Genomic DNA, 144,179 nt, shown 5'->3' on the forward strand with positions numbered 1-144,179 from the left:
CCCCGGCACGCCCTGGTTTAGGTACGCGTGGGAAGGCAACGAAGCGGCACAGGCCAACTCATAACCACTTCATATCCTTTTACCACATCAGGGAGGCGCCCAAAACGCGATCGCGGCCGCCGTTTCAGGGGAAGCCGGAGGCCGTGACCAGCGCGGCCGCCGCCGGCCTAGGCCGGCCGCCACCTGCAGCGGTGCGCGGGGGCAGCCGGGCCGCTCCGGGCAGACCAACGCCTTCTCCAGTCACAAGCTCAGGGACGACGAGCCTAAACCTAAGACTAAACCTAAGCCTCAGCCTGGGACTGGATTAGGAGCGGAGCCCCCCGGTCCCCGTCCGCCGCCGCCGCGCCCCCTGCTTCCCTCCGGAAGTGACGTTGGCCGCTGCCATCGCAGCAGCCGGAAGCGCCGTTGGGAGCAGTAAACAACCCCGTCGGAGCCCGCGGCCGCTGCGCTTCCATCTTTGAGGAGCCGGAGCTCGAGCCCGCCGCGGACCATGGGCGGCGTCCTGGGCCTCTGCTCCATGGCGAGCTGGGTAAGGTGGGGGCGGGCGGCGTGGTGGTTCCCTGCCCCTCCTTGTCCGCCGCAGGCCCGGAGCCGGCGGCCGGTGCTGCCCCCCTCGGTTCCCCCCCCCGGCCCCGGGCCTCGCCCGGCGCCTCCCCGGGCCTTTGTCTCCCAGGGGCGGGGGCGTCTGTGGCGCTGCCTTCCCGCCTCCTCCAGCGCGGGGAGGCTGCGGGCCCCCTCCCCGCTCCCACCCAGGCTTTCTCCGCCCCTGCCCCTCCGGGACAGGGCTCTCTCCCCGGCAGGCTGGAGGAGGCGGGCCCTGGGGCGCGCCCCCGTGGTGGCTCCCCCCTGTCGGGCTTCTCCGGGGCCCCCCAGGGATCTGCCGAAGCCGTTTCGGTGGGGCGGTGGGGAGCTTCGTAGTTAATCAGACAGGCCGGCCTGCTGCGCGGCTGGTGGGCGCTGCTTAATCCGCGGTACTGTGGGGGAGGCGTTGCTGTGTCCGCTAAAATTCCCCCTCCCGAAATCTGTGAAGGAGTCAAAATCTAATTACACGCTTACGAAGTTTGGCGTTTCTTTCGGGAAAAGTAAAACTTCCATGTTTCCCTGATCCTGATGACCGTATTTAGTTTCTTTTTATTTTATATATACGGCTTTGTCTTGAGCGGCTCCACCCTTTGTGGCATCTTTGTCTTATCGAGGCATCGTTTTCTCACTGCACAGTGGTCTGTGGTAATGTGTCCGTTTTCTCACTGCACAGTGGTCTGTGGTAATGTGTCACCACCATGCTGAGCATCGTCAAGTGATTTTTCTTAACGGGAAACAATTGTTTAAGATGGTTTTAAAACTATTAACACTACCTGTAAAAACACAGAAGTTGGTAGAGATCCTTCATGGCAGTCCTCTGCTCAGTTGAGGCATTGGCTGTCTTGTCCGTGAGTGGTATGTCTTTCCAAATCTAGTCCTTATGTAAATCGACACAGTCAGGGGGATTGTGACTCTTTAGACATTTAGGTTAAAAATGTCAGTTGGTTTGTGAAAACCTGAATTTTCCGTATCAAAAATACCGTACCATACTTGGATTAAATGAAATTATGTATATTTAAACAGAAGTTCACACACACAATTTAATGGTCTAACAAAAGTTAGCGCCAGGTTAATGGTTGGACTCGATGATCTTAAAGGTCTTTTCCAACCTAAAGGATTCTATGATTCTATGAAAACATAACATTGATTCAAACTCCTATCTTTTGTGCTATCAGTGTATATGAACTCTGGTTCCCCTAGTACAGACTGATATTTAATTAGAGAGGCGATACTTAACTCCTTAATCTCCAGTACAAATTCTATGAAATGATCAGAGAAGTGGTATATCTGTATGAGCTAAGCTTCCAGGCTGATATGCCTGTAAATAAGAGCCTAGACCACTGATAATATCCTGCTAATGAAGTACTGTCAGTGTTCATTTTGCTTTAATTAACATTTTAAACACCACTTAATGGATTAGCCAGTTAGGCTTTAATTACTAGCTGAGTATAGTTAACTTTAACATTTTTAATTATTGTCAAATACTAAGCGACAGTATAACTATAGGTTTTAATTCAAATACTTGAGTTAATATATGCTGCATGTTCAAGTGCATAAATAGCCTTTCTGATAACTGGATGGTGTTTGTAGTGCATGAAGAATCCCTGTATACTTGCTCTTGGTTTTGAGTTTTTGTTTCTGTAAAGAGAAATTCAGCTAATGGTCTTTTAGATAAAATGATTTACATGAGCATGTAATCTTGATTTAAGTCAGATTTACTGTGGGTAACTAACCCCCATCCCTTCCTTTAAAGTGCCCAAACAAATCAGGGTTTTTTGTTTGTTTGGTTGGTTTTTTTTCCGTTTTTTTTTTTTTCCCTGATGGCTTTAAAATGTTCATTTTCTTTCCACATTTAAAACCACAGCTAATCAGCGCTTAAAGCCTGTATGATAGTTCTTATAGGAGAAATCTGTCTGCACTGGTCTCTAAGGATATGTCAGTATAAGCATCATTTGTGGCTCTGAAAGAGAAACAAACTGTGAGGGTGAGGTGGCAGGGGAGCCAGATGTAGTGGAGTTTGTGCTAGTGCAGACCGTGCCATGGCCAGGAAAACTGCTCCTCTTTTGTCTGGGAAGATGCTGCTGCCAGCGTTGCTTCAGCTGTGTAGCTTCTTTTCAAGGCTGCGTGTTGTGCTGTGCAGAGCTGCTCTGAGTAACTGACCTCGGCATCTGTCCTCATACTTCTATTTCTTCTGGGTTTTTTTTGTGTGGTGTTACTGCTGGTTGTAGCTCTGCCCTAGTGTGTGCTGATGAGGCAGTGCTTCAGGTCAGCGTTTTTAAGAGCAAAGATGAGCATGTCAGGGATGGGGGGGGAAGAGCACTGTCATCTCACCTGATGACCTAGATTGGTCAGGCAGTGCCGTTTTCACTCTGCTGGGTCTTGCCTCTATTGCACTGTTCTCTGAAATAGCTCAGCTGCTGTTTTGCTCACTTGAAAGCTCTCTTACCAAGGCAAAGATCTTGATTGAATCGGTTCCTTTAAGCATATGAGTAGGGATGATGTAGCTAAAACCTGACTAGGCCCAGCAGGGGGGGCTTAGTGTTTTTGCAAATACTTAATTCAGTATATAATCATTTAGTCATTATCCCAGTAAGAAGATTATGTTTGATATTAAAAAATTGTTCTATGTGCATCAGGGGCAGTAACACTTGAGTTTCAGTGATTTTGTGGGGTTTTCTCTCTCCTGCAATATTCATCTTGTTATGTGTTCCTCCTGCAATTTCCCCTGTCCTAGAGAAAGAAGTGACTGGTTTAGCGGGCATGAATTAACGTGTCTGCCCAGCTGGCTGCTCCCAGAATGCGTGCGTGGGTCATCTCTTCTTAGTTTGCCTCAGTGAACACCACTGAGCTGCTTATTTTTCTCAAAGATGTGCAGGGATGTGAGTGGGTTGGTAGGTCTAAAAGTTACTGGATGGCAATAGGTTTATGCAGTTGCGACTTAGTAGCTGTTGTCCAAGCTTCGTTAGGAAAGCAAGCTCAAAACTAATTGCAGGGTAACTCTTTGTCTGCATCTCCAACTAAGCTGGACTTCACCTGAGGAGTTTAATATTAAACTTTGATCTGTGTAGTAGTATCTTACTGTTTGTACTGCAGTATTTTTTTTTATTTTTTTTTGTAGGAGGCATGCTCTGAATGTAGGAAGACAGTGACACAAACTGTCCTTGTTCTCCTCTGATGATAAACTCAATTCCATGGGCCAAATGTTCTTTGCTCTCTGTTCATTTTGAAGTCTGTTACTTGTTAGAAGTGTTTTTGCCAATAGCACAATAATATTATTTTATTGGAATGGTATATATTTTATTCTATCTTGCTAAAAGAAAGAGGGACTTGGACTGTAGTGTGATTCCTTGTGGAAGTGGCCAGCTTGTATAAATAGCATCAATAGGTCTCTTGTTCAGTGATGTGCATGATCACAGCTTGTAAGGATGAGCTGTTTGGGAGCAAAATGTTTTAAAAGCTGGTGTTGGAGTTCAGACACTTAAATGAGGTATATTGCCTCATTTGAGGCACATTGTTTCCCAGTGAGGGGAAGACAAGTCATCTTTATTTCAGCCACTGCAAGCCTGCCCTATCTGTAGAAACATGCATTCCTCTGTGTTCCCCTTGATGCACTCAGGAGGAAGCTGCTTGAATTACTTAGGTATTTAACAAACAATTTAACACTGGGATTCTCCAGAGGAGTGACTTTTATGCCAGACGGTCCTTGCACCAAATTTTCTGCAGCAGATGAGCCTAGGCTTATATTCTACTCTGCCAAATTCAACCTTTTATTCAACAGTATCTTTAAAAATATTAATGCAGATAGAATTAGTTCAAGAAAGTAGTTTTTTTGAACAGAGAGTAGAAGTATTCTTCACTAGAAAGGTTATTTGTGTGTGTGGAGGAAATAGTGTGATACATTAGTACTATAAAATCCTGATGCATCCTAGGCCAGTATTTGCTGTACATTTCCTGCTGACTAAGCGTAGATGCCCCGAATGTAGTTGCTTGCAGTTGTAGAACAGCCTTGAAGGATCATCTGGCCCAACCTTTCGCGGGAAAGGGAGCCATGATGAGATGGTCTAGCACCCTGTCCAGTTGCGTCTTGATAACCTCCAGTGATGAGGATGCTACTATGTCCCTGGGAAGGTGGTTGCAGTGACTGGTTGTTCTCACTGTAAAAAATGTCTTTCTTATATAGAGATGAAACATCTCCTGGAATCAACACCTTCATACTCCTTGTGCTATAATGATAGTGGAGGAGGAGGTGAAAAAGGGCAATGTAATATCTTTTACATACTGAAATAGTTACAATGAGAATCTACCTAGTTTCACTTTTTTAGCAAGACAAATTTAATAGTAAAGTTTACTAGTTTAAAAATGGTTCTGTAGCGTAGTGGAGTGAAAATTCTTGGCTTCTCCATCCTCGGGAGGGAACACAAGTACAAAAAGAATACAAAGAAATTATTTAAAAGACCCAGTTTTTGGGTCCACTGTGTGGGTCTGGTTGAACCTGCAAGAACAGATAATCTGAGCCTTTTCCTGAGGGCTTCTCAGGAGGCTGCCAGGGAGTGTTGTGGCAGTCTGTCTGCTCTTCCCTGCGAGCCCTGAGGCCTTCCTGGTAGCGGCAGGCTGCTGGCATTTTTGTTTGTCATATGACTAAACTTTTAACAACTCTCTGACACATGCCTATCATACCAGATGATTGACATGCACTGGTCATGTGGCCGTGTAACTAGTCATGTTCATATGTGACTGACTGGGTGTCTTTCATGCAGTGATTAACACCTCTGGCTTTTGTCAGGCAGTGGAGGTGTCGCTGCATGTGTGCTGGGGAAGAAGCTGGGTTTTACTGCCCTTCAAGCTAAGTTAACTGCTCACTGGGATTTCCCATGTTTTCTAGGCAAAATAATTTATTTGTAAATTAAAAAACAAAACAACAAAAAAATTTTGATTTGTACCTTTCCTCTTCTGGCTTATGTTTACTTGTGGAACCTTGCCCTTCTTTTGCTTCCTGAATTGCCACTCGGCAAGTTGCAGAAAATTGCAAACGGGTGGAGTACGTTACCTGCTTCCCCCGCCCTGCTGAAATAGCACTGGTGAAACAGCTCCCTTTCCTTCTTCCCACAGTTTTCTGTTTAAGACTTAAATACAGGTAAATGTTGTCCTATTTTTTCCCCTTGTAGTATTACAACGGTACAGCATTCCTATCCACTTCTGCTGTTGGTATTTGGTAGCAATGATAATACGTGTCCTGTGTGTTTGCTTTGTTCTTGCAGTTTGCAACTTTTACATTGCATAAGTTAATTTTGCCAGCTAACAGAATTATGTGATATGTGAGTAGCTGCTAAATACATGATAATTTGCAACGTAAGCTTTAGGCTATCTTATCTATTGTTTGTGCTCCAGTAATGTTTATGGCCCCAGAGAGGATTGTGGCCCAACTCTGCTAGATGCTGAAAGTGTACCTAGATGGCAGCTGTGCTCAGATTTTTTGTCTGTGGTGTATTTGTTTCATCTCTGCAGCTGTGGAAGGGAGGATGTAGTTGTTAACTAAAAGCAATCCTTGCATCTCATTTAGCTGAAATGAAATAAAATCCAAGAGAACAAATGAGCCTGAATCCAGTCTTTATTTCCTCTGAATGGATAAATGATTACTTTTGACATAGCGTTAATTTCACTGTACAGTGGTGCATTAGGAAGTGCTGCCAAGATTGTTAGGGGGCTCTGTGATGTGTTGCAGCGACTTAGTCTACACTAGTAAAGAGATGCATAGGATGAGTCATTTTCCATCATAACTTCTGATGATCTACACAACCTGATTAAATATTGAAATCTAGCAATGCAAAACTTTTTAAAGAATTTGTTTTATGTTCTGTCTCTCTGTCAGATACCATGCTTATGTGGAAGTGCCCCGTGCCTGCTCTGCCGATGCTGCCCCAGTGGAAACAACTCCACCATAACTCGGCTGATTTATGCATTCTTTTTACTTCTTGGCGTGAGTGTTGCCTGTGTGATGTTAATACCAGGCATGGAAGAGCAGCTGAAGAAGGTCAGGTTGCTTCTTTGCTAGCATGTTTGGTAGAACAAATGTCACAGATAATTGTAAATGACATCTGGAAGGCATGGGCTTTATCTGGAAATACGTAATTGTGCTGCCACCTGTGCTTCACAGTCACCATTAATTTGATTGTAGATCAAATAAACAAAGAACTTGTGGGACAATCACTGCATAGATAAAAAGCACTATTTAGAAATAAAATTGCACCTCTTCTTTAACAGCTCAGAGCAGAAAAAAAAAAATCTTATATCAAACAAGAAAATGTAATTGATATATGGGGGGTTTTAAACTATATATTATTGAGGTGCTTGTATTTGTGCCACTTGATTGATTTTGATTGCTATTAATAAAAGAAAAAATAACCACAATCTAAGATGTCTTCTAGTTGCATTATGTTGTACTAGTTAAAATTCTATTTTAAAGTCTGCAAATGCATAACAAAATGTTTTTCACTAATGATAGTAGCATACTTTTCACTAAGGAAATTAGGAAGTGCTTATAGGATTTTATAGTTTATTAGTTATATGAAGATACAATAGTGCATGTAAAATTAGAGAGTGATAATTTGAGTTATGGGAGAGCTTATAGGTTCACTGAACTCAGGTTGCATGTGCTTTGGTTTTGTTAGTCTTCATTTTGCTGTCTTTAATTTTTTTTCTAGTAGATAGTAACTTCTGTTAGGCATGCTTTTGATTTTCTTCCCCCCAAATGATTAATCTGTAAAGCTTATTTCAGAGTGGTATAGTAACCACATTAGAGCTTCAGTGAGAGCTATGTTAGTCACCTAGGAAAGAAAATTACAGCCTTCTGGAGTATGATTTGACTGCAGAAAGATGTTGCTCATGTGACTGGAAGGGATATTCTCAGCTGTTTTCATATGGAAGTTACAGATACTTCTAATTAACAGTGATGTTACTTTTTGGGGGGAGGCTGTTTCTGTTCTAAAGAGTTGTAAGCAGGCTGCCTTCTACTAGGTATGTCAGGAACCTGGTAGTAACTGTCAAGTGAAATTTACCAAATCCTAGATCTTTTATTTGTCTCCCGATTCAGATCAACAAGTGAAAACTACATTTCTTTGAGAAGTTCTGAAATTTCTAATAACAAAAAAAACCCCTACTGTTAATAAGATTTAGTTTTGTTTTTTTGTTTAGAATTTGCCTATGTGGGATTTTTTTTCCTTGAATGTGTTTAACATTCTGATCGGACTGTAACTAACAATACAGCCTTTCAGTATCATATTTTCTAGAAATGTTAATAGTTGCATAATGTTACAATATTAATGAATTGTATATTAATAAATTGCTAATATGCATTTACTCACAGGAGGCGTTTTACAGATCACTGAAGTATCTTGTGTTTATCACAGATTCCTGGATTTTGTGATGGAGGGATGGGAACAACTATTCCTGGAGTGCACGGCCACGTGAATTGCGATGTACTAGTTGGTTACAAAGCTGTATACCGTGTGTGCTTTGGTATGGCCATGTTCTTCCTTCTCTTCTCCTTATTGATGATCAAAGTGAAGAGCAGCAATGACCCAAGAGCAGCAGTGCACAATGGGTAAGATACAGAAATGAGAACCGAGATGGGCGGTGTGGCGTGTGTATGAGATACAGCTACTGTGAAAATAAAGCCTGTGGCTGAGCATGCTGGTCAAATTTACTGTTCCACAAACAATGAATTTCATAGTAGCTGGAGGAGTGTTGTTGCAGTAGAGGGCATTCAAAGTTATTAGAGTTCTTAGCCATGGCAGATTAATTTTTGTAAGAGGAAAAGATACACGTGACTGTCACTTTTCAGGGAGCCTGAACTATGACAATGGATAATCTGTGCAGAGATTTCCCAAGATGAGGGATTCTGCTTTTGTCCAAAGATGACAAAATTCAGAGATGAATAATAGTACTAAGTTTCATTCCACTGAGATTTTTTCAGCAAATAGAAAGATGAAAAAGCCTCATCTGTCCTCTAGGAATTACATTCCTCTTAACTTTGATGTCTGTAAGGGCTTGCTGTTTTCTCAACAGTTTTATTTTAAAGATGATAACAGTTATATCTCTCTATATAGATCTATAACGTATCCCTTCCCCCTCTACTATCTTTTCTTCAGTCTCCCCTCTGCTTAAAGAAGGGTTATGTATGTAGTAAAGTGAGTTATGTATTTAGTTTCTGAGCTTCCCGGTAAATTTTTCTTTTCTATTTCATTATAGTTAGGATTATCAGATGGAAGATAATAGTGGAATTTCAGCTTGCGGGTTGACACAAGTGGTAGTTTTCATCCAGGCTCAGCCTATGTGTAATGTAGCTTCTGGAACCAAGGAAGTGTAAATGTTTATAATAGGGCATGGCACTAAAAAGCATAAAACCATTTATGGTGCCCAGTCTCGGTGGTCACAGTGATTGCTTAGACTACTACTTTTTCAATATGGCTATATTTAACAGAAGCTATGAACAGATAAGCCATAAAAATGAAGAAGCAATTTTATTTTCTATTCAATATAATAAGATGAAACATTTCTAGCATAAAACGAGAAAAAACTTCAAATTATTTCTGTAGGGGAAAAGAAAATAATAAAGACTGAGCAGAATATTGCTTTGTTTACTTCTCTTGTTTGTTTTGGCCTAAAGAAAAAGAAGCTGGGTACAGTATTAAGATGTGTTAGCAGCAGTAACTCAGTTCAGCCTTTCCCTCTGCCCTGCTTTGTTCAGGAGAGCGTACTTGTTACAAGCAAGAAGAAAATGGTTCAGGTACATTCTATATCAACAATTTGTGGGTTTTTTTACAATAAAAGACACCTTTTATGTGATGTAGAATCTTTTTACCTAAAACCACTTCTTCAGTGTTTGGGATCTTCTTGATACCCTTATCTGGAGTACAAATTTTGGTGCTATTTATGCAGCCCATAGCAGTTTACTCTTCTTAGCCAATCTAGTGTCAGCACTAGGATAAAAGGAAAAATGATACTCATTAACTGTTACTGGTAAAATATTTAATAGTGTTACTTCCAACGCTTCTGTAATAACTAGTTGCTTCAATAGTATGCATTACAGGTAGCTTTATGAAAACCATGGCTTTTGATTTTTGAAATTGTATCTACCTTCAGTAATACTTTGCAATGTCATCTTTCTGTCAGTGATTTGAAATAATCAGGATATTAGGTTTTCCCATGTATGTGTACTAACTTTTTCATATTTGCATGCAAGTTAAGCCCAGTAACGTGGTCCAGTGCCAATGTTACCTTCTTCGCTTTTCTAACAGCAGTCAGAACGGTTTCTTGCCTCAGGTTAATAATGATGATAATAGCAAAAATCAGTTCTAATGTATTCACAGGATTGTTGCTGGCTTGCATAGAACGCATAGCAACTGTAGGTGTTATTTCAGATGAGTATTGTTTTCGGCTCTCATGAACATTGTGTAGGTAGAGTGTTAAGGTCCCTTAGTCTGGAGTTAGAGATGACATTTATATGAACTTGAACCTGTTCTTATTTCTATGATTGAGAATGACATTGATTTAAAAAAAAAAAATAAAATTCCACACGTGGATTCAAAAACTAGTTTTAGGGGGATATGTATTACACTATAAATGCTATAAGTTAATTCAGCTTTCAAACTGGCTTTAGTCACTTCTCAATATCACAGTGAATTAGTCTGTTTTTCCCATATTCTGCACTTCTGTCATCTCACATAGTTCCTCTCCACACAATTTGAATTTATTCCTCTGGTCACCATCACTGGATTCTAACAGCCAGAAGAAGAGATTAAACTTGTTCAAAGTAGGGGAAAAATGGGAAGGGATAGAAAACTTGAAAACCGTGCAAATGTTTGACATCGTGGGGGTGTGGTACATGTCTTTGTGCTATATTCAGTTTTGAAGTACATGTAGATGCTGCCGTGCCTATATTTGGAGCTGCCTGTCACTATGATCAGAAAAAATAGTCTTTACCTTCTTACAGTTTTGTTGGCATAACTTTTTGATTTGAAGTTCCCTATGCAGGGTATATTGGTACGCAGTCTGTATTTGGGGTGAGTTTCGTGAATCTTTGATGGAAGATACTTCCTTGTCTGCTTTCTAGGAAACATCTAATCTGTTTTGTTTGTCCATGAGCACATGGCTTTTACTGGGAAAAAAAATCCAATGCTACTGCACTGGAACAAGGACTGAGAATATGATTGTGTCCTTTCTGTGAAGGCTGAATCCTTTGCTTTTGTTGTGATAAATCCTTGTCAGATGTAGGCCTAAAGAGTCTGAAGTTAGGTGGGAAGAATCCAGGCTTTTCTACATCTCTGTCTTGTAGGAAATGAATTGAAACTGGTAGGGAACTCCAGCATAATGTGTTCTGTCATTGTAGGCACCAACCAGATCTCCTACCTTTTTGGTTTTGATATTAAAAACAGGTAGGGATTTTTTTAACCCATTTTTTTGATATGCAGGCAATTCAATAATATCACTGCTCTAGTTAAAAACCTTCGTAATAACCTCACAATTATATTCCACCCTGGCTTCATTTGTAATACATGAGTGAGATATCTTTGGGAAATGTGTCAAACTCTGTGTCAATCTAGCACAGTTTAAGCATGATTTTCGGAGAACAGAAATCTTGGGCAGATAAAATAAGGTTTTTATCCTACTTCAAAAGAAGTGAGTGAATGAGTGCATTAAAAACCAACTCTTTAGGATGTGCATTTTGTGTACTTTGAAATTTTTGTGAATTAGATCAGACTTCAGCAGTTGCCTGACTATTTTTTTTTTTTTTTTTAATTTCCCTTTAGATTCTGGTTCTTTAAATTTGCAACAGCACTTGCAATTAGTGTTGGAGCTTTCTTCATACCAGAGGGACCATTTACAACTGGTAAGGGAATATTGTCTTCCACTGTGTCATGGTGCAATCATAACTGGTTTTAAAAAAAAAAACTAAGTGCATGCTGGTGTCTTGTAGTTTTAATTGTAGCTGTGTAACTATAGCACTTTTCTGTGTTCAGGGACATTATTATCTATGGTTCTGAAGTGATTTTGTTTTATTTCTCTTTTAGTGTGGTTTTATGTAGGTATGGCTGGAGCATTCTGCTTTATTCTTATTCAGCTGGTCTTGCTTATTGACTTCGCCCACTCCTGGAATGAATCTTGGGTTGAAAAAATGGAGGAAGGAAACTCAAGATGCTGGTATGCAGGTAAAGGACTGGACTACAGTCAAGTTTTAAATTTCATTGGGCATTATGTTAAATAAATTATTCACAGAGTAATGCATTTTACCAGAGTGCAGAAGGGCTACTTCGTGCATAAGTATCATTTTCTCAGATTGTGTAGTTCAGCTCAGTTGTCTTGCTGTCCTTTTGATGTCAAGTTAAATAAGGGGAGGGCAGGGAGAGGGGCAGCAGCCTCTGAGCAATAAGATCTAATCCCTGGGCGCAAGGCATCAGTTTATAATAGCAGAGAAGTGGCAATTGTAGGGTTTTTTGGTTGGTTTTTTTTTTCCAGCCACAGGTTTTGTTGCACCTTAGTGCTGATTAAAAATGAACTAGCCTGTTACTGCTTTGTGTTGAGCATAAGCATCTCAATTGTTTTTGGTTTCTGTCTGCCAGTCACTCATTCTTTGAAGGTATACACTGAGTGAAAGCCCAAGATAGCGAAGCAGAGTACAACTCATATCACTGGAGAAATGATATGTTAATTTTAATAAAGCATTTCAGATGTGACAATTTAGGTGTTTCAAGAGACAGCACAGCCTGTCTTCGTGCAATGGTCACTTCACTCTTTCATGTTTTTAATAAGATGGAATTTGGAAAAAAGATTTTTGGTTTTTTTTGCTTTTATTGGAGAAGTAGTTCTTCAGTTTCTTTTTTAAGCTTTTAGCCAAAGTATATGTAATATAACTGTATTCCTTCATACTTGCTCTTCTTGGTTGCTGGTAGAGCACTGGAGAATCAAGTATGGCTTCAGGCTTCCCATTTATTGTGTTCTTTCTTTTTAACGCCGCAGAGTATTGAGAAGAACTTATTTCCTTTACATTTCAGTGCCCAGAGCTGCTCTCTAATTGTCATTGTATACCGTATCCCAAACCTGCTAATCATGCATTATTATTTCAATTTTAATACTCTCCATTATTAACCAGTTTAACTCTGTTTTTGTCTCTTTTCACAGCTCTGCTGTCAGCTACAGCTGTCAATTATCTGCTGTCTCTAGTAGCTATTGTCTTGTTTTATATTTATTACACTCATCCAGAAGGTTGTTCTGAAAACAAGACGTTCATCAGTGTTAATATGCTGTTGTGTATTGGCGCTTCTGTAATGTCAATTCTGCCGAAGATTCAGGTATAGTTTTAATTCTGTTACCTTTTTAGGGTTTTTTTTGTGTTATCAGTCCCAGAAACCTATAATATAATTGTGCCTGAGACCTTTAATTGCCTAACGTTGCTGTTTCATGACTACTTTGTATAGGAATCTCAGCCAAGATCTGGTTTGCTGCAGTCTTCTGTGATCACAATTTATACAATGTATTTGACTTGGTCAGCCATGACCAATGAACCAGGTAAGTGTAGTAGCAGTATCTGACTTTTTGGGTAACCAGTTCAGCAGTAACTGGTATCTTCACCTTTGTGCAAGGCCATATTAGAATGGGGCACTATAACGCATGCAAGTTAGAGGCAAGGCTCGTAAGTCTTCTCTCCCTCCACTCCAACTTTCTGTAATAATACTGAATAAATAGTTCTTACAAAGATAATGTGTTTTTCAATTGCTCTTATGTTTATCGTATGGAAGAATTTCTACCTATTATTGGCAGGATTGCAGTATTCTAAAGCTTAGATTTTGCAGATTACCAGAACTCTTACAAGGTGTCTGGGAGATTCATCTCGTTACCAAGTTTCAGGTTTCTTACCTGGTGACTGAGATGCTACTGATTATATTTTTCTGAACTGAGGATTTTAAAAAAATTTATTAATAAATGTTTTCAGTGTTTCTTGTGTCTGAAAACAGCTGAGCATCTAAAAAAAAAAAATCAATTCAGAAGTTCTGGTGATTAAAATAAACTGCCAAATATTGATTTTGGTGTTTTTAATTGGGTCTCTGGCCCTTTTACCTTAATTATGGACAATCTTCTGTGTAACAGCATACATACAAGTCATATCTAATTCCTGCAGTAATTATGGGGAATAAGATTGTCTGCTACTTTCAGCTGTTTAATCTGTGTTATCTGTGGATGCTGTGGGTTGGGAAGTGTTGATAATACGAAACTGACTTTGTAGCATTCTTTTCCAACTCGGAGATGACTCTGGTACCCCACCTATAGAGTATATGTTTGTCAAACTTTTTTTCTAGCAGTAGAATTTCTAAAGCTTAATATGCAGAGCATTTTTGTTTTGTTGCATCTAATTATATGAGATGGAACAGTAAAGCTGTTGATGCGTATCTTATATAAGTTTAAAATCCTTTTATCTGCTCAAAGAGATAGATTTTTATGCCACGTACTGTCAATTGCCTGCTTTAGAGAGACTTAATAGGCTAAAATTAGGTTCAAAACTTTTTTACTTCAAGACTGTTATAGTCACAAAGTTCTTTTCTATGGAAATGTACTATTAAATATTTGTTCTGTTCTTGTTTTGTGTAAGTTCTAATGTAATTTCCCCCACAGACAGGCGCTGTAACCCAAGTTTGCTGAGCATCATTGGTTACAACAGCACCACCATTCCAACCCAAGGTCAGGTAGTTCAGTGGTGGGATGCACAAGGAATTGTAGGACTGGTTTTGTTTTTGCTGTGTGTTCTCTATTCAAGGTAAGATTCCTTTAAAAAAATTCCTATTAATGTGTATTACTTCCCATTGTCAGATACTAAATTTGTATTTATTTGGGTAACTGTACTGTGCCCTTTCCTGTCAAATACAGCATCCGAACATCCAACAACAGCCAAGTTAACAAGCTGATGCTGACCAGTGATGAATCAACACTGATAGAGGATGGAATGCCCAGGAGTGACGGCTCCCTTGAGGATGGAGATGATGTTCACCGAGCCATAGATAACGAGAGGGATGGAGTTACTTACAGTTACTCCTTCTTTCATTTCATGCTTTTCCTGGCATCACTGTATATCATGATGACGCTTACCAACTGGTACAGGTATTTACATTTGATAATCTGTGGTGCTAATAATGAGCATACAAGATGCTATCTTTTACTGAACAAGGAGGCATAAGTTGTGTGCTGTGAGGAATGTAGGTCTTGAAGGGAACTTCTCAAGGGAAGTATACTGTGTGATCTATATTAAATGAGTTGAAAATTGGAAATTGGAAAACTGGAAAATTGAAAATTTGAAAATTGGAGTAGCTAATCTTGTTCACAAGTGCCTGTCATGTTTTCTAGGTTAATTCTCATGATTTACAAGACTGCTGAAATATGTTCTGCTGAAGTGAACAGGATAGAGTCTTAAATTCTATAACAACTAAAAATAAGTAAACACCAGGCCCATGTTTTGTACAGAGAGCTGGAAAAAGGAGAGATAGGATGTGTTATATCAGCAGGCTGAGGGAGAGGTGATCCTTCCCCTCTACATGGCACTGGTGAGGCCACACCTGGAGTGCTGAGTCCAGTTCTGGGCTCACCAGTACAAGAGAGACATGGACATACTGGAGAGAGTCCAGAGAAGGGCTGCAAAGGTGATGGAGGGACTGGAGCAGCTGTCACATGAGGAGAGGCTGAGAGAGCTGGGACTGGTCAGCCTGGAGCAAAGAAGGCTCAGGGGAAACTTACCAGGGTGCTCAAATACCTGAAGGGAGGGTGCAAAGAGGATGGAGCCAGGCTCTTTTCTGTGGTGCCCAGTGACAGGACCAGAGGCAGTCGGCACAAACTGAAACACAGGGGGTTCCCTCTGAGCATCAGGAAACACTTTTTCATTGAAAGGGTGACCAAGCACTGGCACAGGTTGCCCCCGGGAAGGTTTTGGAGTCTCCATCCTTGGAGATATTCAGAAGCCATCTGGGCATAGTCCTGGTTAGCTGGCTGTAGGTGGCCTTGCTTGAGCAGGGGTGTTGGACCCGGTGACCTTCAGAGGTCTCTTCCAACCTCAGCCATTCTGTGAGGGGGCCTGGTGGAAGGAAATTAGGTTGTCTGCTCCCTGAAAAAATCCTCACAATAAAATAGTCCCCCTATGTGTGAATTGTTATGTTAACAGCTTGAGCAGATGTTCTTCAGAATTTATAAATTATGGTCTCTAATAATTCGTTGAAGGACAATTTCTATCAAAATAGCAACACTAGAAAGGTGTTTCCTTCAAAAGTACCTCTTAATAGATAGTCCTGCTGTGGATTTGATTTGTGGCCCTGCTTGGGTCAACATGACATCAAGATTATGAATTCTTCTAGGGGTTGTCTTTTGGCAAGGTAAAATGCATTATTTGTACCTATAAATGCTATCCATTTCCTGCCTTTCCACAGATTTGCTTAGAGATTCCTTGTAATTTCTGCTTCTTGACAGCTTCTCTTACTAAATCTTTTTTGGGCCGCTGTTGCTTTCCACCTTCCTGTGACACCAGCTTACAAATGGTGTTCTTGTAGAGAGTGGTGTGAACTGCCGGGAAGAAGGGTAGAGATGTCCTTCGAGGTGTGGAGCTGCAGCGCTGCAGTGAAAACGATCTACTGTGAAAACAGTGTTGAAGAGTGGCTTACTACACGAGTATGTCATATTGAAAGAAAAATTGCAAGTTATCTTTTTTTCTTTTCCTTCTTTCACAGTCCGGATTCTTCTTACGAGACAATGACCAGCAAATGGCCGTCTGTCTGGGTGAAGATATCTTCCAGCTGGATTGGCATCGTGCTGTACGTGTGGACTCTGGTTGCTCCGCTGGTTCTTACAAACCGTGACTTTGACTAAGCTGTGCTGCTCTCTAGGGAGATTGTGCTAGCTTCACCCTGTCTTTGAAACAAACAGTATTCCAGATCACAGCGCAGTTGTAAATAGGTGTGCGTGTGCTATCCATGTAGTATACCCTGCTTTATGCTGCATGATTACCTTGAATCATGTCTTTTGTCATTTCACTAAATGACTTTTTCTAGCTGAGCTCAGTGACGATTGCTGTAATGATGGTTTCCGTAGGATTACTCCTCAATTGAGTGCTTCGGGAGCATTAGATGCAAGATCAAGACCTTTTGGAAGTAGGGTTTTTTTTTCCCCCTCAGTTGCATTAAATAGTTGTAGGAAAAAAGGTGCAAATGCTAATTAGGGTAACAAACCAGTATTAGATCAGGCTTTGCAAGCAAAGGAGGGGCTGCCTTTGATCCCTGTTGCCTTGATTCCAAAGTAAGTCTTGAGTAAGCATTGTTCGACTCAAAACTGTGCAGGGTGGAGTTTAGCGGACACCTTGCAGCATTTTGGCGCGAACAGCCCGACCTTTTCCTGCACCGAGGGCGGCGACACCTTTAGCGCAGATGGTAAATGGGGAAACCTGCACCTGGAGCTGCCGAGGGGCTGCTGCCCGCCGTGGGGCTGTGGGTCTGGTGTGTCCCGTTGCAGATGGGGGACAGACGCCCTGGTATCGGGTGCTCAGAAGCATGTTTTTAAGGCACCTGTTTACAATGTGCATCTATGTATCATTGGGTTTTTTAAAGTAGTTTAAATGGGATAGCCGTGCTGTAATTTATTGCTGTTTTGTGTGCCACTTTCTTTCTTGGCTAAGCTACAATCACAGAGTTTGCAAGGAGCCGAGTGGTGAACGCTGTGTAAGCCCTTTAGAGGAATTTCTTCAATATTGTGGGTAAAAGAAGTGGAGGAAAAGGGGCACTGAAATTACAGAAGCTAAAGGAGGCTTGCATTAACTGAGGCTTCGACAAAAGTGTTTCTTAATACATTTGGGGCTTTGAATTTTGAAATCTTTTAATGTATTAGGTATTTTGCTTGTTGTCCATTGCCAGAGATGGACTTGAGCCTAGAAAGTCTAAATCTAGGCACGGGGTAAGATATTAATCCGTTTGATTAAAATGCTGTATAGTTCCTGTGCAATTCTGAAATCTTAAATGCTTTTGTGCTTGCTGCTTTGTAACTGAAGTACGTAAGCCGTGTTATTTATAGCTCTCTGTTACTTGCTACGACGGGAGCCTAGAGCAGCCTGCCTGGGAGTGACCCTGGAGCCCCCGGCAGAGGCCGTGCCGATCCGTTCCCGGGTGTTTATACTGGTACTTCCCCTTCCCGATCGTTCTCTAAGCTCTTCTTTTAATTCTGCACCTAAACGCTGACCGTTACTGCAGAAGTCTGACATGTCAGTCAAACTTGAGATGGCAATGGAAGGATTACTAACGGCTTGTAATAATTTGGAATATGTTGTTACCTTATTAATAAATAAATTTGGATGAAGACATCCGATGACTTTTGATGTCTCGTACTGCTGCCCGAAGTGGATCGCGTAGGGTTTTATGTTGTATTCTCACCTTCTGTTCCTGGGACGCTGTACAGCACTTGCCAGCGGAGCAGCAGCAGCCGGCAGCGCTGCGGGGCGCGCTTGCGCGGCGGCGAGTTGAGTTCCTGGCTCTTGGGGAGCTCACGCGTAGCCCTGGGGAGGTTTTCCAATGGTTCTGCTCTCTGTGCCTTTGCATCCGTCTCTCTGAAAACACGAACGTGCTTCGTGCTTGTAAGGGCACTCCTGCTGCGCTGGTATTGTGCCTGTGTTTAAGTTTGAGTAAAACACCTGAACACCGGTTTTAATACAGCAGTTCCCGAGTCCTGTAACAGGCAGTGAGTCGCTGCATGAGGAAGATGAGCAGACAGCTGTGCCTGTGGCTTCAGCTCCTGGTACAAGTGGCTGGACTATCCTTTAAAAAAAAGGGAAAAAAAAGGGAATCGCGTGCAGTGCCAGAGTTGTGGGAGGTGCTTTGGCTGTTGCATGTATAAAGTTACTAAAATCCCGTTTCTCCCTTCACTGGAACACCTTACATCAAAACTCCCTCTCTGCAGCTTTGAGGGCGGAGAGGGAAGAAAACTTTTATCTTTGGTTACAGTTTAACTTACTGTTTATATTGCATCAGGAGCTTAGGGTGATGGGATTTAGTTAAAAGTGTGTCACCTGCACCTTCACCTAGTGTTGTAGTAACCCCGCTGGCATTCAGCTGTGTAACACAGCTACAGTCAGTTCGCTTGGGTCAGCAGGGAAGGCTTTGGTAACAGCAACAAGGGGAACGCCTTCGGAGCGGGGGTGGAGCTCTCCCACTGGAAGGAGCGCTCCAGGGCTCTGCCGCAGTTCTCGGTAAGAAAACAAAGGGGAAAACATTCTTTTTAGCACTAAAGGAAAACAGAGTTTGCTGCATTAGCCACTTGTTTTGGAGGCCTACAAATAAACCTTGAAGTTTGGAGGTAATGAAAGTGTTTTTCCAATGAACATCCACAGCTACTAAGGCGTGAAGAACACAGGCTGTTAAGCCCGCATCCACGCGGCAGATGGAATAAGAGACGGCAAGTATCACACTTAAGTAACATTTATTTTACCAGAGTAGATGGTCCAAGTTAAAAGTACTCATGCAGTCAAGGGGCCTGGCGGCTGTGAAGAACTTTTCCCCCGTTTGTGCTATGTGTGAGCACTTCCGCTGAAGTGAACGTAAGGCAGAACCAAGATAGAGCAAGGTACAGGCACTTTGTTCCCAGTTCAAGCAGGGAAAAAGAAAGCCTACATCAGGTCCTGGTCCCCCCCACCCCAAAAAAGCCTCATCTTTGTTAAACAAAATGTTGTAAAAAATAGAAAAAACCCAAGATACAGAAAGTCAGTGCTCCCTAGCCATACACTACTAGTTTACGTCATCATATGTAAGACCAGAAGTATAAGAAATCATAAATCAAAGCTTACTATTAACAAGCGCTCAGTGACCCGGGCTCTTTAGCGACATGTGTAATACCAAGTATGTGACAGCAGCGCGGTAACAGTCTGACTTGGTATTGCCAACCGCGTCTGACCGCTTGTCTAACCACGCAGTTAAACACTTGCTTGTAGGAAGTAACAGAGGAAAGGTATCGTAGATGCCACGTTATCTGGTTACATAAAACAGTGATTTACAAAAAACTCATATACCAAACAATATTCTAAATAAATAGTTCATCTTCATGACTATGTACAGAGTCCCCATTACATCAGTTATCCAAGAAGGGCATGTCCGTGTCCATGGGTGCCGGGGCAAGTTCACATAGATAGAACAGCGTGGCTTCGCTCGCTTCCGCCTCTGTCAGCGGCTCCAGCCGCACCAGTTTGCTCTGGGTGGGCTCGGGGTCCAGGCTGCTCTCCAGGAGCTCGTCCACTTCCAGGGGTTTGTCAGCAGAGGCAGGGGTTTCGGCTGCAGAGCTCCCGCTCTCGGTGGCGGAGCCTGGGTTCCCGTCGAGAAACGCGAGGAGTGGAAAGGCCGTGTACTGTATGAGCTGCTTGTCTGAGGGGAAAAAAATGCCCAAAGCATCATCAGTTCACGTGCCTTTCTGTGTGCACAAGGAAAAAACAAAATCCAACCCACAGAATATATTTAAAGAGTAATTCATGAAAAAAAACCATCACAGGTGTTTGTTTTAAATCAGTCGTTAGAGAATTGTTACTTTCATGCATAACATTATTTGTTCAGATTCTCCTGCAAAAACATCAGTTTCTCTGCACCCGCTGCAGTGCCAAAGAGCTAAAAAGCAAATATAGTTAAGTATTTTCTTTGGGTTATTTGCTTTTCAGCATGACACAAAACCAGACAAAGAGCAAATAACTGAGATGGTTTTTAGAACAATGCTTGTTCAACTGTTCAACTGTTTCAGTGGAACGCCACAACTAACCTGATTTGGGCTTAGAAACTTGTGTTTCCTGCGATGCCGCTGGACCAGCGTTATTCTTGGTAGTTTCTATTCCCTTTGTCTCCATCTGGAAAAAAAAGCAAAATCTTAATCACACACTTAAAGCCTTTTCCAATGCCACTAGAACACAGCTGACAAACGATTAAAAAAAATTATATTTTTATTTGCGAAGGGATGCGGCGGTATCAGTAGACCTTGGCTGAGAAAGTGTGACATGGAAACACAGGCTTACCCAAGCAAGAACCAAACTAATGCTCATAAATGAACAGGACAATTTCAAGGAGCCAGGTCTTTGCTCTGCTGCTTGTTCTTGTGTTTCTTTTCCCACCAGACAATACAGATGAAACCATTCTGACAAAGCGTGCACCATGTTTGCAAGCACTAAAATCTTAGAGGATACAAAAGACAAGAGACTGGTACAATGTACAGGTATTGGTCTCGAGGTAATACGAGTTCTAAATGACGTTATTATTTCATGTGCTTTTCCCTTTTCTGTTTAAAACCTAACAAACAGGACAAATTCAGCTGCAGCCTTCCTATTCTCATGGAAGTCCTGAAAGCCAGAGCATGAAAGAAAGTGCTATCACACCTGTAAAGAAAACAGTAAAGGATGAGTCAAGTTTGCGTCTCTCACTACTGTGCACATTCAGCAATGGATTTAAGACTTACTTTGGTATTAGTGATATGATCTGTGGGATTCATCTGCACGGAGCTTGTAAAAAGCTGAATAAGACAAAACACATCAAGTTTTAGGTATCTCGATGTCGCTATTAAGAATACAAGAACATCACATCTGCATGTGTGAGAATAATCCCTGTACTTCATGTTTTCACCCTCTATCAGGATTAGAGTTTATTTACAGGCAGTTACCACTTCTGCAAAGAAAACCTAGCTTTGGAGCATAATGGTTTGGAATTCCATGAACCTCAGTCCCAGAGGAAACAACAATATTACATCTAACTTAAGACTAACATGGCTTGTTGCAGTCTTAAAATACCGATTCCTTCTTACGTTGCTGCATGGAGAATTCTGTGTACAATAAGGAAGAACACACCCTGACCAAGTTTGCGAGTGACACCAAACTGGAAGGAGGCATCAATACAGGGGAGAGCAGAGCTGCTGTTACGAGGGACCTCAGTGACGTGGGAGAGGGGCCAACAGGCGCTCCATCAGGTTCAACAGCCACACTCATTTAGGACACAACAGCCTCATGCACTGGCCCCGGTTAGGGAACAACGGGACAGGGAGCAGCTCCTCAGAGAGGGGACAGACAACACCCTACCCTGAGCCAGCAGCACGGCCTTGCTCCAGGGAGGCGGCTCCGCGACAGGCCAAGCACAGCCAGGAGCTGACTGCAAGCAATTATTTCTCCCTGCGCAGCACCTGAGGCCGCTTGTGGAAGTGTCCAGTTTTAGGCCTCCCAGTACAAGAGTTTTCAAACTACGGGGCGTCCGGAGGGCCAGAGATGTTTGGGGGATTATGATATACAAGAGGCTGAGGGAGCTTGGCTCGTCTTGTCTGGAGAGGGCAGACAAGGGAGGATAACTGCACTCCTCCACTGCTTCTACAGAGGTCTTACAGGAAGATAAAACTCCACAGAGGCGGACAAAGGACGAGAGGCAAGAGCTACAAGCTGCAGCAGGGAAAAGTGTGACCGACATAGGGAAATTCTTCACAGAGAAGAGTCAAGAACTGGAACAGGCACCCGAGAGGCTGTGGAATCTCCCATCTTTGGAGATTTCAGAATCTGAGTCAACAAGGCCCTGAGCAACATGATCCAACTTTCGAGCAGTCCCTGCTTTGAGCAAGGGGGCTGGACTAGATGACAGGCACAGGTCCCTTCCAACCTAAACCATTCTACTCGACACAAGTCTGAAGAGAAATTGAGAACATATACACTCCTAAGAAATAACCTGAAATGGCAGAGAAACTTGTAAAATAAATGCCAAGAGCCTTTTTAACCCCAGTTCATCGAGAAGGCCACAGATGATGTACTGGGCTATTTCAAAGCAAGACTATTAACCTAATCCGTGTCTGAGTTCATGTAGCAGCAAATATAAGCATTATTTCATTAAGAAAGCTACGCTTCAATCAAAAACTTAAGCATTCACTTGAGCAGTGGTGTAGCACTGAGAATTATACCACTGTCCCAGAAACATATATTCACAAGTATTTAAAACTTCCCTTTTTTAAAGGGAAAAAAGGCAAAAAAAAAAAAAATCTGTTGTGTTTTAAATCTATTTTAAACAGTAACAACGCACACAAATATTTTCTGTAGTGTATTACCAAAATACTTAAAATAAACAGTGAAAATTACATCGACCAGGAGATCTGGATCTATGCTGAATTGTCGTCCTGATAACATAGCTTGGAAGTCCTCTAAACTGCAGTCGATACTGTCAAGATAATCCAGAAGTTCAACTCTAGAAGACAAACAATATTTTATTGCTGTATCCCTTAACAAAAGGAAGAAAAATCCACAAGTAAGCTTTACACCGATGTACTACATGCATCTAAAAATCTTCACCAGAACTAGAATGAACTAAGTCTTTCATTATAAACAACCTCTGGAAAAAAATGAAAACTTTTAGCCTCTTTATGAGAGAACCCAAATAAAGCAGACAGGTGCTCCAAAACAGATACCACATCCACCTAACACCATGACATGACATTAGCAGAGATGCGATTCTTGCATCCAGGTAGCCCTAATGAGTCCCATCTGCCTGCAAGAGCTATGCAGATAAACCCTGACAGTTTAAACAATGATATCCACAACATGACACTGTCAGATTATGCACCCCAACTCACTCGCTTCACGACGAAAATCAGAGTTCCCACCTTAAAACAGAAGGATCTTTAGAAACTGGCTAGAATAAAGGTGACCTATAAACTGTAAGTTCTCAACAGAAACTACTATTCAGTTCTTTTTACTTCAGTGAAACAATCAGTTCTAATACTTGAAAAAACAAAAGACCAGGCTACTCACTTTCCAAGAAGATTTATATTCTGTGAAATTACTCCGTTCTCATTGAGTATGGAATCCATCATCGAGACCGGATCTTCTGCAGTTAAAGTTGACTGGTTATTCAGCTGTACAGCACTTGACATGAGTGGGCTTGTACTGTCACTGACAGGGCTGAGGGGATCATTAGCTGGGACAGCAACTGATTCTGTGCTTTTATCCCCTTGAATTACAGGGGCATATTCTTCTTCGCTATCATCTTCCACAATTACAATATCAGGAGAATGACTACAGCTGTAACATGAGACAAATTAATTAGAGCATCTCATACACTCATTTAAATTGGTACTATTCCACAGGTTTAATTACTTCTCATTTTAGTCAAGCTACTATAAGGAAATAAAACTTTCCTACTGCTTTTTAATACGAAACACAGCAAGATACTCTAAGTATCTATCTTCCGTTGATATGGTGCTGTAATGCTCAATACAGTTAATGCAGCTCAGCTAGCAGACACTGTTGTGCTAGACCACAATAACAACTACTAAAAAGATACAGGAACACTGATATCTTTTGCATTAGAACAACGGTAAGCTTGCATATAAATGTAAAGTATGTATGAAGTGGACCAAGGCATATGAGGCCACCAAACTAGACAGACAATATATATTTTGCATCTTTCCTGTTGAACAGAATCAACTCTGGAGCATCCATAACAAAGGATCTCAGTCGACAGTGTTTTAGTTAATTAACCTTGTTATGTATACCAGGAAGGCAACCTAAAAACCGAGAGAGAGTCTCAAATAATTTGCTTTCATCCATATTCTGGTTTTCTTAACCCTTAAGTAGCTGTTAGTTGTGCTGCCTTTCTATCACAGCCTTATCTTCATAAAGCTTTTCTATCAGAGAATGCATTCCCAGACATCAGCTGAACAAGAACAATGGTACCAGTTCAAGGATAAGCCAAAAATATCTCAGTTTTGTTCCTTGAGGCATAATACAGGCCTTATCAATACAACGCAACTCAGGCAGAGAGTCACATCTCAATCCCTGGACCAAGTTTCAACTGCTCATAGCTGAAAGATGAACTACTTCTATAGTGCAAAGTACAGACAAGAAGGAACACACTCACAAAACACTTGGGACTGAAAAAGCCCTGAAATTTACTGGCTTAATGAAGTTCAAAGACTGCACCAACACTTGACAAACAGCACATGCAAATTATTCTTCATAAAAATCTGTAAAAACAAGGAAAGTCATTCCTCTGTGTATTCGTAACCAAAAGTAAGAAGACATCACTTACTCTGTCTTTGGACAAGTAGTATATTTGACAAGAGTGCAATAATACAGATAGCTTCTCACTAGTTTCTAGCCTCCACATATTAAAACTCCAACAGCCAATTAACTATTAGGAACAAATCCAGAGGTCAATAAAACAGAACCTAGTGTGAATTCACAGATGAAGCTTCTATATGTGCAAGAGTACTGAATAATTCTGACCACTTCATTAAAAAAAAAATAATCTCAGACTTCTGAATTATTGCGTGTTATACAACACTGAAAGCCAATTATCTATATAGACTTCTAGAGACTTCTTACTTGGAAGAATCTGAAGTGATATCTTCACTTGCTTCTGGTGTAATGGGAAGATTTTCTTCATCACCCATGGGATTTTCTTCATCACCCACATCCTCAGTGACATCATAAATAATGATGTCATCTGAAATCTGTTCCCTTTGTTTTAAGCCCTCATTCCTGTTGAGAGGTACCTGAGAATTATTTTAAAAAGAGTGAGGGGACAGTAGGACAATGAGCTTCAGCATTCTGACAGTTATCATTCTATCTTACAATGCTTCAATTCTAAAGACGTGTAAGAGCTTTCCTACACCTCGGAGATTACAAGCTGTTTGTATAGATCTACACTTAACAGAAAAAACATACAAATAAATGAACAAGCTGGAGAACAGCAGCTACAGAGAAAAATGTTTGGCAAATACTACAGACATAGAAATAAAAATATACTAGCACCGTCAGCAAAAGCAACAAAAAAGCTGGAACAACAGGACTACACAAGAACTAAAAATATTAAAACAGCGACTGTCATTTAAATAGTACTTTGCTATAAAGCTGTTAATTCTAGTACCATGCTACAGCACTCATTCTAATGATTTTCCCACCAACCATTATTTGGACAGCAGAAAATAACTTTCAGTGGCATGACACACTCAAGTGGCCTGAGAACCTGACACGATTTTGTTGGGTTGGATGGTGCCTTGCAGAGCAACATGCTGGATCCTTGTCCCTGTACGGGGCTAGGGGCGCCTCACTCCCAGAGATAACAACACAACATACATATGCTATTTCTAACAGTACTATTATTAAAAGCAAGCTGCTTGTATTTAATACACAGGTAACTGGCTTATACATGCTTATGTTGAAAAGTGAATGGTGATTATCAACACACTTGACTTCTGAAGGAAACACAACATGGCATATCACTTCTAAAAGCTGATAGTTCTCAGGACACAGCTATGTTTTATTCCCCATAAGGCAAGCTACTTGATCTGCCTGCCCCCCTCTGCTCCTTCCTCCTTCATAACAAAGAGTACGCATAAAAGAAAACTTACATGGTGGTTACTGTCAGCTGGGTCTTTCACAATCTGTTGAAATACGTTCGACTTTGTAGGTCCATTAGTGTTCAGAAGTAGAGGCCTAAATCAGAAAGAGTAAAGGAAGAAAACCATCTCAAAACTAATTCTTTGGTTTGAGTCAACAAAGCATGTCAGTATATTGACTGGACAGCAAGTTTTCAAGACCATATTTACCTCTTGCGTTTTAGGCTCACTAGTTGGTTATTCTGCACCAAGGTAACAATAAATTGTACAATCTGAAAGGGAAAGAACACTACTGTTAGTCACTCTACTCTGTAATTGTTTCTCTCAGAGTACCAAGATACCTTATGGAAGAAAACTTCAACAATAAAATCTATACATAAACAGCAGATCACTTATTTTGTGTAGTAACTCTCATATAGAACTGTTCAGAAAAGTTAGAGATCATGGTAGAATGGAAAACACTGCTGGTAATAACTAAAAAGAACAGAATTATTCAGTTTTCACATAGCAGGTGATAAGAGTAGACTTTTACACCACATCATACAGTACACAGAAAACCATCCAGTAACTCAAACTATTAGAAGAAGTCTAATAAGCAATGAAAAGAAGGCACAAAGGGATGGATGTTGACTGTATACATAACCTGTATCTGTAAATACTGGTTCTGGTGAAAGGCATTTTTGACAGATTCAGAAAAAATGACACGTACACTTAAGAGTATTCATCAGCTGCCTTTCCTTTTGAAATGTTAGACTTTCTTCCCTGATGTTTTAAATTTAAGAATTAAATGTATGTATCTGGCTTGAGCAAACTGGAAAGAAAAAATCATTAAGAGTCTCTGCTACAAGGCTGCTTTCTACAAGTGTTGCTATTTCTGATGCGTGGAAAAAAGAAAAATAAAATCTGTAAACTCTTTGCATTTAGATCAGTTTTCATAGATACTCCACTCTTGTGAGGCCCCACTTGGAGGCCCCTTGCATTCAGCTCTGGGGCCCCCAACATAAGAAGGACATGGACCTGCTGGAGCAGGTCCAGAGGAGGGCCACGAAGATGATCAGAGGGCTGGAGCACCTCTCGTATGAGGACAGGCTGAGACAGTTGGAGTTGTTCAGCCTGGAGAAGAGAAGGCTCTGGGGAGACCTTATAGCAGCCTTCCAGTACCGGAAGGGGGCCTACAAGAAAGCTGGAGAGGGACATTTTACAAGGAAGCACAGCAACAGGACAAGGGGTAATGGCTACAAACTGCAAGAGGGCAGATTTAGACTAGATATAAGGAAGCAGTTCTTTACTATGAGGGTGGTGAGGCACTGGAACAGGTTGCCCAGAGAAGCTGCAGATGCCTCCTCCCTGGAAGTGTTCAAGGCCACGCTGGATGGGGCTTTGAGCAACCTGGTCTAGTTCAAGGTGTCCCTGCCCATGGCAGGGGGGTGGAAGTAGATGATCTTTAAGGTCCCTTCAAACCCAAACCATTCTATGATTCTATCACCATAAATCTAACTGTTAAACTAAGCTAAGCTAACATATTATCGGTGGGTTTCACTCAATAATCTATTCTTCTGGTAACTTCAGAAACAGACAGTCAGGGGGTCAGTTAAGCGGGACAGTAGTGAATTTCCAATACAGAACTTTGTAATTCTTGCAGTGAGAAAGTTTTTCCAGAGATCATCCAACACAGAATATTAGTCATCCAATTCCTGAAGCAATAAAAAATGGATGGACCATTTTAAGGGTACCTTAATGAATGATGTGTGATGTTCTTGAACCTCTTTCTTTGAAAATGTTTACATGAGTTTGGCCTGATCTTCTGCTTACGTGGTAAAATACACTGAATGTTTGTTTCACAAAGATTTGTTCACCATACACCACCCTGTTGTTTTTTCTATTAAAAAGACATTTCACACGCTACAAAAAAGAGTGAGGGCAAAGTAAGGTAACATGCGGCACAGTATTCCTAGTTCAGAAGCACTCACTCACTCATTCACATATCACACCTGAATGAAGCCTTACCTTCCGAATAACTTGCTGTTGTTGCAAGTGTTTTGCTCTCAGTTCTGCCACTTCCCTCCAAAGGGATTCATTCTCCCTGTTTGAAAAGAACGATTTAGAAGTCAAACTAAAACTAAGTTTTAAAATATTTACATTAATCATTTTTGTTAAAGATTAGTTGGCTTCATTAAAGCTCTTTGAAATGTCTTTTTAGATTGGGGGGGAAGTCACACAGTCAGCAGCCTTGGCAAATAATTACAAAATGGAGACCCAAACACAACAAATAGCCTGCAGAGAATTTCCAGCCCCCTTAAAAAAAAAAAAAAATCCCAAATTTGGCAATACTTATTACACATACATTCAGCATTTAAAAATTAACTATTTTGTTTCCTTTCCTGTAACAAAGTTACCTTCTCCTCCTCCTTCTAGAAATCAAACCCTAAGGAACTAAATAAAAAAAAAAAAATCCAAGCATACAAATGGTTTCTGGTAGCAGCAAAGGACCAAACGGCATAAGAATGCAGTTTCCTCTCACTGCTAAAAAACAGAGTTCTTCATCTATATCAAGCCTGTTTGTCCTCCCTCACACACCTCTTGCTAGATGCAAGCCACCTGTCAGCAACAGTACATCCACCTTGAAACCACCTTTACAGAACAAGCTCTCAACTCACAGATGCAGCTGTAGGTCATCCTAACAGTTGCCTCTACTAGCTCCAGTAGAGGCATGTTAGATGCTAAAAAATAACAGGAGCACTGCAGAGATGGCAGTTTTCATGAAACACTGCCATTTTACAAACCTTGGCTGTTCCAGTACTCATAGGAGTCCAGTTACTGAGACAATATAAAAACTGCCTGGCCCTTGCTATCGTATCCATGAACCTCATTGTTTCCAACAGCATAAAGCATATCAAGAGGTAGATAATGAATACCAAAAGCTTCAGTGAATAAGGAAAGACAACATACCACCCTGCTCTCTTCTGCAGTTTAGTTTTCAACACAGATGTATGCCAAAAAAGGAGGAAAATCTCTCCACTGGTGTTTGGGTTTTTAGGAAACCTTTAGTTTTCAGAAACAGCTGTTTATATGCAGTGTGATGAAGCTTATTACTCACTCTTCAAACTGCTCCTATGTCCAACATACAATTTAAGAGTACAGTTCCATCACAAATTCGACAACTGAGGTCAGGGATTCTGAACTTTCTCCATTTCTCACCAGCTTTGTTAACATGTTTTGTAGGACTAGGTCTTCTGATTTAGTTCCAGTTTCCACCTCAATCATTTTAAACTCATGGGACAACAATATGGATGCCAATGACCAACCATTCTACCTTCTCATCTCTACAAACCGTCAGGCCATTAGCAACAGGATGTCATTTCAGCCAAAGTCAGCCCTGCTCTGGGCAGGGGTTTGGACCTGACGGCCTTCTGAGGTTCCTTCCAAGCCAAATTAGTCTGTGATTTGAAAGGGGTAAATATGAACATTTTTACCCTAGACTGGCCAGATTATAATAAAGACTCTTCCAAGACAAAATAAGTTTGCCTCTGAATATTCTACCACTCAAGTAATTACAACTGAAGACTAGAAATGACAGCATTTACTTCTTAAAACTTGAACTAATCAGTGACCTCTGCCACAGAGGTACACAATCATTTACATTCCCAAGTTAATATAAGTTCAGGAGTCCTGAGATTACTGTTGAGGTGCTGTGACTTACAGTGCATGAGCTTATGCTCATATATCCTGTCTGTATCTACATACTCTAAAGGACTAAGTAATTTGTGACACACATCTTTCTCATTGCTGAGAATAAATTGTAATTACCTAATAGGTAATAATGCAATTCTAAAAATACTCTATTTACATTTGGATTTTAGATTCTGTACCTCTGACGCCAAGGTAACTAATGAATTTCCAAATTAGATTTTTAAACAGATTTTCATAGGCGTTAACTCTTCTGCGATTTTTAGCAGCAAGGGAATGAAAATAACAACAGGAAAATAAAAAGCAATGAGCAAAGACATTAATTGTAGTAAGAAAGCATTATAAGCAATTTGCACAAACCAAACTCTGCCTCAAACTAAACACAGTAACTACTTCAAACTTGAAGACATAAAACAGCACACTTTATGCTAAGAGCCATGTTAAATACTCAGCCTCAGCAACATTACGGAACTATGATTAAAGGCGTTATTTAATTGCCCACTACTAGACAGTTCTTCAAACACCAACATTGCGTATTACTTTTAGCCATACCAGAATATTCAATTTTCAATGCAATTCTTTTATTGAAATTTATTTTCCTAAAGCAGTTATTTAAAGTTAGGCAATAAGAAATCAAGAAACACCTAAAATTAGGTCTTTGTCTGTTATCTATTATCAGAATTACTCAATTTTAGGGATCAGTTGCTGATGGAGCAACTTACCTCTTCAAAACAGACAATCGAGATTCAATAGTCTCTTGTTTAATTTGCACCTTTTGAGCACTACTTATTATTTTGGAGAGATCTTCCTGACGTATCTTGTTTTCTTCAGGTCTCGAAGAAGAAACCTTTAAAAGATTAGAATCCAGAAACAACACTTTCCTTTACTCATTGTTAACTGTTATTTTCCTTTGGTGATCAAGTATGTTTTCTTCTAGTGTTGACAAACAAAGTTAGTAATAAACCAAACATCAAGCAATAAAAAATACAGAAACACACAGAAATGTCCTCTTACAGCTCTCGCCACATTAGCTTTAGTTTGTGTACATTCAGATTCTTCAGGCATTCTCCTAAGTGCTGTACTTCATCATAACTGCTTCACAACAACCCAATGCTAATAAGTACATCCCTCTCACAACAGTTTAACTTGCCATATTTCTATTCGAGATCTATGTTCACCTGACTCGCAATAACAGCAGAGAACATTTCAGCATCACACTTAGCAGCATAACAAACGTGTTTATAGGTTTGCCCCCTCTTCTTTTTGGTGGGAAGTTTAATGATTACAGTAGCTTTGTTCTGAAACAAGCTACATAAACAAGCAAATCGTTATATTATTGATGGTAAAGTCAAAGCATGCCCTGCACTTCTTCTAACAGTCATTTGCAAAATGTCGTATTTGCGTAACTCGCTCATTTTTGCCACCTGTGAAACTTACTATAATGACAGCAAAGCAGGTTAAATAAAGGAGCCTAGTCAAATCCCCCCCAAATATCTTTAAACAAGCCAAGATATATATGAGAGCAGTGCAGTTTGCTTCCTCAAACTCCAAACTTATTCGCACTCACAATCCTGCAATTAAACTTGACATGAACTTTGCTATTCATTCACACTTACTGGTACAGGTTTTCCACATACTGAGTTTTCACTAACCTTCCTTTTAATGTGTTCCAACAAGTCCTCCCGGCCCTGCTTAAAATACGGGTGCTGAAACTCTACTGGACCATCTCGCTCCTGTTTGACAATCCCAGAATCAACATGGACAACTTTACGGAAGCCATCTTTAAAAAAATGAAACAGAAAAAAGAAAAAAAAAAAAACTCTGAAAACCCACATTAAGAAATTCAAACTATGCTGTTCCAACTATCCTTATATCAGTTCTGAGGATCAGACAGTCTCCTAGTTGCAGAGAACACAGGGCCACTGCTCAAAGGAAATTGTCTATAACTGAACACGTACAGGATCTAGACCTGTGCTAGAAAGCAAAAAACCAAGAACTTACACATGTTTAACTGTCTGACAAAGCTTGCCATGTTGTTGTGCTTGAAGTACTTGGGAAGAATCTCTTTTGCGAATCTCTGTTCATCCAACACCAAGAAACTCTGGCCATTCTAAAATGAGAGAGACACATTAAACTACTTAAAGACCATTGCAGAAAACACGCTGGGCTTTTAGAATTAATCACCAGATAGGAATGTTTCCTTTGTGCATGCAGTACGTAACCGATCTGCTTGCTTACAATTTTCCACAACAAAAAGTGTACAAACCCTGCAGTTGCAAAGCAACAGAGCATTATCAATTTACATCGCTATCCATACCTGAAGGGGAACATCTCTGTTGTTACTCATTGCTTCCTCAAGAAATGATGCTTAATTGTTTACCAGCAATTATCACAGTTTAACTACGGGACAATACTATCAATTTTGTATGTAGCTTCAAAGTATTGGAAAGGAATCTAACAAACAGACTGCGCAAGTGAAAAAACCCAACAACCAGCTGAGAGTCCCTTCTGCTTTCCAGTATAAAAGCGTGATTAGCTTGGTAAGACTTGTAGAGCAGATGGAGCTGTCAAAGAGCTGAGGGTGTCCACTGGGTTTTGGAGTTACCAAAAAGGTAACCACCCAAGGCAATATCCCCCTCCTCCTGGGATGCCAATTGTGAGGGAGGACTGATCTTTTATTTCATCCACAGGCTTTGACTAAAATAGAAGGCGCAGCTCTTTCTTCTTCAGTGACTGTGCTCCATTAACTAAAGGACAAATAAGTGGCAGAATCCAAATTAGCTACTTCAAAATGGCTTAGGTTTTGTCTGTACATCCCCAGTACGCTCACCCTGTAATTAATGAGAAGCCTATCATCTTCGACAAATGTCAACACTGATACTGCATCTTCTTAGACGCCCTTTAGTTCAACGAGTCACGCATGTTTCTTACCCCCAAATGCCAGCAGTTCTATGATCCCAAGAAGCCTGAAAAACCAACCATGAGACCATGTGAAGATCCTTGCCCAAGAGCTTGTTCCTGACAAACCAGCAAGGATTGTCAGAAACAGGATTTACAGATGGCTCACCACTGGATGAGTTAGGAGCTTAAGACTGAGAGGAAGGTGGGAAGATGAAAACTTCCCAGTAATGCCCATCTACCTCCTGCTGAGAGCCAGTCAGGGGAAGGGAAAGGGGAAGCAAAGGAAGGGCAGGAACAGACCATTTTAGCCGCTGCATTAATGAAACTCACCAGCTGGAGGCAGTCAAACAAGCATCACTACAGTGCCCTGTCACGCCAACAGACAGCTTTCATGCGGCACCTCACTTTATTGTCACTTTGACATCGTTCAGGCATAGTGCAGAAAAATCTGGGAAACACATCTCCTAGTTCTTGTTGCCCTGGCAGTCCTTTACAGCAAAGCTGTACAGACGTTAAGGCCTGACTTGAACTCACTGGAGCATTACTACATAGCTAAATACAGTTCTCAAGTCCTCGTGTTACTGACTGCAGCATACAGCAATTTTCCAAGTACTCCACCTGGTACTCCTTGTACGTGTTTCCACGGACACCACACACCCATGGCTTCACTGAGATGTGTATGCAGGGAGACAAAATTTGGCTCTTCAGTTTCAGACGGTGTTTATCCTTTCAGTGTACGGATACGGATTTGTATAGGGGGAAGGTGAAATATTGTAGTAACTGTACTTTTCCTCCCCTGCTACACTTGGTACATTTTCTGTATCCCATAACAGTGACATAGCATATTTTTAAAAGATGTCATCACTTGTGTACCAAGTGATCCCAATACCTTCCTCCACACAAGAACTGCTGGATGCTGATAACATCAACTGTGATTAGCGGATCTTCCTTCCATAAACAGCCTCGCAGGATCTCAAACAATTAGTCTTTATTTTTAATTAAGAAAATAATACCAGGATACCTAACAATAGCCTTGGTGTGCTTACTTGAGAGCAAGCAATGAATTTGAAAAGTCTCCATTAAAAGCCTAAGGTGGCAAAAATGGCACTTCTTAAGCTAGACAACATCTGGATCTTCATATAGCCCTTAGCATCTCTCTTCCAAAAAAAAAAAAGGAAAAAAAAACATAGAAGGAAAACCTGCCGTAATCTACCGATTCTACCTGCTTCCTTCTTCAGGGCCTTTTGGCTGAAGTTACTGGTAACTCATTATCAGTAAAACGTTTAAGAAGACATTTCATCACTGCTTGAGCATGTAAAATAAATTCGGCTGAGAGCTACCATCTCAACACCACTCGAAGACGTTGATACAGTTTGAGAATAGTTTTTTTTATTATAAATTATTTTAAAAACATGTAAGATATAGAGAAGAATAAAGTTATTATTAAAAAAAACTGCTTAGCATGTATCTCAAGAGGTAATGATGCTTACTGCAGCAAACCTGCCAGCCCTTCATTAGTTTGTGAGAAGGTGGTTACTTCCCACCTTCCAATATTTTAAGATGCTTATAAACTTTGTGCTCTGATAACGCTTCTTCGTTATTCACTACAACAGGCTGCACTAGAATATAAAGGATTCAAGATGAAAGGACATCCAACTCAGGTTTTCCGTTTTTTTAAAAACAATCAAAGTAGACGTATATCAACAGGACCACTGCACACGTTTAACCCGCAGATCCCAGCAAAGGGACTTCAGTTGCCGAACCAGAGGCAGGTGAACGCTTGTGCCCCCCATCACTGCTGACGGGTACCCGATGTGACTTTCTCCAGAGGGATGCCCGTGATCCACCCCCTCCACGCCGCCCCCCAGCAGACGACCGGGGCGGCGGGGGTGCCGGGGCAGGGGGGGGGCGGCAGTCGGCCCCAGCCCCGGGCAGAGGCCACCCCAGCCCGACAGTTGTCGGCCCCACGTGGCCGCCCGCCCCCACGTGACCGCCCGCCCGCCAATGAGCGCGGGCCGCTCCCCGCCGCCCCCGCGGGCCGCACGCCGCACACCGCGCGGCGGCGGCCGCGGCCCCGGGACAAACGGCACTAGACCCGGGGGGCGTCACACGGGGGAACCAGAGGCCGGCCCCGTTATGTGCGCACTCGCCAACCCCGCCGTGGAAAAACCCCACCGCAGCTCTGCGCTGCCCGCACGACGGCTTCATAAAAGCTGCCTCTCAGCGCACCGCAAAACGCGACCGCTCTCGGGTCCCCGCCCTCCCCCCAAGCCCAGCGGCGCCCGCCTCCCGGGGAAGCCCCCGGCCTGCTCGGTCGGGGCCGGCAAACAGCTCCCCCCCCCCCCCCCGGCGGGCATAGGCGCTCGCACTCCCCAGGTACCCGCAACCGGAGACGAGGCAGCGGCTGAGGGCCGGCGAGGCGAACCGGCCTCTCCCCAGCAGCCCCGCCCGCGCTGGGAGAGCTGCGACGACCCCGAGCCCCGCGGCGCAGGGGAAGCCCAGAGCCTCCGCACGGCGGCTCGGCCGGGGGGGCGCTCCCCCGGGGTCGGCTGAGGGGAGCCCGGCCAAGCCAAGCGGGCGCGCCCGGTTTTTCCGCCCTCCCCGCCCGCTCCGACGCCGCGGGCCCCGCGGAAGGCCCGCCGCCCACCCCCCCCCTCCCCCGGCAGGCCCCGGCTGCCCGCCGGCCGCGGCAGGAACGGGACGGGAGGCGGGGGGGCACCTCCCGCCGCCCCGCGCACGCGGGCGGGGCGGCCAACGGCCGCGGCCGGCACGCGGCGCACCTGGCTCCAGGTGATGAGCTGGTTGCTGGGGGCCTCGCCCACCAGCGCCCACAGCTTGCTGAGGAAGGCCGGGACCCCCGCGCCGGCGGAGGGCGGCGGCTGGGGCTGGGGGGGCTGCGGCTGCTGCTGCTTCATTGTCGCTCGGGAGCTGCCGCCGTCTGGCCGGGGGAGGGGCGCAGGGGGAGGAGAACGGGCCCGGCCTTCCCCCGCCCGCGCCTGCGCACCGGGCGGCTCCCGCATGCGCAGCGGCCCGCCACGCGCGCGCGTGCGTGCGTGCCGGCCGCCGCCCCGCCCCTTACCCCTGCGCTTTACATAACGGCCCCACGTGCGGCGCCCTCACGTGTCACAACAGCGCGGGCCCGGCCGCCCGCCCGGCGGGGGCGGCGCGGGCGGGTCCGGCCCATGCAAATGTGGAGGGGCCAGGGCCAATGGGGACGCTCCTCTCCTCTGGGGGCGGGGCGCCTGTTTCCGCCGCGGCCGCGGGCTCGTGGCGGGAGGCCGGGGCGCAGCTGGGGGCAGTGCCGCGGGAGCCAGGCGGCTCCAGGCCACCAAACAAAAAGCCTCAGCACCATCCCCCTTCGACCTCCTGCTTGACTTCCATTTTGGCAAGTTACTTGCCAAGGTAGGCAGAGCTGGAGATGCCTCATCTATCATCCTCAAGCTTCTCAGGGTTGTAATAATAAAATAAAAAAAAAATAAATAAATCCGACTTCCAAGTTTTCAAGCTCCTGAATTTGATGACATTTTCAATGAAAATAAGCCCAAGATCGTTCAGGTTTTTCAAAGCTAGTTCAAACAGTCACTTCTGCGCCACTTGTCTCTCAGCAGTCTGCCCTCACCTGTGACTGGGATCCGGGGAGGGCAGCAGAACCGGTTGGCAAGGTCTCAGCAGCAACCCAGGGGTGCAGAGAACGTGCCTTTTCAAAGGCTACCCAACCCGACGTTTTCAGAAAGGTCTCGTAGAAAGGTCAAGAAATAGCTAGTTGGCTGAAAAACATGGGCACACGTAGCATGGTAAATCATTATATACGTTATCGAAGAAAAAAGAACATATTACAATATAAGCATATGTGCAACAGAAACATCCAAGCTAACTCTAGAGAAGAAGTCAGGCATTCCCTAAGGAGACCTCCCTCCAAGGCAAGCTGTGTTTAGACTTCAGACCTATTGGCTATAGACTCTGAAAAGAAACTGATTTAAATCAAAAGGACATCCCTAGGAAAATAGTTAGCCTAATGGACGGTAAAATGCAATAAAACTAATTTCTTTCCATACTCTACCAACTATTTTGCAAAACTTCATGAAAAACTTAATTGCAAATAATTTTTAAAAAAGTGTTCTATGGAACTGAAACTAGTATTTTCACAACAAATCCTCATCAATTGACAGCGTTACTGATGTTTTATTTTGTTGAGAGTTCTCAAAAAAGTCTCAAAGAATCAGAGTCAACTTGATCTGCTTCAGTTTGCAGCGAGAATAAAGCACAATGGCACAGGAAAAAACTGAGAACATTTAGCCTGGTAGTTTGCAGGAAAATTAATTTAAATATTTCCACTTCAAGCTGTGTATCACACAGCTTCTCTTTTGTCATAGCATTAGCAAGCTATAACAGCCTATAACAAACTTGTTGACTGACATTCACTAGTTCATTCCTGAGAGAAGTCACAGTTACTAAGTTTATGGCTTAGCTTGTCAGGGTAAGTATTTGGAATGATAAAACTTAAAAGAATGCCTTTTAAATTTAAGCACAAGTTTACAGTAATCGTCCAAGTAATTTTTCATCCTGACATGCATGCAGCAAGCTCCTACCAGGTTCCATGTATCTAGCTACAAACGCTAGATAAGCAGAGAGAATACGGTTGTGATTTAATATGGACACAGTATTGCTCTCCATCTTACTTTTTTTTTTTTTAAACACCATACATTTGAAAAGAGGAGTTGATTTGCAGAATTGTTGGACGATAATTCAAATCGTGCTTGTAAATGTTGAATTATTTCAAAAGGTAAAGTTATATCGATATCTTTTGCTCAGACAGAAGTGGAACCATGCTGTTAGTTTTTTGCATCTCACTAGTAGATTGAAAATCATCTTGGTGAGAAAGACCATTGTATAACTCGGTTCCCAACATCTTACAGTTGAGGGAAGTCTTTTAACCTTTATCGCTAAACCTCAGTTTAGGAAAAAGATTTTCTTCTGAAGCCTTAAGGCTTAAGAACTGGAAGTTATTAATTTCATACTTAGCGATGTACAACTCAAGTAACGCTTCAATTAGGTTTTTATTATCTTACAAGGTCTGAGCACAAGGTAATTGCTTGCCTATGTTCATAAAACTTCCCATTACATTATTTTACAAGTCAGAAATCGTAGAACTCGCCAGTCTTCAACCCGCGGCTATTTTACTTCCCAGTATCTTCATAAGCAGTGCTATCAACCATCTTTTTCCACTCTGCAGTAAACTTTTCCTCCATTCAGCTTGCAGAAATCTGGTAATTACCAGTTCTGAGACAGGTCAAGCTATTTAAATCTTTCACAATACAGTTCTCAGCCTTTCTTCATCAGAAAAATATAACACTGTAAAACTTTTTGGGTATTGTGAAACGTTGGTAATTCAGAAAGAACAGATCTCTTCCCATATCTCTCAACTAACCCCTCGAGCCCCAGCAGATGCTGTTCCTCCCCAACCTCGTTCCCCCTCCCTAGGACCCACCGTGCCCCCACATGCAGGAGTTCCAGCTGAGACCTAGTGCCTGGGGACTAAGAGAGTGCTGCCGACAGGGAACATCTCATTTCCAGCGCTCTCTTTTTCTTCCAGCTTTCATAGAGAGGCAGCATAGGCAGCAGCACCTCAAATCTGGGCAGGAGGCCAAGGGAATAAAGCTAGATATCTGTTCATATCACTATCTATCTCTTCTGACATCAGGTATGCTTAGAATCACAGCCACCACTGGTCTCTTCCTCTCATGCTAGAGCAGCAGGCAAGTCCCACAGCAGTCCTGTACTCTCTTAAACGAGCTTTGGCCACTGATAGTCCAGTTTTGACGTGGTTTAAGAAAAATAATTTGGGACGGGGACTTAAAAATAGAGGTCACAAAACAGCCGTCATGTAACAATACTTTTCTGGTATGAACTTCACCCATCTTCTCTCACTTCCTATTTTCTTCCACCATAGTGGAATATACAGCAAGGGTCAACAGCCAAGCTTTCCTTACAGGCTGTTGCTGTGGCTAAGTCTGAAGTGCAATCTGTGTGCATTCCTGTTACATCAGAGCCTGAGTAAAGCCTGAGTCAACTCCCCAAGGGATACCAGATTTTCCTTAAGACAAACAGCATGATGCAAACAAGCGACTGAAAATGCCAAGGGAGCCAACGGTAGGGTGACAGATTTAAAGGCGATACTCTCCTCTTTTTGTGACCACTATTTGTCCTGACTGAAGTGCACGACATTTGAAGGTTCTGGCAACGATGAGGCAGTAAAGAACAACGCAGTTACCCTGTAATTCTCAGGCACACAATGATTTGTGTTTCAGATCCAGTTATCTCTATTGATTTGTCTACATTGATCCCCGTGAAAGCAAGAGACAAATCAGTCACTGAGCTTGCACACACACTGCCCCTGGAACAAGCACAGAAGGGCACAAGTAAACTGTCCTGGAACGCCTGTAGTATCAAACACTGTGCACAGCACTTCGCAGCCAAATTTCATGCAAGCCTTTCATCTTTGAAAAATGTATTACGCCACTTAAATAACTGAAAGTGTTCCTAGGAGTCCCAACTCTGCAGATATTAGGATCTCCTTAAATTAAAAGTGGCCCTAAGAGGCCTAGCTTTAAGTTAATCCTCCTTCAACCTGGGATAGCCTTGGAGACTTCTGTGTTCATGATGAAACTGGCTAGAGTAGGCAAGGTAGATGAAATTTCAGAGAGCTTCTAAAGAGATTGTTCTTCCAAAGTCAATATCCTTTCAGTTAGTTTTATGCTGTCCTTGTGCATCTGATTCAAGTACTGTTCAGTTTTTTGGATGGCTAAGTGATTCATTTTCTTTCTCTTCTCCACATACCCTGCAGGAAAAGCAGATGGCATAGTCAGCACACCGGGTATCTAATAGACAATGATACAATAAAGACTGGCAGTAAGTTTTAAAATTAAGCTATGATAACTGTTCCCCACAGTATATTTAAAAATTAAGCTGTGATAACTGAAACCCACTTCTGTTTATGATCAATGGCTTTTTTTTCTTGAAAGGAAAATTCAGACCTACATTCATATTTATTACTAACACTTCAAGGTAGCTTGTTATAGAAACGGCACAGAAGTGGTATCCGTTTCTTATTTGCTTATATATGAAGATACTTAGTTTAGGCTTTTCCCAATTAGACAAGATCTTCTATACCCCATGAAAATGCTGAGTGTATCTTAAGAGACTATTTTCTCATATTATGAGGAAAAGAGTTACAAACTTAAAAAGGTATATTTTAAACAAGTTCAAGTAAATGCAGTCAGTTTCTTTAAAAAAATCCAGTCTTAAAATGCTTGAAGCCATTAAAAAAACCCAACCTTCAAAAAGGAAACAAAAAAATTCGAGTCTAAACCCATTTCTTAACATGCTAAGAACAAGTTCCACATTTAGGCCAGATTATCTGATCTTCAGGGCTTTCTGCAAAGTTATTCTTTTTATTGAAGCTTTTGGAAGGATGGTAGATTTGGGAAAAAAGTGAAGGAGGCTTCACGGGCAGCATGCCTGGCAGAAAACTGTACAGAAGTTTTAGAACAGTTTACTGGGGCCACGTGTTGGTAAATGTGGAAAACCAGTTCCTGTGGTAAAAAAACCAAACGCAAACCCTAAGCATATGTGATCATTTGGTCATCCAAACTTAACACTGTTTTATTCCAAAATGAAAAGTAGATATAACAAATTGTTAGCACAATTTCCTCAAGATTTTGTTTCTTCAAGTAGGATTTCATAACATAGTCATTATGAACATTACAGCAATGAAGGACTTATAAATCAAACCGAGTAAGGCATGAAAAGATTTTACCTAACCTCAAGTTAGTTTAGCAAATGCATACTACATCAATGATTTAGTTATTCAAAGGCCTCCAATTTCATGCTGTTTCACATTCCAAACATTAGAACCTCCATAAAATAACTGTTCTGCCAGCTCAATTCCAAATTCCAGAGCATGGGAAACCTTTCTTCAAGGAACATCCCTTGCATTGGTTTACTCTTATCAAAAGCACAAAGCACAGTAGAAATTCTTCACAAAGTACCAGTGAGAAACTTTAACTATATATTTGACATGTAAAATTAACAGTGTTCTTATGAAATTTTAAAATTAAGTTTATTTTCAAGAATAAATTAGATTAGATTAGTTTGTTTCTTAAGGCCAGAGATAGGATTTGAATGGACAAAAACCAGCTGCTCTGTGGTTGTGGAGTCTGTCATGTCATGTCTCCCCCCACACTAATGGCCATTTAACAACTCTTCAGCCTGTTTAAACTGGAAAACCCTCAGACTGAAAACAGAACAAGCCAAACGGGTTAATCTCTATCTAATTTACCTGAATCTGAACAGGTGGAACTGTAATCTTCTGTGTCTGTGTCTAATCCGCTGTTGTTCACTGCTTGTTCAGTTTCCTCTAAGTTTTTACAAAGAAAAAACCAAAATTACTTGATGTCCAAAAGTGTGACCCAAATTACTAGTTTTCCTGTATTGTGAGAGATACTAGAGAAAGTAATGGCTTGCTGTAGTTTTCACAGGATTCTGCTATTTCCTTCCCAGTTCGGTTAAAACTGCTGCTGTAGCAGCCACACACCACAGTTCAGTGGACAGCTGCTGACTGAAATGCTATCTATGCTGCAACTGCAATTGCAGCTGTCATCACCTTTGTTTAGTTAGTAAAATGTAATCAAGCTATTTTTGAATTTGCATCAATGTTTTTCCCTTGCTGGGCTGCATATTCTTCCCCACACAAATTAGCCATTATGTTGAGAGCATACATTAAACAAAAAAAAGACAAAGCCACAACTGGTAGTCTTCTGTATTTTGCAGGTGTAAGAACTCAACACAGAGAGAGCATCTGGACTTCACAATTCTGGCAGATTCTGTCTGTGGTTTGCACATGTTTGGTGCCTTATCCTGAAACTTTAATGTAGTCTCAGCAATGTATGACTTCCTCCTCTCTCCTCATCTAGGTAAGAGCTACAATCATATCCCAAAGTCACCTTCTTTAGGGACATTACAAATAACAATTTAAGATTTCTTTCGTTTCCCTGCTCATCATTAAGGTCCTCCACTCAGTGCTGAGGAATAAGTCTCAGGCTACGGTGCTCTGTATCAGTGCCAAATATTATGAACCCGAAACTGTACTCTAAAGCTGTATACTAAGTTCTTCTTTTACCAAGGCAGTCACACAGGGAGGACCACTAGGACGTTCAACTTGCAGATTTACTAGTTCTTCAGTAATATAAGCCCCATAAACAGAACCATCTTTTTTCCCCGTGAAGAAACAAAGCTTTTTCCCCCATGTAACTATTCAGAAACTGCTGTCCTCTAGTTCTCTTCAGCTAGGTGCTGCTCCTTCAAAAACACAGAGACAACACTGCGAGCAACCTCAGGACATAAAAGGCTGTAGTTTGGTAACATTTTCCCCTCCCGACCTCCCCCAACAATGCCATGTTATTCAATCCTTTCCACTCCCTCCCTGCTGTGCTACTGCCTGCACTATGCTACAATAACTATTACATCAAGGCAAACTGGATTTAAAAAAAAAAAAAAAAAACACAAAAAAGAAAATCATTCCTTCAACACCCAGGGGAGAGTAAATTTTTAACCTGTATCAGTTCTATAATCCAGTTCAGGTAATTCAGATGCAAAAGCAGTTACATCATCCCAACTGAAAAAATGGTCTAGGAGTAGAAGTAAAGAGCTAGGTAGCTTGAGCTAAGGTGTATTATACTTTGACATTCTCTCATCTCAGTGAAGGATTTATGAAGAGGGATAGACTACAATAAAAGCAAGATAATTCTGTTTTCAAACACTTTAAATCATAGTATGAAGCATAGGTTAAACCATATTCCAAGTGCTTGGTATTTTCCTGGTCAACACAGCTAAGTGCCAAAACAAAATTCATGTCAACAAGAAAAAGAAAGTATTAGAAACAATATAGCCTTGGGTTATAAGAAATCTCTTTATGGAAATAAACAGCAGGCAGAATATGGTATTTTTCTTGCTAGATGTTCTTGATTTTCGCAGCTTCTACTCCAATGTCCGAGTACTCAATCTGTATTGGATGGATGTATTCTGGAAAGAGAGGGTAAACCTGGGTGTAAGCTGTGTGGAATCATAGAATCATAGAATCGTTAAGGTTGAAAAGGACCCTTAAGATGATCGAGTCCAACCGTTAACCAATCACTGCCAAGTCCACCACTAAACCATGTCCTCAAACATAAAACGCATAATTTCAGCCACGGAAAAAACATACTTTTAGACCAATTTTCTTCAAGTTTTTTCCAACAGTGAAAACAAACATAGGAATTAAATCCAAACACACAGCAACTCTTCCGCTATTTTTAGAAAACCCCTTCAGTTGCAGAAAACATCAGGGATACTTCCTGTAGAGTGTACCCTTGCCCACTCTTAAGATACCACCAGTGTGCTGCCTTACTTGCACTTTCTTACATGCCTCCCCTACCATTTCCAGGGAAGCTGCATCTCTTCTGAGGCCAGAAGAAAGATTAATTAAGAGATTTATCCAATCCCATAAATTGTCTCTTTAGCAAGCCTTTACACTTAAAGATTTCCTGCCCTTTTAACTTGCCAGTTTCCCTACCTTTTCAAAATCTTGGTTTGTCAAGATACTCTTTCCTAGTTAGTGAACTTGAACATTTTTATTGCAGATTGTTTTATTCTGACCCTGACTAAAGCAGATCTCAGGCTTAGGAACTTCATTATACAGACTAGTTTCTTCCCACAACTATTCAGCAGAGTACTCCAAATCCAGCTGGCTTCAAAAATCTTCAAAAACAGTTGAAAACTTTATGATTACTGCTGTAAAAGCTGTATTTTTAAGAGGACAACTAAAATGGTATTATAAAGCTAGGACTAAATCCTGTTTCCTGTATGCATTTCTATTGAAGCCTGTAGGAGATACTGTGGAAGCAAAATGAAAGCATTGTTTGTGTAGTAGTTTTAACACTATACTAAAAGCAAAACCAAAACAAGAATGTACTCAAATATGCAGCCAGGGTAACCATCAACAAGATAGAGAAAAACAATGTTTCTCTGTGCCTACAGACATAAAATTACACATCTATTGATACTTCATTTAAAATTTTCAAAAACTTGCTGTTAGATCTGTGGAGTTTCTCTGGAAAAAGGAAAAAAACCCCAAACATCTATAACCTGACAATAGCAGTTTGTAACTATGGCTAAATCAACATGATGTAACTTGAAAAATATCTCTCTCGTATTGTGTACACAGTTGCCAGGTGACGACGAAGCACAGAGCTCTCCTTTTGAAGGTTCAAAGGCAGCGGAGGCCACAAATCTGACATACAGGCTCTAGCCATGGTTTGCACAGGATGACTCTCTGTGAAGTCTTTTTTTTTTTATCCTCATTGTGAGGAGGGGTGTTTCTACTTAGTATCCATAGGACAACACTACCAAAAGCAGCATCAGGTGTGTGACCAGCACCCCCTGCTCCTGGTAACATGGTCAGCATAACTAACACCATTTTATAAGGCCAGCAGCCATTCTCTGGGACCGAGCAGGTCACGTATTCGTTCCCTTTCTCTCGTTATCAGGCCACAAAGGTCCTGCGAACCAAGTAGACAAATCAAACAGATTTCTTCTTCACCTCCCTACGGTCTTCAAGGCTCCTGGGCGCCAGGCCCATTTACTCCCTTCCTTGCCAGCCTTGAAGGTCCCAGGCACCCGGCCAGCCAGGTGCTGCTGAGGGCCCCATCACAGGTAACAGCACACAGAGCACTGCCTGTAAAATCAAGCAGTTGCAAGTCCTAAGTGGGGAACCTGGACCAGAGCTGCTGCTGGACAGCGAGACCCGTGACCCCTGGTGACCAGGGACGCCTCCACTGTCGTCTGCTTCCTCCGAGGACTGAGGGAGTGACTCGTGCTCTTTGATATGAGTTTCGACTCCAGATTATGACTGTTATATTGATACAGCAAACCACGTATTAAGATTTGACCTGACATGCAGAGGGTCCGGGTGATTAGAAATTATAAGTTGTATGACCAATGCTGCATTACGCTACTTACAAATTGTACCACGTTGATTCTGCTTGTAGAAATCCTGTGCCATTCTAACCATAAATTCTGTGCTATACTAATCATAATACCCTGTTAAGAAAATAAAGCTTTAATTGTAACTACAGCTTAGTGCCGCCATCATTCTGCCAAGGATCCCTAAAAGAACCTGTCTGTCCCCTCAGTGTCTGGTGCCACAGGTGTGGATACATTAGGACTGAACACATGAACTCAGTTTACATGTACGCCGTATGTATCTCTACTACACAGCACGGATGCCCAAGTCTTATGGAGACCTTTCTGACTGGGCCAGCCACCTACTTTCTCTCAGGATCGGGGGGCCGGAGGCCAATCACCTCCTGTATCATGCATGTGCTGCAAGTTCAGCGCCTTCCCCCAAATACCAGACTTACTGTTTCTGCATAGAAAGTGAAGAAAGCATTCACCATACAACCAGTCTAAGAAGTTCCCATGAATGCTGTTTCTACTATCAGTCCACAGTCAGCTCCGTTCTCCTGAAAAATACTCTTTTCGCTGTCAGTGTAAAGTAAAACAAAGGACCAAGAGACTTTCTTCTCTTCTCTGAAAGATGTGGCAGCGCTCTGGGAAGGCTGCTGTCACCTCAGTAATGCACCAGTCCACATCCTGCCTCAAGCTGCCAAATCAGCTATGTTAACAGTTGAGCCTTCCAGATTTAGTGAGTGTTAGTTGTGGGACTCCAGCTTCTGACTCATCCTCACTGACAGGACAGCTGGAGAGGCTGAAGACATCCGACAGAGGCATTTTGAGTCACCCGACTACCTAAAGTATAGAATCAGTGGGGTTTTAATCAGAGCCGAACCCTATAAATATCCATTTGAGATAACTCACATAAGCTTTACACTGCTATACTTATTCACTAGCACGAGGGTTTGAAGAAAAGGCTGCATCATAGAGGAAATTAATATTAACGGGGGCAGACAGACGTGCCTTTACAAAAAAGGCTGGCTAACCCACCAAATTTTGGATACTGACATGCCAGAATTGGCGTGTTATGTACAGGTATTTAAGATTTACTTTCCCAAGCATGCTGCCAAAGGAGATCCAAACCTGGATACAATGCTCATTTGAACGTCAAAGGGTTCTGACTTAATATCTGCCTTGCTGATCCAGATGAAGCAGCATCAGTTCTGCCTATTTCTTCTTTCCTGATGGAACCTAGGTTTGTGCCAGTAACGTGACGGTTTCTGCTCATCCTTAAGCAGCTGTTGATGAGAACAATATGCCCATCTACTAGTACAAAGCTGTCTATACTGACTGAAACACAGCACAGAATTCTCACTTCAAAACCTTTTCTTCCCTGGGGAAAAAAGTGAACTGTGTTAGAAAATGCTGATATTAAATACGAAAGTATTACTACATACAAGGCTGTGGGTGTATGCTGCTCTACTATTTAGATACTGATCTGGAACTGGTAAAGAATACAGAGATATTGCTATGAATCAACTGTTTACTCAAGATTTTTTTTTAAAGTTATACATAGGCGTTGACAGACAACACTAATTTAACTACAGTGTTATTGAATGAACCATGCTATATACTGACAACAAAAGATAAGGGTTTTTTTTAAACAAAGAATAAAATTGTTTGTTGCTGCATAAACAAGTAAAGGGCCAACTCTTAAACCCATGGATTTATACTGCAGATGGCAGGAGTCAGAGGCTGACAGGCACTGTGTATGCCTGGCCAGTTCTATTTACTATTTTATCTCTTTTCTCAAGAGAAAGCTTCCTAGGGAAAGCTGTCAGAGCACTGGTAAAAATGGAAGGAACCATTATATCTAACCCTACCACCTGTTTTCCCTTTTTCAACTGTGGGATCACAAGGTCTGGGACTCTTGCTTAACAGCAGTTTAAGTTCAAGGCTCTGCCAGAGCAAGCATTCCTCCTAAAGTACGCTCAATAATCCTGAGGAGCCCACTGCGAAAAATGCAACTTGTGAGCTATAGACAACTAAGTTTGTTAGTATTTGTACCTCAGTGGTTATTGATCTAAAGCAAGAAGAGGTGGCAACCTCTGCTGCTTTGCAAATATACAGTGTTTGATACCACAACATCCCAAAATAATAGTTTTGTTTTGGATGAAGATTATCCAATGAAAATCACCCACCTCTAAGAAAATATAACTTACTAGCTGAGTTGTGTCTAACAGGCATGTATCCTCTTTTTAGGCTCCTTCATTTCACAATGACTTAGGAAAAACACTTAGATTCTCCTTAAGTGTGATAGAACTTCTTTCACGCTGCCTGCCCTAATCACAAGTAACCTTTTGATCTTTCCTCTCCACACAACACTAGGCATTCTACAGGAGAAAATTTCAGATTTGCTCCCAAAGATGCTCTCAACAAATGTGACAAATGCTGATTTTAGATCAAAATCTTCCAAATGAGATTTTTAGTTAAAAAACAGAGGCTACTTGATTTTGGGGTGGTGGTAGAATGTGTTCAGGACAAATAACACCACAGAATTTTATATTTGATGATTATTGTTAATGACTTAACACATCAGTATCTTAGCATCATCATTCGATGCACTCTAAAAACATTTATAGGCAGATGGACTGCAAGGAATGTGAGCAAGGAAAGCCAGCTCATGCTGTAGGGAGGAACACATAGTTCTGGCATACTAAAAATAAAAAGAACGCATTAACACACCATATGCTGTGCAACAGCAAATAGCATTATTTAGAAGCGTTCCAATAAAAGCTAGCGATGGTAAAAGTTCAGACCTACTGAAAAAAAAATAACAAAACAAAGGTGACTTAAGCCAGCCACATGCTTCACTGCATAAAATAAACACGAGTTTTATCTAACAATTTAGTTTCTTTCATTCTACAAACCTTAGGATAACATACCCAGTTAAAGAGTTTTCCTTGTTAACAAAGTTACTAATCATGGCGGACAGGAGTTGAAATACAACTGGTGAAGCAAATTTTACTTTGTGCACAGCCCATGACTATTTTTTTTCTTAAATGACCGATTCGTCTTGCACCTCAGTTGTAGTTTCTTTCTATGGAGTAAGTTCTGTTTTAACCTCTGCATTAGTACTACTATGCAGATGCACATTCCCTCTCAAACTGGATGAGCAAAGCAGTAAAAAAGGGAGAAAGTCTTTACTAAAGCAAAGTATTTTCTTGTAAGTAAAATTCTTTATCATCACAAAATCACGTAATTTCAACTCAAGCAATATTCATTTTCAGCGTTTTTGGAAGCCACGGGCAACGTGGGTGCAAGAACATGGGTGCTTCTGAAGTGTGCGTGCATAGTAAACAGTCAACAAACAAGCAATTGTTTTCCATAACTTTAAACTGAAGCTAGCAACCAGGCCTGGATTATTTCTTAGAATGCGTGAGTTAATGATCTTGCAACTGGAGAGAAGCCTAAGGAGGCTCAGGAGAGGTAAATGTTTTAAGAAAACACTTGTTTATAGAACCACTTCAAACTGCCACACAACAGAGAAGGTCCACCAACTGTAGCGTGGACCCGGATGAAAAACTCTAAATTTAATGACACCACATCCTTGTGCAAATCTTAGTCTATTTTTCACTTCGTTTATGGAATGGTTGTAGCTACACATACCCTGCAGCAGAGATGTGAAATCAGTTAGTTACGCTCCAAATTCTTCAGGGCTGGCAGCAAGCTTCTCAGTCTCAACCTTGTTGAAGTGCTCACTCACACTGTTAGGAAAACCAGCTCCAATTACAGGAGTACACACATGGCAATCACTACATTTTCTTAAGTTTTTGTTCTGTTCTCTTGGTGTCAAAACACAACAGAGGTCTTCCTATTGACTTATTTGGTCTTTTGCTTTGTAGTAAAGTAGGTAAAGCGTGGAATCAAAACAGGACACCTTTGCTCAACAGCTCTTTAACTCCAGTCCATCAGAAAACAGAGGGAAATGCAGTAGACTTAATCCATATTAAAAAGCTTCAGTAAGTTACTATTCTGCAGCTAAGCCTGTCAGGTAACGTGACATCAGGAAAAACATAGGTCAAGGATTAAAACACTCTTAAGCACATTCTGGAATGGTGCATTTAAAACAAAAGATGCATGGTTCAAGTTCATTAGATTTTACCTGACAGATCTCAAGGATTTCTGAACTGTCTGACAGAACTACAGTTGATTCAAAGCATCAAACAATGACTTCACATGTCTTTGTTTTCTTCCAGAAGATATATTTCATTAGCATCTCAGATGGAAGTGTCAGAGTCCACAATGTATGTTCATCCTGGTATACCCGTATGCTGAATACTACTTAAATTCCCTTTTAAAAATATAACTGGAACATTTGTTCTTAATGCAACAGAGGAGTTGCACTAAGAACTGGCATTTGCCCTCTCACCAGAAAGTAAGGCAAAAAGGAAAACAACATTCCCACCTCAGACTAACACTGAACCCAAGCTGTCATTCTGAAGTCTCTGCTTTTGTACATGGCAGAACTCCATTCACATTCAACAGCAAGAACTAAAATACATGTGTCTTTCACAGCTCATTTGGAGCAACTGTTGGACCACAATAGCTTACATGCACTGAACACCTTCCCCTCACCACTGCCTGCTTCTGCTTTAACTCCACTTCCAACACAAACAGAAAACCCAAACAAACAAAAAAACCCCAAGACTCACTTTTCAACTCATAACCTGCCAAATGAGAGGGAATAATACCCTGAGAATCAGCAGGCCTGTAAGGAAGAAGTCTCCACAGAGACAGAACAAGGGTCCCTTTTCTCACCCTTGTTCCCGTCAACATAATGGACTGCTCCCAGCCCCCTCGTATCTGAATGGAGCTTTTAGAAGCTCCATTTCTTCTTCTTAACTCATGACTAGTGTAGGCCAGACAGTGAAGGGGGGTGACAAACTTTTTCAAGCAATCTCATTCCTCTTTTCCCACATTCAAACATATGGAATGCCTACTAACCCTTCCCAACATACACTCCTGCCCCACATAATAGTCTGCCCTTCTACTACTTTACCCATTTTTTAGTTCAAAATCAGCTAACACAAACCAGCTATGACCACAAGCTAGGACATGCTGAACTAACTGTCATGAACCAGAACAACTTCAGGCACAGCTGAAGGCAAACAGGAGACAAGGAGGAAGGATATTAATTTAACTTGCTTACAGCAAAGCTGTCCCCTCATTGTTACACAGAGACCAACAATGCTCAACTCCAAGATCAGTCTTTTTCCTTGCTTAGATAGACCTAAGAATTCTGGTACCATTTTGCCCTTAAAATTAAGTGCACCGCTCTTACTCTTCAGCCATCCTTTTCTATGTCTGAGATGTATCTGCTCTGGCTCTTCATTGATCGAGGCCACCAACTCCAGCTTGAACTCTCTTTCTGGTTCCTGTCCCATCACACTGATTTTCCAAACTCTGAAAGAAAAAAAAAAAGGCAACTCAGTGATTGCTTGTAGGCAAAGAAAACTTTGCCCTGTATCAAGCAAAACAATATTTATTATTGCAAAAGCAATATTTTCTTTGAAATAATTAAATCTTTATTCAGTGTAAAACAAAATAAAAATAAAATTCAAGATTATATGGTCCTATTTAATTTATTACACAAGGAATTATCCAAGTTAAGTTTAGGTTATTCAAAGAATGTAAGGAGGAGACTGATACAGGCACAAACAGGGAAATGAGGATACCTAATGACAATACTGAATAACCTCTAAGATGCCCTTGCTTCAGCATTGCTAAAGGGACAACAGAGTGGATGGATCTCCAGTAGCTTACTCGCTCTAAGTGTAGATATTACACAGTATATGAAGGCTTTGAACTTCAGTCATCGATAACACGGATTTGCTGATCAACATCAACAAGGATCAAGAATGGGCTTCCTAACACTGTATGTTCAAATTCAAAAATCTGATACATTGAATTTATCAAAATTCCTTTTCAACAGAAAGTGAATTTTCCATGACATTTTGATCATAATCACTACATTTAACTCAATTATTTTTGTCCTCTTAGTTGTTCAGTGTTTTTATGGGAACCTTTGTAGGCAAACTAACCACCTCATTATCCAAAGAGCTTGAGCAGCAACAGCTTAATATCTGTCATGGAAAGGAACATGGTCCTCTGATGACTACAGCTGTGAGGCCACCAAGTTATTTTTCTACTCTTTCACCAAGGCACACTATTTTTATACAGTCGCTCAAACCCCCCTTATCTCTGAAGGTTCCAAACTACATTTCAATCAATATGTTAATTGTACCATGAGTTTTCAATAAATAAAGCTTTTCAAACTAATCCAGAAAACAGATGTGGCACTTTAAAATTCAGTAGGGAACTGAATGAACCCCAGTAACAATCCCAAGAATATTAAAAAAAAGATGTTTTCATTTAAGTACATTTTATCCTTGCTTGCTCAATTACAGCCCCATACAACTAGTACATAAAAGATTAAACTCAAGTTACACAACAGTCTTTCTCAATATTTCAGGTAAAGCATGAAGTAGCATAGCAATACTTAATGTAGTATATCTTTCAGGAAGTTAATGTTTTCCAAATGAGTCTAATAAAAAAAGCTAACTCCTCAATTTCCACATATTGAGATCACTGTGGTAACAGTATAATGTGACTACTAAAATATTTTTCCTACCACTTTGAGGTTCTTTGTCTCAAGACTGAACAAATGCCCTTTCAACACTGCATGACATTAACTTGAATGCTTAAAAATAAACATATTCTCAAGAACAGCAATTTAGAATGACCACATGTAGGTAGTAAGAATTACTGTCACGTAAGGCATAATTTCAGAATGCCATGAAGAATATGCTTTTTCAATCAGGTATTTGACACTGAAAAACACACATCAGAACATATTAGACCTGATCAGTTAAGCTTTTTTTTTTTTATTTAAAAAAACCCAAAACATTAAGACTACCCAAAAACTGCATTGGTACTATGCAGAATGGGGCAAGAGCACTATTACAGTGAGGTCCCAGAAGTTACTCCATACTTTTCAGCTGTAGACATTCCTTACTGCTTTCATATAAAATTATTTGCATCTCACATCAGTAATAAGAAAAACAAACACACCGTAAAAATTCCATTATCTGCATCAGTGTTGTTTTAAGACCACAAAAAGCGACGATGATTATTACCAAGCTAAAAAAACTACCGAGAGTTAGACCACAGGGTAAAATGAAAAACGTCTAAGGGAATTCTTTTTGTACGCCCTTAGGAAGCACTGAGCAGTACTGACTCTACACTAAGTAACCACTATGCTTATTGTAACATCTAAGCTACAAATTCAAGTGTAGACTGAGTGTAGCTTCAGCTACAACAGAGCAAATAGGTGCTGAACACCACCAGTTACTCTAGAGAATAGCTGTAAGTTCTTAGGGTTTGTGGTAGAAAAGTTACTGGTTAAGAACACAGGAAAAAAAAAAAAAAACAGAGAAACACAAGAAATTTTATGGCAATTTGAGACCAGTTGTTTTCAAGCACTGTCTCAAGTGTGTGGGTCTTGAATGACTTGTAAGGGGCCTGCAAAAGATAGCTAGTAAAAATAAACCTAAATCTGCTAATATTGCAAGTGCTACATGTGTATATTCTCATCCATCCCAAATTTTCTAGGAGTTCCATTCAGAAAGAGGCTTGAAACAGATTCAGACGTAGACTACAAACACTGTGAAGTTTACTATGTTAAAAAAGTTCTGAAAAAGGTTTCCCTCATTTACAAGCACTTGTATAGAAGTACAAAATTTAAATCACTCAAATAGCTATAGAGCAAATCCATGATTCGTAATCAAAAGGCCTTTTCTTTAAGTAATTTCTTGTCTTCTCATGTGTGTATTTTGCAAAGTGAATAAAAACGCACTACTCTCACATTTAGTTTACTTCAATATCAAGAGAGAAAGTGTTTCCTGGACTGGATCTGACAAAAACGAGACTAAAATTCTAAGAGAAACCTATAGGAGGTACCATTTTAATGACACATAACACAGAAAAACACCTGGGTTAGATGTTTTCAAAAAGTTAAGTTTTACCATCTGTTTCACTTACTGTTTTTGTGGCAGGCCTAGAGTTTGACTATAAGACTGCAATGCAACATTCAGGGAGGGAAGGAGTGTGAACTGGAGAAAAGACCACTTGTCACTCAATAGTTATATAAAAAAATAATCCTTCCTACATCAGCCTAACTCTAGATGTTCATTCGTAATCAAGACAAGCGACACATCAGAGTTACTGCTTGTAATCACAAGAGTTACTGCTTGTAATCACAAGAGTTACTGCTTGTAATCACAAGACAAAAACTCAGAACCATGATGTGGCATTAATTATATTAAATCTTTCCTAAGATTAAGGATGCTCTAACTTCCAAAACAAAAAATACTTTGAAGATGTTGTGAAGGGAAGGAAGAGTCACAGTGCTGACATCCAGTGAAGGTAAAGATAATCTACTGGTAACTGACCAAAATTCATTTAATGTATTATCTTCAAGAGCCATAATAAAAGCCTGTAGTTTTTGGAGAAGGCTACAGCTAGAGGGATATCAGATACTTCACCGTTCTTCTATTACTTATAAAAGTATCATAATTTCAATAACATTGAAATCTGGCTTCTTCAGATAATCATTAGAAGACTTGGGGAGTGTTCGCACATCTTGCTAGAAAAGTAAATGCACGCAGTTTATGAAAATTTATGTGTGTTGGGGCACCATGGCTATGCCTTCTGCTCTTAAAAAAAGCAGCAGTTTTTTCAGTGACTAATTAGATCGCAGTAAAAAAAAAAAATCAACTAACATACTGGAAAGCCATTAGCCATTACGTTGCCAGCACAAAACTTTTTATTGCTAATGGAGCAGATGTACTACAAGGATTGTTAACAGCATATAAACCAACACGGCAAATACTCACTGCAAAGCAGCCTTGCTGGCTCCATCATCTGTAGCTGCCCAGATAGATATGTCATATTGATACTATTTATATATACACACATACTTGTTTATGGGAAGAGGAAAGACCTTAAATATTCCACCTGAAATACCTCAGAGTAACCAGGTATAAGTAAGGAATTTTAAAGAGTAGTAATACAAACCACTGCTAGATATTCTTATTTATTTATTTAAATCAAGATATATCTTAGAAGTCCATACAGCTGGCAATTACAGGTGGAAACCAGTATACTCCTCAGTGTTAGAGGTACGTAAGTTGGACATAATCACAGTTTTAAACTATCTAAAGTTTTATGTTTTAGCATCACTCAGTAGCTACGGTTACTCACTGCCTCAACAGAGCTGTCAATGCCTCATTTGCTTCTGTTTAAGATCAATAACTTCCTTCCAAAGGGTTTCCCCCCCCCCCATGAAAATTTAAGGGAAATATTTCAGTAGACCTTAAAAAAGCTCAACACTGACAGAAGGAGAGGAGAAACTAGGATTTTTGTAACACTAAACTACTCAAAACAATCACTGAATGCTTCCTTCATCATGAAGTAAAACCTATTTACATGAAAACAGAGATTATCTATGGAGATATCACAGGGCAAGCTAAGAGATCATTACTGACACATCCTAACACCTTATGAGAAACTAAACTCAAAAGCAGTTTAACTATCTCAAGAAGGAAATACATCCTGTGTAAAGTAGGCATGATAAACAAGTTCCTAATATCCTTCACTTAGTAACTGAAAGGCCACAAAAATATGTCATCCCATGAAGCACTGTGTTGCTCATGAACAAAAATAAGTTTTAAAGCAAACAAACATGACATAGTGATAAATTACACATGCTTATACATGAAGCATGGATGACCTTTAGGTTCCCAGAATTATAAACCTGGGTCTCACGTATTAAAAACATGCACTGAAGTGATGTTGAAAGATGCCAGAGGCACTGCAAAGTGAAATTTTCCACTTCAATTTAGATAAATTAATTTTGTTTCACAATTTACTTAAAGAAAAGATCACATTGCTTAAAGAGGACTTCATCACATCTTGAATATAAAAACCCTAGACCTGAAAAGTGCATATGGCAAACAACAGAGGAGGGAACTGGAAATTGTACACAGAAGAGCACATTGGTCAGCCTCGGTAATGGTTGCCATGTTGTTGCATCCTTAGCTCACCAAGGCTGCAAGTCAGGCAATGTTTCTATGGAGAGGTAATGCCTTTTATTAGACTAACTAATATAGCTGGGGAAAAAAGACCTGATGTGCATCTGGGCACATAAGCCCTTTGAGGTCACCGTGTGACCAAAAGCTTGCCTGGCACCCTGTCCCATTATAAGCCAGTCTAATAAAAGATAATTACCTCCCTCCACAAGCCTCATCTGATATATATTATTATACCACATGCAGTCTCTGCAAAGAGATGATAGTGAAAAACCAGAATACTGGTTTAGCAAGAGTCATGTGCCATCATAATACTTAATCTCTCACGACACTTACAGCACCTCATCAAAATGTCACGAGCAGCAAAAAAGCTATGCCAAACAAGCAAAAAGCCCTCACATACAGGAAGATAGTACATTCAGGGAACTCCCTAGATTGAGGGAGCAGCACCCTACTTGCTTATTTTAAGTCTGTGATGCAACGTTATGGAAAAAGGCAGCAGGAGGAAATTCAGTCCCTGGGAACATGGAAGAACTTAATTATCACGGTAGTATTTATTAAAAGGAGTTCTTGTATTGCAGGAGCTGTTTCTCTTGGAAAAAATGCAGCAACATGGGAAGAAAAGTTAGCAGACAATCCATCCACCCTGAACAGATGAAAAGAGACAGTACTTCACCTGGAGAAGCAGAGATTATGGAAGTCCAAGCTAGTCACCTTGACAACCTCCTGAATTAGCTTTAAAGGTCAACTCTTCAAGAAAGTACTCAAAAGCCCTGAAAAGGTCTCAGTGAGGTACCAGTCTTCAGCTGGCTCCTTGGCTTTCACGGCCAAGAGTTCTCTCAGAAAAGCCTCAAGTTGCACAAGAACATGTTAAGCAACTTAAGTTTCCCAACTTTCTTTTACAATATAGGATTTAAACCTCTGCTTAAGAAATGCACTCTCATAATACAATTGCACATCAGACATAACTGTGTAACCCTCCAACCAGCATAAGGCACCCCAGGCATGCTACATTTCAGCCACCTTCAGGCATCTAAAAAGATGATGTTTAAGGTAATGACTCCAGATTCAGCAAGCCACGCACATCCAAAAGGAAATTTATCTCATACTAGAAGAAGGTGACTTAAGAGATTTGATTTTCAAACAAGAGTACCTCAGTTTAGCAGATCGCTTATTTCTTCAGTTGTCTACCCTGCTAGATAGTTGCCTAGCTGCTCTTTACAGGAAATAATCTGTGCAACAATTCCAGCTAGACACCAACATACTAGATACATCAACACAGAGAAAATTATTATTAATTTGGCGAGTACTGGGATCCTGAAGACATTATTTGGGAATGTAGATCAACATTGTTAAAAAATGGCAATGCTTTACATAACACAGATGCAGTGTCCCAGCCTACAAAATGCAGTATATTGCAGGCTGTTGGCTACCACATTTCATTATCAGATCAGTCCAGCCCCATAAAGCAGGCCCCGGTAGCAACTGACAAGATGTACAGTTTCATAATGGAATAGCTTTCCGCAGTGAAGACTAAAACTGGAATGACTGTTTCCCAACACTACCCGAAGAAAGAAGGATCTTGACTGTTGAGGATGGTAGCACAGAAAAGAAAAAAACCTCCCACCCATAAACCGAGAAAGAACCCACATGCTCAGAGTCTTGATACATACCAGCTTTAGAAGGATTCGACATACTGTTTTAACGATTGAAGTGTGTAATCTATTACATCCTGATTTCCTTGAACCTGATGAACAACGGCTAACACCTTGTTGACCTCCTCCAGATCATACTTACCAATTTCTACACAAGGTAAAGGTCCCTAAAACAACCAAAACTGAACACTGAATAAAAGCAGTGAGAAAGAGACAGAATGACTGCTTAAGTTCTTTTATTTAGCATTCCCCTTGGATTCTCAAAAGGCTTATGAAAAGGAAAGAAGCATGTATATGTGACCAGCACCCCCTGCTCCTGGTAACATGGTCAGCATAACTAACACCATTTTATAAGGCCAGCAGCCATTCTCTGGGACCGAGCAGGTCACGTATTCGTTCCCTTTCTCTCGTTATCAGGCCACAAAGGTCCTGCGAACCAAGTAGACAAATCAAACAGATTTCTTCTTCACCTCCCTACGGTCTTCAAGGCTCCTGGGCGCCAGGCCCATTTACTCCCTTCCTTGCCAGCCTTGAAGGTCCCAGGCACCCGGCCAGCCAGGTGCTGCTGAGGGCCCCGTCACAGGTAACAGCACACAGAGCACTGCCTGTAAAATCAAGCAGTTGCAAGTCCTAAGTGGGGAACCTGGACCAGAGCTGCTGCTGGACAGCGAGACCCGTGACCCCTGGTGACCAGGGACGCCTCCACTGTCGTCTGCTTCCTCCGAGGACTGAGGGAGTGACTCGTGCTCTTTGATATGAGTTTCGACTCCAGATTATGACTGTTATATTGATACAGCAAACCACGTATTAAGATTTGACCTGACATGCAGAGGGTCCGGGTGATTAGAAATTATAAGTTGTATGACCAATGCTACATTACGCTACTTACAAATTGTACCACGTTGATTCTGCTTGTAGAAATCCTGTGCCATTCTAACCATAAATTCTGTGCTATACTAATCATAATACCCTGTTAAGAAAATAAAGCTTTAATTGTAACTACAGCTTAGTGCCGCCATCATTCTGCCAAGGATCCCTAAAAGAACCTGTCTGTCCCCTCAGTGTCAGGTGACAGAACAGAAGGAAAATGAGGTTGAACAACCACAACAAACTTGCGCACTTCTAACATTCACATTAACTGAAACAGGAGATTAAAATTCCAAAATGAGTGTGCTGTTTATACAGCTCTTTAGACACAGATGTTAGATTTGCAGAAATTGCCAGCATTTCAGGATCATACACAATTGTGCCTTCCAACATAGTACAGTTTGTGTCTTTTGACATTTTTAACTGAAGATAATGTATTAGGTTGCTCAGCATGAGAAGTTTTCTTGTACCACAGTGCAAATACTGAGGACTACAGAAGCTGTAGTCATACTGTCTGCAACCAGAATAACTTAAGAGCAGCAGTGCTAACTCACGTTCTCCAGCAACATTTGATAAAGGCCTCTCATGCCTCACAAGGTAAATATGACTAACCAAGAGTCCAAGGCTAGAATGCATCCGTATCTGTGAGTTGTGAGATATCCTAAGACTAAGTAGAATATTTAAAACCTATGAACAAAGTCAGGATATTATTACCTGGAAACATAAATTGAAGTTACTTACTTTCCTTTTTATCTTTGACAGCAACTTTTCCCATCCTTTTCTGAAAAAGGGATGTTGGTGCTTGCCAGAACCATATTGTTCTTGCTTAGTGAAGCCCAACTGTCCTGGTTTTAGCTGGCATAGAGTTCATTTTCTTCCTAGTAGCTGGTATAGTGCTGTGTTGTTTTGAATGTAGTATGCAAATAATGTTGATAACACACTGATGTTTTAGTTGTTGCTAAGTAGTGCTTACACTAAGTGAGGGACTTTTCAGCTTCTCATGCTCTACCAACTGAGAAGAGTGGAGGTGCACAAGAAGCTGGGCTGGGGCACAGCCAGGACAGCTGACCCCAACTGGCCAAAGGGCTATGCCATACCATATGACGTCATGCTCAGTATATAAACTGCGGGAAAGCTGGCCAGAGGGCTCCTGCTCAGGGACTGGCTGGGCATCGATTGGCAGGTGGTGAGCAATTGCATTGTGCATCACTTGCTTTGTATTTTTTTTTTATTAATATTACTATTTTATTTCTATTATTAAACTATCTCAACCCATGCATCTTCTCACTTTTCCAATTCTCTCCCCCATCCCACTGGGGGTGGAGGAGTGAGCAAGCAGCTGTATGGTGCTCAGTTGCAAACTGGGGTTAAACCATGATGCCAACTCATATTGCATAACTTTATGAAAGCCATTTAAAATGAAAAACAAGCACAAAGTTTGAGTTAAGTGGCATCACTTTGTGTCCAAATAAAAAGGCTAAACAAAACAGTTAAGACTCAGATTAGCAAGGACAACAGTATGTTCAGCTGCCAAAACTGGGCATGAATGTGGCCAAAGTTCTTATGACCTTCTGTGAAAAAACAAACAGACTGAAGTTTTCCCCAAAATGGGACTGGGAGGTGGGGAGAGAGGGGGAAGGAGAGATTCAGAATTTCAAGGCCCTTTACAAATACTCTAAAGTTTAAATAATAATTGAGGTTTCCAAGTTTGGACAAAACCCCAGAGTGAAAAAAATCAAACACCTCCCACACCCACACTCCCCCCAAAATCCACAAAAGCATGCCCCCATAAAACCTTTGGGCTATATTCTCAGCTTCCATAAGCAGATACTGCCCAGATTCTCAGTTCAAGTAAACTGCGCTACACATCTTGATACTCATTGAGAAACTGCTATAAACACAAAGTCTCTAATACATAAGAGTTCTTCAGCGTAAGACTAAATAATTCAATCCTTAAAAAAAGAACAACTCCCCTAACACACTCTTCTGCCAGCCAAAAAAACCCAAACTTACAACTGAGGAACTGAAAAGGAGAGCAGTTCACAGCAAAGAAAACTTTCAGAATATTATTTGGTGGCAGAAAACTGTAAGAGAAGAAAGTTAAAGGAATTGAAAGAGGAATATATGACAACTGTCCTCTGCCAAAATCTCAAGAGCTTATATTAGGTAATGTGAACATACGCATACATTCTCTTTCCTCCGCCAAAAATCTTATTTTTTAGTAAGTACGAAAATTTTCTCTGTTTATCTTAAACTTTTTATAGCTGTTTCTGGTGGCTGCCACTGAATTACCAAGCATAACAGATAAAATAATTTTTCCTGTTAAGCTAAGATGAATGTAAGAATTAAAGGCAGAAGTAGTTGAGTGCAAAAAAAACACACCCAAAGACTAAAAATTTGTTGCTGTCTTAGGATAACTAAAAATATTTATGAAACTTGTCACAATATTTGGAACAGTTTTTTTTCCACTAGGATGTGACAGACTGATTACTCAGACAATTTGTGCAAACAGAAAGTAGAAGGAATGACAGCAGGTTCTTGGAATGCATCTATAAAAAAGTTAGTGGAACAGTTTTGCTGGGTTGACTTGCCACTTACATATTTATGAGATGCTTCTAAATTGCACTCTAACCAAGAAAGAGAAACTAGCTAGGAAAACTAAAGTAGAAGGAAACTTTGATGAATGATCATAAAATGATCAAGTTACATTATTTTGAAAGGGGAACACCAGGATAAAAACAAAGATAAAAATAAATTCAGAGAACTGATAAAACAGACTTCATCAGTGACCTATAACGCATTAATAAATGAGACAGTAGATACGGCATGCTATAAGTTAGCAAACACTACATTTTTCTACAGAAAAATAAGAGGAACAATCATCTGACTGACAGGTTCACAGCTCAAGCCTTAAGACCAAAGCAAGTACTTTTCAAACCAAAGGTATGTATGCTTTAAGTACTGGGCTTTGAAGCTAAAAAGATTAATCCTGCCTTTGCTTCTAATCAACCCCTGCTGCTGTGCTCTGAGATAGTACATTGGACATGGCAATCAAGCAGATAATACAACTACAGCAAATCTGATAGAAATGCACCTAAGATGACTCAATGTATTTTTAGGGCTATGGGGACAGGCTTTTACAAATTCCAAAATCCCAAATTTCAGCATGCATGAGCTTAATCTTTACACAGGAACAAAAAAAAACCTCAGAGGAATAGAGAGAAGCAGAGGAAGTAGCTAGGTGAGGGCTGACATATATGGAAGACAGTGTAGAGAGGACAGATTTTTAGTAACTCTTCATTAATAGAAATTATTTGAAATACCAAAGTAGTATAAAATTTTAAATTATGGTACGCAATTTACAAAGTTGAGCTAATTACGTATTTTCATTCTTGCTCCACACTTGTCAGAAAGCCTAGCACAGCTTTCCAAACAACACACCGCTCTTCCGGCCAGTGGAACTGCTGAGCTAGTATCACAAATGCCCAGAATGGCACACCACTACTCCAACAATCTGGGCCTTTATTTGAGATCCATTTTAATAAACATCCTCTGTTTTCAGTCTTTTGAGTCACAAGAACAGGTTTAGGCTTGTACATTTCCGTTTCTTAAAAAAACCTATCAATCACCATTCAATCCAATAGTCTTCCCATGCAATTGCATTCAATTTTTCATTCCTATCCCTTGGCTTACAGTTACATCGTTATTACAGGTACCCCTTTCCCATGAAAAATTTCTCTTGGGGCAGGTCATCATTTCTTAAAGGACAAAAGCAAACTAATTCTCACCTTTTCATTGTGAGGTTAAATTACTAGGCTGTGCTTTCAGTCTTCTTGACATTATACTCCGATTCTAGATGATTACTTCCACTTTGATTTAGCGCTCCAATTGAGAATGACGGTGTAGAAGCACTAAGCGCTTTAGCTATGTTCCTTCCCATGCAAGGGAGTCAGACAATAAATACGAGGGCATCCTGAACCGTTACATACAGAAAGTGGAGGGAGTGCATAAAATTGAAGATCTGGGTTTTAAACTTAATCAGTAATGCAACCAAGAGTCACGATGAATGTACTTCAAGAACAAATCACATCAGTAAGCATATCAGTTAAGGCTTTTGTAGGAACTTCAGGTTTTGTAATTCAGTTCAGTGATTTTAAACCTTCAAACATACCTACTACAACCACTAAGCTTTTTTATTCATTTGTCTTTTCAAGCATATTATCACAGCCAAAGAGTGATAATTAACCTGGATCAGCTCCCTGAGCCACTTCCCTGCACAGCTGGCAGACCCTGGAAGGCAGCACAAGGTCAAGAAAACATACCTCAAGTCACTTCACTTGCAACTCACCTGCCTGCTTCTCAGCTCATTAACAGCAACTGCTGCAGGTCAGAGTGCTCTCAGGGGCCGGTTCTGTCACTAAGAGGAGCCAAGCAGGTTCTTGAGAGGTTAAGAGATGAAGCTTTAACTGGAAATAATAGGAAAGTTAACTCCAGTCCCTGCAGCTCATTTGGGAGACACTGTTCTAGAAAGGACAAAAAAAACAAAAACCCCCAAAACAACAAAAAAACCCCAAACCCAACCAAAACAAACCCCCAAACAAAAGCCAAACCAAAACACCTCCCCCCCCATCCCCAAAACTACAAATAAAAGAAAAAATACACCCATGAAGGAGAAAGGAGGGATGGAATAAATATTCAGAGATGTCAATACAAAAAGGATATTCTAGGCAACTTCTCCATCTCTCTTTAAAGAGAGGATTCACATTTATCCAGTGGATCTGTTACAGATCACAACGTTCTATACTCATCATATTAGCTGTATATTACATGCTGCACTGAAACTACCACAACACCACATCAGACAAGAGCTTGTGAACACCACTAACTTCTAACAGACATCTTATTTAAAAGATGCAGTGAGGGGCCCAAATACATTTCATTTACAGAACAAGCCACAAAATTAACATTTTAAAAGCCAAAAAGTTTTTATTGACTCAGGATTTCACAACCCCAGCATTTTAGTAATGAATGACAAATTATTTTTCACAACTCTTTCAGAAATTAAATTCTTCATTTCACTTATTTTAATGGAAAACTGTTAATATTAGTTAAATATACACAATACTTCTGCCATCACATGGTGTGTTTTCTGGAATCAGAGTAACTCGATGGCAGCAGTCCATGAAATACCTGTTGGTTAGAGAAGCCTTCATCAGCAGTTCACAACTTAAAAAAAAGTCTAAATACTTTTGACTCTTCCCCTCCAGCACACAAAAGTCTGTAAAGACAAAGATTGGCCCTTGCTTTTTAACTGTCATCCTAACAGAAACAGTTAGCCAGCCTGACCTTTGAGTTTAAAGTGACAATTCTGAAAGTTACCAAATCAATAAACCTCACACAATCTAGCCATATATACAGAGATATACTCTTCACTCATTCCGTCTCGGAGACTTCCAAATAGGAAACTCTCATACTTGACAGGTATTTTTAAATACCTCGGACATATGGTATGATTTTTGGGGTTGTCCTGTGCAGGGATGATCCTTGTGAGTCCCTTCCAACTCAGGATATTCTATGATTCTATGAAATATACAGAGAAGAATCAAAAGTCTCAAACCTTGACATCTAAAGCACCATAAAAAGCTCTCACGAGCAGTTATCAAGTTTCTTGGAGCATGAGCAGCAAGTCCTCTGTGTGAAGTCTTGCTCAGTGAGCCGTAAATTCAATACTATCCTAAAGTAATAAATGCACAAATCCAATGTAGTGTATTTAATTAACAAAGCAGTGATAAACGACGGTGAGATTATTTACTGATACAGTTGTCACATTCCTGCCAGTCATGGATTAAAAAGCTGTTTTCAGCCAGGACCATCAGTTTATCACTCAGCAACCTAAACATAACACAGACCTGGCTTCATGTAAATAAAACTCCTATGTCCTCTCATGAAGGCTATAGTCCTTCCCAAGAGGACCCTCCGCTGAGGCTGTCCATTCTGTTGCACTGTTCAAGTCATACATGCTGCAAAAAGAACTGTGCCTCACAAGCATACAAAGCCTCTTCATCATATCTCAAGTGAGCCAACCCACACATTTAATAGATCAAACAGAACCCATGCTTTTCTTGATGAGACTTCTTAGAAGGAGCTCCTTTGCAGGTTCCTACTCTTCCTCTGTCCCCTTTACTTTGCCAAAATTCCTCTCCCAGCCCCCCCATCTCCCTTATCTATCCACCTGGGTTACAGGCAAGATGTGCTGCACCTGACTTGAAGGCACTGAGACACTGGAAGTCTGACCAGTGTGCTCTGGATGACTGCCCAACTGACTACGGCCTCTTGCAACAGTTAAGCTGCTGAATTCCTTTCCTGTGTGGTACAAGTAATCTGTGACTTTCTCTTCCATGAGGACACTATAGGATTTTGTAAGATTTGGAGGGCCCTACCCCTTTTCAGGTGTCACAGGAGTGAAGACACACACACATCGTATATACTTCATAAAGGCATAGGACCTTTACAGATCAGCTGCTATCCATGATGGCCAGCAGAACTCATCAGCCACAGAAGCCTTTAATACTGTTGACCCTAAGGAAGTTGTGGGAAAAAAAAAAAAAAAAGAACCAAAACCCGATTGAGAAAGACAAGATCTATATTAAAGAGTACCAATTGCTGCATTTCATCCCTAGTACTTAAACATAGATGTCTGGATTATAGCTGATTTGTCAAGACACAACTAAAACCAACCAACTCTCCACCACCACCCACCAAATGGCTTCACTTCCATCTTTTCACCTAAAAAAAAAAAAAAATCACATAAGAACACACAGACCCCTTTCCTATTTAAGGCATTAGAAAAGAATGTTTTATTTTTTTTAAGAATCATCATCATTGTGGCATTATTACTCATACTGACATTTCCCCTAAAGGTAAGCAGCAGCCTCAAAAAAAGACCGTCTTGTTTCCATATTAATTAATTAATTTTAATGCTCTTTCAAGAGCAGAACAAAATCGACAAGAAAAGAGAGCATACATCTTTCCCAAGCTGTTTTCCTCAGCCTCGGGCAGAGTCACTGGGTCACTGCCAGGGACACCTTAACTACTCTCTGTGATGCCTTAAAGCGTTCATTTCTCCTGAGACACAGGAACGTACAGAACCCACGGCACTACCCGAAGACAGGCGTTATTAAATACTGCACTATCCTTGCGCAGCCTTCCTTTCACAAGCGGCTCTTTCTTCACTTGGGAAGACGCGTCCTAGCAGCCGGGTCAGGGTTAGCGCCGGGCCCTCCCGCGCACAGCCCCCAACCACTGCGAAACCCCGCCGCCTCCACCAGCTCAGCACGGCGCCACCGGGGACCCCTCCCCCGCCCGCCACCAGCGGTCCCGACGCACGGCGGAGGAAGACGCCGTTACCAGCGCCGCCGCACGCGACAGCGCGTCCCGGGCTCAGCGGGCTGAGAGTCCCCCCGCCCCCGTCACTAAGAGCCACTAAAACCCCACCGGCGGGCAGGAACAGCGGTTTAACGCGGGCAGGGCAGGGAGGCCGACGCCCCGGCTCTCCCTCACCGACCGGTGCCAGCTGGGAGGCGGCCGGGACGCCCTCACCTCGCGGGGGCGGGAAGAGGCGCCGCCCGCGGCGCGGCAAGGAGCGGGGCACCCCGCCGGCAGAGCCCGGGCTCTCCCGGGCCGAGCCCTGCGCCCAGGCTGCCCGGAGAGCCCCCACCAGCGCCCGCAGGCGGCTGAGGAGCCGGGGCCGGGCAACGGCCGCCGCCGCCCCCGCTCCGCCCCGCCTAACCGCCCCCCGGCGGCCTCCCGCACCACCGACGCCAGGCCGAGCAGCAGGGTAGACCGCCGACAGCCTGACGACGCTCCTTCCCGCCCCCCGCAAACGAGGGAAGCGGAAGGGGGCAGCAGACATATTGGACTGGGGCGGAAGTCCCGTGACACCGGCCTCCTCGCTCATTCCCGAGAGAAGGAAGGTGTTGCCCTTAACCAAGATGGCGGGAGAGGGCCCGTGGGTGGCGGGAGGGCCTCCGTCCTTCCTCTGTGCTCGGATGGGCGCTTCCTCATCGCCGCCTGCTCGCAGGCGCACGCAATTGCTGCGGCTTCCTTAGTTTCCCATTTAAAGAAGCCCTTACTCTTACCCCTCCTAGCTGGCCATTTATTTTAATCGTTACTGTGATCTTCCCATGTGCTCCCCGTGGTGGGTGGCTTCCAGCATGGCTGCCAGTTCACCCCTTTTCTGTCTTCCCGTGTGTGTGGCTTGGGTGGCTCGCATCACCTTGGCATCTGTTCAGTATCTTCATCAATGACACAGACAGCGGGATCGAGTGCACCCTCAGCAAGTTTGCAGATGACACCAAGCTGAGCGGTGCAGTTGACACGCCTGAGGGACGGGATGCCACCCAGAGGGACCTGGACAGGCTGGAGAGGTGGGCCTGTGTGAACCTCATGAGGTTCAACACGGACAAGTGCAGGGTCCTGCAGCTGGGTCGGGGCAACCCCCGGTTTCGATACAGGCTGGGGGATGAAGGGATTGAGACCAGTCCTGCTGAGAAGGGCTTGGGGGTACTGGTGGATGAAAAGCTGGACATGAGCCGGCAATGTGCGCTCGCAGCCCAGAAAGCCAACCGTATCCTGGGCTGCATCAAAAGAAGCGTGGCCAGCAGGTCAAGGGAGGTGATTTTGCCCCTCTACTCTGCTCTGGTCAGACCTCACCTGGAGTCCTGTGTCCAGCTCTGGGGTCCTCAGCCCAGAAAAGACATGGACCTGTTGGAGAGGGTCCAGAGGAGGGCCACAAAAATGATCAGAGGGATGGAGCACCTCTGCTATGAGGAAAGGCTGAAAGAGCTGGGGTTGTTCAGCCTGGAGAAGAGAAGGCTGCGGGGAGACCTTATTGCGGCCTTTCAGTACTTAAAGGGGGCCTATAAGAAAGATGGGGACAGACTTTTTAGCAAGGTCTGCTGCGACAGGACAAGGGGTAATGGTTTTAAACTAAAAGAGGGTAGATTCAGACTAGATATAAGGAAGAAATTTTTTACAATGAGGGTAGTGAAACATTGGAATGGGTTGCCCAGAGAGGTGGCAGATGCCCCATCCTTGGAAACATTCAAGGCCAGGCTGGATGGGGCTCTGAGCAACCTGATCTAGTTGAAGATGTCCCTGCCAATTGCAGGGGGGATGGACTAGACGGCCTTTAAAGGTCCCTTCCATCCCAAAGCGTTCTATGATTCTATGATTTGGCCCTAAGTCATCACTTGGTAGCAAAAAAATAACGCAAGAGAATCCTGGAGGATGCCTGGCGCAGCACTTCCCTCTGCCTTTGCTGCTGCAGGGAGGCTGCCGGCTGAGCCCCGCTCTGCACTCGGTCGGCGAGGGGGCACGTGGCCGTGGGGCAGCCGGAGGCCCGTGAGGAGGTTAGAGGGAGCCCTGGGCCAGGCCCGCCTGCCACTGGGCCTCTGCCCTTCAGCCCTGAGGCCAGGCCCCTGTGAGGGGCCAGCAGCCTGCTCCGGTCTAGGAGGGTTTGGGGGCTGGGGGAGACACCCAGTCTTCTCCCAGCTTGTGTTGCACTGAGCAGCGGACAGACAGACAGAGCTGGCGGTGTCACCTGTCGGCGTCCTGCCATGTAGTGGAGCTAACACTGACATGTCTAGGCTGTGTTAAAAATGGAACATTTGTGAATGATGGTGTCACAACCTCCCTGCTGAGAAAAAGAGGTGCACAATCCAGCCAGCGGGAAAGCTGTCCGTGCCACTGTTTTTCTGAATTTAAACACTTTCATGTGGCAGAAGACAGCACCTGTATATGGCAATTAGCAGTTTTGGTCTTTAAACTTTATTTGGAAATGAGGATGCACCTTGTTGTGTTTTTGCAGAGCACAGCTGGTGGATGTGTCGGTGGTGATGGTGAAGCGAGGAGAGCGACTGGACTGGATGACCTCTGTGCTTCTCTGAATTAATTTTTCAGGATCAAGAATCCTGCTATCACACTCACATCCTTATTTAAATAAAATGCATATTTCCTGGGGCCTGGAAGAAGTACTTAACTTTATCTAATGTGTGTTTTCCTGCTTAAGTCAATCCAGGAGAATGCTAACACGCACAGGCAGAGACAGAGGCTCGCGGCGAATACCTGTCTTGTGAGACTGCGTGAAGCATTTGAGTGTCAGAAAGGGTACACGGTAGACTCAAACTGCTTGCATCTATTAGAAAGAGTAAGGCAGCAAGGAGAAAGAAAATTACAGTGATAGCAGTCAGACGATACATGTAATGGAAGAGTTTATACATAATGCAATGTTAGGATGTTGGATGAGATTAGGAAAAAACCCAAACTGATGTATTTTCATACTAATGCAAAGGACTAGAAATAATCACTGTGAGATATAAACCTGAATCTCAAAGAAATAAAATGGTGGAATAGCAATAGTAAAATCTCAAGTCATGACACAGAATAACATCACGACACACAAAAATCTTTTGCTGTTCAAGGAAGACAGGAATAACGACACTGTGTACTGGTGAGATACTACCGTATACTGAAGCGGTGGCAGACTTTAAAGGAAGAGGAAAAGAACGGACTAGGTTCAAACTCTCCTTGTGGAAAAAAAAATAAAAGAGGCTCTGTTGTATCGTGTTGGGTATCTGCTAAAAACTTTGGTTTCATTTGGTTAGGGGTGTCTTGAGTACATAATATTATTAGAAAGATAAATTCTATGAAGTGGTTAGTCACGATGGCTGGATTTCATTTCCCAGCGTAGGCTGGAGAGCAAAATTATATTAATAACAGTGGGACACAGTTGTTCCTAGTGAAAGTTAACAGACTTCTTCATCAAAGAGTCTCTGATGTGAGAAAAATAGTATATTTTATTAAACAAGCTTTTAAAAGGTGGTTAGGACACTGTAGAAAAGCTGGATATAGTGACTGTGAATTTATTCAGTTGAATTAAAATACAATAAGAAACAGAGAGGTATTCAAGGCCTTGTCTTTAAAAGGGTATATTCTGAGAAATGTAGGAAGCTATTCAGAGATGAGAATAAAAACCTGTAAGTCATCTGTTAATGACATTTCTGACAAAAAAAATTTGGAAATTTTTCAAGAGGATGAAGACCTGGAATATTATACTAGAAAATTAGAGAAAATTGTACTAGAAAAATTAGGTGGGTTTGAAAAATGGAGTGATAGAAAGTCTTTACATGACGGAAAACCACAGACACGTGCTAAAGAGAGCTGAGGGGAACTCTGGGAATGTGTCTCTGGGCAAAATGAGAAATTTCTCTGGGAGTCCCAGGATGGGGTGGGTGCAGACGAGGCACACGGGCATGCGTACGGTCAGCAGCAGTGGCCGCTCCTGCAGTCATGTTTGTCCCAGCTCCTCCAACAACAGATGATTCCTGGCGTTTCATGGCACGAGGAAAAAAATGTGACGAAAAGCAAAGTCGTCTGTTGAGGGATCATCTGCAAAACTCTCCTATAAACTTAGAACTCATTTGTAGGAAATGAAGGACCTAGATATACTGGACAAACACAGGATGACTGGGAGTCGCTGACATGATATGGGCCAAGAAAAAGGCAGCGGCAAGCAAGTGAAGTGTTTCTGAGCCTTAAGGAGATGCTGAAGGTGGTTATATATAGGAATATTCTCAAGGGAATGAGCTCACTTAAAAGATCTCATCAGCTGTGTTCAAAATCAGGTGTACTAAGACTGCAGTTTTAATAGAATTTGTTCATTTGTTTAAAGATAATAAAACAGAAACATTTGTGCTTTTTGTATGTTCTTTCACTGCTGAGAAGATTTTGTCCCTTTTAATTATGTGAAAATAAATCTAAATTAATTTTCTTTCTAGGTTTCTTTCTTTCAAGGCCGAAGATAAGCAAGGAAAACATCCTTTTTTGCAATTAAAAATGTCATGTTGGATGAAGACGTTGCACTACAGTTTTCTATCAGAAATAGCCCTCAAAACCATAGGCCAACGGGAACCTCCTTAAACTAAAGGGGTGTTATATACAGACATTTAAAAATCTTTCTGGGTAAAATGTAAGCGTGGTTTTAACGTGTGCCTCTAGGTGGTGCTATCGTTATTCCAGTGGTCAAAATCACATTTTTAAGAAACATTCAAATACCAATGAATGCACACAGCTTTTGAGTAGTGGGAGGCACATCTATTCAACAGACCACATACTGATGATTTGCAGCTAAGAAGGATTCACACACTTAATTCCTGGTGAATGAATCACCCATAAATCTATGTTCGAATAACATTTAAAGTTCTTGTTTGAACCCGCAGAAGCTAATCGTTTCAGACATGGAGTTAAAACCCCGTCTTTAAGCAAATGTTGAATTAAAGAATTGTGGCATGTTGGATGTTAGTTTGCTCCCTATTTGGAGCACCATCTTATGCAAGCACTAATCTAATGACTGAGCTTATGTTTATACCATGTTACAGCTTGCAATTTTTATTTTACCTATATGTAGCATCTAGTAATTCTCATGTAGGATCTGTAGCGCTAGAGTCACAGCTCTGTCTACCAACAGTTCTCAAGGCCTTTGGGAAAGAAAACCCTTGTAAGCCTTTAAGTATTTTGGTGAGAAAGCAAAGCAAAACTTTCTACTGGAAGAGATTTGTTCACAGTTTGCAGAAAATAGAAGGAGCTGGCATTATTTTATGCCTGCTGTAAAACAGTATCTGTTCTTTGATATTAAGTAAAAAATGGTTATTCATCCAGCTGTGTTTCCTTTGGACTGTAGTGTAAAATTTCTACATAGTTCAGGGTATTTTTTCTTCCTCCTGCCTCATTCACACATGTTTCCCGTGGCAGCCTAGGTTGCTTGGCATTCTGATGCTCACTTATAGCTTTTGGATACCACAAAGTGAGAAATCACTTCTGAGCCATTGTTGCTGACTGATAATTTTCTTTTTTTGGCATTGCAATTTCCAGATGAGGCAAAGTCCAGAGACAGGTTGTCCCGTAGCTCGCCTCAATGCTTTATTCATTTAAAAGGAAATCTGTTCGAAGCAGTGGCTCGTTTGTGAGAGGATAGGTGGGCTGCACAGCCTGGTGAGAGAGGAGGCGGCTGGGTGGTCAGGATGGGCCTTAAACTCGCCACGTTCCAGCACCCCAGGAGGCACTTCGTCCTCGGTACCCTGCCTGGGTGAGTGCAGCGGGACGGGCTGTGAGCCTCCTCCCTTCCTGGCATGCATCTCGGTGCAGTGCTGTGCTACATCTGTTTCGGGTCAGGGTGAGCACCAAATGACCGCATGGATTCTCCTGAGACTTGGGAGTACAGTTATGTCAGGGGAAGTCTTGGTTTCACTGGGTTCAATATAGTAAAACTCCACCAATTTCTCCAAATTTAATCAGAAAGGTCTATTTAATAAGGGGTAGCCAACTCTGCTGACCTGCAAATTGCATGTGGAAGTCTTTGTATGATGGAAAACCACAGACACGTGCTAAAGGGAGCTGAAGGGAACTCTGGGAATGTGTCTCTGGGCAAAATGAGAAATTTCTCTGGGAGTCCCAGGATGGGGTGGGTGCAGACAAGGCACACGGGCATGCGTACGGTCAGCAGCAGTGGCCGCTCCTGCAGTCATGTTTGTCCCAGCTCCTCCAACAACAGATGATTCCTGTCATTTTATGAATACTGAACAGACAATAAAGGAAAATCATTATAACCAGAACAGCAAATATTTAATTTTGCTCTGGTGGGGCTCAGTTCCTTAAATTTGTCTCTTTCTTTGCTTTGCGTGACTTTTATTTTCTAAAGTACATTGTCCTAGGGCATCCAATCTGAAATCCACCACACATTTCTCATCCCTTAGGAATCTCTTTTGGATTAGGTGTTGTGCACTGTTGGAACAACAATAGGACTTGAGGACAGACAGTGCCTTGCAGGGTTGACCCTTTAATTTGTAAGGCAACACAGACATGTGCAATCAGCATGGGTCTTAGTGTGGTGAGCTAACCACATAGGTAATACAAATTACTCACTGCTTATGGGTAATTAACCTGCTAATTATTCACAAAACATTTTGCTCTGTGGCGGTTTCGTAAGTTGACAGGAATTACCCAAGCTGAAAGAAACCTTTAAAAATTCTCTTTACCATTGCCTCACTTCATGTCAAATCACATCATATCTCAGAACAACATTTTGTATATACAATGAGGTAATGTGAAAAAAGAAACTTCTTCCTTCCACGTGAATGCCAGCTGTCCTTTTAAGTAACCAGAGATACCCATCTATGTGAGGAATAAAGGAGTACAAAGAGTGTGCCTTTGAAGACCACCTACCTGTTCCTGATTTGCGTTTTAGTATTCAGATAAGTTTTAGATAAGATCTGTTTTAGGTAAGACCTAAATCAGATTCTGATTCTGTAGTTTTATGCCTCAACATTTCTTTTTAAAAAATAAGAGAGTTTCTTCATGCTTGTGGTTTCTCTCATAATTTTTTTCTCATAATATTCTACAATATTCTGTGTGCCTTATATCAGTGCACTTTTGGTACCTGTGGGTGCCCAAAATGATGGACAACACCTGAATCTTCTACAGTAATGATCAAGAAAAGTATATAGCTGCACCAAGTGTTGCAAGCTACGCCATGTTCCGGGGTGGTGGGATCTTTGAGGCTGTTTGGGCAGTTGGGTCTTGTTTTCTTAGGACTTCAGACTGTGGTGAAGACAGCAGCTTACAGTGGTACTGGGCTTGCTGGCACTTCCATTTTTCTCCTTAACCCCAAGAGGAGATAGGTTTCTCTCCATTGTAACAATCCCCCTTCTCCTCTCTTGAAACAAAGCTCTCCAATAGCTTTTTTATGATAAAGGACACCCTAACCCAGCAGACCGTTTCCCTTACTGTCCCAGAATTACCACCTGTTCTCCCTCCACTGCTCCAATATGTAGAACTTTCTCTATTCCTGTTCTACCATTTTAGTAGAAAGGAGGAGGAGCACTGACGGCTGGGAAGAGGAGTGAGAGAACACAGACCATCTCCAATCATCAGGACCATTCTTCCTCAAGGTATATGGCATACAGCTGTGCCATACCCGATGGCCTTTTAGTGGTGGGAAATGCATAGTCTCCTCTGGCAACATACTTCAGAGTTCCACTGCATTATTATTTTTTTCCTTCTCCTTAATGTCTTACCCGAATCATCTTTGTTTTGTAAACCCTTTGCTGCTTGTTATGTACATTGAGAACATCCATAAGCTCATGGTTGTACTCACTACGGACATCCTGTGTGTGAAGTCACTTCTCTAGTTGAGTGCTACAGTTGAGTTTGAATCCTCTCCTCTCTTCTTCTCTCCTGTCGTGGTGAAGATAGTTCATGAAATGGTTTCTCTTAAGATTTTATTTTAAATGGGATATGCCTAGCGATAAAGCCAAAACCCATAAAATTAATCTTTGATACGCTTATCCCTTTTCAGGAAATAAATTGATACATAAAGAAAGAAAAAATTCCTGGAAGACTTTAGGCTGGGATTCTCCAGAGAATCTAAGGGAACTGGAACCTACTGAAACTCAATATGGGCTGTTTCGAAACCCCCACCTTTAGGCTTATGAAATAGATGGCATAATTATCTCAAATATGTCACTGCTTGAAAAATATCTGTACTTTGAAAAACACCATTCTTTCCCTTAAATGACAGATTGTGGATATCTTTGAAGATTTCTAGACACTGAAATGGTACAAGCACTGTAACTAACCCATAGGGACAACACAAAAGCTCCTTTCCAAAATGGTGAATGGAGGACAGGGCAAAGCCTTTTAAGATTTGTTAGTTCGTACTAGACTATTTGTCCATCATTCATCTGTTGCCTTTGAAAATGGCTGTTGTTCTGATGTGCAGGCGTAGGGACACTGATATCATAATGCACTTGGGCAGTTGTGAGATGCAGTAAATTACCAGCCACAAGGAGGAAAAACATCTTTCAAGACTCTGTGCTCATTGCATTTTCTGTGGCAGTGTCAAAAGTACTAAAATTAGCCAAAGTATCCTGAATTTGTCGGATGTGTGTGCTTGCCTTATGCTGTTTTGGTATATCAGGCAAGTGATGGGGATCATATTAAATGTGGTTTTGTTACAGTCATGCTGATTGAGTGGCAAGGCCTTTTATAAAAACATGCTGATCAATGTCATTGATATTTTATTGCTTTCCTTTATTCTCGATTTTGAATTGCTGTTCCATTAGGGATTGTGATGAAAATTTCAGAATTATCACCTCTGCGCATTCTTCTTAGTGTCAAAACAATTTCCATATATGAAATGGAATTGAATTTTAACTCTCATTTTGATCCTGTCATTCAATTTTTTTGTTTATTTGTTTTTACACTGTAGTGTGCTCTCTGAATTGTACATTCAGACGAGGAAAGGATTTTGGCCTGCTGTTTCATAGATAAACGGGGAAAGGGCTAATAAGAGTACTTATCTTTACCTTTCCCTACTGGTTTTCAGCATTAAGAATGTAGAGATTCATAATAGAAATGTTAAGACTGACATGACTGAGAGTGTCTAGATATGAACGTACCAGAAGAATTAATTAAAAAAACAAACAAGAAGAAGGGATAAAAGAATGGCATGTGTTGATGGCATCCAGATTAGCAGCTGGTAAAGAACAGAGCGCATTTACTTCCACCTTCTCAAGACATTCCGACAAGGAAAATGAAGGACAGACTAAGATAAAGGGTGAGCTACCTGTGGAAATGGAGTCCAAAGAATCATGAGGAAATCAGCAGTGTTACCTAATGACTTACAGAGGTGTTACAGGATAGAAAAGGCGAAATATCACCATTCCTGTGAAGCCCTAACAGGTACAAAAGGCACATCAGAAAACTAGCACATGGTTGCCAGTCTGGGAAGACAGGTGATGTGATGAATAGCCAATGTCCCTTGTCCTCCACTGAAGTGACTCTGGCCAGACTGCTTGGACACATACGAGCATGTGGGTGTAAGAGAATCCATGTGAGTGAAATCAGTTTTGTTTCAGTTACCATTGCTTATTATACAGTTTCACACTGAGCTTTGTGCAACCAGAATATTGCAAAAAACCCACCTAGTTTGTGGCTGTGCTCAGATCCATAGATATCCAAGAGGTATAAATGAAGGACAGAAATTAATATGCAGTTATTTGTACATGAATTTTTCCATCATATTATGTGACCTTTTTAAATGCTAGCCGTGAACATTTCAGCTGCTTTATGAGTTAGACACAAGTTATCTCAGAATATCACACTGCCTACAGGATCATGTAGAGAGTGGAAGTGCAAAATTCAGGTTAGGGCCTGAAGGTCTAGAAGATCCTGAGTCTTTTTACTGCATGTTTGGTAGGGGTTTGCATGCATAATCCATTCAGTTTCACTTCATTTCTTTGTTTGTATCCTTTGCTTGTATTTATGCTACAATGATCATAAAAAATATTGTAAACTTCACCATTTAATATGTCAGAAACTGAATAAAATAAGTCTACCAAAGACTCCTCAAGGAATCAAAGCTCCAAGCCAGTTGATAGCTTACAGATGTATACCCAGGACAAGTCTGTAGTTCAGTCCGTTCTAGAGATGCTTTGCATTGTGCTGCTAAAGGACAGTGAAAGTTTACGGAAAATAAAGGCGATTATTTTATTATCAAAGTCCTGCTTAAGCAAATCAGGGTCACAGAAAATTCGCTTTTTGTATAGATTACTTTGAGACCTTCTTGGAAGAAGTTGTTGCCAGTAGCAGTTTGCGTTTGCCAGGTGTGCTGGGTTTTATTTTCCTGAATTGCCAGAAGGTGAGAAAAAAGTCACAGCAATCGTCTCACCATTCTTTCATTTATACACTGCCTGACACAGAGTAAACAGATGAGATGGGAAAGCTGAAAAACAAATTTCTGCAGAGAAACAATGGTTTGTTTTCTTTTCTATATTCTCTTCCCTCCTTCAGGACAAAGATGAAACTAAAACATACCAATTGGGAATACTTTGGATTATTTCTTGCTAGGTGGATGGCCAATTACTGTGGATGAATTTGTCCATTTTCAGAGATGGAAAATGTTTTGCCTTTTACTGAGGCTGAAATATGGTCTTCATTTGATCTTCTTGAAAGCATTTGACAATGAGGCTTAAAACACAATATAGAGATAAAATACCAAGCATAACCATATTACAGTGCAGTTGTTGACTTCTCTGTTGAAGGAATAACAGCTAAAATTTCCCTTTCTTTTGTTTTGAGAAATTATATTACCTTCAGAGCAGGCATGCTATTTTCATGATTTATGGCCTCTGTAGTGTGTAATGGTGATTCTTATCAGGGTTCAGGAAGTTTAGTGGAACGCTGTATAAAAGGGTAGGGGATGCTCATACAGAATCGGTTATAAGAATAAACAGGGGATTTACTATCTGACCTTCTTTTCAGCATAGGCCATAGAACTTCAGTCTGTATCTCTTGCATCAAGACCATTACTTGTGATGGAGTGAAAATATTGGATGACCTGGGAGTTAATATTTGTACAATGGGGGGAAATTAACCTCATATAACTGTAGATATTTACGGTACACACATCTACACCTGCCTTACTCACTCTCCCCTTGTGGAGAATGGAGGCAAATAAACACTTCTAGAGTGTAAGTCATCTAATTTGTTTCAGACGTAAGACTTTCGGATGAAATGAGTCATTTCTAAAGTGAATGGAGCGTGAGGAGAAGGCACACTGCCCGGTATTAACTTAGCCTTGAGGTCTGTTGCCCACAGCAAAATCTATATGCCAGTCATCTCTCACATAGGAGAGATTGTTGTCAAAGGTGCCTAGTGACATTTTAGATGCCCTGTGGCATCTCTGGAGGCTTGGCCTGTTTGGAAAAAGTCCTACAGGACTCTGTCCTGGACAGGCAGCTGAGGCCAAGTGGGATACATTAGGGCATCTAAAATGACATTTGAGAATAAACGAATCCTTTCCTGTTTATTTTAGTTTGTTCTGCTTTTGAAAGATTTACTATGTCTACCCTCAGTTTCTCTTCTAATTTTGTCCATCTTCCCTAGCCAAGGGTGTTTTCTAGCTCTCATTGTTCTTGTTGCTCTGCTCTATGCTTGTCTGGTTGTTCTGCATCTTCCTTGAATTATGTTAGAGAGCTGTACTTTATACCAAAGCTCTTGTTGATGTTGGAGAGAAGAGAAGGATCCCTTTGTAAATCTTGCAATCTGTAATCCTAATTAGAAGTCTAGTGTGTTGTTTGCCTTTTTTTATTTATTAAGGCAACAGCATGATGTTGTTAACTCATGTTTACCTTGTAATTTGTTATAACTTTCCAGTCAGTTTCAGCAGAACTGTGACTTAGCCAGCGGCTTCCCATTCTCTGTTTCCAAGAAATTATTCTTTGCATTTTTCATACCTGAATAACATTTTCTTTTCCTGAACAAGATAATTTTTTAATTGTCATTTTGGCCTCTAACATGGTTGCAATCTTTTCCAGCTTTGTGTTACCGGTATTTGTGTTAAGTGTACTCTGTGTTGTATCATCAGGTGGTTAATTTAAATACTGAAGGTATTGCATCCAGGGAAGACCCTAACAGAACTTTAGTCGCTACATCTTTCCAGTCTCTCAGTGCCATACTAGAAAATACTCTGTAGGTATGGTTATCTATCAATGCTCTTCCATCCTATGGACATTTTATCTAGAATATGTTTGGTAGGAACAAGTAGGAAACAGAGGCTTTGCTAAAGTCAGTTACTACATTGCCCTAGAAGGAGACTACAATGGTTTGAAACAATGTGTTACTGACAAAAATCCCACTCTCTTCCTTTTCTTCTAGGTACTTCATTATCAAATTTTGTTTGATTTCTGAAACAGAACTGAAGTTATGTCGACTCAAACCTTTTTCCCCTTTTTAAAGATAGGCATTATTTTTTTTTCTAGGCCTCTGATCCTCCCTCTTTCTCCAGGAGTTCTCAGGAATAACTGCTGACATGCTGCAGCAGCCTGCTCTGCTGGCATCTTGGAAGCAACTCTATAAGGCCAAGCAGATTTGAAAACATGTAACTTATATGAACATAATTTCAAAGCTAATCCGCCTCCCCTCCTCCCCACCCCTTTTCTTCCTCTTTCTTATTCTGGGGATTGCAAGCTTTACCTTTTCTCATCTTATCTACCAGATCTTTTTGATCTGTGGTGTCTTTGATCTGATGGACACTTCACTGGGAGTCATTCTGGAGCAGTATTGCTAACCTTGACATTTTCTGCTTACAGTTCTGAATAAGTAATGTTACCTTTAGGTTCTTCTGTTTTCTGACCTTTCCATTCTTTTTATTACCTGGGTAAGGAGCCTCCCTTGCTAGGTGTGTAACGTTCAGTGCCCAAAACAGAGACTTTGATGAACCCTGGTTGCTGGGGGTCCTCTCCTACTTTTGTGGGAGGCAGAAACTCTTCTCCTCCAGGCTCTTTACAGGCAGATGCAAATAAAAAGGTAAAGATGAAATGTTTAGATCTTCAACTGGACTTTTTGAAAGATGATCAGAGAAATTTGTTTTACCTCAGAAGTGCATCTTGTTTATATGTGTAGGGTTGGCCTCAGCATGCGGAGGAGTACCCACACAGCCGCTTGCTTGCTCACTGCCCTGGCAGCAGGACAGGGGGAAGAAAATAGGAAGAACAAGAGAGTGAGAAGATTGGGGGTCAAAATAAAGGCAGGGAAATAATTTACCAATTAATCTAAATATTTGAGTACTGATTTGGGTACTGGGAAACACACATAAAAAAGACATTTAAAACACCCATCCTCCCTCATTCCCAGGCTCAGTTTCACTCCTTCAGGCCACACTCCTGTTATCGCTGGAGGTCGCACGCAGTCCTTCAGTGAGGCAGCAAGCACCGCAGGAGGCAGCTGTGGTCAGGATGTGGCGGTTTCTCTCTGCTGCTCCTTCCTCCTCACTCTTCTGCTACACTCAGGTGTGGGTCTCCCACAGGCTGCAGTCCCTCTGGGAGTATCTGCTGTGCCATGGAGCGCCTCCTTCTCCCCTGACCTTGGTGCTTTGCTGGCTGTTTCCCCCGATCCCCTCCTCATCTGCCGGTTCCCTCATGTTCCCTCCTCCTGCTCCAGCATTTTCTGTCCTTCCTTACACACGCTCTCCCCAAGGCGCCACCATCTTGGCTGCGGGGCTCAGCCGTGCCCTGTGGTGGGGCCGTTGGAGCCAGCTGGAACCGGCTGTGTCCGGCACGGGGCGGCCCCGGCCGCTCCTCATAGAGGCTGCCCTGCAGTCCCCTACTACCAGAACCTTGCCATCTACACCATGTGTACGCCATGTACACATTGTATTATATACTGAGGTGCCTAATGCAAGTGTGTACAGCTCAGTGAGATAAGTGCTGTCCCGAATGGGGCAGTGTCCTGTCATGGAAGCTGTTTTCTGGTTAACAGACTCCTTGGAGATCACAGCATCCCTTTCATGCCATTGTACCTCTTTGGGTTGTTCTGAAAAACCCTACGTGGAGTTTTTGGAAGACCAGAGACTTGTGTTTCCTCTCCGTTTTGAAGTGTCGTTTGTTCTCTTCTCTTCAGGGATGACACCCTTGACCTGCGCTGGTGTAACTGGGAGCAGAAGTAACTCCATAGACAAAAAGTTAGGATCACTTTGCTCAGGGAGAAAAGGTGAGAGGGGATGTTTGTGTTGCCTATAAAGACAACAGGCCAGTAAATATTAAGAAGGAGAAAAAATGTGTAAGACGAGTGCCAAAGGCTGTGGAGGAGCACAGATAGACTCATCCCAGAATGGAGAAGGCAGTCTCCCACCGTCAGAGCCTGATGCTCTGGAATAACCTGCTAGGACAAGTAACACGGACCAAAACCCACACTGCTTCAGATTGCATTTCTGGAAAGAATAATATGGCAGGGTGTGATAGCAGATGTTTGGACCCGAGGCTTCCTTTCCCAGCTTTGTCTTTTATCGGTTTAAAAAGACTAGGAGTTAAAGGAGCATCTCACAGCTCTTTTTGCACAAAATGGAGTTTTCACATTGATTAAATATAAATGACTGTCTAGATAACTCCTTTCCAATGCAAGTTTCTTTTGTTTCGGATTTTCAATCCTGTCATCACGATCTTTCGTGTTTTCATAACGAGCAGCTGTTGCAGTTTTGTGTAGAACTTGTTTCTGTGCAGAAAGTTTCTGATCATGCAAGGTGCTGACCTCTGCTTGGCTTCAGTAGTGAATCCCTGAATGGGATTTCATGTAGTGCTTACTAGAAGGAGCTTTTAGTTGCTTGGTAAACTGGCCATCACATTTCACAAGTGATTGATGTATCTATAGCCAGTCCTTTAAGGTAGACTGGGCTAAACCTGGACATTGTAAATAATAGGACTGCTTTTCTACTCATGTTGAGAGGACAATTTCCAGTGGAGATTTAAATCTATTGGAAGCAAGAACAAAGTGAACCGAGATATGTCTTTGAAGGGCTATAGGTCATACACAAAGAGTTCGTGTTTTGGTTGCTGTTGCCCAAGCTGAAAGAGTGGGAAGAACCTAGAAGTCCTGCAGATTCAGCCATTAGTGTCTCAGACCCATGAAAATTAAATTATGCCATCCAATTGCCAGATATCTAGTATAGCTACACTGAGGAAAAGGCCAGTGTGCTGCTAAATTATAGTACTTTCTATCACTACAGGTTGTACAAGTTCGAGAATTACATTTGAGTTTATCCCAAGTTCAACTTACATCTGGTTAGGGCAAGAGCAATGAGAGCTTAAAGGCTGATAAATTAGGTTTGATATATCCCAGAACTTTAGACCAACAGCTTCTAGTTTCCCAGGTGAACCTCTATTAAGTTTTGTTTCACTGTGCAGACCTCACTCAGTGAAGACCCTCAAAACAGAAACAGTGTATGGGTATTAAAATCATTCTGGTCACACTTTTATGGTACATAGCTTTGCTTGTAAGCACTGGCCATAATTTCATTTTATAGTTGCATGGCCTTTTCATATCCCATTTGTTTAGCTGCCTGCCTTCTTCCAAGCCAAAGGGGCTGCATTTCAGTGGTGAATATTTTCCCATTTGAAAAAAAAAACAAAAAACCCAAAACATTTTGGGATCATTCATGCTGAGAAACATTGTAAATATAAAAGCGCTTTCATGACAGCTAGTTGGCTGTGATGAGAAGCTAAACAAAAACATTTGAATACAAAATATTCTCAGTGACATAATTTCCTTTCAGTATTTTTTGGAAAGATTTTATGAGGACAAACCTAATTTTTGTGGTCAATTATATGCTTTTATTTTAAGTCTAACTGGATACAGAACTATGCAACAGAAGTCCTTCTGTCTGATTCTTCCCAGACCTTGGCAGGAATAGGCTTACTGGTTACAAATTTTCAGTGGGGCAAAAAATCCAGTGAAGTGAAAACGAAGTGCTGTACCTGTCTACTGAGTACAAGGGATTATCAATAAATAAAATAAAGCAAGCCCCTTTCTGGGGAAAAATGTGGAAAGCATACTTTGAGTGTGATTGACATTTCTTTGCTTCTGTCTCCTTACTGATTTCAGTGGAGTTCAGCAGAGCAGAATGTGCAGCAGCGTGACTCATGATGTGTCACGCTTTCATAAATGAAAATGTTGTAATGTACCGATTTCCTCCAATGGTGCCTGCTGTCACCCCAGTCTTGCTTCTTTTCCTGACTCTTCTAATTATCCAGTACAGATTCATTTTCATCCTTCCCAAGGTAACAATAACCCATAATAAATTACATCCCTCAGAATAATGTGGATTCACAACTTTTTTTTCAGTTGTCCTGGACCTTCCTCAGGGCTGTTGTAAACTTTTCTCCCAGAGTAACCTCCAAATAACATTTAAATTATAATTAAGAAAAATCAACACAGCTTCTTCTCCACCTGATCTTGATGTTTTGGTCTTTCCAGCATCCTTCCCCAGATCTTCATCCACTCCTTCCAAAGGATTTCCAGCCATTTGGTTCTGGTTTCTGTACTCTTTCTGCATGATGATCATTCTTACCCTGATTTATGGTTTCCACTGTTGAGGAAGAAGACTTTTATCCCCTGAGTTTCACTACTGTGAGCAGAGAGATTACACTCCATTTTATACTCCTCAGCCATGAGTAGGTGTGCCTGGTGGGGAGAACAGAGCTCTGAGGACAGTGCTCGGTTCAGTTTCGTTCTGGCCACCTTACCCGATAGAGGGTTCAAAGCTGAAGAAGCAGCATGGACAATCAGCCCACGCCTATCCTTCCCACACCAAGTAAAAAACCCCAAACAAATCTGTCACTTGGGTGACAGAAGCAGCTCTGAAGAAAGCAGGCGTACTGTGACTTTGACTCTTTTTCTGAGCCCTACTATTTAGATCCTTGCCATTTTAAGAGCCATATGGTATGAAAATCATATTTAGGACCATGTTGTGAAGTCTTTTTTTCAAGACAAGCTATTCTTGGGAGTAAAGGTGTTAAAAATAGTGATTATAATGATAAACTTGATGAACTGAGGAACAGTGGAGCTTCATTTTCAGAGAAACAAAATTAAGATCCCAAACTCTCCTAGCACATTGCTGGATCTTTATTGGGAAGCCCACAACCCAACTCAAACTCCACGCCCAGTGAATCTGGTCACTGGAGAGAAGAGTTTCACTGGGAGAGGGACAGCGCCTCCTTGGCTTCAGCTTACTCCACTGGGCTGCTGGGGTGGCTTTCACTGATTTTGATGACGAGGTTCTAGGGCAGGGGCCGTAAATAGCCACAGAAAGAAAATGTTTATGCTTGGCCAAATTAAAACTTTACGCAATGGGTCATCAAAAAGGCTGAGATATACAGCTACTTGTATTTTGGTTTTACTTGTAAAACTAAAATTGACAACCCAGACTCTCAGGACACTAAGCCGCTATGCAGCAGCAGCAGCAGGAGGAGCCACGTTTTAAAGAACATTAGGGAAAGCAGTTAGGCAGAGATTTCTTCCTATACTCAGTATTGTTCCCTGTTGCCTTCTATTCCTTCTCATATAAGGATTGTCTAGTCTTCATCCTGAAGTGTTCGTGCTTTTATTAAGGTTTTATGCTGACAGATCTCAAGAGTTATTGGATAACTCGGCAAGACATATGTACAGTTAATTAGAAATGAATGTGATATTACATCAAAAGGCTTCAACTGTTAAGTTTTAAATGGTTATAATTAACTTGCTCTTTGATTCTGAGCTGGATTGACTAAAGAGACAATGAAGGTCAATTTCCGTTCACTTGAAAAAATAAAAAAATAGAATAGCCATTAATTTAAAAAAACCCCAAACCCTCAATTGAGAAGCTGTTCAGTTATGCTGTGCTGCCTTGATGTGAAGGCAAGGCAATGAAAATCCTTTTAATAGGCACTCCTGTTATCCTTTATTATAAAAATACAGAGTCCGATTCACTTGATATGGGAAAGAAAAAGGAGAGTTCGGTCAATCTTATTCAGTCAGCTTTATGCAGATTTAGATTTGATTTTAAGAATCCTAAGTTAGGGAAGACTGTTGATTTTTAAATAGTGCTTTTTCAGGTGAAAATCCATAATAAACTTTTAGAATTTGGAAATATAGCTAATGATAATGGTTTTGCTTTTTACAAATTACAGATTTTCAGTATTTCAAAACATTACTATTTTATTATCTAAACAAATATATAAACTAGTTTTTAAATATGCATGTAAAATTGGAACCCCTCCACCCTCAAAACCCGTCTTCATCAGACCTTACATGCATAAAATTCAGTTATTTTCGCTAGAGGAAATAGGATGCCTGGCCTTTTGCATTTTTCTACCCTTCTCTTTTGGATATATTGATTCCCAGAGAAGCAGCTACCTGCCTTTGAGACTTGCTTACTGCTTTGTTTAATCCTGAGGGGATGCCATTAGCTCCTTTGACATCACATGAAAAGGGCAAATGCAACGCATAATCACATCATTAGGACAAATATAAACAACAATTATCCCTCAACAGAGCAGCAGAAGGAAAATACAATGTAAACACTAAAATCCTGACTGAATGCTTATCGAAGTCCGTGGTTGGCTTTGGGTCTGGCAGAAGCAGCTTGGCTGTGCAACCTTCTTGGTTATGCCTGCTCTCTGAGTAATGCTACAGCCAGAGCATCTCTGTGGGTGGCAGCAACACTGAAATCAGCAGCACAGGCTGATTGCCCCTGCCACGAATATTTTTAAGACTGTGTCCTTTAAAACAGCACCAATAAAAGTTTTTTTTCATGCTGCAACAGAAAACGTCTGCACTCCTGCCATTGCTATCAAAGGTAAAAATGAAGGAAGTGGAGGCTATAACTTCTGTTCTATCCCGAACCCCACATCCCATATTGCAGATTGTCCTGTATGTAGCGATTATCGTCAAGTAGGATCACGAGGTACTTGGAAAATTCCAGTATCAACTTTGTGTCGGATTTTCAGGAGCAGATTTGCCAGGGCTTGAGAGAGGGACTCGCAGGAGATGAGCGACTGCAGCCCCAACCCCTTCCCAGGAGCGGAAACATCCAAGTCTGGAATTTTTTTGTCAAGGGTTTTGGTGCTGTGGGAGGGTGACTCTGGATACAGAAGTTCATAAAAAACATGCTGGTATATCATTAAGTTCTATAAACATTTCTGGCAGTAGTCTGTACGTTATGAAAGTGAAGGTACTGCTAAAAAAAATGTTAAAGGACACAGAGCAATACTGTACAGCATTGTAGGACAGGAAATTCACAGTACTACTGTGAAGGAAAGAAAGTTTTAGGAAAACAGAATACCACAATTATCCACACTGGAATCTTGCCAGGGCACTAGAGTTGACATCTTTGCAGTGGGATATTTTTATGACCACTAACAAAAATTGTTTCAGTCCTATGCCTCATCCACTAGGCAGCACCGGGCCCTAGCTTGAAAAGCACATTTGTAGTTTCTCTATTTAATAAGTGAGGAAAGAGCGTTGCTGATGATTTCACTAATGTTTCCTTTGATAATCCCATTTCAGTTTTAAGATCTGACAGGTAAGAAATCTGAGCTAATACAACCACAGGTTTTTGTAACTTCTTCGCATATAATTTTCTCATGTTTTAAAATTGAGGTCATTGCACCTGCGTTACGATAAAAATACCTTTATTTGGCTGTTTTGTAGATAGAGCCTGAGATTTGTATCTAGATCCTTATTTAGATATCCGCTTTGTATCTCAGAAATAAGCAGTGGGAAAACTTGAGCATTCAGTGCTATTAATGCTGAACTTGTGGAATTTCTGTATTCAGATCTGAATCTGAATGAGAGCTCGGTGACCTCGGCCAAGTCTGGCAACGCAGCGCTGAAGCTGGGAAGACCTGTTAAATATCAGACCATTCCCTTTGTTCTCGCAGGATTGTGCCTTATGAGTTCAGGTGAGGCTGAGCGCTGGCAGTGGACTTGCTATCGTGGACCTTAACTAAAGTTTTGATTTTCAACTGCGTGCCACCAGATTCACTGTGATTCTTACCGAGGCAGGTGCCACAAACCCAGAACTGCAAAGCTCTCCGACTGGGTGGGCAGAAAGCTTGGAATAACACCTGAGAGAATATCCTGAGCCATAGGGAGTGTTAACAGGCAAATTGATTTCCTCTGGGAATATATGTTTTTTTCCTTTTTACTTGCTCCAGAGAGGTTTCTCTCTAAGAAGATGCTTCACGGTACTTGGCAGATGAGAATGGCCCTTAGGAAATATATCTTTCGATTGTGCTAGCCTGCACATATTTGACTTTACACGTTTTCCTAGGAGGACCAGGGCTGGAAGGGGAAGGCTTTAGGCAGCATATTTGCATGCTTAACAGAGGAATAAATCAGAATATTTGCAAGAGCTTCTAAATCCACCTCATCCTATTATACTTTTTCTACTTTCACTCTGGAAGTCTCTTCTCACCTGGAAGCTGGGGTTTTCAAAAGCTTAACAAATAAAATGATGTGATGCCAGTATTTTGTTTAACAGCCAAAAGAAATTATAAAGCTGAGGATTAACTAAGTTTAAATCTTCATTTAAAAAATGGCAACTAGTTGAAGATTTTAACTTTGCACAGCATTTCTCCACCTTTTTGTATGTAGGTGGAAGTTCGTACAGCATCCTTTTGAATTCTTGTGTCATGCTTTATGTGTATGTGGTGTGTATGTATATGTGTTTATTTATTAAGTTTAGAATGTAAGTAGCTGTTAATATTGGAAATTGTAATGAACTGTTCATATTTTAGATGAGCTTAAATCCTTTTACTTATTTTCTTGTTAGTTGAGTACATTTTAAAAGATTATATTTCAAAATTTATTGTTTCAATACACTTAACTTTAAAGTCCAAGGTAGCTAAAAATGATATAGTGGATTGTACAGCGTATAGTATGTAGTCATCTGGTGCTCTTAGAGGTCTACATGCTTTAGAAAAAAAAAACAAATAAATTGTTTTTAACTGTACCCATGTTACAAAATCTAATTTGGATCGTAAACTGTGCTGCAATTTTAAAATCAGATTAATTCTTTAGGATCTGTGCTTCTTGTGCACCTTTTTGCATTCCTCACTCTGTATTTACTGGACAGGAATTATAAAATGCATGCTTTTTTTCTGTCCTCATACATGTATATAGCACACTATATAGCAAAGACAAAGCTATTTTGTAGAATGAGGAGGCTGGCTATAAAGCTCATTACACAGAGCTTGCTTTCTAAAATAAAGAGAGAACAAGGTAAGAGCTAAGCTCTCTTTAGCTTAGGATCAAACTCTCTTCAGGTTTAAGCTTATTTCTAAATGATATAAACCAGAGGTAAGCCTTGTGTAAACTGAAATAAGCTTTTACATAGCTTTTTGTATCAGTTTAACTAAATTAAATGCAAACCTTAAATAAAAGCATATAAATTTCCATCTAGACAACTCTTGGCTGAGTATTTTGTTGGCCTAATATACTAGCAGATATTTCCTACTTTTCTCATTGTTATCCTTAATTTGTAGCATATTGTGTAAATGCAATTTATACTTACATATCATATAAATAGCTTTTGTGGTCTAGCATGGCATATACAGAGCAATATGCATGCTAAAATAGATTATCCGTGTGTGGCTAATTGCAAGAGAGTGCAACACAGATATATTGTTGTGTGCTCTTGTAATTAAAGATAGGAATGCAATGCACAAGTAAAAAAGAGTAAAGACATACATTCAACATTGATTTTATATATTTGGTATTCTTTGTTGTGTCCTCTTAATATTCTCTAGTTACTGGAATCTGTTAAGTATTTTAAAGATAATTCATTTAGGCAAGTTGTTAATCCTATAAAATGCTGTGTAAACAATTTTCATAGGTCTTGTTTGCAAGCAAAGGCTTACTTTGAAAAAGGTTATGTGGGACTGAATCTGAGAGCATTCTTGTAATACTGCAGTTATATATCTGCATACCACTCTGGAACTACATAGTACCAGGTTGGAAATGATAATTCGATGTTTCTGCGATTGTTTCAATAAATACGTTTTGCTCGCTCAGTTTTGTTATGTATAATTCATGTTCTCTGGATAAGACTTTTTAACAGTGTTTTTAACTTGCCTACCAAGTCAAGGACAGAAATCTGCAAAAACACTGATGATAAAGAAGACTCTCTACCTTGGAGATTATCAAATACAGCAATATTTTTTCCCGCAGACTAGATTAATCTGCTTAATACATACAGAATTGCAGACAGGATTATGAAAATAATTGGTATCAATTATCGCACTAAAATTACAGCAGAAAGATTAAAGGGCAAGTGAACAGACTGTCCTGGCTGCTGTTACTACGTTCCTCTTAACAGTTTTCTATTTTCTAATGACCTGGAGTAAAAGAAAAAAAAGGAAGAAGAAAATCCTCCAGCTTATTGTGAAATATCTGTGATGATAGTTTCCCTTGCAGTGAAGCTTTTTAGCTGTGCGTAGTTCATGACCTTTGGCAAAATCTGAACTGTAAGATAATCTAAAGATTAATAGTCGATTTAGTTTTCATTAGATTAAAAACATGGTGAGAGAGATTAGTACTGCAAATTTGTTCACTAAGAAAATTCATTAAATGCACCCCCCGCCCCCCCCCCCAAAAGAAGGACAACACGCCCCCCCCCCCCTTTTTTTTTTTTTCTTAGCTGAAAAATGTTTGGACAGCAAACTGTCTCTACGATGGGGAGAGAGTCCTCTGTGGGAGTTTTGGCAGTCTGTGGTATGTGTCACTCCTCTCAGCAGAGCCAACTTTAGATGCTCTTTTAGCTGAAAAGTCCATTCTGGAGTCACAGAGCATCTTTCTGTTCTGGGAAGCTCCCCAGAACAGGAAAAGGGGTGACGCGCATTCACCCAGTCCCGGCTGCAGTCCTAGACCTCCTAGCCTATCACTGCTTCCTCCGCTTGGCCTCCCTCATCCCTTTCCATGCATGGGGAGACCTGCAGAGAAAGCAGGGAAGCATGATCTCTTTTAGGCATGCAGCTGGTGGAGCAAATATGGATATTTACAACATTAAACCTAAATATCTTGTGATACGGAACGTCTAATGCATGTGCTGCCTACAGAACAATGCAGAAAACCTCTCCTTTTGCTATCATCACTTTACTTTTGACTAAGCTGATGATTTTTCAACATTAAATTAGGTGTGCAGAGCTGTTAGCTGTCTATTAGTGTCCGTTTCAGTGTAACTTTGGGTTGTGTGTGACAGATTGCACATGTTTTGCAGAAGTTAAGCAAAAAGAAACCTGGCAGCTAATTTTACTATAGGTGCAACTGCTGAAGTCCTTAATTGTCCATCAGATAAAACTGTCAACTCAGAAAATTTTGCTAGACTAGATGTCAGGGATGGACTGGTGCTTTGTGTGCATGTGTAGAAAATCCCATCAAGATATTTTAGCTACTATTGAGAATATGGTTGGGGAAAATGCATTTAATGAAGTCAAAAGTCTTTGCTTACCTTCTCTTCAGTTATGCAGCGCTCTAAAATCCCTATGTTTATGTGGTCACTGGCTGTACTGCATCTCTTTCCCTGTCGGGGTGGTGAGCAGGTCTCACAGGCTAGCAGGCTGGGCTTGAGAGGATGAACCCAGATTTGCGATGGGTCCTCTTCTCGCTTTGCATCTGCCTTTTGTGCTTGGAGCCATGCTGCTGCCACCATCGTGGCAAAGATCAAGGCCTGACATCTACAAGGGAAGGACGAAGAGGAGCTGCTGATGCAAGTGGATGACCAGAAGCTGGAATAGGCTCAACACCTCATGGTGAGGGTCCTGGGGGAAAATGATTTGAAACTCTCCAAGATACATGTGGTCTCCAAATCCATTGCCAGAGCCGTGGCTGTTATCAGTCAGTACCAGAAGGGGGACTTGAGGAAATTTTACAAAGGTAGAAAAAACAAGCCTCTTGAGCAGTGGCCCAAGATGACACATCGTTGGCAACACAGGCAAAATGAGCACAAAGACAGCCTGAGACCAAAAACCATCAACAAAAGGAACAAAAAGCCATACCCTACCCAGAGGTTCACTGTTGGGGCATAAAACTGCTGTGTACTAGTGTTCTTAATCATATTGGATAAGTATTTCCTCATTAAACATAAAGTTCGCTTTGGGGGAGAACCAGTTCACAGCTGGTTTGTGCAGCAAGGAGAGGGAAACTGTGGCTGCATAGACCCACTGAGGAAATCTACAGAAGGACATTACCTGATTTAAATACAAAATGGGGAAAAAATCTTGTGTAGGGAAGAGAGAAGGAAGAGAGAAAACTTACAGGATTAGGCAAAAGCCTGATTAACAAGAAGAGAAGAGCAAAACTGACTGACAGGCTTGAAGTCAGCGGAGAAGGGGCAAGTAAGATTGCAGGTGAGGCATATTTTGGAAGAAGATGCTGGGTTTGGGAGCTTGGGGAAGGATGTCTGTAAGTGGAAGTCTGGTCTGTGAGATGACATCCAGAGCAGAAGACATTTAGCAAAGGAGAGGGATTGGGAAAAGGCACACTTCTTGGAACAAGGTGACTGAGCAAGGCTTAGAGCCGGAGAGACTGACTCCCTGGACGAAGAGACAGGGATCGGGAGACCTGAGGGAAGCAAAGCAGTAGCGGCAAGGCTGCTCCAGACTATGCCTCGAGGAGCTGGTTAGTGGCGGATGTCTGTAGGGAAGAGCGTGAGGTTCCAGCCCTGCAAAAGGCACATGTGGGTCTGATTATGGAGCTGCATGCTGGAATTCAGCCTGGTTTCTTTTCAGTTTTTGTTTGTGGTGTGTTGTTTTTCTTTTCTTTTAATCTGGGGCATTACGCAAAAATAAACTGTCAAAAAACATTACTGAAGTTGCAGTTTCTGCTAGCTCAGGAGTCTCTATAATGCGAATCTCTGTAATGAGTCTCAGTGGCACAGTTCATATGAGCTTACAGTGTCCCTGTACCAATAGACTGCTAAGGCTTTCCCAAGGTAGCAGTTTATATTATTACTTGCTGCTAAAAGAGTACCTGGAGCCAAAGAAAATCGTGGCTATCACTTTTGCATGAATGTGTGTGTGTATATACATACATACATACATACATACATGTGCGTATATATGTATGTGTATATATATGCAGAAAGGGGAAATATATGATGATATAGGTAATATATTTTTTCATTTACATCATATACGATAGAGGGGTTTGCACTTGTTCAGATTAAGGACCTGTCTATCCTGTCAAAGAGCATCTGCTCTTTGACAGTGGCTGTAGCAGATGCCTATGGAAAAATAATCAACTCTACAGTCATACTATACTGTCCCCCTCCTTCCCAGTTTTCAGGTTTTAGGGATCTATGGCTCAGAGAGTTCCTGTGCTGGAGGCGATATCGTAGTGTTTAATAGCCCTCAATATGCTGTGACAATGAATTTCAGTTTTATACTGTGTGAGAGAAAGGATCTCCCTTTACTTCTTTGTACTTGCTGCTTGATGTTTACTAGTTCCTGTCATATGAGGCACACTGAAAAATTGTTCCCTGTTCACTGTCTTCCTGCCTTGCTTCGGGATTATCCTGATGCTTGTCATATCTCTATCTCCATCACCTCTTTTTCAGGCTGAAAAGACCAAGTTAGTGTACCTGCTTGGTATCCTTTTATTGTACTAGTCACACTTTGCTGTGAGATATCATCTTACTCAGAAATAAAAAAATTACGTTTGAATTAGATCAGGTAACCTAAAAAAACCCCAATAAACTCTTTAAGCTCTGCCACAAAATCCTTTTTTTGGGCATATACCACATAGATACCAAAACACGACTGCAGGAGTATTCAAAACAGTTTGCAAACTTTTTATAATACTGATTCATTTTACTTCACCTATGTCTTTTTTGGTATGACTCCATATATAAAAATTTGAAGGGAACCATATGCCCTCCGCCTCCTTCCCTTCATATAACTGAGAATAATTCATTAATATTTGGAAATGTGACAGCTTAGAAGTCTCATAAAAGAAACCTTACTGGTCTACATGCAAGAAATCCATGAATGTTTCTTTACAAATGGGATAAGCCATGCCTACAAAGGAAAAAGCTAACCGATTTTAAGTCATGACCATCTTGTTTACAGAAAAAATACTCTCATTGTTATAGGAACAAACCTACTAATTTCTAGTCTTTACTTACATGAATTTGGGGGCACAGATTTCATAATGGAAAGAAAACAGTAAATATTCCTAATGCCAGTTTGATTATGTTCATTTATTCATTAATGCATTCACTTTGATGTTCAGACTGTCTTCTTGAAAAGGTGTATTTGATTTTTCCAGTCATGATTTTACTTAAATGGACAGGGTTTGAAGGTAGTAGTCTCATCAGCACTTGCAGAACTGGAAGAATTTGTAGATATGGGGAATCTCTGAGATAAAATCATCATAAAAAAGGGAAAACTACTATGATTATATCCCAGGAAAATAGCACTATACAGTTCTTACAAACAGTATGTATCTATGGCTTTTCCTTAAGTTTTAGCACAGGTAATGCTGCCATGATTTTTTAAAAAATTCTTTTCACTAGCTTACTTTTCTCATAGCACCTTCCTTTAGCATGCTGGCCAAATACTTTCCTTCCTTTGCTTTGAGGCAATCCACTATTCTCTAGAGAAGGGCTAACCAGAGCCATTGGATGTAATTTGAGTCTTACCGCTAGGATCTTGCTTTTATTAAAAATCACTGCAGTGATGTTGAAAAGTAACAGTAATGGTAAAAAAATCACTGCAGTAACTCTTTTGTAAACTGTTGTGTTTTCTTCTGCGTGTGTCAATTCCAGTCTATGGTAATTTTATTGTAAAATAGAATGAAGGCAAGTGGTCCTGTGAAGATGTTAAGTCACTGGTCTCCCTCTTCATTTTCCAGTCAATAAATAAGGGGAAAAAAACCTTCCTTGGAGCAGTTCCTCTCCAGCAGTGTGTCTCTCACAACTTGATTCAGAGGATGTTCTAGGGAAGGCTCAGCAGACAACGATCTGAGATGTACCAGGGTAGGGAGAAGGTACTCAAGACACTGAGCAGCTAAGCCTGAAAACAATATATGAAGATTCTTGTATCACTCCTCAAGCAGGTGTGTTGATAAATCCTGCATATACCTCTAAATTGCATGCAATCCAACACACTCGTACAAGTGTTATAAGTTATCACTGCTGGCAGTGCTTAATCTTTAGACCGATCACAGCAGAAACATTAAAAATGTTTGAGAATTAAATCCAACAAGAAAAAAATATCAAATTATGTTTTCCTTTATGTGGTCTGCCTAGTATACTGATATTGTGAGCAATTGTGTGTTATTGGAAATATGTCTATACTGCTTGATAACTCAAAATTTTTATTTTGAGAAATGACTCCATCATGTCTCTTTCTAATTGTAGCTGCAGTTTCCAGCCAAGTACTTGTCAGGTATTCTTGGTGATACCACTTGCAGGGTAGAATTCTCTATGGAAATTTCCTCTAGCTTAATTCCAATTTGCCTAGTCTCACGCACATGAAACTAAAATAAGCTACCTATGTGCACACACCACTTTTGTATGTGGGTTTGTATAAAAATTAAAATCACACATGATTTTTCCATGTAACAGGCCACAGCTACCAAAGAAAAATGTTTTACTGTAAAGTACAGGGTGCTTAATGTTCTTTCTGCACTAATAGCAGTGGCAGACAGAATTGAGGAATCATTCCACAGCAAAAAGGTACATACTTCCCCTGGGGTAAGCTTTGCTGCACTGTAGGAAAACCACCTTTCTTTTAGGTTCCTAATTCTTATTGAAGCCTGGGGTGCCATTCCGAGAGTAATTTATAATCTTTTGGGGAGATGTATTAGGCAGGATATCAATATACATTTAGGTGGATTTAATTCTCTGTCATCATGAACTTTACTTGGTAGAAATGCCTGTTTCCTAGACAGATAAGGAACTTGTGATGAAGCAGTGTAGAGCACCACCTAATCCTGCTTCCCATCCCTGGTGTACACTAGTCCGTTTTCAGTGAGATGTGGAAAAAGAGAAGGCAGCTCAGAAGCTGACCTGTTGCAAGGCTAAATTTGTGACCTTGTTGATTTTGCTTATCTTGACTGGACTATCTCCTTAGGAACTTATTTAAAAAGGCTTTGCAAGTTGGTTCATCTTGAACAACGCAGAGTTAGCATCTGATGAGGTTACAGCTGCCCAGAATGTGCTGATATAAAAGACCTATTTGTTTGTCTGAATGAAATCAGACTGCTGTGTTTGTGTAACTCCAGTTTTGGAGCTAAAAGGGGTCCAAGGGCAAAGAGGACTGAGCACAGTGACGGAGGAATTCTTAACAGGCCAGGTATAGGAACCACCAAGCTTTCGGAGACAGCTTAAGTTTCAGTGTTTAAGTTAACAGAGAAGGCGAATCACAGGAAGGTGTAAGTTTGGAAGACATTCAGTATGCATATTTTTTAGTCATAGCAGGATGAGAATGCCACCTAATCCTATTGTGTTATTTGCCTCTCTTTTAAGTAGCAGAAGCTATCTACAACACTGATTTGTTTGTGTATGTTCACTTTGCGTGTGAGTTCCTGGGCAGGGTTAATTGGGAATAGTTAGGCCACCTATTGTTCTGACTTCCCGTACAATTTAATTAGGTTTTCTTTTTCTCTTGTATGTCAGAAGCCTTTTATGGACTTTTGATGTGAGAAAAAAATCTCCGATTGCGAAGACATACTTTGGAATTTCCTAGTATGTTCATGCCAGCAGTGCAAATTTATCACTTTTAGTAAGGATCTTTAGCCTGGGTTTGAGCAGCTACACAGCACAGTAGTATATTTACTGTGTAGCCATTACTATTTCAAAGGTAGTGCATACCAGGGAGGATGATAGATCTTCCTACGCACTTGTATGCTTTGAGTTTTATATATGAGCTCTGATGCTTATGCACTTGTGGTGCAGGTTTGACTGATTCAGGCTGCTGAACACCCTCTCAGACTTCATTTCCCACTTTCTTTCCCCAAGATGGGGGTGGTCTTTGGGTATTCCATAATAAGTACATTTTTGTGTTTTAAGCTGCCTCTGAAATATAAACGCTATACTGTCTCCACTGTTTTTTTATTTTGGAGTTACATGATGAAACTTACTGCTACCTGTGGTGCATGGACATGGGTAGTTATCAAGCACAGAGAAGGCTTACCGGGGAAGTCTTTTAGTGTTACATGTTAATAAATGGGTTTCAATTCTATCACTGTTCATATCTCTTAGCCCAACAGACTAGAAATTTGGAGAAAAGCCTTTGCTTTAACTACAAGTTCAGAGTCACCAGGTGTGTACCCAGACTTGGACTCAGTGGCTACAGTTGTACAGAATGTACTCATTTACTAGCTCATTGCCACTGAAACAGGAAGGGTCTCCTTTCTCTCCTCCTTCCCTTCCTTGCATCCTTCTGTTTTAGGCTCCCATTGCCTACCTTGTTCTAGCTCTGGGTCTCGTGTGAGACAACTGACCTTACTAATACGGCAGATAAAAATGGCCATCTGTCTTAATGAGTCGGATCAGATCATGGCAGGGTCCAGTGGATGCTACAGCCTGTGCAGGAGACATGGGGTCTTCATGGCTAGGAGCAGAGGAGGAAGACAGGCCAGAAAAGGAACAAGGTTGCAGCCTCCTTAGATAGGCTCATTGCTACCTATGAAGCCATCATCTGTGAGGAGCATGTTCACTCCCAACTAATCTGGATGAAAGTCGAGGTCCTTATCAGATCTTCAGCCCAGGCTGACACATGCTCCTCATATGCTTAGGTCTGGAAAGAACAAAAATCTTAGCAACACTGGCTGAATCTTTTCTGCTGCACTCCCTGGTTCTAGAAGAGCAGAGATATGAAGCGCCAGGTGGGACAGATATCTCACCTACAGCATAAGTGCCAAGAGTGCAAAAGATGATTAAAATTTTAGCATAAAGGGCAGCTCTGGTTATCCTGTGTCATGTCTTTTCTGGTCCACGTTGCATTCTGGGTTGGGTACTTACTTGACATCTCAAAAACATGGGCGTTGAGATCAATGTCGATGTCTGGGAAGTTGTTTGTGGGCTACACAGAGGTGCTCTGGGTATCCAGCATTATTAGATACTGCACACCTACAGCTTCTCTTTGAGGACAAACTGTATGGGAAATGGGGCAAGTGTGGATCCCTCAGACGCGTCAGCTGGTGCAGTCATACTAGCAAAACTGAGTTTGCCATGATTCTTTGCTCAAATGAAGAACATTTACTACTTTTTGTGGGAACAGATAATTGGGGAGGAAGTTCTGCATCATAAGGGGCATTTCTGAGAAGATTCTTGGACATGCTGTAGTTGATTTTCAGGGTGGTGCTTAGAGACCCAAGTTAGCCTAATGCTCTTCTTCTGAAGTTTATAGAAAGCATATTCAGTGACTGGGCCAACATGATATATTGATTTTGTTCATGTGTTTCTGTTTATGGTGACTGAAGCTGGGATTGTGGTGATATAGTTCCAAAGATCATTAATCTTCTAGCATCTTTTTTGTTCTTTCCCTCTTGTTCAAGTCATAGATCCTAGCTGTAGATATAGCTGGAAAATGGCTGTCAGAATGGAATATGATAGGGAGTTGCTGGAAAGGAGCCATTGCTGTGCTTTGTTACAGATTTAGAGCAAAAGCTTTCAAAGAGCATTCATCCGGCATTCCTGCAACCACAGTGTGTGGCGCTCCTGAAAAGTGTTTGGAAGAAGGCATCTGGCCCACCTACTTCTCTTTTTAAAGCACATATCAACTACAGAGTTAAAGCTAGTGTAAGAAAAAGAAACCAATGGAGGTTGATTTTTAGTTTTGCTGGGTTGAAACAAAATCCAAAGGTCCTTTTGCTTACTCAAAGCAATTAAAACACAGTAAGTCAAACAAAGCACAATGAGGAGTAAAAAGAGCTGTTAACTTGTCAGTGATTTGACTCATTTGTTGTAAGAAATGGAAATAAAACTGAGAATCCACTTAGAAAGTCAGACATTTAATTGTTCTAAAAAAATAACTGTTAAAGCAATCATGAAATGCACGCATGCTGTGAAGGACTCTAATTCTAATTGCTGTGTGTGTAACTCCAGCTCTGAGCGTGTGAGATAAATTCAAGTGAAGGTAGTGCCTCCGAGTGGAGCATTTTGAGCCAGGTGTAGAAAGGGATCCAGAGTTATCATCTGTAGCTGTTTCCTTGCTGATGCCTCTCACAGGGATGAGATTGCTCTCTCAGACTGCTCTATGACTGCAGCTTCAGGTAGATAATGATTTAATTACTCACTTTTTGGATCGTTGATCAATGTCATTGATCTAGAATGTGCTTTCAGTAACTCTGTTTATCTACCAGGTTGGTAGATATATGCTCATGGGCTGAACTCTGATCTGTTCAGCTGAGATAAGAGCATAATATCAGTCTATAATTAATACAATCACTTATGCTTACTATCTGACTATAGAGAAAAAAATAAATACTCTTCCTGACAATGTTAGTATTCATTCTTCTCTCTGATATTCCTTGAGTAATTTTGTAAAGCTGATGTTCTCAGAAAGCAAACTGCAAGGAAAAATTTAAGATTTTTCTTAAATTATGTTCTTTAGTTCATAATATAGTTTAAAAGTTTTATGGAACAACTAGATACTGTTGAAGAACTTTAATTAGTTAATTTTTTACTTAGCACTTTGGTTATTTCTGTCATTTGGTTATTTCATTGCACGTGAGGCAGAACCCCGTTACAATCTTCTCCTTCCAAAGCAGCATGTTTGTGACTTTGGAAAACTCCTGGGAGTTGTGATTTCAGTATGCTTGAGTATGTGAATGGATACAGCTGGCCATGAGGCTGAAGGACTGTTTTATTCACGTTGCATTTAATTATAAATCTATAATCCACTCAAATTCTCAACGTCACCTCTGTCGCATGGTGGCTGTGGAGGTGCTATTATTGAGAGGAGACTGGAACAGGCTTGCAGTGTAGCTGCTGTGCATAAAAACTGTTTTGTGTTTTTCACTGACAAAAACTTCATAAGCAGTGGCCCAGAGAAAGGTGGTGTCATTGACAGCTTCTCTCTTGGCATTTGGAATATTTTTACAGGCAAAGTGGAAAATGATATCTCCAAGCTTTTGGCAGTTTATCCAAGTATTTCATTCAAGGTCACACGGGCAGATCTTGTGTACTTCATACCAACTCGCTAAAGCTGAAATCACCTCTTCTCCAGGTCCCTCAAGTGTATCTTCTTTCTGCCGTGATTTAAACCATCAGGGCAGTTGATTTCTCTGTCTTCCGTAAAGAAGTTGAGTGGAGATACTTCTGCTGTGTCTGATATGGTATATACTATTTCTAATGTCTGCATTGTGACAGAACAGCCAGCTTGGAGTGAGTGGTTCTGAAAGGTGTTTAAGAATAAATGAATGTTCCCATGTTCAAATTAATGGCCTGGAGCTTTTTTCTTACTCTGAAACTGCTTTGATCCCAAAAAACGGAGTAGCCAATAAATAGGTTTGGGGTATGGCACCGAAGTATAGTATGGCAGTATGGCAGTAATATGTGGCAGAATATATGCTAACAAACACAGTATCTACAAACTGATGCTTTTTTATTATTGCTTACTGTAAAAAATTTCTTGTAAAGAGACAGGCAGTGCTTTTGTTTCATTTTGCTTTTACTATAAGAATGGCTAAGGGGCAGAGGGCACAGCTCGGCATTCAGGGAGCGGTAGCTCTTTGGCTACCTCCCGTGTGAGCAAGAGGCAAGGCCAGCTCTGGATGGAGGCAAAGCAGCCAATCACCTGTGACAGCAGGCTCTTAGCAAAGTGGCTGTGGATCCATAATTGAGCTTATCTGTGTTAGAGACAGGGAAAATCGAATTTGCTGGTGCCAGACAGCAGCGTCAGAAAGTGTGAGAAGGCAGTTGCTTGGGGGAACATTTATTATTCTCCAACCAGGAACAGAAGGATCACAAGCCCAGTTTCCTAGAGTTCCCTGACAAACCTGTCTCACCTCTCACCTGCCAAGGCTGTAGGTACTATTCCAAGCAACTCAGTTTCAGATGGCGGGGTTCAATTTTTGCTAAGAAACTCTAAGAAGCTAACTCTGGGCTAGGATTGATGTTTGGCTTGTCAAGCTGGATGTGACACAAGCACTAGCGTACGAGCACACAGGAGCAGAAAAAAGAAAAGGTTCTGTTTGTAAATTGTTCTCATTCATCATGCTTATAAATGCAGGCAAAAGATCACTTGGTATGGGCAACAGGAACCTCTAACCTTTTGGTTAAAGCACCTTTCACAAGGCACTTTGTATAACTAACACCACTATATTCTGCTCATAGAGTCATCAAAATACATTTGTTTCAAAAGTCTGTGCTTGTAAAGACATGAAAATTGCCTTGTCTAAAAGCTGACTGTAAAGTGACTAGAATGCATGTTTTTGTCTCTTAATGTATGTCCATTAAAAATTTTTTTCCAGAAGAATTCTGCAGAAAAATAAGTTTATTAAGTGGTAATTGAGACTGTTTGGATTTTAAAAGTTATTTTTCTAAAAAAAGAAAGTTGTTTATAGTTAAACTTCTGAAAGATTTTTCTAAGCACTGAAAAAGCTGACTGTAAACCCCAGTCTTTGCCTTACTTTAAAACAGAGGTTGTCCGCTTGCAGTTTTTTGAACTGCAGCATGTCTCATACATAGTTCAGGTGCGCCTCCAAGGCACCTCTGTTTTTGCTAAGGGAGGAAATGAGTCATCAGGTGCTATCCAGCAAACGCCCTGTAGGCACTCTGAGGATGCGATGGCATTCCCAGCCTCCCATCCTAATCTCAGAGTGGTACCCTATGGAACCATTACCCTGTCCCATTTGTGAACTATTCCAGGAGTTCCCCCTTCTCATCTCTTCAAAGGGTGTGGTATATGTCTTGTGGATGTCAGACAGATGAAGATTTTCTTACATGGCTCACAGAGCAAGAATATTTGTCAGCCTTTAAAATATTTTAGATGTAATGACAGGAACTGAACTGCCTCACTTACTGGCCTTGGAGCAAAAGTTTTTTTGTACATGGATTGTTCTGAACCTCACTTTACATATGAAATAAGTTTGGCTGAATCCTCATGCGCACTTTTTGTTGAGACAGCTCAAGATATTAGCAGAAATGCTGAACTGAACAACTCAAGACTTCTGGGTTCACATTTTTGACTTTGCTTTTCTTTAGGCAGGGAGAGAAGTCTGCAGAAGCTATACTGTTTGCTTCAGCTGACAGGGAAGTGCAGATTTCTTGGTTTTGTGCAAAGGATATTGGTATGCTGTGCAAAAACTTTTAGCTTCACTTGACATGGTATTGATACTCACACAGATTTCTTCTTGTTATACGATTATGGAAATGAGCCCAAAGGATGCTTAATCAATGACTAAATAACAGGGCTGAAATAGTGGTAATATCCTTACTAAGTGAGCACTGTCAGAGAGGAGCAATGATATTTGTGAATATTTATAAACAGGTGCTCTGGAGTACCACATCATTGCACATTTTCATGCTAGGAGAAAACAATCCTTTCATGTCCAAAATCAAAGATAAAACAGAAGCAACTCTTCTTAAACTGAAATCCTAACATTACATGGCTTCATTTTTTGGAAATCATTGGATTAGCATGTTACTTATTTCTTGGGACAATAAGGACTTCAATTCATTTATTTGCAGTAGAGATAGCAGTTTTAGTAATATTTTCACAAAAAGTCTTTTCCATATTACCCACCCTTATAGCCTTCCTTGTCTGCAGGTTTTCAGTCTATATTTATGAATATATTTTGGTCTGCATCTGCTTATGTATTTGAATAAGAGTTTTTCTACATGTATGTTATTTTAGGGCACTTCCTTTACTCCCTTCTCCAATGTACGTACAATGTGTGATTACATGAGGTGTTACTGGGGAAATGAACTTTTGAGGACAGAAGTCATGTTTGTTGCTTATCATGTCCCAGTTTCTATGTGCATCCGTGGCAGTAGATCTGGACTCATTCCTGTGACAGGAAGACAGTATAACATAAAATTTATGTTTCAATCTGAAAATTCAATATTTTTTGCTTTAGAAAGAACAGAGTTCCTCTGAAGTGGGATGCTGTATTAGCTGCTGAGTCTCACAAACACAGCTTAAATGTCTTCGGTCCTTGATGTAGACCAAGCTGAAAAGAACTGGAGGCAGTTTTCATCCTAGCTATGAGTTCCCAGCTGTGCTGTCAAATAACTGCTGCCTTTGTGTGAACTCTAAGGAGAACAGTGAACCACTAGACCTAGCTCAAAGGCAGGCAAAAGTACTTCTTGCAACGTACAGTTGTATCTTGGAACTCAGAATATTGTGGAGGCCAAAAATACAAATGGCTTCAGAAACCAACTGGATGAATTAATGTAAAAACATTCCCCTAGAGGTATTAAGAGCAAAGATGTGGGTACAACTTCTGGCTTATGATGTCCTAAGGTACATGTTTTCTCAAGCTGCAAGTTTAAGTATCTCTGAACACTTTTCTCTTATAGCCCTTTCCTAGATATCACTACTGATAAGTTCGAGGTGGGACATGGAGCTACACTGAGCTAGGCTGTATCTAGGTAGACCAATATAGCCACATTTATTTGAGATGCAGTTGACTGTGCATCCCAAACATCCCCTTAAATAAGTCTACATGATAGACCCTGATTGTCCAGAGCATGGTAATGTTAGTGGTTAACTAGAGAAAAACAAATTCCACTCATTTCCCGGTCAGTCAGTCAGTCAAAAGTTGGAAAGTATGGAAAAAAACCAGCGTGACATGGTACCAAAGGAGAAGAAGCAGTCTTATTTGTACCGCTCGCCTGGAAGGTGTTTCCTGGTGTCCTCGCCTGCAGGGTGTCCTGTGCTGGCCCCTTCCTCTGAGCCGCTCACCTCTCATCTTCACCCTGAGGAAGAAGGATGGGGTGGCCCACCGGTAGGCTCACCGCTGGGCAGGGTGGTGGGGAGCTGGAGACTGGCCCTGCTGGGGTGTTGCTGGGGTAGGGACGGATGGCTGAAATAGGGTCCTGGGCTGTGGGCAGGGTGAGGGGATCCCCAGGGATGTAGGCAGGGACAGGCAGGGCTGGGGGTGCCCTCGGGCCCCAGACAGACCCTTCACACCTTTTCCACAAGGCAGGTTAGCTGTGGACTCCACATGCAATGTAGGAAGCAAAAGCAGTGAGTTTAGGCCATTTTAGTAGGTACTGGCTGACTAATGGAAAAAAAAGTACTAATAAAAAACAGTATTGCTGAAAGAAAAAGGAGAGAAAAATGCTTGTTTTCTTGTGTCCTTTTCCAGAAGGCAGAAGGAAAAGACAGAATGGAAAAAAAAGAATTATAAACAGTGCAGGAAAGATCAGCTCAAGGAGTTGTTGAGACAAAGCAATTTGAATTACAAAGAACTAAAAAAGCCACAGCCTGCTTGCCTGAAGTGCTGGGAAAGCCATGTTGTTCTAGGGCCAGAGGTGGCCTCAGGCAGGAGGACATGTTTGCTAGTGTGATCCACCAAACTTGCTGGACACCTGGAGCTGGAATGGGCCACCAGGATGTCCAGGTGCTGGGGAGATCCTTTCATCCCATACAGGGGTGCTGGTGACTGACCATGCTTGAGGTTAGACCGAGGTTTTTGACTCGGAAGACATGAAAGATGGGAGACTTCTTTTTGAGAGAAAACCGGGTGACCCAGAAAAGGAGCCGGCTGTACAAGATTAATTAGAACTGCCATCTACCCCATGCATAATTCCTCAGGCAGTATAGATCCTATATTTTTTAACTCAGGATAAAGACAAGGGTGACGCCGAGATATTTCTAAGTGCTTTCAAGAGGAAGAGTGAATTTAAGTAGGAGACTGATGGGAAAATGTAGTAATATCATATTTCCTTATTCATGGAATAAGCCCCTAGATATTGCATGGCTGATAGTGTTATGGAATATAGTAATGAACTACTTAAACTTCCCTTACTTAAAAATCTGCAAACGGCTTGAGAGGGCACCCAGAACGTTTATGAGGAAATTTTAAGGAACCTAGGAAATAGGTTGGTCTTGAAATATTTTAAATTAAGAAATTACTTAAGAAAATGACTTCTAATAAAGGTTTAACAGCTCCTGAAGAGGTCTACACGCTATCAGGGCTTCAGATATTTATGCTTTATGTCCATATTAATTAAATTCTGTAATAGACCATGAACTAACATACAAGTAGCTCATAAGATGCCCAGTAAATACTTAGAGCTCATTTCCATGTTTTTTACCCAAGGTAAATAAAGCATGTTATCTATCCAGAGGTTGCAACAAGCAAAACCCAGTAATTCTAGTGTCACTGTGAGGTCCATGACATAATTGTCATCAGCAGGCTTATCTAAATGGAAATGTCCATTTCTGACTGTGGTTTTGCTGTAGGATAAATAGTTCACAGGGTTTAGTTACTCAGAAAATGGAAATCACACACTCTTTCAATAGTGAAGACATGTTCTTAGAAAATAAGCATGGGAGTAGTCATAACTAACTCTAGATGCCTAAACAGTAGAGACTTGCTTCAGTTGCATAAGTGTAGACTTCTATGCAATTTGTGATGGTATCCAGTGTGGTTGCTGGCTACCACACCAGAACGGAGCAGCCGCCTTATACGTCCTCTGCCACATCTGCCAAAGCCATAGGATGTGTTAGATACCCCGTGGCAACTCACATCTCACTAGATGCCAATGTTTAGGCAACTGAATTCAGCTCCAGAGAACTAGTCTAAGCAACTCATCTGTGGCCTCTCTGTAGGCAGGGGAATTATGTCCTTACTTTAGAAAACAGTAATGAAAATGATACAAAAGTAAGTCTCTTTAATCTTGCTTCAAAGTCTTTCTGTGTTGTTAAAGCTGCTCTTCGATGGGCAGGTCTCCTTCCCCTGAGATAGGGTCTGAGGCAGATGTAACAATCCCTCTCTGGACATGCTGGTCTTCCTCTTTTGGGAGAAGATATGGGTAGAAGAGACAGCTATCTTAGCTAGCACAGGCCTGTGTGACATAAATGTAGCCTTAGACACAGTCTCAAGATGGAGCAAAAGAGGATGGGCAGTGTGACAAGGCGTGGAGAGGGTGAGGAGTTACTCTCTGGGTAGAATGAGTAGGTCTGGTGGACTTGAGGCAGACGGGGAGGAGCGGTGTCCCGTCTGCAGCAAACCAAACCATTGCATTTAGAATCAGCGCTGCGTTCACTGTGAATATGAAACTCCTAGTGGGACTGCAGCTCATGTAGCTCATCTGAGCCAGCTGCCAACTAGCTAGCAGTGGGTACTGCTAGCAGCATAGGTGGCAGTCAGCTGGATCTTGGCATAGATCAGCAGCCCCAAAATGACCCTAGTTCCATGGAGGAGAGTCTGTGCTGAGCCTGCTCTGCTAGAGATACACTGCCAGCAATATTACAGCTAGCTAGTTTAAAATTAGCCTCTGTGTGTACATATAAGCAGGATATATTCTTAAGTGTAGCACTGGAAATTTCCCCACAAACTGATCATTAACTACGTTAATTATACTTAGAAGTAAAATTTACACTACTGTACCAGCTAGTGAGTAGAAGGTATAGATGATGGATTTTGCTCCCGAGGTTCTGCTGCACAAGAATAATGCGATTACATCTCAGTAGAAATGGTGGATACTCTGGGGATTATTTTAAATCAGATTTTGTATGTTGAGGTTCCTGAATGGAAAGCTGTTGTATTCTGTCTGAAGCAGGACGATGATCCCTCCTAAGTTTGTGTTCAGTCATTTTGCTAAATGCAATTATGTGTTGGTGAGCTACCACCACAATTTTAATAGAAATGCCTTGATACTTTTATAGAATTTCCCAGATTATCAACAGTCAATGGTAAGTGAACAATCTGGGCATTTGCAATTGTTCTTGTTAAACTGACTTCTGTCCTAGATACAGAAACTAAAATTAGTGGTACTTACTCATGCTTAACACCCTATATTACACTTGCAGGAAATGATAAGCTAGAGGGGAAGTATTCAAGATGGGGAGTAATCCTTAAGCAAAAATACAGGGGTGGGTTCGTTCTTTTTTGGAAAGCCTAGTTCAAAGAGTATGTAGACATATAATTTGGGGATGCAATGCAATTACCAGAAATAATTTAAAATGGGTTACTTCACTTGAGTATGACTCTTTGAAGAATAAATAGTAATTGTTTTAAATGCGTAATTACTTTAATATTGGCTCCTTTCAGCAAGTCACAGACTCCTAGATTAAGCTCTAAGTCCTGTGCATCTGTCCACTCAAATTCTGTTTATTCTTCAGGCTGTCATAGTTCCATTATTAAACCCCTTGAAGCCCTTTGATGTGTTCCTGCACATAAAAAGACTGGTGCCGTCTTTCATGCAGCCTGATCTTTGCTATGCTAACTTTTTTTCAGCACAACCGAAGTCTGAGAACAAGTTAAAGTCATCATTAGGAAATCCTGCTAACAAGAAATACTGTATTTTATAAATGTATTTATGTCCACATAAAAAGTTTTTTTTGCAAAGCCTTGCCTGTGAGGCTGCAAATATATTTCTGATTTTCAGAAAGAAATCCAGTATTGGAACTTGGCTGTGTTTCTTTGGCAGGCACAGACTGCTCTCTCCACTGAGCCACAGAACGGCGTGCTTTGATCTTACGGCTAAGTACCATGCTCTGATGCCTGTTGGGAAGCAGCGCTTGGGATTTATGTAGCAGGTCCTTTTTGGACAGTGCTGTGAGTACCATCTTGTGGACTCTAAGGTCCTGACCACCTGTGGCATTCAGCTGGGCTTTGTTGATCAACACCACCAAAACAACCTTGATTGCTTATTTTTTGCCTGATTTGCCCAGGGTGACAGCCGTTCCTGTGGCACGATCGTCCTTCTGCTGTCCTGAACCGCAAGTGAGAGTTCTCTGGGCTATCATGTGCAGAGTGCACACAGACATCCCACCTCTGCGCAAATACTTAACAAAGTAAATATAGCTGGAAGCTTCCTTAAGTTTGCTGTATGCCCTCTCCACTTTTCAGAAGCTTATCTTACAGATGGCTCTGTAAGGTTTTGGCTGGTGAGCTGCTGAGATCCTGACTCCGGTGGAGTCACACTGCCAAGAAGCTGGCAGAGAAGGGCACTCAGATCTCAAAGCTGAGGGAAAAGGCTTTCTCATGGATAGTTCCAAGTTTCTGCCAGATTCCTGAAATTTGTACAAATACCAGAGGAATCCAGGGAGATTCTCTGAAGTGAGGGTGAAAAGAAAAAAACAGGCTGTCCTTTTCCCATGGTTTATTTGAGGGGAAAATTTCCTTTACATTTTTCTTCTCTTTGATCTTGCTCATGTAACTTACAGCTTTTAAGAAATCCATGCCATCTTTGTAATGAGCGATAAAACATGCCAAGCTTCCATGTGTTAGCCCAATTCTGATCCGAACAACTAATTTCTAGTTTTCTGCAGTTCTGTCTCATTTCTATTGTCTTTCACCGCAAGAGAAAGACTTCTCAGTGCCGAGTAGCAATACACAGAACCTACTTGTGCTTATTCTAAAGCATTTTATAGGCCTTTATTTATAAGAATCCATGTGCTTATTCTGAAGTATTTTATAAGCCTTTGTAAGAAAAGAGCATTGTACAGAATAGTAAAAACTAATAGGTGTTAAGCTCTCAAGGAAGCATGGTCGTCGTTTATTCTGCTCTCTTTCTTACAGTTCAAAGGTGTGTGTTGTATCAGAAAAACCTATAACTAAGTATTATTGACACGGCATTGAGACGTTCGTTGCTTCTTGCCTTTTCCTCTGACTCCCGTTTTTCAGAGTGCATTTTGCCTCCAGCGGGGTTCTGCTAATCCTCAGTTTGGTCCGAAGGTGGCAGCATCTTACTTCAATAGGAAGTTTCAGTCGTCTTTGGCTGTGCTGTGGCTTGATCCTGATATTGTCTAGGTTCTCTACATTAGACACACTTTTAGCTAAGCAAATGAAGACGTATTCTGCGCTTGCTTTCTGGAGCAAAGAGCTTTCAGTGTGAGATACAACATCCCCAGAAAGTCTATTAATTGTTGTCTACAGATGACTTGCAATGTACAGTAATAAAAGCAGAGTCATTGAATACTTTGCTATTTGCATTTTAATGCTGTGGTGATACTGTTACAGAAGGCCCCTGACTGCAGCTACCGCTTGCCCCTGGTACAGTGTTATGGCATGCCTGCTGTGACAAACCCCTGGGGGACAGACACTCATTTTCCGTACATTTGGGGTACCCTTTCGGCTGCGCTGTACCCTCTTGTGCTTTTTGGATTTTGGCTGCTCAGCATGTGGAGGGGTCTGTATGTGCCCCCGTTATCTCGGATAGAGTTATTACCTAGGCCAGTTACACCTGGGTAAAGAGCTGTCAGTTTTACAAACTTCTCTTCGAAGATGTTTTTGTGATCCAGATACCCGGGGACTGAGATGCCACTGGCTTCCCCTTCTGTCATAACCTTCCCTTGTGAATTCAGGCCACTTCCTTCAGGTCTGGGTGGCCCACCTTCCCATTTTGGAGGAGAAGTAACAAGAGCGTCTCCCGTACACCTTTTTTCTGTCCTGCCAGCTTAAGGCTGTAGACTTTGTGAGCAGGAAGCGTCTCACTGTCATTTGGCCAGGGACTAGCACTGGGGCGGGGAAAAAGTTCTCCGTCTGGGCCGAGAAGGGCTGTCATTATCACTGTAACATAAATAATGATTCAACATCCACTGAGCGCTAGGACAGCCCTGAATTCAGCTCTTCACTAAATGGGAGGGAGGAGGAAGCTTGCATAGCTGTGTGGTGCAGGCTGTGCTGATGGGGATGGGCTGCGTAGCTAATGGTTTCTTAGCCTCTCTGGTAAATTCTTGTCTGTAACAGCACAACAATACATGAAACAGTTTGTCTAGCTGTAATACATCTCCCTGCTTCTGCTTTTTTGATCTTTTTTTTTGTTTTCCTCCCCCCCCTCAATGGCACTGCTGAAGACCTTCATAATGGCTGAATAGATCCAAACAATAGCTGCACTGACCAGCCAACTCAACAAGGCTGAATCACACACAGCTTATGCTTCAAGCTCTGAGTTCATAAGGAAAGAAAGTGGAAAATGTTTTGTGCCTCTGACCTCTCAAGTGTCATCTTCTTAGCTCAGATCACTCTTCAAAATTATTCTATTACTCATCCGGCTCCTGGACATCTGTTCCATCGCTTCCTGTCCAGGCAGTAATCCAAGTAACAAAAATAAATATTTTTTCTGAAGCAGAACACCTTGTCTGTAAGCTTGCAGGGATGAAAAACCATAGTAAATATCCCTGATTGTGTGAAGCTCCATCATTACAACTTGAAAATCCAACTGAGAGAAGGGATGAGGTGAAGACGAATGTGTTTATAAGAAGCTGTTCTTTGCTGGGCTAAGAGTATGTGGCATACCATGTGTATCCCTGATAGGAATACGCCACTGATTTCCACTCACCAGTCTAAATAAGGATTGCAACCCTAAGAAGCAATAAAGACAAGTACGAGTGGATCAATAGTTTGTCTTGATCAGCTAAATTATTTGGATGATAAAGAATTGTCAACACACTAGTGTTATGACTCAAGCTACAGATAGTCTCAACATCAACCAATACTGATAATTACAGAGCTACAACAATAACACAAGCTGGGGATCTGCTCTGTTAAATAGGCCCAGTGCTGATCTCACTTGCTGGGACAAGTGCAAATTCATTACTTCACTGGAGTTACTTGGAGTATCAATGAGCTCAGAATTTGGCTGACTATCCATTACTGATTTCTGACGCATCATTTTACAGCATTAGCTGCTTATTCTAAAAATCTAAGACTGTGGCTAAGCCATCCACCACCTCTTTGCATTACCTTTTAGTAACAGGATCCTGAGGTTCCCTGGTGAAGCTAATAGTAGTGATTATAGTTTTTCAGAAGTGTGGGTAAGTCCCAGTGATGCTCTGGGTCACAGAACTTGTCCCCTGCAATCATGGGTGACCATGCAATGGGCCTTTTGCTTGTGCAGAGCAGTCCTGAAGACACACAGCCTTTCCTCCTGTAGATCTCCAAACACTTTATGAAGGCAGTTAAGCATTATAACTACACATACGAGACCTATTTAAATAGCAATAAGCCACGGTAGGCTGAGAATATGTAATCTACTGGCACACATTACTGGTGGCTGAATGCAAGACTGCTTGTGATACACCTGATAGATATGCCAGTAAGTGTCTCGCTACAATTTGGTAGTTCATTGCTGTAGGAGCACACAGCAAATTAGATTAAGCCAGAGTCCTGGGTGTGGAAACTGCAGTCAATATTATCTATCACGATTGTGGCATATCCTCTAATAGTGAGCCAGCAGGCATTGGGTGTTTAAATTAACCACGATGCATTAGTCTTGCAGATAATTAACCTTTTTTAATTTTTTTAAATTCAGACACACGCTAGTACATTCAACATAGGTCTGTGATATACGGAAAGAAATTTCAGGAGATTGCCCTGGCAACATACAGAGAGCAAATGACAGTCCCTTGTGCTTGCTGTTTAATGTGAACGGTTCAAGAGGGGAAGGCCATTTAGACTTCACTGAAAAGCTGAAAGTTGATTCTGTTTGTTCCGTTTGCTTTTATAACATGTGGTGTAGGCTTGCCCCCTAATAAAGGGGTTAGCTTTTCAAATGCGTAACTTTTTACAAAGTAATCATGGCACATGTGAAAATGATGACAGACAAACCACAGGCAATTAGGGGACTGATCTGGCTCACTTAATCATGAAAAAGTTTTGATGATTCTGTGAACCTCCAAGATACGTGGCGCATTTTGAGGTTTTTATTCCTGACCCTTACCATTGACTCTCTTCCTGCCAGCTACAGCAGTCCACTGTTCTCAGTATATGAATGCAGCTTCTCTTGCTCACAGTCTTGTGGGTTAACTCTGTGGTCCAGTGCTCCCAGTCAGCAGCAGTCAGCAGAAATGGCTAATGTGGTTGGATTTCTCAGCACTACATCTGAACAGACCTTGGTTGTTGTGTTAAATATGGCTGCAACAGTGCTCATGTTACATGGCATCACTAGGAGCCTCGGTTTGTGTGACTTAAACTTGCTCTTATTTTTTAAATTCAGCTCAGGACAGTAAAGGGGATCATTAGTGGGAAAGTGGCCAGTTAGACATGCTTAGTGGAGGCAGACGACAATTTAAGTAATGTTGAACTTAAAAACAGATCTATACCTATTTAAATCTGTATTGAAGTTTATGTGTATATATGTATTGAAGTTAGTTTCACAAGGGGAACAGAAGTTTTTTTGGATACCTCTTAGTTTGGTAGATTCTACTTTGCTTGGTCATACTGATCACACGGCTAAAGGATCCATAGTGTATAGTTGTCCAGCTGACATTAAAGAAAGAACGTTTTTGCAGGGAATTTTCCTCAATCTTGTTTCCTAAAAAAAACGGTGAGGCAGGCAAATATGGTTTTAAAAAACCCAGCAGATTGTACTGCTTTGCTCTATTAAGTCCCTCAGCTTCTGCCAGAATGTCCATGAGAAGCAGCAAAACTTTTATATGAAGTATAGTAGTGAGATGAGGGTGCTGGAATGGAAACTTCATGCTTTTATTTCCACATGTCACCAATTCAGTGCCTGACCTTTGATAAATCCCATAACTGCTGTACAACTCAATTTTCCTTTCAGTGGCCTTGCCTTTCACCTTCATTAATTCCTGAAAGGCTGTTAACGCTTCAGAATCTTTGTCTGAAAGGTTTTAAGAAATGTGGAGCATTGTAGTATGCAATAATAATGACAATAAATAACTAGTTCATGCTTGTATATTTGTTTTTGATTTCCTGCTTTCTTTCTGAACCTAAACCAAACCATTTTCATATTTTTCCCTCTTCTCTTTTCTTTTCTCCTCAAGATCTGTGTTGCTCCCTATCATCCAAAATGCCACTAGTTCTATTGCTCTTAGAAGTAAAGTATGCATTCTACATTTATTCTACAATTTCTCATATAGTCCTATATGAAATTTACCCACTAGATAGATGCATTTGCTAAACAGTGTGCAGTATTATGGTTTGCCACAACACAGTTAGCATCCATCTGGGGGCAATCAATGTGTTTCTATACATTTCTTTGCTTATATCCAAGTAATCTTTTATGTATATCATAGTTTTGCAATTATTTCAAGCAGAATATGGTAGTGGAAGTACCCTTGGAATTCAACTAGAGCACAAAAAGTTATTTCTATGTTGAGTCCTGTGCGTGAATAAAAATTCCCCATATCGGTGCTCTACTCATATAAAACTGGAATTGGAAAGAACCGCTCTATGTTCCCTATTGGAAAGTTGATGTTTCCTGATATTACTCTTTCTGTGGCTGTAGTTCTGGCATCCAGGGTAGCAGAAACCCAGGGGAAAGTGTGATAAAATCATAGTTTCTGTCCTCAGTGTGTTTTCAAAGAAGTTTTTCTCTTAGGCATTCAATTCCTAATTATTTAAAGTTTTTTTTGCAACTTTTAAAAAGTTTACTTGCAAATGGAAAAATCTATAAATTCCAGGGAGCTGCTGTAAAGTGGTTTTGCTAGTAACTGAACAAAGAACTGGATTGTGTTAAACTATTCGGGTGAAATGAATGTTATTTGTTCCCTTTTTGATAATAGAAAAAGAAAGAGCTAATATTTTTTTAAAAAATCTACTTTGTATATTTATTTGTAAACAGTCATAGAGGCTGTATGTCTTCTCTGTGTAATACAAATGTCCATAATACAAACGATACAAAGATACTGTCCATCCATATGAAAACCATCAAGTATCTTGGAAGTCTTTATAGTGATCTAAGACATGAAGAGGGTTATCCAAAAGTATCAATAAAGTGCTCTCTGAAATTGAATTGAACCATAATTACATTTTTCCAGATACTCGTCTATAAAATCTTTGCCTGCACACACAAGCAAGAGCTTACCAACCCAAACGTGACAGTCATCTCGCGGACCATGTGAAGTGCATATTGTACTTTTTGCATGTATAAATCTGGTTGTCTGTCTAGAAGTGTGAGAAATGGTGCAAGTGGCTCTCAGATTCCACTTGCTTTTTTTCAGATAGTAGGAAGCAGACCATCACATAAAAGATTAAGTGTATGTGCTCTCAAAAATCCAGATGAATGCATTATTTTTGCATGTATGGCTATCAGAATATGACAGAACTCTTGTCCTCCTATCGCCCCTGAACTGGAGTATTCAAAATGCTGTTTTCTCTAGAATGTTATGGCAGTTCTTAAGTGTAAATGGGACTTGTCTCTTCACTCTCTTTTTCATAGCGTGCATCTGACATAGGAAATTTTACAGTAATTGTTACTGTTACATCACTTTTACTTTTGTAAATGCAGAGGGTGAGCTGTTGGCTTGCCTAGTTGTAAGTTGAATTATGCCTGAATTCTGCACATGTCAGGAAACAATAAATGAAGAGGCCACAAACACAAGCAGAAATACATTTTTTCATTTTCTGAAACTTTTTTTTAACAAGAAGAAGTAGCAGAAGAAAAGATTGTGATAGTGTAGGAAAACTGTGAGAAAAAAGAAAACAAAAAGTGAATGAAGTGTAAAATATGACTCTAATGAAAAATTGCTTTCTTTAGATGTACATTTGCTTTGAAATCCATGCTGGGTCTCCTAGTACCTGCTGAGCTTAGCTTTAAGCCCTGAAGCTATGATTTAAAATAATATATATTTGCTCTTTCATCTCTGTGCTCTATTGTATCAATTTCCATGAAAACACCTGGAAGGATTCTTAGAGCACGTCATGAACTCTGACTCTAGAGATTTTCATCTTTAGTTCCTGCTGTGAACTGATACTACACATGCCACGATCTGTCTGTGGTTTCTATCTAAACTTTGGTATAAAATGTAACATATATCACAGGAACCAGTGCAAACACATTCACCTGGCTAGCAGCCTTCTACAAATTTGTTTCTTTTTGAAATTGCAATCTGAGCTCATTTTTACTTAGAAAACTGATATACAATGGTGATCTAAAAAACCTTGGAATTTCTAAGTCCAGAAAGTTTAGGCATGTTAATCCATCCAAAGTTGAGTACCTAATTTCCAAAAGTATTTAAAGCTTTGAGGTGTCTTCTTTTTCTTTCTACTTTTCCATATTTTTCTAATGGTTATCATGGGGGGCTTTGCTCTTCATGCCAGGAACAAGGACCTCAGGCCCCTCTCTTTATCAGATGCTCATATTTTTCCGTTGCAAGATCTTTATTGACTGAAAACCCAGAAAATCTTCAGAGACTGTTTTGTAAGTGAAGGAATATTGATTTCACTCTGAAATAGGTTAGTCACTAATCTCCTGCCCTTAATCAAGGGGCAAAGATAAAAGCATCCTTTAGAGAATATTATGGGTTACATTATGATGATTTTGTCAAGGATCCTCAGTAAAATAAGTCTGGTTATCATCCTCAAATGATATATAATGATATTAGCAGGTAAATGTTTGCAATATAGCCCCATAGTTTTGGAAAGGTGCTTAAATGTCACTTCTTTTCCAGAAGTCTTGAGAAATAGAAAAATTATGCAACATTTCAAATTCATGAACTGAGTCATTGTCCAAAATCAGAACAGGGACTCTTTAAGATTTAGGTGAGGAGGGCTTTTTCGATAATTGCTATTAATTTTTTTCACATAACTTCCAATTTTTTCCAGTTCTTCAGAATTTTATAAAAAAGAATTAAACAAAAAAAAATCCAAATTCAAACTGAGCTGTAGGGTGGCATTATCAGGGAGAGCGATACTATCAGCCATATAAGTCAGTCGGCTACCAGTAATGTAAATTCATGTTGCTATTTTTACAGAGTGGGAGTTGTCTTTTGAACACAAAAGATGCCCTGGCTTTGTGAAGTTTAGGTTCTTGACTGCAGTCAAGATAAGGTTGATGTTTTGATGAGATGGGTGCCGAAATGTGCAGGAAGAATCTGGAGGACTTTTGAACAATGTTGTGCTCATCAGTGTTTTGCTGTGCGTGAAGATAAGGCCCCTTGGCATTTCCCTTCCTTATCCTGCATTAGGGAGGACTGTCACCAGCAGGTCAAGGGAGGTGATCCTTCCCCTCTGCTCAGCGCTGGTGAGACACATCTGGAGCGCTGGGTCCAGTCCTGGGCTCCCCAGTACAGGAGAGAAAGGGACATACTGGAAAGAGTCCAGCAAAGGGCCACAAAGATGATGAAGGGACTGGAGCAGCTGTCATATGAGGAGAGGCTGAGGGAGCTGGGACTGGTCAGCCTGGAGAAGAGAAGGCTCAGGGGGATCTCATCAATGCATACCTGGAGAGAGGATGTAAAAAGGATGGAGCCTCTTTTCAGTGGTGCCCAGTGACAGGACCAGAGGCAGTCGGCACAAACTGAAACACAGCAGGTTCCCTTTGATCATCAGGAAACACTCTTTCACTGTAAGGGTGACTGAGCACTGAAACAGGTTGCCCAGGGAGGTTGTGGAGTCCTCATCCTTGGAAGCTGCCTGGACACGGTCTTGGGCAACTGGCTGTAGGTGGTCCTGCTTGAGCAGAGGGGTTGGACCAGGTGACCTCCGAAGATCCCTTCCAACCTCAACCATTCTGTAAGTCTATGATCCGCCTCCAAAATTTGGACTGGAGATGGTGGTGGGAGCTGTGAAGGAAGGACTGTGGCAGAGAGTCAAGAAGGCATTCGGGCTTTGCACTGGAAGGCAAGGGCAGGGGTGGCCTTGCCTCGTTCTCAGGCAGCAGCTGCCGCCTCTTGCTGCTGCAAATCCAGCAAGCTCCCACCGTCTCCCATTTTCTGCCCCAACAAGCCTCATCTAAGCCATGCTGCTCCCCAAAGCTCCTCAGCTTTCAAAAATATAAAAGGGCCCTGAGTATAATTTAACAATGTCATCAGTTCCTTCATAATTGGGTTCCAAAAGACACTATGATTAGCCATCTTTTAGGAGGCAGAGCCTCTCCTTCCCAACTACAGCTGTTTCCATGGCTGAGTCGCAGGAGGAAGGCAGGAAAAGATCCCAAAGGCCCTCTCCATTCCTAGATCTGCCAAATAGGAAGGTCTGGGCCCTATATGGGCAGCCACTGCTGGCTCCATCCTTGTCTCACAGGAGAAGCTGGCTGTGACTGTATATGTGGGATTTCTCTCAGAGGGTAACAAGCCAGGGCCCAGCTCTTAAATCCGATGCTGTAAGAGATGTGTGTCTGCTCACACCATTCTTGGAGGCACCAAAAGTGAGTACATGCACCAGCACTGCAATGATTTGTGAAATACCAGTATAATCTGAGCTGTTTTTTTGGTGGCAACAAGGTAATTATGGCAAATTTGAGGTTGAATTTTTTTTATGGGACTTTAATTTAATGTGGTACATCAGTCCCTACAAAATGCTGTGTGACTTGGTTACTTAGGACCTTTTTCAGAATTTTTGCTTTAATCCTGGCAAAATCTTAGCCTAGCTTTTATATGGCCTCGTATACCTTAATCAAAACAGAGCATAGCAACATTATGGCTGTCACCAGAACTTGAGGAGTGGGATTTGCTAAGCAGTTCAGTGATATGAGTACCATTAAGTCACTTGTCACCACTCCCACAGCCACAAATCCTTGGGTCTGCTTGTAGTGCTAGTGAGTCTCCAGTGAGTTTTGGAGTACTGCAAAGGATATTGTGGTATTACTTTACATAATAATTAAATGTAAACTGAAGAAGAGAAACCTGCCCGTGTTCAGTAATAGTGAGTGTCCAGATCAATTGAGAGGGGTGGCAATCTCCTGTCTTTCTCTCACATATTTGTTAGCAATCCAGCTTCCCTATAATGAGTTTATGAAATGAAAACAGTTCTGTCAAACAGGTAAACATTTTTTACAGTCTCTATCCTAAAGAAAAAAAGACACAAAACCCCCCAGTCCCTTACAATGATTTTGCAGGGCACTGGAAGCGCATTGGCAATCAAATAATCTCAGTGTCTTTAGCTGCACTTTCTGCCATCTGGAAACAGGGGGCCAGGAAAAAATAAAAAGCACAAAAATCCATCGTAATTTTGTAATGGGAACAACTTAGGGTCTTCAGATATATACAGAGAAATAGCAGGTTAAATAGCACAGTAAATACTCATTTTTAAGAACAGTTGAGTCAAGCAATGTAATGATATGACCTTTACACACAGATTTTAATGTTGGGGATCTCTCAGCCCTGGCTATTCCTGCAAATGACTGTTAGCAGCTGTAGCAAACTACTTAATTCTGGGAACTGCAAGTTACTATTTGGTGTCATGAAGCCCGAGCAGCTGTGGAGAATTACTTAGCCTGGACGTGAAATGTTTCTTCAGGGATTGTATTAGAATTGCGATTTTTGCAGTTGCAGTCCTGGAAGCCTCCTGGTGCTGTCCTGAGAAGGCATCTTGAGCTCCACCTCCAGCAGAACATTGCTTGCTAAGGGTAAAAGCCATTTGTTAGATTTTCTAGATGTTACTGGCTTGAATGCCTGTTAATGGCAGATGCAGCAGTTATCTGTGATGTGGCAAGTTTTCCAGCTTTATCTTTGCTCTTTGCACTGATGTTCCTGGAAAGCATTTTTTTTTTTTAAATAATTATTTAAAACATGAAGTTAACCACTGGGGAAATAGTGACTTTCTTTCAAAACTTTCAGATCTGTTTATCGTTTGGGAAAACATGCTTTAACTGAAACACAGTGAATGCTTTAATCAGACATACAAGTTACTGGCCTCAAAGGCTGGATGAAATTTACCTGCAAAAGGGCAGACTAGATGACCTGCTGGTTCTTCCTGGCTTCCCGTTCTGTTAATTTGCTAATCGAATCTGTGGGATTAGAAGCGTCTTCAGAGAGTTATGATGTCCAGACTATTTGTCGTGCTAGTTCAGTAATGTCCCGGACTGGGGAAAAAAGAAATTCAGCTCACTTGATGTCCTCCAAGCACAGGAATTTTGGATTAGTTTAGCCCATGTAGTGATTAGAAGAACTTATGTGAAGCTCAAAGAAAGTTGTTTTTCTTTCAGTCTAGCAACCAGCAATCACACTAGTGGGCCTAATTCTCTGCTATGTTATGCTGTAACCCTGCTGGTTTCAATAGAGTCATGCTGGTGTCGAAATGATTTAAAGGACCAGTGAGTGAAACATAGCAGCTGAAACATATAGACTATTTAAAAAACCTACCATATCTGGAAAGTTGATTGGCAGCTTTTTTTTTTTAATTATTTTATTTTATTTTTTATTCCAAGACATGGATGCTCATATTTTGGGAGTTGCCATAAAAGTTACAGAAACTACAGTCTGGATTTTTTTTTTCTTGGGCATCTGTTTATCTTCCCTTCAGTTCATGATTGTTCCTTCCTCTCAGGGTATTCTTCGGTGCTTTGTTCAGCACAAGGAGACTCCTGCTATTTCCTTTGGGCGATGTGAACTTGTCTGGACACTGAAAATGAGCAGAAAGAGTACTTTTCCTACTTTTATTCTGCTTTGTATTGACTTCTCTGATTTCAATGTTTTGCCACGTATTGTTTTTCGTCGTCTCACACCCTAACAAGATATTATCATATAAGATAGCACAATCTGTTATGAAATAATTAGGGCTTGCCAGCAGTTTTTATTTGACACTTTAATAATGATCTTTAGGAGAGAAGTGGGAATTGCAAAGAACAAAGAATCTCCAGATGTCCTAAAAATGTACGACATAGGATTTGCAGAATATTTCTCTACTTGAGAGATTTCTCATTTTCATTTGAAACAGCACAGTCCTGCGTTACCCTTGCCTGAATTAAAATGAATACAATTTCATTTACAGATTGTCTCTTAGATTAACCCTGTACCCTGGATGTGTCTTGTTTATTACTGGAAGTGCACTCCTTGCTACTTCTGCTATTCTCTGTGATTCTGTAAACCTACTTTAATAAAAATGCAATATCTGAACATAATTGTTCTTACAGCTCACCTTCTCGTCGGACAAGGAAAAAAAAATGTCAAGAAACTAACTATGAGATTTTGGCATATGTCTTCTGAGTGGCAAGCTAGCTCTCAGCTTCAATATTTTGTGCTATTTGAGTTGTGCTCTACGGAGCCACATGCTTTAAGCTAATTGCTCCCATGCAAGACTTGTAGGAAATAGAAAAGTGAAGTTCCTGTGGTGAGTTTTTCTGATTTTTCTGGGGGCTGAGCTGAGCCTGAAATAGAAAAATTCCTTCTCTACTCTGGTTTTCATCTTTAGTTTAATGTCTTTTTTTTTTTTTCTTTGCTTGTTTTGTTTTTAAATCACACAAATAAAATGTATGTGAACCCAGTGGGTTTCTCACCATTTAGTCAACTCAGGTGTCATACAAGTCTAACCAGTAGGAGAACCATGCTTGACCAGATACTGTAGGGAATACAGGAATAGCAATAAACAGACTGTTTCAAGGAACTAATTTATAATTCCAACATTTTGTTAAAACACATTCATGTAAACACGTCTTCTCACATGTCACCAATCCTGTCTTTGCAGGGGTGATGGCTGTTGTTCCGGATGTTTCTGTCAGTGGAGTTCCCCTGCTGGACACGTAAGATAATGGGAAAAAATGCAGAGAGGTACCAGCTTAAAGCTTTCCCCTCGTCACTTATTAACAACATTTCAAGAGAGGTTTATCTTAGTTTCCTTTTCTGAACCTCTGCAACTTCTTTTCCTCACTTACATTTGGACTTTTGGTAAAGCTTTTACTCACAATCAGTTCCCACCTTTATTTGTTTTTATTTCTTCTTTCATTTACAGGGGGGGAAACAATCCTGTAGCTCATCAAGCTGGGCTCCGAAACAGTGGGGAGGATTCTAATGTGTATTTTACTTAATTTTTTAAAGATGTACATATACTTGAAGCTTTTAATGTTATTTTTGATAGCTTATTCTGTTTCTGAATGACGGTCTGTAGGGACATGCTTTATAAATAGTTTCTTTCATAATTTTAATCTTAATTATGCAGCTATTAGGGTGTGATTTGACAATGAACTGCATGGAGGCACAAGGCTTTGCCTACTGCAATCACAGATTATGGCAGTCACAACAGTTTAAATTTCTTTTGTTCTAATTAATGATAATATAATTTTCTAGTTACCCCATAACCTTATGGTCATTCATCTTAATTATTATTTATAAGTGTTTTAAATAACAAGACTGCAATAAGGAACCCAAGGCTCAATGTTATAAACTACTATGTTATTAGGAGGAGTAATTTGTAAACTACTTTCTGGAAGCTACCCATCCCCAATGCTTCTCCCAGTGCTGCCTCCAACATTGTGCTCAGCTCTGGTGAGCCTTTCCCTTGGCACAGGCAAATAGTTTAGGTATATACTGTCGAGAGCTCAGTCCTATCAACCTAGAACCAAACTTCTTGCCTTTCTGGAAAAGGAGAAAAAAGGGACATTTCAGAACAGAGCAGTTTACTCAGATGAATATGAATGAATATGAGTCAGGATGACCACTTCCTTGGAAAACTGCTCTTATTCTTGACAAATTCAGGAGGTAATCTGCCTTTTGCTGAAAAAAATGCCAATATAACCTATGTTTAGAAGAGAATAGAGTTGTTTTTTAACTTCCAGGAGCTTACTAAATATAATAGAATTTGTTTGGTTTGCATCTAAATCTGTCTGCTCATAGTTGGATATATCCAAGTAGTTTGTCCTGTTAGTATTGTATATATTACATTTATAGAAATGTCTTTCAGCCTGAAGGATCCCAGTGTGCTTATGAATACTTGCATTCATTGCTGGAATGAATTGTCTTCTCAGAATAAAGCGGGAGGTAAGTCTAACCGAAGTCAAAGTGATAAGTCTAGAATTATTATAGAGAAGAACAGAATGGTTTTTTTTCTTTCGTCTTACAAATGCGATTTCACTATTATATTTGTTAAAAAACACTTTGATGTGCTCTCCTTTATGGGACCAATGTGCGTATATATACTTGATATGAATCAATTTTATTCATGGCTCTGTGCTGATTAGAATGAAAGTCTCTGTGGGAGAGGGAAACTGCAGTTATGAAAGGCAGCCACAAGCCTTCTAGAAGCTACACTCTTGCTTAACCAGTAATTAGTGGGTAATTTCATGAGTTAGTGAGTGAGGCTGGTAAGGTGCGGGTTATGCGGGTGGTATAATGATGTCTTCTGGGCTTGTAACCCATACTTCTGTCCTTTTGCTTTTTATGGGGGATATAACTCTATTGAAGCTAATTTTGTATGGGTGTTGTAATATCCAGATGGAGAACATGACTGAGAAATGCAATGTAAGTTTAAAGTAGGAACAGCTGTAAAGAGACAACAGGAAAGAGACTACAAGCAGGTTAAAATCTTGGGGACTTGAGGGGTCCAAACCCTGGTGATCTGGAAATCCAAAGGTGGAGGTGGTGAAGGAGGCTGAAGAAACCCCAGGAAAGATGGGGAAGTATGGGGCTGTTTAGGCTACAACATATTTCAGAGGTAATGTAGATGCAGAAGAGTGTGTTTGAACATCTAATTACTTTTGAAGGAGGCCTTATGCTGCAAGAGGAGGGAAACCAGGATTCTTCTTGAATTCCACCAACTCAGGAGAGAAGACGTATAGACAGCCACCCTGCACCAGGAAGGAAGAAGGTTAAAGATACCAAAGGAGCAGATGAGAACAGATCTTCTTGTCTCAGGTGTGGAGTCTCCTATGTTTTGCGTGTCTTAATCAGACTGTGCCCACCATACTGGGAAAATACTGCTTTATGGTATATAGTAGCTTCTGTGCTGTAGGGCTTTAATATCCTAAATTTGTAGTTTAGAGAACTAAGGCAATAATGTCCTCAGCTGAGATGAACTTGTGTGTTTACCATGATAATTGCAGAAAGGGTGTTCTGTCCTTCTGTCCATTCATACAGAAAATGCTGGGAGTCTTGTAAAATTCCCAGGTACGAAATACAGATCATTCCAGAAAAAAAAAAAAAGACTATGAATACAGCAGGAGGAGTGGAAACTGCTAAAAACATTAGTTTGAAAACCACCATTCTATCTCTTCAAAAGCATTTAGAAACAACTTAAATGATTAATAGGTTCTAAAAAATATTTCCTATGATTTTCAGATGTTCCTTCCCCCTCGGCCCTTATTGTAAATTACTGTTGTTGTGTGAACACAGTCTTTATTCCTTTGAATGAGTATATAGAACTTTGCTGCCCTACTCACAGCCTTCAAGATATTACATATATTGTTATGGAAATGGTTTATTGTTTTTCAAAAAGAAAATTCTGCCTCCAGGGTGCTTAGTATAACCTTATTAATCATTACATGGGTAGAAAGCTTTATTGAAATATTGGTGCTGCTTGAAACAGATATTCTAATAGGAACTAATACTATCTGGCTTGAGGCAAGCAAGCCAGAAATATCCTCTGTAATTCTTGGTTAGTAACTTCCATCATTCACTATTCTGGGATGATCCTTTTCTTTTGGGATGAGAAAGGAAACCATTTCAGAGTGGGACAGCTGTGGCAGCAGTGCCCCAGCTACTCTGCTCCTGCTAAGCCTATTCCTGATGGATACCGTCCCCAGGACCCTTAGTTACTAGCAGAGATTGGCCTGAATGAAAATTCTCAGCACAAAGCTTCTCAGTTTCAAGGAAGCTCTATTGTACCAGGCTTTTGAAGTTCAGGCCTTTGCATAGTTGTTAAATTTCCTCGTTAGCAGCATGCAATATTCCAGGTAGGAGTAACTGAATTAATTAGTACTAATTTAGCAATTAACTAAAATGTTTGCATGGCCACATTAATGATTGTCTGCCTTTGCCATTCACTAATAATTGGTATGCTTTTCCTTGGGGTAATGAGTGTTTAAGTGATTGCGAGTCTGAGAGGGTGTCCTTCACAATATCACCATTCATAGCGAGCATTTCAAAATGAAGAGAAGGAAATTATGTGTGTAGGTGTGTCTGGCACAACAAAAATATTTTTTGAGGTCTTAAGAAATCCCAGAAAACGCTCTCTGCAACAGGATTGCCCAGATATCCTGGGGTCTTCTGAGGAAAATAGGGCTTTGTTCCCCTGCAGCCTGGGGCAGCAACATGCGTGTTCAAAGTCTGCAAACCAGTCTGTGTATCGGGCCAGTGTAGCGCAGAGACTGCTTTTCCCAAACTTCAGACCTTTTTTTAAAGGGGGTTTTGCTTTGAAGTTATTAATGTTATACGAGGGGATTTCTGTGTCCCACAGCAGTCAGTGGAGCTCTACAGCTTCAAGATGACAACAGTGAAATTTCATTTGTACAAAAAGTGGGGGCAGGAAAAATACATGTTCTTTTGTAGAAATCTAATGCACTCAGTTTTCATAAAAAATCCTTTTTTACCTAAATAGGTATAAGAGATAAGTGGGGATAGGATCACTTTAGTTTTGTGAGGAAGGATCCTGAGTTAATTTCTCTCAGTATGTTCAGTAACAAAAAGAATATTATAGGGAAAGCCAAAAAGAGAATTTGAATTTGTTGTTCTCAGTGAAAACCTCGAAGATTAAAAGGAAAACTCCAAAGCTTTTCATGAAAGTTCAGGGTTTAGAAGCAGGCCATTTATCACAGAAGAAGAAATCATGTTTTTGAATGAAACATTGCATGTGGCTTAAAATCACAATGAATGATGGGGGCAAACCACTTGATTCATTAGGTGCATAGTTCACTTAAAAACCTGTCCTGTTCCTGTGTTGCTGACATCAGTAAAAACATTGCCTTTCATGTCAGCAGACAAGGACTGAACTGTAAACCACAGAAATAATTTATTTATTTAGGAGATGCTAAATCTTCAAAACACTGAGCAGTTTCTGTGATATACTGAGTATCCTTGTTTCCCACTAGCTCATAGGGTTAGCCCCAGAATTATGAAAAACTGACTGTTATGTGGCCCCTCCATTTAGGAATTGTTGATATTATCCTTTGTTGCTTATCAGTGTAATTTTTTCCTGAAATATTTTGTGCTTTCTCTCACCACCCTTCAGGCACTGGAGGATTTCTGCATAAAATGGGATCAGAAGACTAGAAGGGATCTCCTAAGCCATTGAATTTAGAGTTCATGAGAGCAAAATTTACATGTGGGACAAAGAAAGCTTTTGGAAGACATCCTGTTGCCCACGTTCTCTAGATCAGGGCTGAAATTACATCTGCTGTTGCAGCAGTATGTTTTACAAGGACCCTCATAAACTTAGCCAGCTTCCTCCTAGCAGTACTCTGGGTTTGGTCCTGCCAACATGGTTGCAGAATCTGCCCTCTCTGCTGGCTAGGGAGTCTCTGCTGACCTCCAGCCTACAGCTTGTCCTGTTTGTCTTTGTACATTTGTTCATAATCCATCGTTGTCAGGTTGAATAGCTATCCTCTCCTTTATGTCTGTCCTCATAATAATGTACATTTCAGGCAGCAGGCATATTCCCTCTCGGCTTTCTCTCTGCTCACCTAAACAGGCTAAAATAATTTAGTTCTTTTCTTGTAAACAACTGTACTCGGTACTCTAGATAAAGCCTCACCACTGCTATGCACAACAGACTTAATACTTCCATATCTTATCTAAAAGTATCTGTTTAGAATAATTTTAAGGACTGTGTTAGCATTTTTACAAGCACATCACTTTAGTGATGTTGTTCTCCTTAAAAGGGAATTGCTGCCTTCATTGTAGTCTGGGATGATACAGTTCTAACAGCATCAAGGTTTCATCCACTGCCTTTACATTATTTTTCATGGTACTGTCATCTCACAACTTGTCTGTTACATGTTTTTACATTACTTAATATACCTCATCATACTTCTGACACAATCACTTATATGCTGTTTAATTCAGGGACCATCTTTTTGTTGGTGCTTTCAATACTACTGTAGCACTATACGACAACCCAAATAATTCAGGAAGTAAACATGGAACAGAATAACCCAGCTCTTTGCTGCTGTTGTTTTTTTCAACAGTGTCAGAAGCAGAGGGCTGGTCTTTGCTAGAATTCAGAAAGCAAAAGAAAGAACTCAAACTTATACGTCCTGAGACCTAAACACTACCTGAACTTACTTTAAAACATATAAAAATACTGCTTAGAGAGGGTGAGAAGTCAATTTTCAGAATAAGGAAAAAATGTGAGAGACCACAGCTAAGTAAATACATGGAAAGAAAGACTAGACACTAAAGGAATGGACATAAAAATGTGGAGGTACCTCAAAGGAAACCATAATCAACAAACACAAAGAGACATTGCTGGAAAAACTTTGCAGTTCCACGAAATCTTAACAAGCCAAGCCACAAGTCTATAGTTGTAGCAGCTGTTAATTTCACAGCCATGGAAGACATGGCACTTGAAGATACGCCAACAAAGTACAAAAGTCAAGTGTGCATCTATTTTAATAATATGTTTTTTTTTTTTTTTTAAAAAGAGCAATACTTTGCTCATTGTGAAATGGTACCTAGGGAGAAAAGACTTATCTATTTAAACTCTGGGCATACTGAGCATACTGTCAGTAAACTGTGCTTTGTAACTCCTTCTGCATAGTGTTATTTTATTAATGAAGTGAACCACGATGACACTTTAGAATTGATTACTTCAGCTAATTTAGCATGCATAATGATTCAAAAAAACTTTAATTCAAACAGGCTATAGGCCAACAAAGAACCATTCCTAACTGCTGTGTGCTTATTCAGGACACTGTTTCAGTAGGTTCTACTATGACACAGGAGAATATGTTTCTCACCTCCATTTTCTTACCAGTTGGGAACACATAGGATTTTAATTAGTTCTTCACTTTTTTTGATTAGGGAACTCTCCTGTTGCTTCTCCTGGCTTCCAGTGGATAGAAGACACTTGGCATATGTCCATAGCAGCAACTAAGATCAGCCTTAAGGTCAGCTTCTAGCCTACCATCTGTGACCTTTTCTACCCTGCTATAGAGCCCACTCTTGCACTGCAGCCTTTTATCCTTTAAAGGTGCACTAATAACAATTCCACCATGACCTGTTCCTGACTTCTGGTCCTTCTGCACTCTGTATTTACTGCCTATTCTCCAGAAAAGAGTTAGGAAGATGGAGAAGACTGATTCTTAAAAAAGCTTATCAAGGCAACACAAATAGCCTCTAGAAGGAGGCTTCATGCTAAGATACATGTAGAGAAATTGGTTCTGCTCAGTTGATGTTGACTGGTCAGGGTCAAACCTCAATGCCTGTGGAAGCTTACCTTGAATTCCTTAGTCCAAAGTCTGTGCCTTGCAGTAGTGCTTTGCAGATATTGCAGCTTTTTTGGATTAGCATGCACAGTAATGCTAAAGAATATAGTCACTCTGTATTCTTTCATTTCTATGCTAAAACAAAATAGAAATCATCAGTTTTCAGGAGGCAATGGAGAGGGTATTAACCTTAAAGTGATCACTGTAATTTGAAAAGCAGAGTCTGAAAATTGTGAAAATAAATGCTGCAGTACAAATGGCTTCAAGTATATCAAAGTCAGGTCTGCTGTTGAACAAAAGCAACATGCACAGGCTCTTTCATCATCTGATTGCTTAAAAAGGCCATGCTCTGTGGCTGAAAATTAGTAACATATTGAAGCTCTTGAAGCTGATGATGCGAGGGAAACTAATTACCTCTGAAACCAATACCAAACTATTTTCAGTTAATGTTATCTCCTACTCTGCTTCAAAGACTGAACCCCAAACTGAATCAGAATGTATAGCAAGGCCATCTTTGTAAAATCTCTCTGACGGAGGCAACACAATGGATTTAAGATACATGCACTCTCTGTCTGAAGTAATTGACAGCAGATATTGCTGTTTGAGAATAGTGTAGATGTACAGGGAGGTCAGTTGTCTGACTGACACCCTTTTGTGTGTACGGGATATTGCTTTGAGGGTTACCATCCTCCTGTGCCATGCTGCTCTTTGAGAAAGCAATGCAATTCCAAGGAAGGCCCCAGGCCCCTTCGGCGTCTCCCTGGAGCAGCTGATAACATTACCATCACCTCTGTGGAGGTGCGTGGTTTTGCACTAAGCTTGCAGAAGAATCTCTGGCTGATCATTCCTGCAGTTCCCACCAGTGGCAACTCCAGCAGGTGGGGGGTCATAAAGCAATCCAACGGCGGCAGCAGCATCTCCAGGTGCTCTGGTCGTCTGCGAAGTGAGTATGAGCTTTTCCATCCAGGGACAGATGTTGTGTAGGCTTGGCAGATATGTACATAGATGCGGTCCAGAGGGGGAGAGGGGAATCACAGCAGGTATGGAATCTGCTTAAGTCTATTTCAGATCTCTAACCAGTCTTTGCATTTCTGAGCTCCTGAAATTTTGAGTCAATCATTCTGGTTTTGATCAGAGTCAGCTTAACTAGTTTCTTTATAGAGCACATGTGGAGCTGTCACTGGACTATTTAACTGACACATTTACAGTAATCATTCATCTGGCATGCAGCCATTAGCATATAAAACACTAGGTCTGCAAAGTTAACTTTAATAATGATATATTAAAAATGTTCAGCAGACTTCCCCACCTTTTTCCAGAAAAACAGTCTGTGGGGTATCACATTTGCTCATAATTGGGCACAACAAATGAACAGCAGCCATCAAAAGACACTCTGTGACCTGCTGGAGAGGAATGTTTCTCTCTTTATTGATGGGGCAGCTATTTAGCTCTCTTTTTTTCATGGAGTGGTGAATTGGACTGGCCAAGCTTCACACCCACATTAGTTTCATTTCTGTGTATGCCACATGTGACTGGTCATAACTAACACACAATCACATTCCTTGTTCCAAGGCTTCTGCTAGCACAAAGCTTTTGCAGTTTTGCGTAGGTTTAACATAAAGATATGGGGTTTGCAGATGCATTACCTGAAAACTTTTGTAATATTTGGCAACCTCCAGTGGTGCAATGCTCAGTTTTTCTGTGGTATTTAATGGCTGCTGAAGAGGTCTCCTGCCATCGTTGTTAGTGTTGCCGTACATGCTCCTTGTGTTTCAGTAGAACTGTCATTATTTAGCACAGCAAAGAGGTGCTCGATGTTTCCATTTCTTTTTTATACTCCCAAGTAATCATAAGCTATCTGTGTAGCAAGAAGACAAGAAAGTATAGTACATGTAGTTGAACTGCATATCGAATGCAGTCGAATTATACTCATCTCAGGTAAAATGTTTTGATTTTTAAACTTTCCAGTAGTAGCAATTTGTGCTGAAGGTTCAATAATGTGGGTAATTTTAAAAAGGTTTTATAGGCACTTATTTTGGCAAGACTATGTGCAGAAATTGCTAATAAAATTTCAGTGGCCTTAATCAACCCCATATACAATGTAATAGTGAAAAATAGCATGGGAAAAATGTTCATACAGATATGTGTTATCAGGCAGATTTTCTTCAAATAAAACAAAACTCTTCTCTGACGGCAGAGAAATGTCAAACCTTTCTTTACAAGCATGGTGAGCAAACTCAGTTCAAAGTGCAATCTTGTGCTCATTTCTAGATACTCAAATGTTTGCATAATTGGAGAAAGATTAGGGACAAAAGCAAAACTTGCTAGCCAAGTGTTTTTAGTCTTGAATCCTTGTTCAGAAAAAAATGTTGTATCACTTTTGCAGCACTACTTAGCAACCACTTAATTAATGCATGATTGAAGATCTACTACAAGGGGTAATCATTCAAATGCAGTAAGTAGCTATTTTTGTATGAGCTGTTCCTGCATTTCTTCCATGCTTTGATGAACAGTGGAATTGTTGACATTTAAAGTGTCCTTATTGCCATCAGATTTAGTATAAGTAGAAATAAATAAAATCCTTTTACCCTTGGACTTGTTATTTCATGGTCTCTACAAATTCAGACAGACAGTAGGCTACATTTTTGAGGTTTTCTTTGTAAACATAACATCTATACACTGACTTGTTGAAAACCAGCACCCTCTCTCCCCAAAGTAAAACAAAATGCAATTAGTTGAAACTCTCGAGAACATTTAAGATGTCTGAGAGTTAAATTTGCAGATAAGCAAAAAGTATACTGACAAAAGATTGTTTATTTCTGACAGTAGTTGTTTCTAATGCCTGGATGTTTTTACATTTTAAAGATAACCGTGAAATCATGCTGCAGAAGGATCTGGAGTACTGAAGTCCCATCATGTAACATTGAAATGTGTAGATAATATGGTGCATGAAAAAAGGTCTGACTAAATTAAGGCTGACAGGTCTAATTTGCAATTAATCTGGGTGGGGACAAATTGGGACAAGATGGCAGGATGTTACTCGAAAGAGGGACTACTGGTTTTCAATAATTAACCCCTGGCAAAATTAGAATTTGCCAAGCAAAAAACTTACCCAGCTAAAATACATGTCTATGGAGAATATTATTCCCCTGGCAGTATGAAATTTCAGATTTTATATGAACCTGGGAAAGTTTGGTAGATGCAGGTGTATTCTCTTAACCATTTAATAGAAGGTCAGTGAAGCTAAGAACAGATCTAGATTATATTTGTGCCACTCCGATCACAAAGTCCTGTTCAGACTCAGGTGGAGCGCAGCCAGGTGAAGTGCCATAGCTGCTGCTCAGATGAAACCCAACGGGCAAAACATTGAGACTGTGAGCACAGATGGCTTGGACGTGTTTTGCCACCTGTATTATCAATTTAAGGGAGAAATTGTTGAAGGCACACTTAGTGTTTGGCAAGGTGATGCAGAAAAACGTATTTAGAAGGAAACATGAAGGTCACTCGGGGAAAGAAAAATCCGAGAAGGTCCAGAGATATTTCCTGCTGACTTCAGTGAACAGTAACATTGAGAAAGCTGTTAAACTTTGTCAGAGATACTGAAAATACAGGCCAAGTTCAGCCAAACTGCTCATATTAACCTATAAAAAAACCTGTTCTCTTGGAGCAAGTGTGCATAGCTTTGTTCCGTTAGCTGGAAAAATGTGCGTAGTGGTTCTAAACTATTTTGTTCTATTACTCTAAGCTAGTCTTACCATGTTGGATCATATGTATCAAATAATTTTTGCAAATTGTACTATGCTTGAGATGGCAGACACTGAAAATGGGATATAGATTCCTGGGCGTGTTTGCAGTCAAGTGTGAATAAAACAGCTAATCCTAGAAAAAAAAAGTAAAAATAAAACATCAATTTAACATCCATGAAATCACTATCTGGCCACTACTTCGCATTATAAAATTTCAATATAGCAACATTGAGATGTGGTCTATCACCTATTATTGGCAGCCAGTTTGACTGAAAACAATCAAACACTGAAGCTGTGAAACATTAAACAACTTAGAAAGGCCAGAGCAGGGCTAGTGGCACCGCCCTAACGTGGCTGTATTATTTCTGAAAGAGATCAGTTAGCTTGTACGGGTATCTCTGCATGACATGGTCTTTGGCCAGAAAAGTAACCTTTACTCAGAAATTACAGTAACTTTGGTTTGAACGAGAGGGGCAAAAAAGGGAAATAGTTCATTTAATAAATGCATTTTTTTTCCCAAACAATACAACATTTTTCCTTCAGCTTCTCCTCCTGCATGCCAAGAGGCTTCTTTCAGAGAGAGGGAGAAGAAAAGTACAGAAAAGACACAAAGCATGTGAACGCAGCAGGTCCCTCCAGCATTTTGTGCAGCGCTCAAAGTACAAAGAAAACACAAAGTGATGAAGAAATGAGGTCTGACTGTCCAGCTTTTCATTCTGGAATTTAAAACAATAACCTGGGGCAAAAGATTAGCAAAGAAGGTCAGCTGGAGAGTTGCAGGGAGCAGAAGGGCTGGTGGTTTTAGAGACGTCTCACTTTCCCCAAACCAGCTGAACAAATCACTGCATGCCTCTGACTGAGCAGCAGATTACAGAGACTCGAGCTGGGTCTCTGAGTGCAGCTGAAGTGGTGCTCGCTTTTCCGAGCCAACAAAATGCTCATTAGCTTGTTCACATTTGTGAGAGGGGAGCTGAGCTGGCGTGATCGCTGCTGGAGAGGAAGGGAGAATGGAGGGGATGAGGGGGAGGGAAACCAGGGTCTTCTGCAACGGGAAGTGGGTGGGAAGGGCCGAAGGTGCTGAGTCAGCATTATTGGCCTAGTCTCCCGCTCCATAAAGGTGACAGATATTCCAGCCAAGCTGGAATTTGGCTAACACATCCTTCCTTGCAGATAATACTCAAATAAAAACTGAACTTGAAAATTTCTATTATACTTTGCTCCTTTTTTTTTTTTTTTTAAACTGTGGCAAGTGCTGACAGATTAGAGAAGCAATTTTTCTGACATTGAAGAGAAATCCATTTGGCTGAGTACACTGGGGAGAGTATGCCTATTCTTAGAAATTATTATCCTAATAATCATTGCTAAGTACTTTAAAACAATGTATTATGTGCTAATAGAGACAGTGAGCTCAGTGGTGCCCAGAAAGGGAGGAATATACAGATTGTATCCTGGAATTTACAGTCTAAAGCATTATCATTGCAAGACACAAAGCAATAGCAAAGGTGAAAGGTTTGCAGGCTTCACTCTACGATATTGAATTACTCCAACTCAGAGCAGTGCTGCAATCCGCTGAAATCAGTAAGAGTCTTTCTGCTCCATCCATTCTCCTGGGATGGGACCCAGGGGACGGCTGAAGGGATGGAGACTTCTGGTGCTGCTGCTCACCTGGGTGGCTACCTGCCTCCTCGCTTGGCTCCTCACCTCTCGTGGTTCTGGTTCTGCGGCAGTGCCGCAGAGAATCAGGCCAGCTCTGCCTGGTGCTGGTGAGGGTTTCAGGATTTCGCTGTCTAGGGGAAGAATGTTGTTATGTCTAACATTTAATGCAGTGCTGGCACTGGGAGGCTGCAGGCAGATTTGTTTTGTTGACAGACTCTGCTGACTTGACTTTCTAAGGGTAAAAACCTACATTCCTATCTGGAAAGGCTTCCATAGGAACAAATCGACCAGTTGCATCGTTCAGCAATCACTCCGAGCCAACGGGGCTGATAAGGTGTGCCTGGCTGAGGTCTCTGCTCCAGCTTAACACCAGCATGGCGCGGGTCTAACACAACCACTAGTTTCGGTCCGTTCCTGCAAGACCCTCCCAAGGGCACAGTCTTCTGCACTGTGGGTGGTTTCTGTCTTTCAGAATTATATTGATAAGCTTTGAGCCTTCATGGAATCAAAAATGCCGGTAGCCTCCATGATTAGCTTTCTTTATTCTTGTATTAATGAAAAAAGTTCTTTTTTCTTCTAGTTGTGGAGTGATACTGGTTAAACTATATCTTAAAGTGAAGAAATGCTTGCAGATATTGTTGATGGCTCAGATGGTTTATAAGATAGACCATTGTTTTAAGAGCAGCATGTGCTTGTTCAGTGGACACCCTCAGTGCCCTCAAACGTAACTAACACTGACCAAAAAAGGTATTTAGTCTTGAATCTGAGAAAGCATAAATATTTGAATCAAAGCAAAAACATAGCTGTAATTTCAAAAGGCCAGTGGAAAAACAGCAAGAACCATCATATCTGGAACTGAAACTTTACAAAGCATCTTTAACACAATAAATATCCATCCTATTTGTTGAAATGAACCGCATGTGCTGTGTCTGTCTTAAGGCCAGCAAGGAGAGCTGTTGATCTTTGAGGTAACTGTTACCAAAACTTCTCAAGAAGTAGAGGAAAGTTCATCCTAGGAAGGACTGCTCCTCCAAATCTCATCATACAGATATTACAAATTACTTATGGCATCAGCAGATGCCGAGAAGGCAGAGCTGGAGCTTGGGGCTGGGAACAGGCATAGGACAAGGATACCAGAAAGCAGGATGTAAGGAGCCAGAAACTAAGGACCAATGCTGAGCACGGAGAAACAGGGTCCAAGGTGAGAAATCAAAGCAGTGAGCTCCAGAAACTCCTGAAAAGTCTCTTTGCAAGATACCCTCCTGCTCTCCAACTGGTGATTTTGGAAGTGAGAAAGGAAGGCCTTACTATCCCACTTGTCCCCACGCTGCTCAGGGACTCTGCAATATCCAAATTTTGTCTGTCATCTGTGTTGAAAGGTATGAACTGTAAAAAATAATTTGGTCCAGGTCTGTATTTACAAGAAGTTTAATGAACTAGCAGTGAACCTGGTCTGTACATTGAGCTTGTTGCAGTGCTCAAGCCCCGTTTCCATGTAATAAAACTGTGGGCAACTCCATGTATTTTCAGATATGTGAAAATACTTTGCAGATAAACACGTACACAGAGATAAACATATACAGACAAAATTCTGTGGAAAACATAACATGTTCCATATAGTATGTGTTTGATCTACACTAAGTACGTTCTGTTGCTTTTATGCTTCCTATGCTTAAATGAAAATAACGGTGTTGAAGAATTTTAAGCGTTTGTCTCTGTTTCATCTCCGCAAGTTTCCTGAAACATTTAAAATTGTAACTGGAATCTCATGCTTCCTATGCTAAATTTAATTTTGAATACGGGCTAATGGAAATATAGCTAATTTAAGCCAAAGATTGTGAGGATTTTGTGATATCTAAACAATATTAAGGGATTGAAGTCTTAGGCATTTAGTCTCTGAGGCAGCATGTAAGCTATTTGCTCCTGTTATGTGATTGTCACCCTTCTCATTAACAGCAAATGATTTTATTAGTTTGTTTAAGAATTTCAATCTGTTAAACCTTTCAAAATGAAACCTGCTACTAGCCGCTTGTCACAGAAAGTCAACAAAGTAAAGCAAACTTTGTAGGTTTTCATATCTGATACTACTGAAGATTAGTCATCTAATGTGATTCATGCACAAAATACTGTGGATGATGAAGTCCCAGATTCCTCAAAAAAAAAGAATTAAAAAAATCAGTATGTCTTTGGGAAGATATACAGCCCCCATCTATCATTTGACTCTTCTCCCTTCCTTTCAAGAATAAAAGCAGCAACTTTGCTGCTTGTCATCTTTCAGTGATCTGACTCTAAACTGCTACTAATGTCTGCTTTTTCTCAGGACACAATCTCTCAGCTTTTCCTCTCACTTTAATTGATCAGCTATTGGATTTATTGTGAAATCGTATCTATTTCATGTTTTGGTGGCATTGCTTGTTAGGGGAGTTCTGCTGTAGGATAACCAGCTGGGCAGAAGCCCACAGCTCAAAAGACAGATGAAGCACTGACTATGTTCATCAGATCCTCTGGGGCATGGGGACTCTGAAAAAGTAAATGGTTCCATTTTTTCATAGGGGAATATTGGCTTAAGAGTTTTATTATTTTATTTAGATTTAAATCAGAGATTCCCTTTCTGTAAGTGGTCCAAGGCCCATTCAATTCAAAAGCAAACATCTTTTGACATTAAGGGGTCCTGAGTTAACTTTTATAATGCATATACTGAGAATTTGCTTTTTTTTTTTTTTTTTTTTTCAAAAGATATGAAAGAGTACACCAAGGTAAAAGAGATATAGTAGTCTAATAAGATGTGATGTCAAAAGCACCTATTTTTGATATAGTTAAGTCCCATTGAATTTGATCCTCATTTTAATCCAGAGCAAAATTAAACACATTTTTGAATGGACATACAGAAGAATACCATGCTGAAACTGTTGCAAAATTTAGGCAGGACAATTGAATTATATCAGGCTGGAATTTGGACATTTGTTTAGACTAGCATTTTTGCTTATCGAGGGTACCATTCGCTTCCTAGTTCCTCTACTTCACAATTAACTCCTCAGGTTGGGCTTTTGACCTAGAAATCATAATTCCATTGCCTTTAGTGATCTGCAGCTCAGCACTTGAAGTTCATGGTACATAACTCATAATACTGATAAGCAGATAGTAAAAGCATTTTTTAAATGCTATTGGTTATCTCGTAGCAAATTTCCATTTAGAGAGAGTCACGCAATGCTGTTATCCGTTCTCATTTCATTTGTGGACCAGGTAGAACTCACACAAAATTGAATGCATGCTCATGCATGGGTTTAGCAATAACAAGGCAGCAGTTGTGAAATATATCTAAAACTTCAAAAGATAAGGTCCCAGACGAAGGTGACCTTGTTACCTAAAAAGCATGTATTCCTGATATATTTTAGGCTGACATATTGAGTTTGTTCAGGCTCCGATGTCCAAATCAGCAGCAGGAACAGAGACCGAGCCGAGGCTAGGAAGGGATGCTAGGAGGGCTGGTGTGCCTGCCTACAAAGCCAGTGTTGACACTGGTGCCTTGAGGTAATAAGGAAGGACTGGAATTTGTACAGAGGTACAAGAATTCATTTCTTTTCCTTAGTGTTTGTTATAAAAATGTGCAAGTTCAAGCTAGAGGCTTGGCAGGCTCCACGTTAACAATGTAACAACTTCCACTATTGTTTTACAACAATAAACACTTCTGATAGTAAAAAGCCATATTTTACCAAAAGATTCCACACAGTACAACCCTATGCATTGCAATGGTTCTTGAGAGAAGCATCACACACAGCATCCTGGCTGTTGCTGCAACAACCGTTCGTCTCCATAAAACGCATGCAGGTCAGGTGAGTGAAAGTGAGAACTCCCCTATTTATTTAGAAGAGCTTTTCCATCTGGTTCATTTTGATTTAAGGTTCCTCTCTCATTTCATTAACAATCTAATTTTTCACACTATAAGAAAAATGAGTTATGCCATTCACAGACAACAAAGTTGATTTCCGTCTGCTGGACATGTCCTGACTTTGGACTCACCACCCCAGTTGTACAATAGAAGACATTATCCAAAGTCTCCAGCAGAGAATGCAGTAAGTGTGGATAGAAAGGAGAGAAGAGGTGAAAAAGAGAAAGAGAGGGTAAACAAACACTATTTTACTAAATGCATTTCAGAAGGTTCTGTGATGAAGACGTGGGTTAAATGGTAACTGGTCTTTATTTTAACTCATGGTTGGGGGTGAAAGTGGATTTTTTTAAGTTATGCTTTGTTTCTGTCTGTCATTATATTAATATTTATTGATTTTAATTTTCTTCTCCTTTCCAGGGCTAGCAGAGCTTTCCAGAGCTTTCCCTTGCCTGCTTGCCTCATACAGCTGTCTCTTTATGGATGGCCTGCTTCTCCCCTTTGGTTTACAATGGTCTCTTGGAAAAGATTGAATAAATGCAGCTTTGCACATCTTTTCTTGTCCTCCTCCTAGAAGCAATTATGTCCAAAAGCTTGGCAGCAGAAATCCAAAGATAAATCACCTTGTTTACCAGGGCTTCCTAGCAGTAGTTGCCTACTAATGGCCAACTAGATAGAACCATTACTAGGCAAACCCCATGTATTACCAGGCATTCAGGAAAGCCTTTGCATCAGAAATGGTGCAGACTGCATTTTACTGTAAAATGTCTTTGTTTTTCATGAAACAGGGACAACATTGCCAACAACTGGTATTCCACTTTCTAATAAAAATTGTCTTTGGGATCAAAATCAGAGTTAGGTAGCTATTCTTATTAACCAGCTTCTTGCAGCATAACAGAGTTGCCACAAATGACATCAAACTCAGTATAACCAGGATACTTGTGTCAAGAAAAAAATAACTCCATTCTAGAATAACAAATATCACAACTTTGTCATTGAAATGTCAAAATATTTGAACTAAGAAAATGTAAATATTAACAGATTAAACTAACCTGCCAAATGGCAGTTTGCAAGTGTTCCAAGTAGGAAGACGGTGAGTTTCAACAAACAGCAGATGCTGGACTTAAGGACATCTTTGTGTTTGTTTGTTTGGGTTTTTTTAAATTTTTTTGTTTTAAAATCACAGTTGTGTGCTATGTATGATCAATTTCCAATCGTATTTCATTTCACTAAAATGCTAGGAAAACTTCTGTCAGCTTTAAGATTATTCTGCAGAATTTATACACATGGAAATTTATTCTTAAATAGTTATTCTTGATTAATTATTTTCAATTAGCTTCCTGTGTAGATGCTGCTATATGAAATAAGTGTGTCTAATTTTGACTGTGGTAGCTCTTATGCCCACTTTACATGTCCTACCCTAGTCCAGATTAACTTTCTGGGTAGGCGAAAGTGTACTTTTTAATTTATAACACTTAAAAGTAAATTTGATATCAAAATGGCAAGGTTTGAAGGGGGTGGTAATGTATTGTATTAGACCAAGAGATGGAATTGGAAGAAACAGAAAAACTTTTGTGCACACATAGCCTTCTTCAGATCTCAGATGCCTGAAAACTTGCCTATATTTTCTTTCCCTACAAACTTTATACTGCTTTTCGCCTTAAAATTACAGGTACAAGACCACTGTTACATATAAAATCAGTTCCTTCTCCCCTTAATAATGAAAAAATAAATACATGTTAGAAGACAATGATGTTCCTTAAATGGCATTTGAAACTTTCTGAATGGGTTACTTGACCATGGTCAGTTATTTTTTCATTTTACTGTACCTTGCAAGAGCCATGACAAAAGAATGACTCTCAGAGCAGGGGATATAAACCAGATTTAAATACTTAGCATTTTACTTCAGCCATCTGGCTCATCCAGTCATATTTAAATATAATCAAGAAATTCTTGAAATACTTTAAAGTTTATATTTCAGGGGAAAGGCACAATAAGAATTCCTGTGAAAACAAAAACAAAACATTGTCCATATCTGGACATTTTACCTCCTCCCTGCTTCATCTTGCTTTTTTCTGCTGCAGAAGGAAATTCATTTGCGATCATCTTAGAAAGGTTCCTAGCCCTTCAGCATGACATTGGCCCACTAACCAGAATACTGCTGTGGACTTTCTCTGTATTTCTGTGGGCATTAAAAAGTACTGATCTGGGCAGAAAAGCCAGACCCAAATTTTGTATCACATTCACAATTCAACTTTGCCAAAAACTTTTTACTGAATAGACACAAGTAATGCTTCGAGGAAATAACTCCTTTCAGTGCTTATGTAGACACTTTACTATTATTTTGTTCTACTGTCTTTTTTTTTTTTTAATTACCTAGCAGATACTGGTATTCATGATATGTAATTCCTGTAAAAATCTTCAAGGTAGAAGAATAAGAGAATAGGTGTTGAGGACTAATAGTACTTCAGGCCTCCTGTTGATGCTCACCAATGTAATAATATGTGTTCTTGCAGCACAGCTGTTGTCACGGCCCCATGGCTGTGCCGCATCTGTCTGCCCTCGGGCAGAGTTCCTGCAGAACGTGGGGGCTTGTAAGAGGGTGGGGAGTGATATAATATCTGCCTGACTCCGGCGCCAGGTGACAGTGCTCAAACATTGTTCCTAAGTGAATAACACTTTATAAAGTAATCTGAATAAATAATTATGTCCCATCCAAGTGGGAGGTCAGTTGATGAACATCATGCTGCTTCTGAGCACCCACTGCGTGACATCAGTCAATGCAGAAAGTAATGATTTTCTTGTCTCATTTGGTGGACAAGTGGCCACACACCAGTCTGCTGGAAACCTGTTCCTTTGGAAGGAGCAATGAGTATTAAATGAGTAAAGACATGGAAGGGAAGATAGTATACAGATTATAGAGACTTATACTCCATCACTGTATCTTGGATCTGGATCAGTTGCCTACAGTTGGTTTCTGACTGAAAAAAAACATTAGAACTAGAAGACATCTCTCTTCTGCAGAGATTAAGGTTTTCTTGCAAAACAAATATTTATTTCACTTTCATATTTGTGATTTAAAATGCCCTAGACATAACATTCTTAAAACTCTGTCCTGTCCTGGAAAGAAGAAACACAGAACAGGAGCCTTTCAGGAACGTTGATTTGCCAAGAATATAAATGAATTTATGTGGCATTATTTAATAGCTACTGCCTAGAAGATTGTTAGAAGCCATAGGTCATGGTTGCAACATCCAAAACTCTGGAATGGAAACAAAATTTCCATTTGGTTTTCCTCCTGTCTCCAACTGCTTTATTCCATCGGTGCTGTTTCTTGACAGCGCTGTGAAAGCAATGTAGGTATTTTGCCTGTGGAGCTCAGACGCATCATATTATGTTCAAGCTTCAACCAGGATGCAGCTTTTAGAGATAAGAAACGTCCAGCCTTCCTCCTCCCTCCCTGTCCCCGCCCCTTCCTGTAGCAAAAGTTGATTGACAGCTAACCACTGGAAGATAGCCCTGATAACTTAGTACCTTAACATTCAAACTGGGAAGGACTTACTCCACCCACCAAAGCCTGCCAAAGACAGGATAAGTCTTTATTACATCTAGTGTCATAATTCAATTCTGTTTTAAATAGCCAAATGAAAAGGCTTCTTGTACGTTTCTTGGGAGACTATTCCCCAGTTTAGCAAGAGTGTTTTCCTCTGATTTAATTGTGTGTTTTTCAACTGGTGAGCAGATTTAAGCCACTTACTTAAAACTTAAATGTTTGATCCAAGCCAAACATCTAGGCTCTTTCTATAACGAGTGGATTACCATCCTAAAACAGGTATTGAAGACAGACGAGATGAATTGCCTTTAACAAATGCACCTTGATCTGCCTTGATTATGGTGGGAGCTCGGGGGAGTGGACTGGGCTGGAAACCAGACTTGTAGAGACCTGAGTAGGGAGTCCCACCAGAGCAGAGCAGTGGTTCCTCCCACAGCTCCCAGTCACATGTGGCTCTGTCATGCTGAAGGTTTCTCTCTTGGAGGAACATACTGGCTTCACTAGGAGTTAAGTGTTATAGTTACCATTACCTTATTCTGTTTCTTAGTTTCCATAGTTTTCTACTGACCTTTCTAGAACCAAATCTGCTAAGTTTCTGCTTTCGTTGTCTTTAGATACCGCAGTCACACAGCACTGATAACCTGGAGAAGAACTGCAGTATATGAAGGGCTTGCAGTGTTTCATATGTCAGATGTGGGAGGTTTAACACAGTGTTGTCCTGGAAGCTGTTACTTCTGGGTAAAAGCTCCAGTAAGCCCAACTTTTAGGTTTGTTATTGGCACGTGATGGTAGAAAGACTTAAATTCAGGAATGAGGGCAAGGCTATCATTTGCTGCCTTATGATATTCCCAGATTGAAAAAAGAGGGTCTTGTGAATGTCTGTGGTGATGTGTTCCCATGATTAACAGGGATGTCAAAAATAGTGAGAGGCCTCACTGACATTTTCAAAAACAGAAACAAAAACAAAAACTTTACTGTTCTCCAATGATGAGAAAGTACAAAGAAATCCAAAATCAGTTAATAATAAATATAAAAGAGATTTAAATTAAATTTTCCAAATTTAGAAGTAAAATAGAGCAGACCTGTGGTTCATTGAATGAGTAGAGAGGATTTATGGGTCAGCCATTTCCGTGGGTAAGTCTGAGACGCTCAGGACCAATGCAGAGTTCTCCAGAAGTGTGCTTCAGCCATGTTCTCACAGCTCCAGAAGAAAAGGGAGCTTGGGACCACTCCAAAAATACCCTATTACGCAGCAGTGAACTTTGAAAAGTGACTATTAAGCAAAGAAAATCACTGTAGTGTGTCTCCACATCCCCAACATCCCCAGTTCTGAGTTTTCTACTCTTTACATTTAAATTTTGCAATGTCGCAAAAACCTTTCTTGTTTTTTTTTTCCTCTTTGGAGTTTCCTAGTGCTTTGCTGGGCCTGTTCACTTGCTCTAGGGGTCTCCATGTATTTTCATTAAACCTTCTGCTAAAGCAAGTGTAATATTCATTAGCCAACAACTGATATAAAAACCTGACTGGTTCTTCTAGCTAAAAGTAGATGTATATAGTGAAATGTGTGGAAGAAAATAAACTATGCTAATGAAACTGTCAGATGGTGGACTCTATGTTTCTTTTCAGGCTGCCATAAGGGTATTCAGGGTCCTAGGTGCTGGAAATCGAGTTTCAGAACATTAACTTGCTTAGGAGCTGTTTTCTGATAGTGGACCAATATTTGTTTAGTGTCCAGGACTGGAATTTGAGGCAAGATTGTTGTCTCTCAGCCCATCATGGAACATCTTGGAAAGACAGAAGAAAAACATCTCTACTGTCATCACAGGGAGATAAACTTGGAGGTGTACTCCTTGCTGTTAGTCTTTTCAAGAAAGAAATTGCTTGTAAATTCCCCTTTAAACCTTCTCTGGTCCTAGGAGAGAGCCAGAAATCACTTCACAGTAGAAATAACAGCAGAGGAAAGGTATCCTTGAGAAAGGACTGTTTGTTCAGCTTTAAAGTAAATTTTTGTTTTTGTTTCCTCCCAGCCGTGATGAATGTCTAAGCAGTTTTTTTACCCCCAGGAACATAACTGATGATGGCTTGCAGCTAATATTTTTCATCTGCAAAAGTACTAAAGGTCTCTGTAGGATGAAGGGCAGAGCTACTAACTGGATTTATGTGGGAGGACTATTGTACCTTCCGAGGAGCCTTGATGAAATCAGTAGGGATTGTCACATATTTCTGCACTTCAGTAGTTTGTGAGTCTCAGTATCAACTACTGGGTAGGGAGTATGTATCACAGGGGTATCTACAACTTTGCAAACCTGCATATAAACACGAATAAGGAGTTTATGTATGTAATGTAGTACTGGAAAGCAGCCTCTGCTGCGTGGAAACTAGTGACCATTGAGATCAAGACAGAAAAGTAAAAATGAAAATACTCCTCACCCAAGAATAATGCAAACATTGATATTTGCAATCTGTTAGTAAATTATCAGTATAATTTACCTCAATGACTCTTTTACGCCTGCATGTAGTAGACAGAGGCTTGCTTTTCAGATTATTAGAAGATCCTACATGGGATAAGCTACGTGCGATGAGGCTTGCTATGGGAAAAGTCCCTATTGACTTTACTGGCTTGAGAATCAATTCTTCAGAACGAAGTTTACGACTCTATATGAGCTGCTCCCTAAAAATCTACCTATATTGTCTTAAAGTGTGAGCTCAAGTCTGTGATTGAGCCCTGTTGCTTTCAGGCACCGATATTGGACAAACTGGAACTGACTCTTAATAGAGGCTGCTGCACACCCAAACCTGCAGGTGGCCATGCCTGTCTCCCCAAGTCTTCTGTCAAACATCCCATGATGTTGTGAGTCAACATCTGGCAGTTAGCTTGGCTGGGCTCCTTCCTAACAGAGTCTGAAATGTCATGAAGGGCGGGCAGATGGAGGACAGATGCTCTCTTACTGGCAAAGTGGATGCAGAAAGCACGGTTTAGTTTATTTTTCGAACTCTGCTCTTTAAGACAGTGTCAACATAGCCTTTGAGTATTTTCTGGCTTCTCTTCATTCATTTGCTGCCTCACTGCCGATTCTCACACACAGTTCTCTGTGCTGTCCTCATTCCTGACTCCTCAGGTTGTTACTTTTAAAAATGAATGTTACAGTTTTCATCATCAAACGTCATCAAACAACGGTGCTGAAAGTATTATAGCCTTAAAAAGCAAATCTGACTCCAGATATTTCAAACCTTCCATTTGTGGCGGGACAGAGCTGTTCACATGCGAGATGCAATGGAGTGCAGGGGGTCCAGGTCAAAATGATAACATACCAGTGAAATTTAGCATGTTGTGACAACTAGTCATAGAACAGAATCAGGTCCATGGAGTTTCTTTATGGCCTTTGTATTATACATAAATATGTCCTATTCTATATACATATATATATCCTATGTATATCCTACATATTCTTTTTATATAAAGAGAATATACATTATATGTATATAATTGCTAACCTTTAAATTAACTTCAGTGTCTCTATACTCATGAATTAAATTGCTTATTTTGGTTTCTTCCACTTAATCTGGGAGCGTGTCCTTTAATAATAGGGCTTCACTCTTAATGAGTGCAGTCATCCTAAGCTCACGCCAGAAAAAACATTGTACTACAGTACTCTATCATGTGTTACATTCATTATCTGCCTGAAAGGCTGCACTCCTCCACACAATTACACTGAGGTCGAGCATAAAAATGTGTAAATGTGTGTACTTGTAATAGGAATGTGCTTTGAGGGTTAGATCTCTTTAAACAAAGACAGGAATTATCTCATTTATTTTGCCAAATCTTGATCTCTCCTTAAAACCGATCAACATCTAGCAGAGCATATCCATGGCAGCTATCATAATAAACGCTATCTTAAAACAGTGAGGCAGTCTTCAAGGTCTGCTCTGAATCTGGATAAAAGAATAAGCAGCAGGAGACAACAACGGGCAACAATGGTTAACTATAAGACAAACAAATTAAAACTATACAGTAAAGGAAGTCATAATATTACAAATCGACTGCAAATGTTCAGTGCATTTTTTAAATATAGAAAATAAATTACAAAAGCATATTTTGGCTTGTTTTGCTATTCTGAACATTTGTAGTTGATTTCTATGTATTGAGGTAGTTTTTTATTTAGTTGAATAGGATCTGTGTTCTCCTAGGGATGTCCAATGTCTTCGTAAGGGCGCAAAGGTCTGTGGGGCAGGAAGGCTGAAGAACTGAGGCTGAGGTTTGGTGTATGCACATGTACGTTGAAAAACACAGTGACTGGAAACCATCTGTGCAATGGGACGCCTGCCGTGTTGTACAGATGAAGCAAAGACATTTTCCTAAGCCCAGCACCAGGCAAATAAGCTGTTGAGATCCAAGTGCAAAGAAGTCAGCAATAATGAAGTCAGAGAGCAGTTACTGAATCCAAAGGGATATTGCTCTCTCTAGCTGAACTGAGTAGCTGTGCACAAGCTGAAGGAAAGGTTTCTTTCTTGTTTGCAATTGCCCTGAGTATGCAATGACCAGCCTGCATGTCTGCAAAGCAGTTGCAATCAAGTCTTTCAGCCATCTCATAGAAAGGCAACTATGTTTATAGCTGAAACTGAATAAGCTCTGTTTGGCTAAATTCTGTCCTGATTGACATCTAGGGTGTTAGTAAAGTTTCTTATAATGCACATTCAATGAAAGGATTCCATCCATCTTCCATAGGCTACATTTATACTAGTAAGTTGCACAGTACCAGGGAGGATTTCTGTTTACTGAAACTAGCTCTGCCTTTGAGGTAGGAGGGTTTGTTAGTATGGATGGGGGCTCTCCTGTGCTGGTTGGCCTGGATGCCAGAGAAAGGTCCAAGGAACATTTCATTCGCTAGTGCCAACATAGCAATAGACTCCAATGAAAAAATAAATAACTCTATCTTCCTTCACATTGAGGACAAACCAGTTCTCATTCTGGGCAGAAACTAAACCACCATCAGCAAGCTGGTGGTAGAATTCATCCTGATATAAAAAAACAGGATCTGTTTGCATGTATTTTATCATCCTTCACAGTTCAGTAACTGTTCCCACAGTACATTTATCAGTGGAATATGGAGGCTATGGCCTTATCACAAGTTCACGAGTATGTGCTCAACCTGCCTGCAGTCCTCAGGAGGATGACAGTTGTGTGACACCTCACAAAACCCAGCAGCCGACAGCATTTGGGGTTTCTGGGTGTCCCCAGCGATACAGTCCCATGGAGGAATGGATTCCTGCTCCAGCTTTGCTCTTCATATGCCCCAATAACAAAAGGTTGTCATTTTAGGGTTGAGTCGTTGGACTTGTGTGACTTAGATGAGAACTGCCCAGTGTGTCGTAAATTTGTTGAAGTGTGCTTAGAGACATGTTGGCATGTCGAGCTGTTAAATGAAAAATGTGTTTTACTGCTGTGCTGTAGGGGAGCCTTAGAGAAGAGCAGTCAATCTCAATTAATGTGAAAAGAATCTGGCTATGTGTATATTGAAAAAGGTTTGCTTTCTGCCATCAAAGTGCTCCCCAGCTGGATGTTGTTAATAAATAATCGTCTGGTTTCACTTACTGCCTTAAAGTTCAAAATATTCACGTTTTATGGGTAGTCAAACAAAGTAGAAAGCAGGAAGATTGGAAGATCTGAGTTACCATTCCTGGATATTGCAAGTCATTTTATATAACCTGATGGTACAAAAGATAATTACTACGGTCATACACAAAAGGTTAAAGTTCTCTAACTGCTGCCTGCACTGGAGGGGCCTCTGTTTAAAATTTTCTTCAAAGGTCCTGGTTTTGGAACTTGGCACTTGCATCTTTATCAAATGCAGCATGGTGTTTCTTTTCCTAAAATTATCTCTTGATATAATATAATGATCTGTTTGTTAATCCTTTTATTTAGAAGTCCATCATACTCATGCAAAAACCCTATTATATTTTACTTCAATATATTTTATTTAGTTGAAGGCTATGTATCATAACACACCTAATCTTTGTTTCCTTTAACCAGAATAAAATCTAATTGGGAAAAGGGAAGTAATGCAATTAGCATTGGTCCACTTCATTACATTTTACACATACAAACATACATTATATTTATTTTCTAGAACCTATTTGTTGTGACAATTATTTTCATCACAGTTAGCATATCCAAAGATGCCTAAAGGACTTGGATGCTCAAATCCTGTTTGCTTTTCTCCATTTGCTTTTGCTTACTGCAGAAGTTTTCCAGTGGAGAAAAGTCTGGGAAGTGTTTAACAGAGGGCTCACCTCAGAAATGTTATGCTCATTTTTGTCTGCTCTTAGATTCCAGGAGTTCAGGACATGGAATGAATTTGCGCTTGGTTGATGTTTCCAAGGTTTTATTCTGAAAGTCTTGAGCAATTCCTCCCTTCTTAGTATGCTGGGACTTTCTTCCTGGGGAGCTGGCTTTCTAGACAGCTATTTAAGATCAGTCATAAGAGTCACCCTGAATCTATATTTGCACCTCAGTATCTAAGATGGAAATTAAAAGTCAAAGCCTGATTTTATCAGCTGAAATCAGAACTCTGAATGGTTTTCATTTCAGCTCCAAGTTCATTTAAATCAGGTCCAGCCTCAGGCATTTGAGTTATAAACACTTCTTCATTTGTAACCTAACTGATCTTTTGAGCAGATGAAAAAGTCTTATGAAAGACAGGCCTCAGCTTAGCTAAATGGTCAAGGAAAATGCCTGCCTTTAAGATGGCCTTACTTGTATAGACAAAGCTAAGGCTTTCATGCCAACATGCCAAAAGAGTATCTGCTATCTTCTACACAGCTATAGACTAGTTAGCGTGCTTGTCTTGCTAACTAAGGAAGCTGGGCTAGAATCCTTCCAGTAAAAGCTGAAAGGATGGTAAGAGAATGAATAACAGTGAACAGCAGAAATTCCCCCCCCAGTCCTGCCTGCAACTCCCCTCCTCTCCCCCACAAATCCCTCTGGTCTTTTAAAAACATGTGAAGTAATTTCTGATGAAATATTGTGTTTGGCTATAGGCCGTAGGTGTAGGTTTTTCCACAGAGTTGTCTGGCTCACATGGCCTAATTTGAGCAATACATTTGAATGCAGCTAGATGTAGGAACCTGGATGTTGAAGCGGAGAGAAGGCCCTGCAAATGCGGGGCTGAGGACATGGCGACAGCAAAAAATGTGTCGAAAGAATGGCAGGTAATGATATGAGGCTTAGGTTATTAAAAACAAAGTGTATGTCTTATGATCACTTATGTCTGTACATGGACACAGCAGGTTGTCCCTCACCAGCAGTGACACATTGAAGATGAAGGATCCTGGAAGCTGGACTGCAGCTCAGACAGAACTGCATTGCACACCCTGGATATGCCCTAACGATGAGATTCATTACTGGCAGCAAGCTGCTTAAGTTAATTAATAGGGGTGTACTCTTTGGTGTACTTGGGTAATGATTTGTAATCCTGAGTCAGGCACGTAGTGGAAAGGAGACAGTTCATAGAATCAGAACAGCCCATCTTGGAAGGGACCTCAGAAGATCATCTGGTCCCACCTTTCGTGGG

The 144,179-nt window shown here is 40.9% G+C and overlaps 3 protein-coding genes and 1 long non-coding RNA gene across 5 annotated transcripts; 2 read left to right on the forward strand and 2 right to left on the reverse strand.

The window, feature by feature from the left end:
* Positions 1-371: 371 nt before the first annotated feature.
* On the forward strand, positions 372-17,959 carry SERINC1 (serine incorporator 1). Its single transcript, XM_087773896.1, has 10 exons — positions 372-529; positions 6,452-6,613; positions 7,989-8,182; positions 11,391-11,470; positions 11,652-11,789; positions 12,760-12,929; positions 13,056-13,146; positions 14,248-14,389; positions 14,500-14,730; positions 16,341-17,959. The coding sequence occupies exons 1-10, from the start codon at positions 491-493 to the stop codon at positions 16,477-16,479; spliced, it is 1,386 nt and encodes a 461-aa protein (XP_087630022.1). The 5' UTR covers positions 372-490; the 3' UTR covers positions 16,480-17,959.
* Positions 17,960-19,052: 1,093 nt separating this feature from the next.
* Positions 19,053-35,598, reverse strand: HSF2 (heat shock transcription factor 2). Of its 2 annotated transcripts, XM_087773893.1 has the most exons (13): positions 35,355-35,597; positions 31,675-31,783; positions 31,326-31,453; positions 30,396-30,520; positions 27,994-28,069; positions 26,197-26,258; positions 25,999-26,083; positions 24,971-25,140; positions 23,396-23,665; positions 22,727-22,832; positions 21,079-21,132; positions 20,392-20,476; positions 19,053-20,006 (listed from the first exon to the last, which is right to left on the reverse strand). In XM_087773893.1, exons 1-13 carry the CDS (start codon positions 35,592-35,594, stop codon positions 19,717-19,719), a joined length of 1,800 nt encoding a protein of 599 aa, XP_087630019.1. In that variant the 5' UTR covers positions 35,595-35,597; the 3' UTR covers positions 19,053-19,716. The 2 variants fall into 2 exon arrangements, with proteins under 2 accessions (XP_087630019.1, XP_087630020.1); XM_087773894.1 differs by lacking the exon at positions 21,079-21,132 and having other exon boundaries at positions 35,355-35,598.
* Positions 35,599-37,144: 1,546 nt separating this feature from the next.
* On the reverse strand, positions 37,145-64,998 carry LOC148053363 (uncharacterized). The gene is made up of 4 exons (XM_087775545.1): positions 64,835-64,998; positions 49,907-50,028; positions 40,913-40,990; positions 37,145-39,412 (listed from the first exon to the last, which is right to left on the reverse strand). The coding sequence occupies exons 2-4, from the start codon at positions 50,007-50,009 to the stop codon at positions 39,282-39,284; spliced, it is 312 nt and encodes a 103-aa protein (XP_087631671.1). The 5' UTR covers positions 50,010-50,028; positions 64,835-64,998; the 3' UTR covers positions 37,145-39,281.
* Positions 64,999-114,952: 49,954 nt separating this feature from the next.
* Positions 114,953-121,703, forward strand: LOC148053364 (uncharacterized). The gene is made up of 5 exons (XR_015708072.1): positions 114,953-115,043; positions 117,101-117,155; positions 118,313-118,389; positions 119,112-119,262; positions 121,574-121,703. It is a non-coding gene; the product is annotated as an uncharacterized LOC148053364 (long non-coding RNA).
* The last annotated feature ends 22,476 nt before the right edge of the window (positions 121,704-144,179 follow it).

Source organism: Nipponia nippon, unplaced genomic scaffold (genome assembly GCF_047370975.1).
Source record: "Nipponia nippon isolate SJK-2023a ecotype South Korea unplaced genomic scaffold, ASM4737097v1 scaffold_4, whole genome shotgun sequence".
In the NCBI taxonomy this organism is placed as follows: Eukaryota; Metazoa; Chordata; class Aves; order Pelecaniformes; family Threskiornithidae; genus Nipponia; species Nipponia nippon.

Excerpts from the sequence above, each read along its gene's own strand:
- SERINC1 (XM_087773896.1), top strand. The coding sequence starts at position 491 with ATGGGCGGCGTCCTGGGCCTCTGCTCCATGGCGAGCTGG. Across the intron at positions 530-6,451 it reads TCTGCTCCATGGCGAGCTGG|ATACCATGCTTATGTGGAAG; the intron begins GTAAGGTGGGGG and ends TCTCTCTGTCAG. Across the intron at positions 6,614-7,988 it reads TGGAAGAGCAGCTGAAGAAG|ATTCCTGGATTTTGTGATGG; the intron begins GTCAGGTTGCTT and ends TGTTTATCACAG.
- HSF2 (XM_087773893.1), bottom strand. The coding sequence starts at position 35,594 with ATGCGGGAGCCGCCCGGTGCGCAGGCGCGGGCGGGGGAAGGCCGGGCC. Across the intron at positions 31,784-35,354 it reads AGCTCATCACCTGGAGCCAG|AATGGCCAGAGTTTCTTGGT; the intron begins GTGCGCCGCGTG and ends CTCTCATTTTAG. Across the intron at positions 26,084-26,196 it reads GTGAGCCTAAAACGCAAGAG|GCCTCTACTTCTGAACACTA; the intron begins GTAAATATGGTC and ends TTTCTGATTTAG.
- LOC148053363 (XM_087775545.1), bottom strand. The coding sequence starts at position 50,009 with ATGGGACAGGAACCAGAAAGAGAGTTCAAGCTGGAGTTGGTGGCCTCG. Across the intron at positions 40,991-49,906 it reads TAGAAAAGGATGGCTGAAGA|AGGAAACTGAACAAGCAGTG; the intron begins GTAAGAGCGGTG and ends GTAAAAACTTAG. Across the intron at positions 39,413-40,912 it reads TTCCACCTGTTCAGATTCAG|GGTATGTGGAGAAGAGAAAG; the intron begins GTAAATTAGATA and ends CTTTTCCTGCAG.